Source organism: Saccopteryx leptura, chromosome 1, assembly GCF_036850995.1.
Source record: "Saccopteryx leptura isolate mSacLep1 chromosome 1, mSacLep1_pri_phased_curated, whole genome shotgun sequence".
NCBI classification, from domain to species: domain Eukaryota; kingdom Metazoa; phylum Chordata; class Mammalia; order Chiroptera; family Emballonuridae; genus Saccopteryx; species Saccopteryx leptura.
In genome coordinates, this window is record NC_089503.1 from 325,600,634 (window position 1) to 325,744,812 (window position 144,179).

The following is a 144,179-nucleotide window of genomic DNA, read 5'->3' on the forward strand; positions in this document are numbered from 1 at the left end:
TCCTTTGATATTATAATAAATAAAGCTTTAACTGACTCATCATTTTGCAATTCTGCGAGTTCTTCTTGATACTGCATATTTGATATATCAGACAAATCCACTAACATTGGCTGCATCATCCATGTTGGGAAATCAATTTGTTTTAAATCAGAAAATCTTTCTTTTAAATCAACCGATAGAATATTCAAATGATTGACAATAACAAGTAAAGCAGTATCAGTTACTTCACATTTTTGGAGCCAATGAAACTGTTTAAAGTTTTTGTTGTTAATATGTTTCTGACATAACTCAATATTGGTAATGAAACCAAATATCTTTGCTTTTGCATCGACAAGAGTTTTATTTGTTCCTTGAAGTTGCTTATTTAATATATTTAGTTTTTCAAAGATATCGGCTAAATAACTCACAAATGCTTTACCATCTATTGTTAACAGATACTTCATTTCAGGTTTGTCGCTTAAAAAATCACTAAGAGTATCAAACAGTTCCATAAATCTTTTCAAACAGTTTCCTTTAGATAGCCATCTTACTTCAGTATGAAGTAAAAGTCTCACATGGTCTTCATTTTGTTCTTCACAAAATAGCTTGAAAAGACGCTCACATTTGGCACTAGCTTTAATAACATTAACACATTTTATTACTGTATGTAATACTTCATTCAGAACAGGTGAGATGTTTTTAGCTACCAAGTTTTCCCTATGAATAACACAATGCACAAGAATCATTTCTGGATTCGCATCTTTCATCAATTTTAAGCAGCCATTTTTCTTGCCCATCATATTGGGAGCACCATCTGCAGCACAAGATGTTATATTTTTCATTGGTATATCATTGACATCTAAGTAGTTTTTTAGCTTATTATATATATCTTTGGAGGTAGTGGTGCTTTCTAATCTTTTACAGAACAACATTTCTTCAGCAAAATGTCCTTTATCAATATATCTTACGTAAGTTATCAATACTGCCTCACTGTCTCTCAAAGTTGATTCATCCATTTGCAAGGAGAATTTTCTTGTTTTCAGCTTTTCAATAAGTTGTTTTTCAATATCCTCACTCATTTCGTCTATTCTTCTGCTAACAGAATTGTTACTGAGTGGCATAGCTTTTACATCTTTGTCATCTTTTTCAAGAACCGTTTTAAGAAATGCTGATGTTGACGGTTTTATTAAATTCTCTCCTATAGTGTGATTTTCTCCAGTTTTAGCGATGAATAAAGAAATTTGATAACTAGCCTCAAGAACACGATTATTAGTTGAAGTATGAGCAGTAAATAGAGACTTTAATGTTGTTCTTTTTCAAAATTTTTCGTTAAAGTTTTAAAGTAACTCAAATCTGAATTAATATGAGCACTATGTTTTGCCTTCAAATGCGCCTCAAGACGACCTCGTTTCATTGATTCGTTGGTCAAGCATTGCTGGCATAAAAGACAAAAAGGAATCTGCTCATCATGAACAGCGGGTATGAACCCAAATTTTAAATATTCCTTCGAATATTGACGAGTTTTTTTCTTGCTTGCACCACTCATTTTACTATGGGCTATAATAAAAATAAGATCAATTAAAAACTAATATTAAAATATGTTAAAATATATTCAATGTGATATAGAGTAAACGTATACTAAAAATTCATATTTATTTAAATGTATATAACACATTTACTACACTACCACCGCAAATCAAAAGGTATCTATATTTTTTCCACTTGATAAAATTTTCTGGAAAGTTATGCTTCTAAAATTAAAATTGTCATGCATGCACTATTATAGCCCCAATAATATTTATAAAATATTATTGCTTTCTAGCCCCGATGCAAGAAGTACTTAATAAAGAGTTTAATATTGATAAAAATAAAATCAAATACTTACCAATTATATCTATTCAATATATATATGTATATTTATTAAACCAACGAGCTTTTACAACAGTTTTGACTGACACTTATTTCAAATTAACACCAACTGAATGATGTGAAACACTACAGAAGTTGCGATGGGCCAATTAGGTGAGAATAACTGCGTTGTTTAGCGAGTTTTTAAAACGTCTGAGGTTCCCCGTGGCAGACGGCATGCTCCGCGGTGAACCCAGGAGGAAGTTTACTTGACGACGCCAATCACCCAGTTGATATTTTGGTCTCATCAAACGAAATTATACTTAATAATTATTTACCGCAATTATTTAAGAATTGCATTTTTTGTTAAATTTGGCACCGATATCTAGCATTGCATTTAAATGGCCCGGGGCGAAAGAGTTAAAGTCGTGTCAAGTCCATTTTCAAATTGCCCCTCTTAACTATCGAATTGCCCCCCTGTGGGGCGTGGGCCCCACGTTGGGAAACACTGGATTAAAGCAAACCATATGGACATTTTTCTCAGAATTGCTCTTAACTTTAATAGCTAGCTAGTTCAACTATGCCAACATTAGGATAATATCTCATGCTGTCATCTTTTCCCCACAACTTGATATTTGATTACATTTGATGATAAGTTTTTCAGAATTATGTCCAACTATTTTTTAAAACGTGTTAGTTTTTCCAGTTACTACTGTAATACATTTCCACAAGTTTACTGGCTTAAAACAATACAAATTTATTATGTACAGTTCTATAGGTCAAAAAATCTCACTTGGTTAAAATTAAGATGCCATCAAGCCTCTGTTCTTTCTGAAGGCTTGTCTAGGGGAGAATTTCTTGACTTACGTTTCCCTAGAGGCTGACTGCATTCCTTGGCTAGCGGTCTCCTTACCCATCTCAAAGCCAGCAGTTTAGCGTCTTCAAATCTCTAAGTTTCACCCGCTTCTGTTGTTCTCTTCTTTTCCTCTGATCCTCGCGTGCCTCCCTTTTATAAAGACCCTTTGTGATTACAATGGGACCACTGGGACAATCTGGGATAATCTCCCATCTCAAGATTCTTAATTTAGTCATATCTGCAAACTCCTTTTGCCATGCAAAGTAACATATTTACAGGTTTTGGGAATTAGGACACCAGAGGAGGGGGGCATTATTTAGCCTACCGCATAAAGTTTCTTGTTACCTTATTTTTAATTTACTCTCAGTTTGGTTTCCAAACACAATGAAAGCTATATTTAACTGTAAATTCATTCACAGTGAGAAATTTAAAAAAAAATTTATTGATTGATTTTCAGATAAAGAAGGGGGGGGGGGGAAGAAGCAGGAAGCATCAATTCATTGTAGTTGCTTCTCTTATGTCCCTTGACCAGGCAAGCCAGGGTTTCGAATGGGTGAATTCAGCATTCCAGGTCAATGTTTTATCCACTGCACCACCTCAGGTCAGGTCCACAGTGAGAAATTTAAAAATTAATTTCTAAATGGCATTATTAAAGTATGTACCCAAGGGATAATTTCATTAAGCATGTACTTTTAAATTGTTAAGTTTTCAATAATTTAATAGTTAATAAAATCTCTTCAGACTTCTATACCAATGACATTACTTAAAATTGTTTTTCCAAATCATTTGGAGTTTAACCATAGTCTCTGTGTAATCTATAGTGTGTCCGTAAAGTCATGGTGCACTTTTGACCAGTCACAGGAAAGCAACAAAAGACGATAAAAATGTGAAATCTGCACCAAATAAAAGGAAAACCCTCCCAGTTTCTGTAGGATGATGTGGCAGCGTACGCGCATGCGCAGATGATGACGTAACACCATGTATACAGCGGAGCAGCCCACGGCCATGCCAGTTGAGATGTGGACGGTACAGAGGAAAGTTCATTGTGTTCTGTGGATTGCTAAATTCGAATCCGTGACCAAAGTGCAACGTGAATATCGGCGCGTTTGTAACGAAGCGCCACCACATAGGAATAACATTACTTGGTGGGATAAGCAGTTGAAGAAAACTGGCAGTTTGGTGGAGAAACCCAGTTCTGGTAGACCATCAGTCAGTGACGAGTCTGTAGAGGCTATATGGGATAGCTACCTAAGGAGCCCTAAAAAATCTGTGCATGAGCTCACATCGAACTGCACTGAATAGGTATGAAACTGGGAGAGTTTTCCTTTTATTTGGTGCAGATTTCACATTTCTATCATCATTTGTTGCTTTCCTGTGACTGGTCAAAAGTGTACCATGACTTTACGAACACACTGTATTTTGTAGATTAATTGTGAGTCAAGATGTCATTATGTATTTCAGGTTCATATACTCTCCATGGCATCCCCAAGCAGTTCTGAATATGCATCATAAGCCACAAGTTGCGTGGATACAGATATGGAAACAATGTGCATGGCCTAAATGAATCATATTTAATGATTTATGCTTTGGCAAGAACATGCAATTATTTGAGAAATATGTTTCTGTTAGTTGTTTTTGTTTTTGTTTTTTTTTCTGAAAAGTTCCTCTCACATCTAACATGGTGCCAAACTTGGTTTATTTAAGAGTCATTAGAGCAAAAAGATCTTGTCAAAAGAGATTGTGTCCCTGACTGGGTACCTCAGTCGGTTGGAGCATCATCCTGATATACCAAGGTTGGGAGTTTGACACCCAGTCAGGGCACATACAGAACTGAACCAATGAATGAATTAGTGGGTAGAACAACAAATTGATGTCTCTCTCTCTCAAATCAATCAATAAAAAATTTTTTAAAAGAGGTTGCAAGGCTTAAAGTGGGATGAAAGGGAAAGAAATTGTTTAACTTTCTAGGAGAGGTCTACCAATCTAAGTCGCTATGAACATTACATAATTTTCAAACAATTTATTTTTTGTCAGAATTCAAGTAAAAGATACTTGGGAGAAAGGGGATTTTTTTTTAAGTTGAGATTTTTTTCATTTTTTGGTCTACTTTAAGCCCCTAGATCAGTGGTTCTCAGTGTGTTCCAGGGTGCACTGGTGTGCCCTAGAAGATTTCCAGGTGCACCCTATGATATTCCAGAGAAATATGTGCCTGTTGGGGACCAAAAAACCAACAAGGATTTTGGAATTTAGATTTTTGGGGGATAGAGGTGTGGTGAATTGGCTGTAAACCGACAGTCTGCCCAACACCCCACCTCACTTGCCTGATTAGGTTGCAAAAGGCTGTTAGGCTGTGGTGCTGGATTGTTTATACTACCCCCCATGTTCCCTGGAAAGACTGGAGGCAAGTTTCTTCTATCCTTTGTTTGGTGTAAAGTTAAGATGATATGTATGGTGGGGGTTTTCTGCACTCAACACAGTTAAGAGTAAAAAAAGAGGAATTCTTCAATGTATTGACAAGAAAATGAGAGTTTGCTTTTCAACTATTGATATATGCCCAAACATTGAGGAAATCGCTAGGACACATCAGACTCATATTTCTCATAAACACAAGAATGAAAAAACTTAACACATTCGCACACTGGGACCTGCTGTATTTACTAAATCTTACTAAGAATGTGTCTATATATAAAAAGATAACTTTTTTGTTGTTTTCTTTGTTTTTAACCCCTCTTTCTTATGAGTTCTAAAAAGAATAACTCAAAAAATGTAACATAAAAATGTTTTTTAATATCAGAATAAATTTAATTTTGTCATATTTATGTTGTTTCATTACCATAAAAGCACACTTGGACTTTGTATTTTTACTTTAATATTTGACGTAATTGTTATAACATATTTCTCAGAAATTTGCATATAGTGTGCCTACAATTATTTGTAGGATTTTAAATGCTCCCTGACTTCAAAAAGTTTGAGAACCACTATCCTAGATATTAGAAAACTCAAGTGAAGAATTAGGAAACATATTGCCTTTTATACAACTTTTTTCAGAAGAGTTTCTATCAAAAGTTAAAATGAACATCTGTTGACTCAGCATTTCTACTGCTAATAATCAATCAATCTACTGAAAACATTTCCACAAGTAGGCAAAGATAAATGTACATTAATAGGGAACTCATTGGAGAAAAAGAAAGATATACTTATTTGCTGGAGTCCTGATAAAAGAATGAGGTTAATATGAAAATGTGTCCAAGATATACAGTCAGGTAAAAAAAAATAATCAAGTGTAGAATAGAACAGTGGTCCCCAACCTTTTTTTTTTTTTTTTTTTTTTAATTTTTTAAATTTATTTATTTACTTTTTTTTAGATTTTATTTATTCATTTTTATTAGAGAGAGAGAGGAGAGAGAGAGAGAGAGAGAGAACAGGGGGAGGATCAGGAAGCATCAACTCCCATATGTGCCTTGACCAGGCAAGCCCAGGGTTTTGAACCAGCGACCTCAGCATTCCAGGTCGTCGCTTTATCCACTGCGCCACCACAGGTCAGGCCCAGGTCCCCAACCTTTTTTGGGCCATGGACAATCTGGGATAATCTCCCATCTCAAGATTCTTAATTTAGTCATATCTGCAAACTCCTTTTGCCATGTAAAGTAACATATTTACAGGTTTTGGGAATTAGGACACCAGTGGAGGGGGGCATTATTTAGCCTACCGCATAAAGTTTCTTGTCACCTTATTTTTAATTTACTTTCAGTTTGGTTTCCCCACCGAGTAATGTTATTCCTATGTGGAAAATATTGTCAGAAAATATTTTCACGAACCGGCCTTTAGGGTGGGACGGACAAATGTATCATGTGACCGAGACAAGCGTCAAGAGTGAGTCTTAGACGGATGTAACAGAGGGAATCTGGTCATTTTTAAAAAAAATAAAACATCTTTCAGACTTAAATATAAATAAAACAGAAATAATGTAAGTTACTTATTCTTTCTCTGCGGACCGGTACCAAATGGCCCACGAACTGGTACTGGTCCGCGGCCCAGGGGTTGGGGACCACTGGAATAGAACATAGACTTTAATGTAATCTGTGTTCTCTTTTAATGAATGGTAATCATATAAAAATATGGTACAATGCATAGACAATTCCTGAAACTATACAGAAGAAACAGTGAACAGAGTAGAGGAAATGTTACTGCTGAGTAAAAAAAATGGAAGTATGGGCAGGAGAAAAAGATGAACTTTATACTAAACCATTATGTTAGTTTTATGCTAAAGAGTGTATCTTGAAAAATATACAATAAAAATTTAAAAGCTATATATAGACAACCTATAGCTTAGCAAAGTATTTCACATATTTTCAGGCAGAACAATAATGGTAAAATTAAAATATTTAACATTATTTGAAATACATACACAGCTAATCTTAAGCAAATTTATATTTTATTTGTTTTGTCATAATGTCTTTGCAATAACACTGAAAATATATTTACTGTGCATTATTTAAAAATTATTTTCTTTCTTTAAAAAATTTTTTTAAATTTTATTTATTTATTTATTTTGTGACAGAGAGTCAGAGAGAGGGACAGACAGGAAGGGAGAGAGATGAGAAGCATCAATTCTTTGTTGCGGCATCTTAGTTGTCCAGTGATTGCTTTTTCATATGTGCCTTGACGGGGGTGGGGGGGATGGGGGATGGCTACAGCAGACTGAGTGACCCTTTGTTTGAGCCAGCAACCTTGGGCTTAAGCTAATGAGCCTTGCTCAAACCAGATGAGCCTGCCCTCAAGCTGGTGACCTCGGGGTCTCGAACCTGGGTCCTCTGCATCCCCATCCCAGTCCAACGCTTTATCCACTGCGCTACTGCCCGGTCAGGCTAAAAATTATTTTCATTTTCTGAGAAACCCATCAAATAGTAAGTTTTACTTTCAGTTAAGTGAAAAGATAAATAACTTGAAGAACATCGGAAATAAAGTGTTAGAAAATTTTTCCTAACTCATTTCAAGTTTTGAAATGGAGATTGTAATCTCTGGACACTTTGGTTATGCAAAGGGTACATCTTTTGGAAGCCAAGATAGCTTTGGAATTTTGTCATTTCCAAGAAAAATTTAAATATTTTATGATGGTTTGCATAATTCCTAAATTTCTTTTTATAAAGCCGAGAAACTAAATTTCCATATTCTAATTCAGCCCTCCCCCTTAAGTGTAAATTGTATATCAATATATGATACTTTTTAAAAACTTTCTTTTACTGCAATGCAATTTAGTATACAAATTATTTAGATATGCTCAAGTTTGCATGTCCTTTTCTCCATATTCTGTTTCAAATCTGAATTAAAATAAATAAAAAATTTAAATATATAAAATAGTCTATTAGATCTCAAAATTACACCACAACGCAACCTATATTTATTTGGGGAATATTTTCTTTTCCCTAGTGAAAAAAATCCGCCTACTGCAAAACATGATTGTGTATCCTTGAATGGAGAACAATGACTGGCATATGTATTAGGTTATATTTGTGGAATGAGTGGTTTCTGTATACACAGTGTAAACATTTAGTAATCTCTTTAGCCAAATTCTCAATTAACATATAATCGCTCTTGGGATAAACCTCGTTAGCTATGATACTACCATTGCGCAAAGCTCCTTAGCCAGCCAGGTTCTTAACATGGAAATAATTTTAACTATTTCATAAGACATCAACTAGAGTTTTTAAGGAAAAGTCAAACTTGGTTTATCTCTGATATCTTTTTACCCGTAATCCAAGGATATATCCACAAGGCCAATTGTTCACCACTGCTGAACAATTTTGAAAGATTACAGTATTTGTAGAGCAATCCGTAACTAGCATTGATGTTTGCAATATCATTCTGATGACGGAGGGGGTCACAAGAAGGCCTAAACTCAGTGACAGTGTCCAGGTTCTTGTTACCTCACAGGAAAAAATTCAAGATCGAGACAGAGATTCAACAAAGCCGCAGATTTAAGGTGACAGTACACGCTGAAGAAGGAGGGGAGTGCGGACGAATTCAGAAAGTGATTCGCACCGGAGGTGTCTGGGTAAGGTTTTTTATCAGAAGTGTACAAGGGGAGGGAACGGGGGTGGCTCGTGGTCTCCGGAGCTGGGGGCAGGGGGCGAGGTCGCCGCGCAGCTCATCTCAGGTCCGACTCTCTGGGTGGTGGCTGTCTGGAGAACAGAGAGGCCTCCCAACTGCGATCTAGGTCAACGTGGCTGCTAACTCTGGCTGAGACTGGTTTTCGTTTGTCTCAACTATTTCTCAACCCAAGAAAACTGAGTGGGGAGGGATTGAAAGGGGACAGGTGCCTAGCCTCAAGTGACATCCCCAGACTCCTAACCTAGAAGGGGAAAGGAGAAATAGAGCTCGGGGTCTCTGTTTCCTAAACTAACTTTCCTGCCTCAATTCTATCAAAATATTTTCAAACTGACTACTTTTACTAAGTATATGCAATGTGCAGACCTCTTTAACGAATAATTGAGGTCCCAAGGGGGATAGGTGTAGAGAGCAAGACATTTCCTGTCCAGTAAGAAAGTGAGAAAGATAAGACAATAATAATGAAAAACAAAACAAAACAAACAAACAAAAAAACCAAGGTGATGTATGGTGGGTGTCTGACGTGACTTTATTGTACAGAAGAGTGTGACGGAGGAAAGCAGGAGGCTGTCCCAGCAGGTGCCCAGCCACAAGTGAGACTTCCTCCCGACGCCAGGAAGACCCGAGCGCTCCAGGCTGCTATTCGGATCCCACCGCTATTATTTTAAGACTAGCAGGCGTCTACCAGGCTTTGTCCAAGTAGAAAACGAAGGCGAGAGCAGAGCCGACCGGCCTTGCCCACGCTCCACTCCGGGTGCTCGGCCCCGGGAGCCGCAGACCGCGGGTTCAGGCTCGGGCGCGGCCCCGCGAGGCCCCGCCCCCGCCGCTCGCGGACAGCCGCGCAGGCGCAGTCTCTTCTCGTGGAGACGCGGAGGCTCGGCCCGCGGGGTGAGTTGGGTGCGGTCAGGGGGTCGCAGTGTCCGGATCTAGGATTCCGCGACCGCGGGCACAAGTGGCGTGGTGCGCCTGGGAGAGTGGCCCGCTTTGCCCTCCCGTCTTCCTGATCCTTGTCTATGGCCGCGGTCAGGCGGCGGCCGGAGGCGCAGCCGGCCGAGTCCGGGCGGGGGAGCGGCCGCCGGGAGGGCCGAGTCCCCGTCTCGCCGTGACCGGCGCGCGCGGCGGCCCGGCACCCCCGGCGTCTCCGGCGCGCTCGCCGAACAGCGCCTTCCCCTCGGGAAACGCGGTGTCTCTGTGGTGACGGGAGGAAGCGTGTGGAGCCGCGGGTTTCTGGCAGCCTCGTGGAGAAGGCCCGCCCGGGTCCGTCGCTCCTGGCTGGGGGCCTCGGCACGCCCCTTCACTTCTCTGCGCCTCCGTCTCCTCCAGTGTGAAATGGGGAAAATAAGTCACCTGTCTCATAGGATAGTTGTGAGGAGTTAGTGGGCTTAGTTTAGTTATCTTTGAAGTGCTTAGAACCGAGTGCGATGCTCAGTAAAACTATGTTAAGTGCTTTTCATCTTGTCGAGCCTGGTATCGAACCTCTGCCCTCCCGCCGCTGAAAATAATTGCCCAAGAGTAGGAAAAAATGATTCTTTTTTTTTTTTAGATTATAGGCCTTTGTTTGCATAACCTGCTTAAAAACATTAAACATTTCTAAGCAACTTAGTTGTACATCCTACATTAAAGAAAAGACAGATTTTAGAATAATGCCGAAGTTGAAAACTGAAAACTTTGGTTGGGAAACCATGTGAGAAAAATGACCAGGAAGTGCCCTGGCCAGAATGTTCTCTTGGTTAGATCCTCCTCCTGAATTGCAGAGGTTGCTGGTTCAATTACAAGTAGGGACACATACAGGAACAGGTCTGTGTTCCTGTTTCTCTCTTTCTCTCTCTCTAAAATCAGTAAATTAAAAAAGAATGGCTAGAAGGTATTTGTGCTGAAAAGAGCATAGTGGGCCTGAGATAGTTATCTTTAGAAAAACCTTCTTGCAAGGTTAGCCCTTGTTTGACATCTGGGAACAATATGGTTTATGCTGTACAATATGGTTTGTACTGAAGTTACTAGCTCCCACAAAGATCCTGGGCCTGTGATTGTAATGGGCTTCCCTGGGCAAAAGCCTTGCACAGATGTACTGCTGGATTTGACATCTGGGAGGGAGAGGACATAAGGAAGCCTGCACAAGGATTCCTCTATGTAGCTTGTGTCTTTTTCCATTATGATCAGCCTGTACGTTCATACTGTATACATTGCCATGATAAATGGTAGCTATGAGTACAACTAACTATATGCTGAGTTTTGTGAGTCCTAGTGAATCTCCAAATGTGAGGGTGGTCTTGGAACTCCCCAGACACAGTATTGATGATAGAAAGTATTTGAAGCTCTAATAATTGGACTCATCTCTTTTTAATTTAAAGGGATATTGTAAAAGAAACCTATACATATAAGTATAACCTATACATATAAGTATAAGGATAGCTAAACAGTGGGTTACTATCCACAGTGTTTCTATATATTTAAATATATTGTATTTGTCAGAAAAAAAACCACTGGAAATTGATTTGATATTGCCAAGTTAAGTTTGAGCCAAGGTTTTTGTAAAAGACCCAGATCTTTACAGATTGTAGGTCAAATACCTTTCTTTTCTTTTCTTTCTTTCTTTTCCCTTCCTTCCTTCCTCCCTCCCTCCCTCCCTCCCTCCCTTCCTTTCCTCCCTTCCCTTCCCTTCTGTTCCCTTCCTTTTCTTTTTCTCTTCTCTTTCCTTTCCTCCCTCCCTCCCTCCTTCCCTCCCTCCCTCCCTCCCTCCCTCCCTCCCTTTCTTTTTCTTTTTTATTCTGACAGCATTATTTATGTGTTAATGCTCTTCTTCATGAAGAGTTTATCTGTACAATTGGGAAAAAAAATATGACCAGTTTCTTATGGGCCATTTTCCCTGGATACTTTTAGTTATGTCTATTTTCAGGACATTAAGTTAAAATAGTTGGAGGAGCCTGACTTGTGGTGGCGCAGTGGATAAAGCGTTGACCTGGAACGCTGAGGTCACCGGTTCGAAACCCTGCACTTGTCTGGTCAAGGCACATATGGGAGTTGATGCTTCCTGCTCCTCCCCCCTTCTCTCTCTCTCTCTCTCTCTCTCTCTCACTCTCTCTCCTATCTAAAATGAATAAATTAAATAAAAAAAAAACAAAAAAAAATTCTGTGTTTAAAAAAAAAATAGTTGGAGGTGGCCCTGGTCAGTTGTCTCAGTGGATAGAGCATTGGCCTGGCATGCAGACATCCTGGTTCAATCCCTAGTCAGGGCACACATAAGAAGTGACCATCTTCCCTCCCCACCCCTTCTTTCTCTCTCTTCCCCTCTCACGGCCAGTGGCTCAGTTGGTCCCACCCAATGTCGACCTTATGAGTTGAATCCTGGTTGTGGAGCATGCAGCAGACTATCTCCCCTTCTCTCACTTAAAAAAAAAAAAAAAAAAGCTGGGGCTGTGGTGGAATAACTTGGTTGGTTAGAGCATTGTCTTAATGCACAGAGGTTGCTGGTTTGTTCCCCAGTCAGGACACATATAGGAACAGGTCAGTGTTTCTCTCTCTCCTCTCTTTCTCTCTTTCTCTCTCCCTCTCTCCCTCTCTTTCTCTCTCTCCTTTCCTCTTCCTCTCTCTAAAATCAATAAGTTTTTTTAAAAAGACAAAAAAGTGGTTCCTGGCAGGAGGGCTCGGTTGGTTAGAGCATTGTCCCAAAGCACAGAGGTTGCTAGTTTGACCCCCAGTCAGAGCACCTATAGGAACAGATTGATGTTCCTCTCTCTCCATCCACCTCTCTCTCTCTCATCCTCTCTTTTAAATTAATAAAATAAACATTTGAAAAAAGACAGAAAATGGAGAAAACATGCAGTAGTTTCAAAAGATAGAAATTTATTTCTCTGTAGTCTAGCACTAGGTCATACAGCAAAGGTGGCATGGCCTAATGGTGCTTGGCACATGGCTTCCATCTCTGGTCCATTGTGGCTTTACCAACTCCTACTATTTCCTTGCTGGTGGGACAGCAGAAAGATCAAGGGGAGCACACGATGCAGAAGCAGTGACTTGTTCCATTGATCAAAACTTCAGCTTTTTCATTCACCTAGAAAGCATATATCTAGGGAGTAGTTGGTAACAGTTAAATGTAAAGTGCCATTTGTGGATTGGCTTCATAAAGATACTTTTTGGTTCCAGCTGACTTCCCTTTTCTTCCTCTGCTGATTAAGTGGACTAGTTAAAATTGAAGTAATTTCAGTTTTAATATGCACTAAGTAAAATACATAAAATTTTAATTTTGAGGATTAAAGTGTATTCTCCCCCCACCCCCAACCTTTTCAGTAAATAACAGATGCGAGTGAAAGAGCCATCCAAAGTTTTCCCTGAGAAAACCAAAAGAAGCAAGAGGCCTGCCATACCTCATGATGAAGACTCTTCAGATGACATTGCTGGTAAATCGTGATACTCTGGCATCCTAAATATTGTGTGGCAGAAAAGAAATAACAATATATCTTAGTTTAAAATTTTACTTTTCAATTACAATTTACATTCAGTATTATTTTGTATCAGTTTTAGGTGTATTGCGTTGTGGTTATACATGCTTTTAATGAATAAATTCTTTCCTCTTTATTTTTAACGTGTTCTGGGTGAACTTTAAAATCAACTTGTCTAGTTCCAAAAGAATGCTGTTGGTATTGTTATTGAGATTTTGTTTAGTTTATAAAGTAATTAGGATTCGCTTATTTTTGTGGTTGTCCTGTTTCTCACGGGCTGTTACAACCAAGCGGTCAAGTCAGAAGGTTGGCAGACGCCACTGGTGAGCCGCTGGCTTCAGGCCTTGAGTTTTGGCCTTGGAGGATTTTCGTTACTTTCTTTTTTTAATTTTATTTATTTATTTTTTTAATTAAAAATTTTTTTTTCTGAAGTTGGAAACGGGGAGGCAGTCAGACAGACTCCCACTCCTGCATGCACCCAACCGGGATCCACCCGGCACGCCCACCAGGGGGCGATGCTCTGCCCATCTGGGGTGTTGCTCTGTTGCAACCAGAGCCATTCTAGCGTCTGAGGTAGAGGCCACAGAGCCAGCCATCCTCAGCGCCTGGGCCAACTTTGCTCCAATGGAGCCTCGGCTGCGGGAGGGGAAGAGGGAGACAGAGAGGAAGGAGAGGGGAACGGGTGGAGAAGCAGATGGGTGCTTCTCCTGTTTGCCCCGGCCGGGAATCGAACCCGGGACTCCTGCATGCCAGGCCGACGCTCTACCACTGAGCCAACCGGCCAGGGCTCTTCGTTACTTTCTTAACCAGTTTGCTCAGCTCTTTATATAAAAAGATGTTTTTAATATATTATTTCCACTTTTACATGTTTTTAATTTGGACAGTGTTTCAGGATAACTAAAGTACTGTATTGAAGGAAGTCTGAATTTTACCTTTAAATATTCTCTTCTGTGAATAGTTTTCTTCAGGGATTGATTATTCTCATTAACTCTCCTTTGCCTGTCTTCCATAATTAGTATTAGTATTTTTTCCTCAAACCCTTTAAAACTCCTGTCCCTTTTCATTTTGCTTCTGTCTTTATTTTTATTTTTTACTGTGTTTCAGAGTCTGTGTCACCTTATAGGCATTAGTTTTGCCTTCCTTTTTGTAATTTTATTTTGGTTTTCTTCCACTTCTTGCTGAACTCTGCCAGCCACTTCCTGTTGTTTTGCCACCTCATGCTAGAGTGTTCACTTCTGGTCTGTGATTTAGTTCATGGAAGAGATTGCTCGGCCATGGTTTTCCATTGCCTTTCTTCCCTCATATTATCTGAGCATAGATTCTGCGTCTTTGATTATTCTTTGATTACTCATTATTTGATGTAGGGTTGCTTTCCTTGGACCAGTAAGGTTTAGGATGTTTCTGCTGGAAGGAGGGCCAAAACACCGTTGAGACCTAAGTGGAATTTTGAGTTTGAGCCATTTGGCCTTTACTTCTTTCCAACCAGTGGGATTGCGCAGCACTGGATATTTTCAGAATCCATAGTTTCTCTTCTTCCCAACTGCCACAGTGATAGGATTGTTCAGGGCAAATATGACCCCCTAGCGAATGAGAAATTTCCTTTTTGCTTCTTCTCAAAAAAAAATTGGACATAGGGGAACCACCATTGTTGCAGCACAGAGATTTGGGTTTTGTTCTGTGTATGCAGCATATGCCGTATGTCACTGTAATCCACAGCTGCAGTATTCTCTCTGCCTCTGTGTGCACTCCTGTTTCATCTCTGCTGCTTCGAGGGCAGGCCTTTCCACGGAATTTGTGACTTGGGTATTCAGCTCTATCCTGGTTTCTCTAAAAGTGATATTTGTTACTTGTTCTTTTTGCCCTTGGACAATTTCTGGGAGGGAAAAGGGGAGTGTCGATTTTTATGCCGTTATTTGCAAGCTGAAAGACCTTACAAAATGTTTTATTAATATTTAAAGTAGAAAACATGGAGATTTGGATTATTGTTTTTGATATGTTAATATGAAACAACGATAGACTTTAACACATTTTTATATTTTTTATTCAGGACTGTCTAGAGTATCTACTTGTCACATGAAATTTAGATAGTTATATGATTAAAAATATTTTAGAAAACTGAGGAACTTTGCTTATTAACACAGGGAATTTTTAAATATAGTTTTAAGTATATAGTTTTAAATATTATATATTTTAAGTATGTAAACACCAGTTAGCTCTTGTAGGAAAACTTAAAACTTTTAAATTTACTTATACTTATAAAAAGTATGTAGGGTGAGACGTTTAAAAACTAATATTGTAGATTTCTTTTTTTTTTTTTTTTTTAATATTGTAGATTTCAATTGAGGGCCTGGAACCTATAAAAAATTGAGTAAATATTAAAGAACTTACTGGCTTTATTCAATAATTCATGAGTTGGGTAGCGTCCCATCTAGAAGACAGAAAGGAGTTCCAAGGAGCCATACAAAATGAAAGCTTTTTATAGGCAGAAGGGAGCAGGACAAGCAAGTTATACTAGCAAAAAGCAGATTTGTTGTGGCAAGATCACCTTCCTTTAAGGATTGGCGAGGGTCCTAGCAGATTTCTTCACTAGTGCTGACCAGATAATTCTAGGTTGACTGGTTTAAGATTCCATTCCTGGTTTGAAATTCCTTCCCGGTATCCTTGGCCAGGTAGCTCAGTTGGTTAGAGTCATCTCTATACACTAAGGTGATGGGTTCAATCCCTGGTCAGAGTACATATAAGAATCAACCAATGAAAGCATAAATAAGTGGAACAATAAATTAATATTTCTCTCTCTCTCTCCGCTCCTCTCTTGCTCTAAAATCAATAAATAAAAATCAGAAAAAATTCTAAGGAGAAGCTGAAACTGTAATCAACTTAGATATTAAGTCTCAGTTTGGTGACATGGGGCTCTGCATAACTGACCCATTTTGGTTCTGTTGTCTTTTTTTAAATAAGTCTTTTAATCTTAATTAAGTTCATTAACAATTTCAGTTTTATAAATCTACGTTTAGAATTAGAGAATAGGTAAATTGTGCTCTGGCCAAATCCCACCCCAAAGATGATACAGAAGGTATGTGGAATGATTTTTCCCTTAGAACCGCTGCCTTAGAATGTTAAAATATAAAACCTCAAGCAAAGCAATGAGATGTGGTCCATTTCTGGGTGTTAAACTTGTGAGGTCATTTATCAGTCTTCCCCTGACCATTTCTTTCTTTAAATGTTTTCAAACATAGGACATCAGAATTACTTTTTTATGTGTCTATTCTTATAACTTGCTCTTGGTGTAAAATTAGAAGTTTTTATCAGATTTATGCATTATTTTTGTTAAAATTTTATTATAAGTAACTTGTCAGGAATCACATTCTTAGTCTTCAAGATGAAATGAAAGTACTGTTTAGCTGGTCTCGAGTTACCATAGGTGAAAGGAATGTTTTGCATTTAGAAAGGGAAGTGGAGAAAGTTGAAATGTACATACTCCTTCTGTTTTCCTCTTCAGGTTACTCAGTCTCTTTGTTGTTTGATTTTGGCAGTTGTAGGTTTGGTGTTTGGGATATTTGATTTGAGATGAAGCAATTGAAGTGCTCAGGTATTTGGGAGAAATGGAAGTATCGTTATGCCCTTGGGTGGAGAATATGGTTATTTGAAGAATTAAAAACTTCTTTGCTCATTTTGGTAATTTGTCTTCACACAATGCACACAGTGGGAAACTGTTATAAAGGATATTTAAGGACTATTAAAAATCTTTTGTTATTTGGGAATATTCATTAGGAGAATTCTGGGGATTCTTATTCCTATAAATTGTATCTTTATTCCTCTCTCTCCTTTCTCCCAACAATGATGAAAATAATGTCATAGCAAAGCTAGTCTATGTGAAAAGATTTTATGTGTGTATCTTAATGGAAATAAAATATATTCAAAATGCTAGACACATTTTAGCTGCTCAATAAATTATCTCCTTTAATTATTTATTAAACTTCTATTTTTGAAATATTTTTGATTCATAGGAAGGTACAGTGAAATATACAAGGAGATCCCACTCACCCTTTACCTAATGTCTCCTGGTTTAACATATTGTATTTCTATAGTATAATATCAAAACAAAGAACCTGACCTCAATGCATTTCATAGAACTTATTTGTATTTCAATAGATATACAAGTATTTGTGTATGTGTGTAGGCTCATGTGTTCATAGCTCTATGCAGTTTATTACATGTATAGCTTTCTATAACCACCACAATCAGGATACTTGACTGTTAAATCACCACCTGAAGTATATACTCATCTATAACCACAACTCCTTCCCATCCACAGTCTTGGCAACCACTAATCTGTTCCCTAACTCTATAATTATGTTATTTCACAGATGTTTTGTAAATGGAATCATTCCCTAAGTGTGCCTTTTGAGTTATTATTTTTTAAATCTCAATGCTTTTTAGTTATAGCTTTTTAACGTTAGTGACTTTACTTACTGATTGGGTTTAGCAACGAAAATGCTCACCTTTGTTTTATCTTATTCAGCAGGTTTCACTTGCCGACATGTAAGTCATGCTGTCAATGTGAATCATGTGAAAACAGCGATAGCTGAGAATCTGTGGTCGGTTTGCTCAGAGTGTTTAAAAGAAAGAAGATTCTGTGATGGACAGCGAGGACTTCCTTCTGATATTTGGTTGTGCCTCAAATGTGGTTTTCAGGTGAGAAAAGTGTTTTTATTTTTTGTCTTAAATATTTTCCTTAATTTTTATTTTGAATTTGACTATTAGTAATGCTTGAAACTAAACATAAATTTAGCCCATACTTTCATAGAACTTTACAATGCTGAGCTTAGAAATATTTAAGATAAAGTAAAAGATATGTTTTGTTCAGAAAGTAATCATGTGTGGTTTATAAGAATTGAAAGGGAATCTAGCCTACTTGTAATAGTTCTCATCTTTAGACCTGCCTTTACCTATTTGTAGTTTATAAAATTTTTTGAGTTTGAGTATGATTTAAATTTTGGTTAATTTGAAACAAATGTATATATCAATCATACAAATAGCATTCTGTTCATCTTTAGGGATGTGGTAAAAACTCAGAAAACCAGCACTCATTAAAGCACTTCAAGAGTTGGAGAACAGAGCTCCATTGTATTATAATTAGTCTGAGCACATGGACTATATGGTAAGTTAGATTTTATTAGTACTTACATCCATGACAAAAATTCTCTCTTTTTTCAGCATCACAGGTAAAGTAAGTAAAGATGTTATACCAGCTTATGCTTTTTAGCTAGAATAACCTATGGAATAATTTAAGAACATTAATATTACTCATGAATACAAAATTTAAATAAGAAAATAGTCATCCCTCTACCTTTCTTTAACATTTTCTTTGTGCAATAAAGGAAAATCCTTTCAAATTGAGTTTTCATAATGCACTTGCTGATAGAGTCCCATAGTTCCAGAGGAGGAAGGTACTTGAGGCCGTCAGGTGGTTTGGTGGTTTTCTACAGGGAAGAGGGAACTTCTCAGGTGGTTCTACTATGTAACCTTGGTTGGGAATCAAGTCCAGTTCCCTTACTTTATGTATAAGGACACTGGAAATCATTTCTTTTTGTGGTTATAAAACAAAAATTCAGGCACTAAAATAAGTCTTTTGATTGCCTGATCTCTGCTCAGCATGCCACACTGCCTCTGTGGTATAAGTGGACGCTATTGAAAAGCTTTTTTTTGTATTTTACTTTTTAAAAAAAATTAAGTGAGAGGCGGGGAGGCAAGAGAGACAGACTCCCACATGCGCTCCGACCAGGATCCACCTGGCAGGCCCCAACCTGGAGATGCTCTGCCCATCTGGGGCCACTGCTCCATTGCTCAGCAACCAAGTTATTTTAGTGCTTGAGGCGAAACCAGGGAACTATCCTCAGTGCCCTGGGCCAACTTCGCTTGAACCATTTGAGCCATAGCTGCAGGAAGGGAAGAGAGGATGAGAAAGGGAAGAGGGAGGGTGGAAAAGCAGATGGTTGCTTCTCCTGTGTGCTCTGACTTGGAATCGAACCCGGGACTTCCACATGCCGGGCCAACTCTCTATCACTGAGCCAACTAGCCAGGACCACAATAAAATTTTTCTAACTGGAATTTATAGACTCCTAGGATTCCTTGAATGACTTTTCAGGAGTTTTCAAGTTTTATTTATTTATTTATTTATTTATTTTACAGAGACAGAGAGAGAGTCAGAGAGAGGGATAGACAGGGACAGACAGACAGGAACGGAAAGATGAGAAGCATCAATCATTAGTTTTTCGTTGCGCATTGCAACACCTTAGTTGTTTATTGATTGCTTTCTCATATGGGCCTTGACCGCGGGCGGGCCTTCAGTAGACCCAGTAACCCTTGCTTGAGCCAGCGACCTTGGGCTCAAGCTGGCGAGCTTTTGCTCAAACCAAATGAGCCCGCACTCAAGCTGGCGACCTCGTGGTCTCAAACCTGGGTCTTCCACATCCCAGTCCTATGCTCTATCCACTGTGCCACCGTCTGGTCAGGCTCAAGTTTTCTTTAAGCCAAAAATATTTTAACTTTGTGTTTTTTGGGGGGGGTTCTAACATTGATACTAGCATATTTTTTCCTGTAAGGAGAGATCATCATCTTACAATTTAATTCAGCCACAGGGTGGGGTGATTGCTACATTTATGGGTTTTTTAAAATTGATTTTGAGAGATAGAAAGACGCAGGAAAGAGAGTGAGAAGCGTTAATTTGTAGTTGCTTCACTTTAGTTGTTCATTGATTGCTTCTCATATGTGCCTTGACTGGGGGGCTGAAGCTGAGCCAGTGACCCCTTGCTCAAGCCAGCAACCTTGGGATCATATTGATGATCCCATGCTCAAGCCAGCGACCCCTTGCTGAAGCTGGTGACCTGGGGGTTTCGAACCTGGGACCTCAGGGTTCCAGGTTGACATTCTATTCACTCTGCCACCACTGGTCAAGCAACTGCATTTGTGTTTTGTTGTTGTTGGCCCCAAGTAATAGTATTGGGAAAATAGAATGAGGAAAGGATAGAGGAAACTTAATATGTAGAGGATGTATTGGAGCCAGAGGAGTGGGGAATGATGCCTAGCATGGCAGCTCAATAAACATTTCTCTCCAGTCTTAAAGGAAGCAATGGTCTCAAACTATGGGGTGCCTTAGAATTGCTGGGAGGGCTTGTTCAAATAGATTGCTGGGTCCCAGGTCTAACATTCTGATTTAGTAGTTTTGGATAGGGCCTGAGAATTTGCCTATCAAGTCCCCAGGTGTTGCCAGTGCCCTGGTCTGGGCACCACAGTTTGAGGACTGCTGAAATAGAAAAAGCTGGTGGGAGAATTGAGTGGCACTTGGTAGAATAGTCTCATTTCAAGTCAGTCTGTGTTAGAACTTCTGTTGTAGCTCTTAGGATCGTAATTATGGTCTGATAACTTCGTGATTTAATTTTAGCAAAAAAAAGTACCTAACATAATAAATTAGCATTGCTAGTTATAACTTAGTTGTAATTTTAAAAAATATTTAATTATATAACTTTGCTTTATTACAAGGGTAATGAATTTATTGTTTTGTGAGTGGATGCGCTAGATTTATAATTAAGATAATTTAAATCATTTAGGACTATTGAAAGGGAATTATTTTCCTTTTAAAGGAAGAAATTCAAGTTTGTCACATGCATTTATAGATATTTAAGGACTACTATTTTATTTTCCCATTTAATTCTTAAATGTTAAAAACTTCAATAATTTCAGTAGAAAACTGCACTAATTTGGATTAAAGAGAAGACCAGCCTGAACTAGGGAAAAACCATAAAAACCTAAAAAAGAAAGGAATATTGTAGATTTGATAATTTAATTATAGCCAACAAAGTGTTGCTAGATAATGGATTTAATACTACTTTAAAAGGTAATTATTGCCCTGGCCGGTTGGCTCAGCGGTAGAGCGTCGGCCTAGCGTGCGGAGGATCCGGGTTCGATTCCCGGCCAGGGCACACAGGAGAAGCGCCCATTTGCTTCTCCACCCCTCCGCCGCACTTTCCTCTCTGTCTCTCTCTTCCCCTCCCGCAGCCAAGGCTCCATTGGAGCAAAGATGGCCCGGGCGCTGGGGATGGCTCTGTGGCCTCTGCCCCAGGCGCTAGAGTGGCTCTGGTCGCAATATGGCGACGCCCAGGATGGGCAGAGCATCGCCCCCTGGTGGGCAGAGCGTCGCCCCATGGTGGGCGTGCCGGGTGGATCCCGGTCGGGCGCATGCGGGAGTCTGTCTGACTGTCTCTCCCCGTTTCCAGCTTCAGAAAAATGGAAAAAAAAAAAAAAAAAAAAAGGTAATTATTGCCTGACCTGTGGTGGCGCAGTGGATAAAGCGTCGACCTGGAAATGCTGAGGTCGCTGGTTCGAAACCCTGGGCTTGCCTGGTCAAGGCACATATGGGAGTTGATGCTTCCAGCTCCTCCCCCCTGTCTCTCTCTCCTCTCTCTCTCTCTCTCTCCCTCTCTCTCCTCTCTAAAATGAATAAATAAAAAAAATAATAAATAAAAAAAAAAAAAAAAAAAAGGTAATTATTAGCATGGTGGTTTCTTACCTCTGACTCCACATCAGATCACATAAGTGGAACTTGAAAAACCCATAGGTGCCTGTGGCCCGCTATCAGGGCTTCTGTGTGTTTAAGTTTCATAGGTACTTCTTATGTCAAACCAAGGGTAAGAGGCATTGATTTAACACAATGTATGAAGGACTGTTTTTAAATTTTTACAGTTTCTCATCTGTAAAAATAAAGTAATATACACTGTAAAGTTATTTATTTTTAAAATGATAATACTTGTCTGACCTGTGGTGGCGCAGTGGATAAAGCGTTGACCTGGAATGCTGAGGTCACCGGTTCAAAACCCTGGGCTTGCCTGGTCAAGGCATATATGGGAGTTGATGCTTCCTGCTCCTCCCCACTTTCTCTCTCTCTCTCTCTCTCTCTCTCTCTTTCACTCTAACTCTCTCTCCTCTCTAAAATGAATAAATAAATAAATAAAATTAAAATGATAATACTTTTTTGATGGTTGTGAGGAATTAAACCTGAAAATACATGTAAAGCACTTAGAACAGTGTCTGGATCATGGTACATGATTGATTAATATTTTTGTTGTTATTTCTAATCGAAACAAGTAGAATTAAGTTATTTTGAGTTGTCCTCTTTTCTCCAAATCCACTGCCATTACACCGTTTTTAATTTACATTTTCTTTTTGTGCTCTTAAAGTTACAATATATTTTATAACAAGAGAACATTAAATTGCAATGTCAGTAAAATTTCTTGACATTTCAATATTTTGAAAATGAACAATTATATTTTTACTCTTTTTGGCAATAGTTACATCCATAAATACTGAGCATCTATTATAATGTAAGCCTGGTAACTATAATTAAATTGTTTAAATTCCATCAAATCTATGGAAAAGGCCCTGGCGGGTTGGCTCAGTGGTAGAGCGAGGCCTGGTGTGCAGAGGTCCTGGGTTTGGCCAGGGCACACAGGAGAAGCGCCCATCTGCTTCACTCCTCCCCCTCTCCTTCCTCTCTGTCTCTCTCTTCCCCTCCCGCAGCCAAGGCTCCATTGGAGTAAAGATGGCCCGGGCGCTGGGGATGGCTCCTTGGCCTCTGCCCCAGGCGCTAGAGTGGCTCTGGTCGTGGCAGAGCGACACCCCAGAGGGGCAGAGCATTGCTCCCTGGTGGGCAGAGCGTCGCCCCCTGGTGGGCGTGCCGGGTGAATCCCGGTCGGGCGCATGCGGGAGTCTGACTGTCTCTCCCCGTTTCTAGCTTCAGAAAAAATACAAAAAAAAAAAAAATAAATCTATGGAAAAGATGTTTGGGACTCTTTTCTGTGACTCATTTCCTTTGTGGATTTATCTGTGCATCTTTTTCTGTGTGTAAGTAATAAAGTGGTCACGCAGTAAATATTTGACTGAATTTTAGTACTATTTAGAAAAAGAACCTAAACCTAATTTATAGCCCTTGATCATAGGACCACTAATAGTTATAAGTAAAAAGACTGTGGATATGTAAGTTAGTATTGGTATAACATATTACATTCATAAAATTTTCATTGCTTTCAAACACATGTTTTTATTTGACTATTGTGTCTCATGAAGATAAAGGAAGCAGGTAATGACAATATATAGAAGAAACTTTATTAATACTGTATGCATTAATGAGTAAACTTAGTGGAGGGTGGTTTTCTGACAAGGCACATGTTGTGAAAATCAGTCCCTAACCCTCTCTTCTCAAATAAGCCCTGTAATGCCGGTGGCAGGTGGCCGAGGCTAGGAAGGTCCACATTGGATTCGGCCAGATGGTAAATAGAGAAAATGTGGAGCCAGAAAGGGTTGGGCCATTTCATTTAATCAAGTCTCACAATAGTAGACAAGCACACAGGCAGGGGAAAACCTCTTCTCCGGCACACAAACAGCAAGAATGACCCCTCACAGTGGCGGGCAGGCAACCTGCCATCCACAATCCCCCTCTCTCTTGAGCACAATCAGCCATAGCCTTATACAGGCCATACACACGTGGTGTAGCCACGCACTCATGTACCAGTCAGGCAAAGTGCTTGCAAGTAGGTAACCCCACGAGCAAGCCTAACACAGCTGCCCCACAAGCCGCAAACAAAATAAAACACCAATCTCATCCAGTCTTCCCATCTCTGTAAGTGGAACTGCCATCATTTAACGTATACAAGCCAGAAGCATGGCAGTTATTTTCTTCCTCTTTTTATATTATTTTATTTTTTAACCATTTAACAATAGTAGACAAATATTATAATAATTTCCTCTGTACCCATCATCCAGCTTTAAACATTACTCACAGTGAGTCTTGTTTCATTTAAACTAGGACTTCTCAATCTCTAGGACTATGGTGGTTTGGGCTGATAATTCGTTTGTGGTAAGGGCACTGCCCTGTACATTTTAGGATGTTTAAAAGCATTCCTGGTCTCTCTACCCACTGGATGTGAGTAGCAGCTTCACAGTGTGACAACCAGAATGGTCTTAAAACGTTGCCAAATTCCCTGGGGGGCTGGGGACACAGTTTCTTGTGTTTGAGAGTCACTGACATACCCTCATCCACTTCTCCCTTCTCATGTCAGTTACTTTGACACTTCACTCTCCCTTATCTTTTAAATCTAATTCATTCATGTTTATACCTGAAAATATATAAAATAAATCTGTTCATTTTCCTCTAGAGCCACTGTTTCTACCCTGACATGCTTCTATTCCTAATGCCCTCCAATTTAACATTAGTCTGAGGAATATTTTTAAGCTTAAATTGGATCCTATCACTGTCCTGCTTGAAAACACTTAGGATAAACTACCAAAACTTTAATGTGAATAATTACTAAGGCTCTATATGAACTGTCCATTGCTTATTTCTCTAGACTTCCCTGGTGCCTCACCCTGTGTACTTCCTTTCCTCCCACAATTTAAAGACAAAAGTAGATAAATGCCAACTTTATTACCTGATGTGCAGAATTACTGAAGATACTTTCATAATGTTGGCTTAAATTTTATGTTTTCAGGTGTTATGAATGTGATGAAAAGTTACCAAGCCACTGTAATAAGAAGGTTTTGGCTCAGACAGTTGATTTTCTCCAGAAACATGTTTCTAAAACGCAAACAAGTAAGTTAAGCAATTGCTAAAAAATTTTGTATTAAACTACATTATTTTATAATTTGTATGAAGAATTCATAAATTCACAAAGAGTACCTTAGTTTTTATGGTCACTGGTGCTAGGAGCACCAGTGTCATGCATTCCTTGGTAGCTATCTTGTATTGTATTTATATAACCAGTAATGAGAAGCTGGTGAGGGTAGTGACCAGATCGTGGGCTTTTGAGTCAGGCAGTGCTGAGTCTGAATTTAGACCTCACCTAAATTACTGTCTGTGTTGCTTTTACTCTTTAGTTTCCTTATTTAAATATTAGGATAATAATTCTATTGTGTGTAGTTGTTGTGAAGCTTTGAGATCTTTTCTAAAGATTTAGAAATAATATATGAAAAATACTGTGTATTGCCTGACACATATTTATGAAGTGATATCTGTTATTTGTTATGTAATTATAGTGCATTTCTGACACTGACCACCTAGTGTTAGGCTCACCTTGCAGATGAAGGGCTCAGTGCCCCCACAAGATGCCCTCACCTCACAGCCATCCTCACGTTCAGAGAGTCTCAGGCCACCCACACTTCTGACGAACTGGCTACAAATTCAGGTGTTCCTACTGTCCTCATAGGTTCCATAATTTGCTACAATGACTCAGAGAACTCAGAAAAGTGCTAATCTTGCAATTATAGTTTTATTATAGGGGGAAAAATACAAATTAGGACTAACCAAAGAAAGAGACATTTAGCCTGACCTGTGGTGGCGCAGTGGATAAAGTGTTGACCTGGCATGCTGTGGTCGCTGATTGGAAACCCTGGGCTTGCCTGTTTAAGGCACATGTGGGAGTTAATGCTTCCTGCTCCTCTCACCTCTCTCTCTTCTCTAAAATGAATAAAATCTTTTTTTTTTTAAAAGAAAGACATTTAGAGTGAATATGGGAAGGTCCCAAACATGCCGCTTCTGGGTTTTCTTCCTGTGGAGTCAGGTGGCATCACCTTCCTGGCTCACTGATGTGTAACAATGTAAGAATATTGTTAACCAGAGCTCACTGGAGCTTCATGTCCAGAGTTTGTCTGGGGGTTTCATTGCATAAGGATTGCCACATGATTTAAATCAGTCTCCAGTACCCAGCCCTCTAATCACACGTTGGTCTTTCTGGCAGGACTGGCCCCCATTCTGAGGTGTTTCATTGGCGTAAACTGTCCAGGCACCTACATGAATAAAAAAGGCACTTGTTAACATGAACTATCAAGTATGGTTGGAGGGGCCCCATATGAATAAATAGGACACCTCAGTTACACTTGTGTATCCAAGGTTTTAGTGGGTACTTCTCAGGAAACAGACAAAAGGCCGCCAAGTCCTTTATTACACAATAGTAATGTATTATACATCATATACTTTGTTATCTACCATGTAAGTAATATGTAACACATGTTAATATAAATTAAGAGTAATAGGGAAGCAGTTTCTTCATTCAAAAATATTAAGTGCTGTAATGCTGGTGGCCGAGGCCAGGCAGGTTGGTTCTCACTGGATTTGTGCAGACAGTAGAACTGCGGAGCAGGAAGCGTCAGGCTGTACTGGTTTATTGGAGGCTCGCAAAGATGGGTGAGCAAATATACAACAAAAGGAAAAGAGCTAATAAAGGAAAATCTGCTTTTCACAGTAAGGGCAAGGGAGCAGGAAAAACCACACCTCACCTCATGGTGGCGGGAGAGGGGCTGGGGAATTGCCGCCCAGGGAAAGCACCCACAGCCTTACACAGACCACACACACGTGGCTTCCTCGTACTCCTGCACTCATCAGGCCAAGTGCTTGCAGCCGGAAAACACAGCTGTATTCCCCGCTAGTGCCTACCACATGCTAGGTTTTATACTTTATTTGATATGCAGTGGCAAGACAAAAGCAGATTTATCTTGCCCTTTTGTGGTTTAGAGTATAGTGAGGAAGACAGAAAAAGAAATGAGCACATATATAATAACTTTTGATAAGTGTTACAAAGAAAGAAACAGATTGCAGTGATAAGTGGTCACAGTGATCAAGAAAGGCCAATCTGGTTGGAGTGTGTTTTGCTGGGAGAGAATAGAATGAGATGAAGTTAAGAGGGGGTGGGCAGGTCTTGAAGGATACTGTAAGGAATTCCCTGGTAAAGAGTTTTTATTTTATTAGAAGTGTAATGGAAGATATTAAAGTATTTTAAGCAGGGGAATACCAGTTATTTCATCTTTTTATAACAAGTTTACTCTGATTGCTATATGGGGAATAGACTGTTGGAGGTTGAGAGTGAAAGTGAGAGGGTCATTGAGACCGTAAAGGAGGTGATTGTGGTAGGCGGGGGAACAGAGGCACTGGTGGAAGGTGGGTGCAGTAAGATGCGATGAGTGAGGGGGAGTGGGAGGAAACAAGTGCAAGCCTCAGGAGTTTGATTAACTAGGTGAAGAGGAGTGAATGGAAATAGTAATTTTGAAATGCCTTTGGAACAGAACTGAACTACTTAGTAATTGATGTCAGAAACTGAAAAATTATGTAGAAATATAGTTGTCAGCTGTATATTCTGCAGCCCAGTATATGTTATATTTGTTAGCTATTGCTCTGAGACAGTGATGGTTAAAAAATTGAAGGAGGAACTAGAGGAAGTAAACTCAGGTTCCTGGACAGTAGAAGAAATTATTAATTTTAACACCCAGTTATTTATTCAACAGACATTTATTGAAATCTTACTCTGTCCCAGGCATACTACCCATAGCTCCAATTACATTCAAATCAAAAATCAGGATAATATGGTGATGATAGACATTTAATACTCCACGAATAGAGATTTTGGTCTCCTGAAAACTGCACATTAAATTTGTTTTGTTGGCCAAAATAAGAGATATGATGCTAAAGCTTGCAAAAGTATCGTAGAAATTATTTTCTCTGTACTTTTCACCTTAGAGGCTCCTTGATATTAAGAACAAAGCCAGTCTGATTCCATTTAATTTGACAGATTTCCTGATTGTTTACTGTCACAAAGAATGTATGGTAGAGACTGTAGGATAATATGGTAGAAAGGACGTGGGATTTGAGTAAGGGAGTCCAGCATTCATATTGGATTCGTTGTCACTAGCTGTGTGACCTGGGGCATGTTCAGTTTGTCTGAGCCTCATTTTCCTCAGCACTGGTTCCCTCTTTCCCATGGAGCTTCAGGAAATAGAGATTGATAAAATTGTTCCTGCCCTAAAGAAGTTTAACATAAGTTGTGAGATAAAAGTAATGATAATATAAGCAAAATAGAATTTGTATTTTGAAAGATGTTTAAACAAAGTTCTTTAGATAGTCAAAGACAGATGTAATGTTCAATTCAAAGGAATTCACAAGGAATCTAGGATGAGTTGGCTTCCAAGCTGACCCTTGAAGGATGAACTTTGGATAGGTTGAGATGAGAGATGAAATCATTTCAGGTGGTGGGACCCATGTAAGCTTTAATGGTCTTGAGGGAAGGAACCATGGGTATCACCTGGAATAGTGGGAAACAAGTTCTTGAGGGAATTTGAGAGTGTGTAGAGCATTCAAAGCTAGAGAGAGACGTAGTTCTGAATTCAAGCTTTCCAGAAGTTCTGGGGCAACATGTGGCTATCTTTGTTTTCCAAACTACAGGATGTCTTAGGCAAGTTTGATTTAAAATAAGATCTGTTGGCATTCTAGAAGTAAGATTTTGGAATAGTAATTTGCCATATTCTTTCAAGTTTTCCAGAAGTTCTGGGGCAAAATGTGGCTATCTTTGTTTTCCAAACTATAGGATGTCTTAGGCAAGTTTGATTTAAAATAAGATCTCTTGGCATTCTAGAAGTAAGATTTTGGGATAGTAATTTGCCATATTCTTTCTTGCCTGAGACTTTAGTGTATTTTTATAAAATACATTAAAAACCAAATATGAAAGTTGCTTTTGAGGTCTGTAAGAATTCTGGATACAGTTATGCAGCTATTTTATATTATAATTGTGAAGACCAAAAGTATAAAAAATGTCTGTATATGGTAATTAAAAAAAATGAAACTGTATATATTGTATTTAGGTGGAAAAATAAGAATGAAAGATTCTTTTTATATTTTGCACTAAGTGAAAATAAGTACTGAGAAGAAAGCCTGTGCCTGTACCTTAGACATGTCTGTAAGCTGCGCAGTACCTGTGCTAATGGCTAAGCTGTCTAGATCAGTTTCTCTACACAGCGAATTGAGGCTGGTGCCCCAGCTATCACTTAAAAACAACTAGCTCAGTGAACTGCAGCTTTTGGGTTAGTAGCCCATTAGATTGTCAAAAATTATTGAGGACTTCAAAGAGCTTTGGCTAGGTAGGTTATATAGCAATACTTATCATAATATAAATTAAAACTAAGAAAACTAAAATATCAACTCACTGAAAAATAGCAATCATTTCATGACATTTTAACACAAATAACATTTTTAAGAAAGAACTATTTTTTCAAAATAACTCAAACTTAGTATGTAGCATTGTTTTACATTTTTACAAATCTCTTTAATGTCTGGCTTAATAGAAAATGGTTGGATTCTCATGGCTACTTCTGCATTCAGTCTGCTGTGATATCACATGGTGTGCAGCCTCTGGAATACTTCTTTGTATAACGGGAATGAATGAGTGTGAAAGCAAATAACATCTTGGACATATAAAGTACTTTTGACCTTAAGGACCCTGAAAGAAAGATGGTGTCTTCAGGAGGGTGTTTTCAGATCCACTTCTGAACTGCTGACCTAGCACGTTTCTATTTTCTGCCTTCAAGCCTTACTTGCCTTAAGGCTCAGCTCAAATCCTGCTCCAAAGCCCCTGCCCAGTCCTTTTCTTATCTCCTTTCCTCTATGCAGCATACCATAGCATGTAATAACGCAGGGTTTGGTGGTAACTTTCTTATGTTTGTGTCTTATTTATAAAACTGTGTTCCTTGAGGATTGTACCCTGGTGTATATTCTTTTTGATTTCTATGGAGCTAAGCAGTAAACACTTGCTGAATTGAACCGAACTAGCATGTAACCAGTTTTTACTGGGGAAGTAGATAAGCTTTGCACTATCCCCCCAAAATTCGCCTGAATATAAATATCAAATTATTTATTCATTCAGTCTTTTAATACATTTACATTTCTAGCCAGATGTTGTGCTAGGTATTGGAGATAGTGAACGAGACAGATCTGTTTCTTATTTCATGCCATTATTGATCTTTTGGTCCAGTAGGGGATGTTGATAAATCACAATTACAGTTGCTTTGTTTAAATAGTGCTGTGATGGAGTAAGTACAGGGGACTGTGAGAACACTTTAGGCAATCTCTAACCTAGACGGGAGGAACCAGGAACATTAGCTTACAGGAAGACTTTTCTAAGCCAACAGCTGAAAGATATCCAGAAATCAGCTAAGCAAAGAGGCAAGAGGTTATGTGTTCCAGGCAGAGGATTAGCTTATTGATAGGGAGCTTGATGCATTTAGGGAATGTTCAGGGAATTTTAAAGAGCTGCAAGGTTTTGTGATAGGGAATGGTGAGAGGTGAGCCTCAAGACGTAAGTAGGAACAGATATTAAAGGGTCTTGTTAAGTTTAGAGTTTATTTTGCAGGCACTGAGAAATCACTACTTTTTTTTTTTTTAATGAGAGATACATTAAGGGAGAAAGATGAGAAGTATCAACTTGTAGTTGCATCACTTTAGTTGTTCGTGGATTGCTTCTAATGGGGGTTGGGGCTCAAGCCAGTGACCTTGGGCTTCAAGCCAGTGACCATGGGATCATGTCTGTGATCCTGCGCTCAAGCTGGTGAGCCTACGCTCGAGCCGGCTACCTTGGAGTTTCAAACTTGGGTCCTCAGCATCCCAGGTCAACTCTATCCACTGCGCCACTACTGGCTAGACAGAGAAACCACTAATTTTAAGTGGAGATGGATGATTAGCTTTAGAAAGATCTCTTGACTATAGTGTGGAGGTAACAATGCCATTCTATGTGTATACCTGCCCATTCATGTGGCAATATCAGTTTATTATATGATCAAATAAAGATTTCTAATGCTAATAGTTAACTAGGGGTTAATGAAAGTTTGAGAATAAACAGGTGAGGTAATTATTATTTAGTTCCAAGGTAGATGAGTTGTGGGGCAGCAAGTTTTTCCTTTGTAAAGATTTAACTTCTTTTCAGCTGTAGAAATGGGCAAATTACATTAATACTACATGACTGGTTTAGGTAATTGCATTAAGCAGTTGAGGGAACCCAGTGCAGGTTCCCAGAAGACTGCTTACAGCTGTGTAGATTTCACATCTGATGCTAGGATTTGCTTCAAAATAAAAAACAAAACGCCTTCACACCCTCCCCTTCAAACACATACCAGAAAACTAAAAACAACCAATAAATCCTCTTATATAACATAAAATAAAAAAGAGCAAGAAAACTTTCTTGTGACACCCACTCAGAAATATACATTATTGAAAAGTGGGTTAATATTCTCTGAACAGTTCATTTGTCACTTTGATAGTCTTGTAAATGTCATGTAATCTACAATATTTATAGAATACAGGAATTCCTATTGAAGTAATATTGTTAAATATTGTTTTGCTGTTTGTGAACTAACAATTCCACATTTTTTTTCTAAAACAATAAATTTGGCCCATAATTTTTATACTGGTGGGATGCCATTTTTAAAGTGCTTAAAGAGAGAATAAAATATCCTGTTAAATTCATTAAGCTTATGTTATGCTTTTGGTGTAAAAAGACATGATTTATGTTGGTTCTTTTGGTTGTATTAGGGATAAATTTGCTGTATTTTTTTTTTTCTGTATTTTTCTGAAGCCGGAAATGGGGAGAGACAGTCAGACAGACTCCCGCATGCGCCTGACTGGGATCCACCCGGCACCCCCACCAGGGGCTACGCTCTGCCCCTCCGGGGCAGTCGCCCTGTTGCGACCAGAGCCACTCTAGTGCCTGAGGCAGAGGCCAAGGAGCCATCCCCAGTGCCCGGGCCATCTTTGCTCCAAGAGAGAGACAGAGAGGAAGGAGAGGGGGAGGGGTGGAGAAGCAGATGGGCGCTTCTCCTGTGTGCCCTGGCCGGGAACCGAACCCAGGACTTCTGCACGCCAGGCTGACGCTCTACCACTGAGCCAACCGGCCAGGGCCTGTATTTTTTTTTTTAAAGAAGTAAATGTATGTTTGGGATCTGAAACAGTGCATCTGAAGATAAATAATATTGTGCCCCTTTTCAGTAACTATTTGAGTGTAATATATACTTAGCCTTTCTTTGAAAAAGTGATACATTTTTGTTCTGCTTAAAAGTGACAGTCATACACCTAAGAAATATACATTTTCCAAAATAAGTACTAAAAATAGTTGTTTCCCTGTATAAAAGAGGTTAGGCATAAAAAGATGTTGGACATTTAAAAAACAATGTATTGTTACCTGTAGAGATTTAAATTGGGGTTCCTCATTCAAACCACAGAACACAGAAGATGATTTGAGTGACTGTTTTCTCAGTGCCACCAAAGATGAAACCTAACTAGTACCCCTCTGGATCCATAAGAAGTTAATTGTGTATATAGGTGCCTGGGGCATTAGGGCTTATTAATTCTTTTGAGGAATCTTTGAGAAGGGTCGTGTAAATTTTAATGAAGCTGTAAATTCACACACCAAAGCCATCTAGTATGTCCTGCTTTGATTAAGGTTAGTGGCTTTTCCTTTCATATCATCACTAGCATTTTCAGTACTGTCTTATATTATCACACTTATTAACCTTATCAACTAGTATTATACAGACAGTAGATCCAAATGTTTTAATGTGCTGCTGGGGTTTGAAGCTATTCTCAATTACTGATTTTGTCATCTCTCTGCAATGGGGACAATTGTCAGAGGAGATAATATTCTCAAATGTTCTCTTTAAATAAGCACAGTGCCGAGTAAGTTTACTTTTCTAGGCCCATGGGAAACTGAGGGGCACCCGCATTCCCCTTTTGGTTTAACCAAAGTAACTGACAAATATTTACACCTTTTAAAAAGGACATTTCCTATTACTTGGCAACAGATCCACTATTAGTTGTTTTAAATTTTCTCCCATGATAAGAAAAGCTGCATGTCTGTGTACTCACTTTTTAATTTCTGTAGGTTAAATTTTTGGAGGATTTTGGGCCAATTTATAAACATGTCTTAAACTTTTATTACTGTTGTTAACCTACCCTCCAGAAAAATTATACTTTTTAAAAATATTTATTTCTCATTTGATAAAAAGAACATTTTTCATTAATGTACTTTTAAAAATCCTCTGGCTGTAAATTGTTTTTAAAATAGCCATAGTGGCTTGACCTGTGGTGGCGCAGTGGATAAAGCATCAATCTGGAGTGCTGAGGTCGCCATTTCAAGACCCTGGGCTTGTCCAGTCAAGGCACATACAAGAAGCAACTATGAGTTGATGCTTCCCAGTCCTCCCCCCTCCCTTTCTCTCTCTCTCTCCTCTCCCTAAAATCAATAAATAAAATCTTAAAAAAAACCCCACCATAATGTACCTTTGCAAACCTCAGCATATACCAGATTTTTGTTTAATTATATGATTAGAATTCATTATGGGCATGCAGACCACTTCAGCTGCTTAAGAGCTTTTTATTAAATAGAAAAATATAAACTTAAAGATGTGGAGTGATGCAAAATCCTCCACACTTAAATTAAACGATTAGTATTTATTACTATTTTATATATATATTAATATTTATTATAAGTTATTAGTTGACAAGAATACCCATTTTTTCCATTTTAACTGTTTATAGTTTTTACAGGTTTGGGGGTAATAATGAAGCTCTTAATGTGACTGTTGCTAGGTCCGTCAGTGGTGTATGCGCGCTTGGCTGGTGCTTCAACTAGTTTTCTGTCTTGCAAGATGATGAGTATGTACAAAACTATCAGGTTCCTCAATTAACCAGCAGCTCTTTGAGTACTCAGATTATAGGCTTAAAGGTAAACTACAGAGATATAAAGGAGCTTTAGAAATTGTATCCAGAATGCCTGAAGTTTTCATTCAATGTTCTTTACATTCTGGTGTCTGTGTTACTTGATTACATAAGTGTAATATCTGATGACTACTGTGTTGGTAATATAAAGGAGATAAGTAAGGTAAGATAGAGTAAGTCCTTTTTAATAAAATCTCCTAACCCTGAAATTCTTCCTAATTATAGCTATCTCATGGGTTCAGGTAAAACTTTAGAACAAAATAAATGATAATTAGAATTTTGTATCATTTTGTCTTTTTTGTTATTGCTGTTGCAGCTTTGTCCTTTTAATTATATTATATTTCAAAACATTTTGAAGTTGCCTGACTAGGCAATAGTGCAGTGGATAGAGTGTTGGCCTGGGATGCTAAGGACTCAGGTTTGAAACTCCAAGGTCACTGGCTTGAGTGCAGGTTCATCTAGCTTGAGTGCGGGGTTGCTGGCTTGAGCGTGGGATCAGAGACATGACCCCAGGGTTGCTGTCTTGAGCCCAAAGGCCACTGGCTTGAAGCCCAAGGTTGCTGGCTTGAGTAAGGGGTCACTCACTCTGCTGTAGCCCCCCCACCCCCCATCAAGGCACATATGAGAAAGCAATCAAAGAACATCTAAGGTGCCGCAATGAAGTATTGATGCTTCTTATCTCTCTCCCTTCCTATTTGTTTGTCCCTATCTGTCCCTGTCTCTGTCTCTCTCACTAAAAAACACACAAAAACAAAAAACAACAAAAAAAACCATTCTGAAGTTTAGTGTGCATTTAGTTCTTGTTTATTAATGGAGTAAGATCTAAAAATCACTACCAGATAGAGAAAGCTTTGTTGTCTCTAAAAATAAAAGGGTCAGTAATCATTCTTTAATACAAGTAATAAATTGCATATTATTAAAACACATACCTGTTTGTATGTCAAATAATTGAGAGACTGATTTTCAGAAATCCTTGTTTTAATCTAGAATCTTAAACTTTCAGTTGACAGTTTCTTAATGAGCAAATGTACATTTATGCTTGGTTTCTAAAGTGTTACAAAGGTATTATGAACTTAAGGTTTAATATCTCTGTACTGTTCCCTTTGTATCAATTCCTTATATTGTAGTTATAAATCATAAGGAGTTGAGTATATATAGTTAGTGGTTCAGTGAACATTTGAGAAATCAATTGAATTTGAATTGTGATGTTTTATAAATGTGCTATTTGGTAAAATGTAAAGCTTGCATTTTAAGTAAGAAATTTAAATAGCTCTTAGAAAATGTCATTTTATTTTCTTATTAAATTATCTGATCTATTCACTATTTAAGTTCAATAGCATAATTAATTTTGAATATGTTCTCACAGACTTACATGTAATAGTCAACAAATAGATTCTAGCCACTTGTGTGAAGTGGTTATTTAACCATGAAATAAGCTACATTTATTGCCATTGCCCTGTGGATATGTTCTTTCTGGCTCTATTGTCCATATTTGGTGGCTCTGCATGGAGAGCCAGGTGGTGCTGAAAAGCATCGCACAGTGAAGCGTGGATATATCTAGGTTCAACATTTGTCATCCCTTACTGCTGAAGGGAAGGGTAAAATCTGTTTTTCCATATGTTTATGCTTTTTTTTTTTTTGCCTACAGTTTTGTCCAGATGGTCTTATGAACATTGTTTACTTTAGAATGCTATCCCAGATGTTTTGAAAATTGATGGGTAAATGTGCTACACAGATACATAAATCATTTGCATGTTATGGTTTAAAAATACTATTTGTTCTTATAAGATTAAAATATAACTTATTTCTGGAAGTAATTTCCCAAGTGAATAGTAAATGTATATTATATATGTAAGGTATTTATATAGAGTTAATGTAATCTGTATAGTTTAGTTTCCCCAATCACTCTGTCTATGTTAATAAGCTAAAAATTGTTATGGCAACACATATTAAGAATGTTAACTAAAGGAAATACTCTTGAAGAGTCATATTTGTTCAGGATTGCATATACTCAAATCTAAGAATCTTGCCCTACAATCTTTTTTTTTTTAAGATTTTATTCATTTTAGAGAGGAGAGAGAGAGATAGAGAGAGAGAGAGAGAGAAGGGAGAGAGGGGGGAGGAGCAGGAAGCATCAACTCCCATATGTGCCTTGACCAGGCAAGCCCACGGTTTTGAACCAGTGACCTCACTCAGCGTTCTAGGTTGATGCTTTATCCACTGCGCCACCACAGGTCAGGCTTTTCCTAATATCTTTTATGATTCTTCTCATTGTATACAAATCACAGAAGAGAAATTAGGTGGTAAAATAACAATGGATTAATTGAAAGATTACCATTATGACTGGGCAAATCCCTTAATTTGTTGTAAACTCAGTTTTGTAAGTGTAAAATAAGAGTAACAGCCTGTGCCAACGGATAGAGTAATGCATGAGTTTAATTACTCTTTCATCTTGAATATCTTACAAATCACCACAGAACCATCTAGTTGCAACAGCTATAGTGAGAGCCTGAAACCTTTCAGATAATAATGAAGAGATGGATTGCTCTCATTTGCAAACCCAGCCAGGATCACTATGGGGCTTCTACTTGTTTGTGTAGTGCTTTTTAAGCACTGACTGGCTTGTTTCATTTGCTGTTACATTCACTTGCAAGTTTGAGTACTGGCCTTTTCTTGCTTCCTCTTTTCTCCATGCCTGGCCTCTGCACTTCAGTGACCTTCTCTATTAATTTGACTAGCCTTTGCCTCTAAGTTCTATAGGGGTTAATTGTTATCATTTATTGTAGGATTTGGAGGATAGTAAAGGAGATCTTGTTCTTCACTGTGTTAACTTGGAATTCTAGGGTTCAGAGTTAAAAACAACTCTTCAATATGTGACGTCCAATCACCACCAATAATGTTTAAAGAATAAGCAAAGAGGGCCCTGGCCAGGTGACTCAGGATAGAGCATTGTCCCAGCATGCTGAGGTCGTGGGTCCGATCCCTGGTCAGGGTACATATGAAAAGCAACCAATGAGTGCACAACTAAATGAAACTGATACTGGAAATACCAGCGTTTATGCTGCCTGTCACCAGTCAGCCAAATTAAGCAAAGACAGGGATTAAATTGTTATGGATGCTTTTTCAGTAGGTTTGGATCTGAGAAGATGGGCGTTATGTACCCAAGCTGTTTTTAACATCCTATCTCAAGCCAACTTTTTTATGAACCGAAGAAAAGGGGTAGATAAGGGGTAGATAAGGGGTTTTGGAATTCAAGGGAAAGTTAAACCGATGACAGTCTGTGGGTGTTCAGTCCCTGGAGTACAAAGGCTTTGCTTGCAGACCCCTAAGGCACAAAGGTGGATTGCTTGCAGGTCTGATGTCTGGTAAGCCATTCAGGTATCCCAGTTCCTGGAACAAAGCTTTTACTTGCATTTATCATTAAGCCTATTGATTATAACTAAAGCTACTGTTATTCCAGCTAAAATTTTAACTCTTGAGTTCCCTTTATCAGAACAACTATGTGGAATGAGTTGATGCTTCTCTCTCTCTTTTTCTCCCTTCTTCCTCTTCCCTTTCCCCTCACTCCCCTATTTACCTTTATCCCCCCCTTACCCTATCTCTGAAATCAATGGAAAAAAATAAATGAAAAAAAACTAAGCAAACAGGAATAAAGGGAAGAACAGGTAATAGCTTTTATGAAAAAAGATTGCATCATAGGATAAAAGAAAAGACTTGAAAGAAAAGTCTTTTCCATGCAATCAATTTACTTAATCATAGAAACATCTTAGAAACCACCAATTTATTTTTCTCAAGGAGATATTCCACATGTTGAAAAGAAAAGCCAAGAAATTATGAAAACCACAAATCCAATGTAAAAGGCAAAACTTATTAGCAGTTTAGAAAATTCAATTAGAAGTAGAGACAAACTTGAGGAATAAAACCTTAAAGTACAGGAAATGATTAAAGAGAAGAAAAAAACTAAGATCAGATAAGCAAGGGACCTGAGGGATCGCTCATGAAGACGCAGATTGTGGCACAAATAATTTTTGATGGGCTCCTTGGGACTGTTTTTCACACACATAGTGTTTACCATGCCAGGTACTTTACAAAATAGCTCATTTAATCCTTATGAAAAGTCTGTGAGAAAATGTGTTAATTATCTCACTTGATTGATGAGTCCCATCTTTAAATGCCTTTTTTTGGAGGGGTGGCCCAAAGTCAAATGTGCCAGCTCAAACTTTGTTTGAACCAGTAGGATGTGCATGACGTCAGTGTGCTAGTATCTAAAACTAAAGTTTCTCCTTATGGTGATTGTTTCTTGCTCCTGTCCTGAAAGTGTGGCCACATCCACCCCTGTTCATCTCCCTTAATGCTTTTTGTACGAAGAGGAAGGATGTCTTAGCTTATTTTCTGTTAAGAGCTCATCATGGAGGGCTATAAGTCTACTGTATTTACTGTTTAATCTTATAGGTTTTCATTTATATTAAATTTTTATTATGTACTTCCCAAGGTGATACCTGTGTGGTAGTAAGAGTAGCCATAAGATACATTTGCTGATCTCCATTAATCTGATTGGAGGGCCAAACAGCTAAACGTTCAAGTTAATTAGCACTGCAAGGCAACATTTCAGTATTAGATGAATAAAATATATGTGTAAAGAACTATAAAATCTGAGTGTTGAAAGGAAGTAAAAGAACATTTAGTTAAAACCAAAAGATTTGAGCCTGACTGGTGGTGGTACTGAGCATTGACCTGGGACACTGAGGTCCCAGATTTGCAACCCCAAGGTCACCAGCTTGAGTGTGGGCTGATCTGGCTCACCAGTTTGAGCACAGGGTCACTGGCTGGAACATGGGATCACTGGTTTGAGCTCAAAGGTCACTGTCTTGAGGCCAAGGTTGCTGGCTTGAGCAAGGGGTCACTGGCTTGGGTGGAGCCCCCCACCCCCGTCAGGGTACATATGAGAAGCAATCAAAGAACAACTAAAGTGCTGCATCTATGAGTTGGTGCTTCTCTTCTTTCTCTTTCTCTCACTCAAAAACAAAACAAAACAACCAAAAGACTTGAGAACTTGGGAATTTCCTGTCAAACTTTAAATAATAATGACTCAGAAAGTAATCTGTTAATAGATATAATTAATCATGTTCATAAATATTAGGAATTATTCTTTATTTTTATATTATTATTAAACATGATACTATAATTTGTAGACTTGCATTAATTATACAGTTTAGTAAGCCCAAAATATGCAGTATGTACTATATACTTAGATATTTTACCTTTTATAATTCTGTTAATTTTTAAAAACTTTTTATTTGACAATTTCAAATGTAGAAAAGTTGCAAGAATAACACAAAAAATTGCCACTCTGTGATGATATTCTAATTTCATTTTTTGCTACTCAGGGTTCTCTTGTAAAGAAGTTTTCTCTCTTTTATCCTCATTTGAAAATTTATTATCAATTCAGAATCACTTTCATTTTGTTCAGTAAATAATAATAATCTATTAGTTCCCTTCTTTATTTTTATGTTCAAATTTTCCCACATAGAAGTAGGAACCTATTAAAACTTGCACTTGTGTATTTTGACATATTCATCACCTTTTTTTTTGAGCACCTTCCTTATTTTCAGGCACAGCAATAATGTTAGTGACCATTTTGCTTCTGTGCTGTTCCAGATTAAGAACCGGCCTTTTCTTTAAGGAGTCTGCATTCTTTTTAGTAGGGAATGGTATTTAGAAACCATGATATGGCCTGACCTGTGGTGGCGCAGTGGATAAAGCGTCGACCTGGAATGCTGAGGTTGCCAGTTCAAAACCCTGGCCTTGCCCGGTCAAGGCACGTATGGGAGTTGATGCTTCCTGCTCCTCCCCCCTCCTCTCTCTCTCTCTTTCTCTCCTCTAAAATGAATGAATAAATAAAAATAATTAAAAAAAAAAGAAACCATGATATGGATAGTTTGCACTTGTTTTTTTACTTCTTTTTATTTAATTTTTTATATCATCTGGAATTTATTCTGCAATGTGGTATGAGGCACAGATGTATATATTAAAATGAATTAAAATTAATTGCTTTAGCACTAAGATGACAAAATTCAAGACATTTATTTGTGTTTGTGTTTCTGCCCTTCAGGAATACTGATTTAGGGGAAACATTTAATTTCAAATAATGTATTTGAATTATGTCAAATGATATATATTTAATTGTACATTTCATATCAGTTATATTTTTTCAAACTTAGGTTCATTTTCTAGAATCATAAAACTTTGTGAAGAAAAATGTGAAACAAATGAAAAAAAGAAGGGAAGAAAAGGCAGCAGTATAACATCTGTTAAAGGAATTACCAATTTAGGAAATACTTGCTTTTTTAATGCAGTTATGCAGGTAAGAGCCATCAGAAAGCTTTGTGAAACAAAAGATAATTTTAATTTATATTTGTTTGCAAACCTGTAGAAAGACTGTCAAGTGACTGCTAAATGTTTATCTAGAAATTTGTTGGGTTTTTGTTTTGTTTTAGGCTTTATTTAGCTATTTCGTGCACATACTTAAACTTTCTTTTTCCATAGTGCTTCTTAAGTGTTTTCTCTGTGTTTTACAATGACTCTGTGAATAATAGTGACATTTACTGTTACTCTGTCAGTAATAGTGACATTTATTAAATGTAAAATGTATTCAATTAAATCTTTTACTTAAAAATTTTTTGCTTTCCTAGATGAAACTTTGAGAGAGTAATTTATTCCATAAAATCAGAGGCAAAGTATACCTGAGTCAGAAGACTTTACTTTTGTTTTCTTTTAGAACTTGGCACAGTCTTACATTCTGATGGAAATAATGAATGAGATCAAAGAAAGTGGTACAAAACTTAAGATTTTTCCTCCATCAGACTCTCAGCTGGTAAGAACTATAATTATCTGGATAATCACTATTTTGAGATGAGCCACTGATGTTGCTGAAACCTATCTTTCCTGTTTCTCAGAACTATCAACTGAGATGGCGGTCAGAGAATTTGAAAAATAATTCAGAAGTATTTGTGAAAATCAGTTTTAAAACTTCTAAAATCATAACTAAGATATATTTCAAACACATAGGTCAAACAAAACAAAAATACTGCGATAACTGTCAAACATACCAGAATTAATAAAAGGAGTTTGCCTTTTGTTGAACAAAATGTCTAGGACTGTTTTGTGGTTATTGGTGACATTTGCTTAAATATAGCATTTTTGTTATATAAAGACATATTTAGCCTGACCAGGCAGTGGTACAGTGCATAGAGCGTCGGACTGGGATGCGCAGGACCCAGGTTCGAAACCCCAAGGTTGCCGGCTTGAGCACAGGCTCACCAGCTTGAGTGCCAGGTTGTTGGCTGAGCATGGGATCATAAACATGACCCTATGGTCACTGGCTTGAACCCAAAGGTCGCTGGCTTGAGCATGGGGCCACTGGCTCAGCTGGAGCTCCCCAGTGAAGGCACATATGAGAAAGCAATCAGTGAACAACTACGGTGCCGCAACAAAGAGTTTATGCTTCTCATCTCTCTCTGTCTGTCTGTCCCTATATGTCCCTTTCTCTTACTCTTTCTCTGTCTTTGACAAGAAAAAAAAGATGATTTTTTCCCCCCAAATCAAGAAGCAGGAGGCAGCAGGCAGACAGACTCTCCCATGCGCCTGACCAGGATCCACCCAGCATGCCCACCAGGGAGCAATGCTCTGCCCATCTGGGCCGTTGCTCTGCTGCATCCAGAGCCATTCTAGCGCTTGAGGTGGAAGCCATGGAGCCATCCTCAGCACCTGGGCCAACTTTGCTCTGATGGAGACTTCGCTGCAGGAAGGGAAGAGAGAGAGAGAGAGAGAGAAAGGAGAGGAGGAAGGGTGGAGAAGCAGATGGGCTCTTCTCCTGTGTGCCCTGGCTGGGAATCGAACTCGGGACTTCCACACCCTGGGCCCATGCTCTACTGCTGAGCCAACTGGCCAGGGCAAGACATTTAATTTTACTAGCATCTAACAGTATTTTTGAAGCCTAATGTGATGGTAGATTTTTAAGCTAATGGCGAGGAAAATAAGATTCAGAAGTTGGCCTGGTACCCACAGTTAGGCCATGGTATTCAAACGATCTCATGGAATACCAACCGCAGACTGCTTTGACTCTCCCCTGAATTACACAACTAGAGCCAAAAACCCAATATAGGTTCTTTCAAATACCTTCTTGTTGAGACAGCCCACGTTTCCCCTTGGTTTGTGCTCTCCTGCAGTGCACCAAGTAATTAACACATCTTGTTCAACTGCAGGGGTATTCCTGGTGGTCTTTGGCTAGAGGGAATTGGCACTAGTAATAACGATTTTAGTTAGAAATTGATGTGTGTGTGTTTTAGAGGAAGGAAGAATATAAATATAGTTCATGATCTGGCTTTCAAAAATACTTAATTAAGAAAGAATAATTCTATAAACTTTTAGCACAATGTAATAATCTTAGATTTTTATTCCAAGAAGGCCATTTTGAAAGAAGGCTTTTTGTTGAAAAGTCAGACTCTAAAGTCATTACCGGTTCAGCCCCTTAAAATATTTTGGGTAGATCCCAATGCCCTCTTCTAAAGTGAGTACTAACTACTTCACTAGGTGGAAGTTAAAGCGTAGTCATTTGAAAAGATTTCCTCTGAAATGTGAATGTTAAGTTTGACTACTTCACCTGTGGAGTTGTGTCTCAACATTACTATATGGCAGTTATATTAGAGCTTATCTCTTTAGGTTTCTGTCATTCTCAAAGAGAAATTTTCAGTCTTAGGTCTTGCATTTAAGACATAGTGTTGACCTGAGTTGTGAGACTATCTGTGTAGATCACTACTCTTTCAAACATCAATTTTACTTTGTCCTTTTTAATCTGTATGCCTTTTTTTTCTTTTTTTAACCTCATTGTGCTGGCTTAAACCACAAGTAATAATTTGAAAAGAATTGATAAGAGTAGACACCATTGCCTTAATCCCTAAATTAGAGCAGAAACATTTAGTTTTTCAGTATTGTTAAGAATGAAGTTAACTGTAGGTTTTTCATAGGTGTTCTTTGTAAGGTTGAGAACATTACCTTGTATTCCTGGTTTTCTGAGAGTTTTATCATAAATGGATGTTGAGTTTTGTCAAATGCTTTTCCTGTATCTGTTGAGGTTATATAGTTTTTCTTCTCTATTCTCTGTGAATGTGGCAAATTACATTGATTTTCAAATCTATCTGGTATTCAAACCCCACTTAATTATGATGTACTATCATACTTACAGGTTGATGGATTCAACTTGTTAATATTTATGTGCATCTCAGCACTGTGCTTACTTTTAAAAACTACTAGTAAATAATTTGATCAAACTAAAGTATTCATACAGACTAGTGTACATCATAATTATACAGATGATAGATTTTCACAAAGTGAACACACTGAACTGAAACTAACCAACATTTTGCCTAAGAAACAGGACCTGCCCTGTCCAGAGAGCTTGTTTGATTAGAGCATCATCCAAAGCACAGAGATTGCTGTTCAGTCCTCCGTCAGGGCACATACTGGAACAGATTGATGTTCCTGTGTGCTTTTAAAAACAAAGTTTATTATTTTATTTTTAACAAGAGAGACAGACAGAGAGAGGGACAGACAAGCAAGAAGGGGGATGAGAAACAATTCTTTGTTGCAGCACCTTAGTTGTTCATTGACTGCTTTCTCATATATGCCTTGATGGGAGGGGGGGTTCCAGCAGAGCGAGTGACACCTTGCTCAAGCCAGTGACCTTGGGCTTCAAGCCAGTGACCTTTGGGCTCAAGCCAGCAACCATGATCATGTCTATGATCCCACGCTCAAGCCAGAGACCCTGCGCTCAAGCTGGCAAGCCCATGCTCAACCCGATGAACCCGTGCTCAAGCTGGCAACCTTGGAGTTTCGAACCTGAGTCTTTTGCATCCCAGTCCAACACTCTATCCACTGTGCCACCACCTGGTCAGGTTAAAAATGAAGGTTATTAACTCACTTAATTCTGAAGATGTTTTTATTTTGTCTAAAAATGCTTCATTTAGGGATGGAAGATACTACACCTTAGTGTTTGGGCTTTGAAATTGCCTTATATTTTACTTTTGAGTAATCGATTTCAATTACTTAACATGGCAGAAAGCATTTTTGATACTCAGAAGCTATGGGGAATTATAACCTGTCCTTTCTGTGGTTTCAGCCAGATGATGGATTTTTAAGGAGAGTTGGTATGAAACACATATGTAACATGCATATCATGAATACATGAATGAGACAAGATAAGATACTGTAATGTTTGAGGATTACATTTGAGATCTGCTTTTTATTCATTCTGCATAAGGAGAGGGGATTACTGGTGAAAATAATGTTTTAGAAAACAAAACTGGGTGGGGAAAGAAGATGTGGAACATATACACCATGGTATACTATTCAGCCATAAGAAATGATGACATCGGATCATTTACAACAAAATGGTGGGATCTTGATAACATCATAGGAGTGAAATAAGTAAATCAGAAAAAAACAAGAACTGCAGGATTCCATACATTGGTGGAACACAAAAACGAGACTAAGAGACATGGACAAGAGTGTGGTGGTTACGGGGTGTGGGGGGAGGGGAGAGGGAGAGGGGGAGGGGGAGGGGCACAAAGGAAACTAGATAGAAGGTGACAGAGGACAATCTGACTTTGGGTGATGGGTATGCAACATAATTGAATGACAAGATAACCTGGACATGTTTTCTTTGAAAATATGTACCCTGATTTATTGATGTCACCCCATTAAAATTAATAAAAATTTATTTATTAAAAAAAATGTGTAAAGCAACATTAAAAAAAAAAGCTTGGTGGGAAAAAAATCTAGATAAAGTATGTTGATCCCTCACACAATTTAAGCTCTTTTGTCAAGCTTTTTCTCTCTCCCTTTAAAGGAGAGAGATGGCATACCAATCTGGTAACATAATTTCCCATTCCTTATTTAATGGTAAAATATTTGAGGAAAAGAAAGGTATGGAGTTTTGTTAATAAATGTAATTTATGACTATTTTTGAAGATGTAAAAATATCAAGTAGATTAATAATTTTACTTTTAAGAGCATATTAAGGGACAGGTACTACCAGCTAAAGATTGGTGATTTCATTCTTTTTTTAAATTTTTTATTAATTTTAATTTACTGTGTTAACATGAATTCAAGTGTCCCACTCAATATAACTCTCATCCCCACCCCTTTGTCCCTCATTACTCCCCCTTTGTCCCCCTTCCCCTCACTCCCTCCCCCCTTCCTTTTGGGATTTGCTGTCCTGTTATCTGTATCTATGTGTTATGTATATATAATTTTACTAATCCCTTCACCTTCTCTGATTTCATCCCCTCATCCCCCTTCCCTCTGACAGCTGTCCCTCTGCTCCCTGTGACCCCGCCTCTGCCTCTATTCCGTTCCTTAGTTCACCTTGTTCATTAGATTACACATATAAGTGAGATCATATGGATTTCATTCTTAAGCTAGTGGTTTTATTAAGTAAAGGACAGATGATATGAGAATACCTATGTTCTTTAAAATAAGGCATTTAATTCCATTTTTATATATTTTATATATGAGGGAATATTTCTTAATACATTTGAGTTAATTTACTGTCCTCATTTAAATAAAATATAACTTTTATTTTAAAATAATATGGCCTGACAAGGTGGTGCAGTGGATAGAGCATCAGACTGAAACACTGAGGACCATGGTTCAAAACCCCAAGGTTGCCAGCTTGAGTGTTGGCTCATTTGACTTGAGCGAGGGCTCACCAACTTGAGCCGTGGGGTCTCCAGCTTGAGCATGGGATCATAGACATGACCCGAAGGTCACTGGCTTGAACAGGGAGGGTCACTGGCTCGGCTGGAGCCAGTGGTCAAGGCACGTATGAGAAATCAATTAATGAACAGCTAAAGTGCTGCAACTAAGAGTTGATGCTTCTCATCTCTCTCTCCCCCCTCTCTCTCTTTCTCTCTCTCGTGTGTACGCTAAAAATGAATAAATAAAATAAATAAATAAATAAAATAATATGTATTTCTGACATAGAGTTGATCATGTTTTTAAAGGACCCATTAATGGTGGAACTTTCCAGCCCTGGACCATTGACCTCAGCCTTGATCCTGTTTCTTCACAGCATGAAGGAAACTGATAAAGGATCACTTTCTCCTAAAGCTCTTTTCAATCAACTTTGTCAAAAGTGAGTGTACTTACATTCTTAATATAAATAATTATGAGTTACAAAATACTGTTGTTTGTACTTAATATGAGTAGTTTCACTCTCACTGTAATATTACTATTATTGCCTAGGCTACCAAGAGAAAGAATTAACATTGTTTAATTGCAGCTCTATGGTTTATGGCAATTATATCTCATAACACTACTTTGAAGAAGTGATTATCCTCATTTTATATATAAGGAAACTAGACTCATAGAAGTTGAGTGGTTTACCTTGTTAAATATAATAGTAACAAAGCCAGGATTCAAATAGAGGTCTGTCCTTACTCAGAAGCCCATGATGTAATATGACAAAGTGTGACTATTATAAAATTATAAAATCTAAAAGGTGCTATAATTATCTAAACTAGTTTCTTTATTATAAAAGATAAGCTTTGAGACAAATAGAGTTTAAGTGAATTTCTCAAGATATTACAGAATCTTTAAAAACAGAATCTTTGAGTACCTGGAAATAAACACGTACCATAAAGGTCCTGACTTAACTTTAATGTATTTATTTATTTCTTCATCTAGAAAATTGAGAGCTTACTTTGTTGTCAGCACTTGCTGACAGATACACAATGGATAATATATTAAAAATCGACTTGCCTGACCTGTGATGGCGCAGTGGATAATGCTTTGACCTGGAAATGCTGAGGTCGCCGGTTCGAAACCCTGGGCTTGCCTGGTCAAGGCACATATGGGAGTTGATGCTTCCAGCTCCTCCCCCCTTCTCTCTCTCTGTCTCTGTCTCTCTCCCTCTCTCTCTCCTCTCTAAAAATGAATAAAGAAAAAAAAAAAAAAGAAAAGCTTAGTTTAAAAACAAAAAACAAAATTCTTATAATAAAAATAAATGCAAGTTTATATTTAATCTAAATCTTTAAATTTTAATTTTAAATCAAGCTCGTTATTTGTGCCATGGTACTGTACTGTGTTTTGTTATATTTTATTTCATAGTATTGTACCAATGTTAGTTACTTAAAAAAATTATTGTGGAAGGAATACAATGTGAGCTCTATCCTCTTAAAAAAAATTTGGAGTGTATAATATTGTTGACTATAGGCACAATGTTAAACAGTGGATCTGTAGAGCGTATTCATCTTGCTTGACTGAAACTTTTGCCCATTGGTCAGCAACTCCTCATTTTCGCCTCACTCCAGCCCCTCACAACCACCATTTCACTCTTCAACTCTATGAATTTGACTAGGTTAGATTCCTCATATAAATGGAATCATAAGGTTTTTGTCTTTCTGTGACTCATTTATTTTACTTCTCATAATGTGCCATTGCATTAAATGTAATCCAAAATACACAAAAAGGGGGGGGACACAAATAGGGGTTGACAGACAGGAAGGGAGAGAGATGAGAAGCATCAGCTTATAGTTGCAGCACCTTAGTTGTTCATTTATTGTTTTCTCATACGTGCCTTGACCGGGGGACTCAGCTAAAGCCAGCAAGCAACCTTGGGCTTCAAGCCAGCGACCTTTGGGCTCAAGCCAGAGACTATGTGGTCATATCTATGATCCCATGCTAAAGCCGTAACCCCATGTTCAAGCTGGTGAGCCCATGTTTAAGCCAGTGACCTCGGGGTTTTCCAGGCCAATGTTCTATCCACTGCACCACCACCTGGTCAGGCAAGATTCATAATTTTTAAAAAATTATTAAAGTAATAGGTGTTCATAGGTAAAAGTTCAAAGTTGTATTTTGATTTTTATTTTTTTAAGTGATTAAGCATCTATAAACATAAAAATTGTCTGCAATTTGCTTGTTTTGCTTAATATATTTTGTACATTTTTCCATATAATACATGTGGATATAACATTTGATTTTACACAAGTATATATAGGGTGAAGCAAAAGTAGGTTTATGGTTGTGTGTGAAATAGTTTATTTTTGTATTACGATTTATTAATTATTGTGGTATTTTCCATAGAATAATGGTAATCCTACTTTGTCCCACCCTGTATGTGTGAGTCTGTGTATGCATCTTACTGTACTTGTGAGGGTTCATCTGTAGGACAAACATTATTTGTAAACATTTTAAAATTGCATTTTCTTTTGTTTTATTCTGTTTACTTTAAAAAGAATCATATGTTAAAAGTGATTTTTAGGCCCTGGCCGTTGGCTCAGTGGTAGAGCGTCAGCCTGGCGTGTGGAAGTCCCGGGTTCGATTCCCGGCCAGGGCACACAGGAGAAGCACCCATCTGCTTCTCCACCCCTCCCCCTCTCCTTCCTCTCTGTCTCTCTCTTCCCCTCCCGCAGCCGAGGCTCCATTGGAGCAAAGTTGGCCCTGGTGCTGGGGATGGCTCCGTGGCCTCTGCCTCAGGCGCTAGAGTGGCTCTGGTTGCAACAGAGCAACAACCCAGATGGGCAGAGCATCGCCCCCTGCTGGGCATGCTGGGTGGATCCCAGTTGGACGCATGCGGGAGTCTGTCTGACTGCCTCCCCGTTTCTAGCTTCAGAGAAATACAAAAAAAAAAAAAAAGTGATTTTTAGAAAATCAGGTGAAGATTTAAGTCAGAAAAATCAGGTGAAGATTTAAGTCAGACATGTTGGGTCTGTTTCTGGACTCTGTTCTGTTACAGGATCTGTCCTTACCCCAGCACTGCACTGTCTTGACTACTGCAGCTTCGTAGTAAATCTTAGAATCGGGTAGGGCAAGTCCTTGAGCTGTCCTCTCTCTCTCTCTTTCTTTTTTTTTTTTTTTTTTTTAGCTCTTCAGGTCCTTTGCTTTTTATACAAACTTTAGAATTAGTTTCTCATTTGGAATTCCATTGAATGTGTAGATCAGTGTGGAGAGGATTGACATTTTAATGTTGAGTCGTCCAGTGCAGGATTGTGATACATCTTTTCAGTTATTCGGGTCTTTGATTTTTCTCATCAAAGTTTTGTGGTTAAAAAAACCCGTTTTGTGGTTTTCAGCATACAAACCCTGCATATACTTTGTTAGATTAGCCTTAAAAATATTCTGTGGTGTGTTATGTACCTTAAGGAGTGCCACCAAATTCTCAGGATAGAATGAAACTACACTATACTATACAATTTGGGTATGTTCTTCAGTATTATCTTCTAATTTACTAATTCACCCTTCAACTCTGTAGTTTAACATTTATCCTATTTTTTATATTTTTACATTTGTGGTTTGTCTTATTTCTCATTTTTAGTTGACTATCTTAATGTCTACGTGTTTTTATTTAATTTCTTCAACTTTTCTTAATATCTAGGCTTTTACTGGCAGTTATGCCTGTATGTTTTTGAACATTCTTAACATATTTAACATTTTTGGGACAATTTTATAAAATTTATTTGAAGTAAAATAAATTTATTTTAGTTGTTAATTTTAAAAAAAATTAGATTTTTTAATGTGTGGACAGTATTGGTTTGTAAGTGTAGGCGCCTTCGGAGTAGATTTCTTTTGTTTGTAGTCCTCAGCTATCGTTGCCCCTCTTGCTATTCCCCGTTTCCTCTGTCTCTTCTTGTTTTTCCACCACTGCCATCACCTCTCCTTCCTCATACCCTCTCCTCACTGCCTAAAAATTTAAAATTTTAAGATAGTGTCGCTCCTGCCATCCACATTGGCCTTGGAGATCAGGGCTCTTAATACTTAATGGTTCACAGTTCCTTGGTGCTTCCTTTGTTGTGGGGATGTGAGAAAAGTCTGTGGAAGGCTCCCCTCAGCTTCAGGTCTTCAGTCTGTTCTACTGTAGCCTCAGGCTACATTTGCTCAAAGGCTTCCTCTCAGGCTCTTGGAAAGATCAACAGCCCTTAAACAATGAGCCTGGCTCTGGTGCCTGTCTGAGGTGGGTAGTTCTAGTTTTCTTTACCATTAAGGCAGTGGTTCTCAAAGTGTGTGCCAGGGTGCACTGGTGCGCCTTAGGGTATTCCAGAGAAATAATGTGTCTGTTGGGGAACAAAAAACCAACAGAGTTTTTGGAGTTTAGGTTTTTGGGGGACAGAGGTGTGGGGAATTGGCTGTAAGCTGACAGTCTGCCCAACACCCCTCCTCACTTGCCTGATTAGGTTGCAAAAGGCTGTTAAGCTGTGGTGCTGGATTGTTTACACTACCCCCCATATTCCCTGGAAAGACTGGAGGCAAGTTTCTTCTATCCTTTGTTTGGTGTCAAGTTAAGATGATATGTATGGTAGGGGTTTTCTGCACTTGGTAAAATTCTTGGGTTGCCTTGGAAACATGATCAAAGATCTCATTGATTTGCTAATGGCCCACTTTGCCCTATAAATAAAGCAAGATGCGGTTTTTGGGTGCACTTTGTTCTTACCAGCAGCAATTACAGGACCCTCCCGACCTCATATTTTCTTAATTCTGTGTATTTTCTTAATTCCACACTGTTCCCACTCGAGACCTGGAATTACTAGCTGCTCTGGTTCGCGGCCTGTGCCCAGATATAAAAATAAATATAGTTACTCTGTTATACCATTTCATTTTGGAAATACTGCTTTTTGTTGACATATTATTATTATATTTATTATTAACACACTATTATATTATTTTTATATAAATACACCCAAATAAAATGGATTTCTCAAAAAGAAGCATGATATTGAAGGATCCAATCCTGGAATTAAGCAAAAGTTAAGTGTAAATAAAATAGGACTTGAAGGTTGATGGCAGAATTTAATTTATAGCATTTTCCATCTTAACACTGAACAATACGATTGGATTAGAAACCCATTCATGGAAGCTTCAAGTGATTTTGGTTTAACATTAACAGAAGAAGAAGAACGGGCAGCTGTATCCACTGATCATGGATTGATGATTAAACATAAGGAATTGTCTCTTGAAGTCTTTTGGATTTCTATAAAAGAAAAATATATGGCAATATCTAAAAAAGCTTTGGACATTTTACTATAATTCTCAACATCCTATTTATGTGAATTAGTATTTTCTACCCTCAACACCATTAAGAGTAAAAAGAGAATTCTTCAATGTATTGACGAGGAAACAAAAGTTTTTCTTTCAAATATATGCCCAAACATTGAAGAAATTGCTAGGACACATCAGGCTCATGTTTCTCATAAACACAAGAATGAAAAAACTTAACACATCCGTGCTGGGACCTACCAAATTTACTAAATCTTACTAAGAACGTATCTATATATATATAAAGATAACTTTTTTTTTTTAACCCCTCTTTTTTACAAGTTCTGAAAAGCATAACTAAAAAAATGTAACATAAAAATGTTTTTCAGTTTTTTTTGTTTTGTTTTTTTGGCAGAGACAGAGAGAGTCAGAGAGAGGGACAGATAGGGACAGACAGGAAGGGAGAGAGATGAGAAATATCAATTCTTTGTTGCAGTTCCTTAGTTCATTGATTGATTTCTCATATGTGCCTTGACCCGGGGGCTACAGCAGACCGAGTGACCCCTTGCTCAAGCCAGCGACCTTGGGTTCAAGCCAGCGACCTTTGGCTTCAAGCCATCAACCTTTGGGCTCAAGCCAGCGTCTATGGGGTCATGTCTAAAATTCACACTCAGCCGGCAATTCGGTGCTCAAGCTGGTGCGCCTGTGCTCAAGCCGGCAACCTCAGAGTTTCAAACCTGGGTCCTCCCTGTCCCAGGTCAACACTCTATCCACTGTGCCACCGCCTGGTCAGGCAAAAATTTCTTTTCTTGACAATTTATTCCTATTTTATGAGTTTGTGTACATTTTTTCTCTTACAGTTTGAGGTTTTTACAAGTTCTCTTTTCTTTTCTACAGAAACACTTTTACTAAAGTACATTTCCTATGACTGTATAGTGTTTCCCTTATTTTGAACAGGGTGAATCTTTTCATACATTTTATATATTTTCTTATTTTGTCCTTTAAGCTTGGAGGTCTCTTTTGGCATTGGTCACGCAGATAGGCTTCATTAAAGATTCTGTAAGTCATCATATGATTTGTTCCCCCATCTTAGGGAAAGAAAGAATGAAACAAATATCCAGGCTTATTAAATTTTCTTCAGTGGTTGGAAGGCAGTCAGTGCTTTGTGCCTGGATGAGACGGAGCTACAGGCAGAGACCTGGTGGAGACAACTTCTCCTTTGTTCAGGACCGGTTTCCTGCCTGTGTGTCTGCTTTGAAAGACATAACTCTCTTCTACCTGTCACCAGGCTGCTGAGGCTCTCCAAAGGATTCCTCTGCTTCCTCCTACAGCCTTCTTCCACCTCACTGATCTTTCTTGACACAGCGCAAGTGTAGTTTTGTGCAGTTTATGTCTTTCCTGGATTGTAGCTGTGGAGGCCTAGATATGGTTGGAACTTGTGTTTGCCTTGGTTTCTGTCCTTATTTCTGCTCTATGAGGTGGACACTGTCCACTACATGCAGAAGGCGAAGCCCATCAGGGGAGTAAATGAAAGTGTTCTCAGCATCATGCTGCTGTTAGCAAGACTGAGCACTAGTAACTGAAACGGTTTCTGTAGCAGGCTAGATTCACTACTAGTGCAGATCCCTTTTTAGCACCAGAGCCTCGCATTAGTGCGTTGCTAGGACGCACATTCATCATGAAATAATGAGGAATAGTGCTTAAAGTACTGAACTCAAGAATCAGAAGACCCGGATTTATGTTAATGGCACCCAGCTTGTTCTTCAGTTTTCTCAAATGTAAAATGAAGTTCATGTTAATTATGAATTCCTTAACATCACTGTTGTGTATATCAAATGAGGCATGCTGTGCACTACACCATAATGAGACCATTGTGAACTTGTCTTGTAGTACATAAGATATTCTTAGTATTTTGTGTTATTTTTATTTTTTATTTTTATTTTTTGTATTTTTCTGAAGCTGGAAACGGGGAGAGACAGTCAGACAGACTCCCGCATGCGCCCAACCGGGATCCACCCGGCACGCCCACCAGTGGCGATGCTCTGCCCACCAGGGGGCAATGCTCTGCCCCTCCGGGGCGTCGCTCTGCCACGACCAGAGCCACTCTAGCGCCTGGGGCAGAGGCCAAGGAGCCATCCCCAGTGCCCAGGCCATCTTTGCTCCAATGGAGCCTTGGCTGCGGGAGGGGAAGAGAGAGACAGAGAGGAAGGAGTGGGGGGGGTGGAGAAGCAAATGGGCGCTTCTCCTATGTGCCCTGGCCGGGAATCGAACCCGGGTCCCCCGCACGCCAGGCTGACGCTCTACCGCTGAGCCAACCGGCCAGGGCCTATTTTGTGTTATTTTGACCAAAATTTATCTTTAGCTTAGATCAGAGCACTTTCTTTTTTTTTTTTAGAGCACTTTCTAAATTTAGAAGTTGTTTGCGTTTTAGGCAAAAGTTCATTTAGTATTGGAGTTTATTGCTGAGAATATTACTTTTTAAAGTTACTGAAATCAGCTAAACATTTGTTTTGTTTGATGTCCCTATGAATAGCTCCTGACTTTAAATTAATACACAGAAATCTAACTGTCAAATCTTCAAAGTAAATACATTCATGAAGACATCAGTTTATAGTTCTTTATTTTAATGTAAATTATTATTTGCTTTTCTTTTGGTTACTTGAGGTAGGACACTAATGGATAACACTGGCTTGGATTTGAATACTGTTTTTTGCTTGGTGTGTGCCTTTGCAAATTATTTAAATAATCCCTCTGAGTGCTCACCTATAAACTAGAGAAAATATACATTCCAAGCTTGTGGATTGTGTGACTTTTACATATGTAAAGCTTAACATACGTGGTTGGCATGTAGTAATCGCTTGATAAGTGATAGCCATATTGTTCTCAGCACAGTGAAGATTGATCTCATCCTAATGAAACAGTAATCACATTTTGTGTTTTGACTTAATAAAAAAAGAAGTAAATTGAATCTTTGACTGTATGTCATTTAAAGTGCTTTTAAACATTAGTAATATATTGTTGATGAAATGTTCATTTTTTTTTTCTTTCCTGTTTTGTTTTTAAATTGCAGGGCCCCTCGATTTAAAAGTTTCCAACAACAGGACAGCCAGGAGCTTTTGCATTATCTGCTGGATGCAGTGAGGACAGAAGAAACAAAGGTCAAGTTCTCTATGTTTACCACATACCCTCTTTAAGAAGGGGGCACAAAACGGAAAGAATTATTTTTACTGTAATTTTAATGTGCCATTGAGAAGTAACTTGATATTTTTCTTTTCTTTTTTTTTTTTTTTTCTGAAGCTGGAAACGGGGAGAGACAGTCAGACAGACTCCCGCATGCGCCCCACCGGGATCTACCCGGCACGCCCACCAGGGGCGATGCTCTGCCCACCAGGGGGCAATGCCCTGCCCCTCCGGGGCATCGCTCTGCTGCGACCAGAGCCACTCTAGCACCTGGGGCAGAGGCCAAGGAGCCATCCCCAGTGCCCGGGCCATCTTTGCTCCAATGGAGCCTTGGCTGCGAGAGGGGAAGAGAGAGACAGAGAGGAAGGAGGGGGTGGTGGTGGAGAAGCAAATGGGCGCTTCTTCTATGTGCCCTGGCCGGGAATCGAACCCAGGTCTCCCGCACGCCAGGCCGACGCTCCAGGGCCAAGAAGTAACTTGATATTTTTCTAACCTATTTATTCTCTCTCTTTATTTTAGTGAGAGGAAGGGAGGTAGAGACAGACCCCCCATGCACCCCAACCAGGATCCACCAGGGGGCAGTGTTCTCTGCCCATTTGGGCCCTTGCTCCATTTGCAGTCAGAGCCATTTTTTAGCCCCTGAGGCAGAGGACATGGAGCCATCCTCAGAATCTAGGGCCAACTTGCTCTAACTGAGCTTTGGCTGCAGGAGTGGAGGAGGGAGTGAGAGAGACAGAGAGAAGTGAGAAAGGGAGGGGTGGAGAGGCAGATAGGCACTTCTCCTATGTGCCCTGACCAGGTATTGAGCTCAGGACATCCACATGCCAGGCCGATGCTCTACTTCTGAGCCATCCTCACAACTGAGTTATTTTTAGTGTCTGAGGCAGAGGTCTGATTTTTTATCATCTGATGGCTCTGTAGAGCCATCCTCAGCACCTGAGCCATGGCTGCAGGAGGGGAAGAGAGAAAGAAGTAAGAGGGGAGGGGTGGAGAATCAGATGAGTTCTTCTCCTGTGTGCTCTGACTGGGGATTGAACTCAGGACATCCATACACCAGGCTGGTGCTCTACCTCTGAGCCAGCCGGCCAGGGCTCTTTCCTTTTTTTTGGCTCTTCTATGAGATTATTTTCTTTTACTCTCACAACTCCTATTATTCTTTATTAGTTAATGCCCTTTGGCTATAAATAACAGAAATCAATTGGCTCTGGCTGGTTGGCTCAGTGGTAGAGCATCAGCTCAGTGTGTGGATGTGCGGGGTTCGATTCCTGGTCAGGTACACAGGAGAAGTGACCGCAATCATCTGTTTCTCCACCCTTCCCCCCCCTCACTTTTTTTTTCTCTCTCTCTCTCTTCCTCACCTGCTGCCATGGCTCAATTGGTTTGAGCACATTGCCCTGGGTGCTGAGGATGGCTCCATAGAGCCTCCACCTCAGATGCTAAAAATAGCTCGGTTGCGAGCATGGCCCCAGATGGGTAGAGCATTGCCCCCAAATGGGGTTTGCTGGTGGATCCTGGTCAGTACACATGTAGGAGTCTATCTCTCTATCTCTCCTCCTCTTACTTGGAAAAGAAGGAAAAAAAGAACAGAAATCAACTCAGACTAGCATAAATAAAGAAAAGGGATCTAAGAATCCAGGTGAAGGGGGATGTCACTGGGATTGCAGGGACAGGAAGGTTCTAAGGAATCTAGAAAGTATTCTTATTTTCCTCGTTTTACTGGCTCTATGGGTTTTCTTTATTTGTCTCTGTGCAGACTGAGTAGTTTCTCTGCTTCTCTTTCTGAATGGTAGCACATGACCACCAGAGTTTGCATGTTGCAGTTCTATATAGGGTTACAACCCTGTTCTGGGTTACAACACAGTTCTGTTCCTACAGCAGTGACGTAACCCAAATTTGGTGTAAGTCGAAACACACCCTAGCCAGGTCACTTACCTATCCTAACACAGTTGTAAAATTATAATCTAGAATATAAATACACAGCTAAGCCACAGGAAAAAGTACTGCGTATTCTTCTCCTTTGCACAACAAAATTATTTCGCCCATGTAGTCCGTAAATACGACTCTAATGCATAAGCCAGAACACTCCCATCTCAATTTAACTCTATGGAAGTAAGTATTGTAACCTTGAAACGTTGTATGTTGAGACTATTGTAACCCAAGGACCCCTGTATATAAAAATGAAACTGGCTATTTGTGATGCCAATTCTAAATTCCTGAGAGAGAGAAACTTCATTATCCCATGTTGGATTGGGATACGCTTAGGGATTAGGCACTTGGGACTACAGGACTGGGGTCCCACATCCTGAATCAGGGATTGTTTCTCAGGAAAGAAGGAATGGTTCATGGACTGGATAGATTCCCTAAACAGTGTTGATTGTAATCCTATTCCTTAATCCAGGGGTCCCCATACTTTTCACACAGGAGGCCAGTTCACTGTCCCTCGGACCATTGGAGGGCCGCCACATACAGTGCTCCTCTCACTGACCACCACTGAAAGAGGTGCCCCTTCCGGAAGTGCTCCTGGCGCCGATAAATGGCCTCAGGGGGCCGCATGCGGCCTGGGGTGCCTGCCTTAATTGATTGCGTGTTTGTTGACTTTAATATTAAATTAGTTAAATTCAACTTTTTGGTTGGGGTCCTATACAAATAGGAGACAAATTTTTTTTTAGAGACAATTCAAGATAGAGATACTAGCCTGACCAGACAGTGGTGCAGTGGAGAAGAGTGTCAGCCTGGGATGTTGAGGACCCAGGTTTGAAACCCTGAGGTCACTGGCTGGAGCGTGGGCTCATCCGGCTTTAGTGCAGGTTCACTAGCTAGACCACCGGGTTGTTGGCTGAACATAGGATCATAGACATGACCCCATAGTCACTGGCTTGAGTCCAAGGTCGCTGGCTTTAGTAAGAGGTCACTTGGTCTGCTGAAGCTCCCCAGTCAAGGCACATATGAGAAAGCAATCAATGAACAACTAAGATGCTGCAATGAAGAATTGATGGTTCTCATTACTCTGATGGTTCCAGTCTGTCTGTCCCTCTGTCCTTCTCTCTCTGTCTCTCTCTGTCTCTCTCTCTCACACACACACACAAAAGTTAAATACACAGCACATATCCTCCATCCCTCCCTTATTACTCATAGCAGACATTGCTAATTATACATAACTTTTCTACTGAGTGTGGATTTAATTTGCATCATTCTCAACATAGTACTGTGGGCAGCTCCCGTCCATCGTAATTGTCGTAATAGGTGAAATCCTATTTTTCCCTCAAGAAGAATACACTTTTTAATCTGTGTATTAGTATATAGCAGACTAACCACGTGAGAAGAAGTGCTCATGTGCTTGTGGTAGGTGGTACTATGTTACTAGGCAGGATGGACTCCCCTCTATTTTTTAATCCTACTTTGACAGAATTGTAACATTATAGTGTTTTTTTAGCTCTACTGACTGACCAGTTTTCAGTGAAGAGAGAGTTATTAGCATTCTAATATTTTTTTTCAAAATTATCTTAAAAAATTAGTCACTCCCACCTGACCTGTGGTGGCACAGTAGATAAAGCCTCAACCTGGAATGCTGAGGTCGCTGGTTCCAAACCCCAGGCTTGCCTGGTCAAACATGCAAGAAACAATTACAAGCTGATGCTTCCAGCTCCTCCTTCCTTTCTCTCTTTCCTCTTTCTAAAATTAATAAATAAAATCTTAAAAAATAATTAGTCACTCCCTCATGTTACCAAACAGTGTGCAGTCACCTCTTGGCATCTGCAGGGAACTGGTTTCAGAACCTGTCGCGGCGACAATGAACTACGGTCCTTGGAGACCAGATGACCTGCACTGAGGAGCGGAGGGGTGGGCAACAGCCCTGGTCAGCAGACTGAAGGACTGAAGCTCGTCCCCAGCCTCACTCAGATATTCATTAGCCAGTACAATAACTCAAGGAAGCAGACTGCAGAAGTTTACAGGGGGTGAAGTAAAGGAAAAGGAATATGCTGACTCCTAATCTCTGTTCTGAGAGCCTAAACATTTCTTGTTACTGAATCTTATCCTGTGGTTCTGCTGTTTCCAGCATGCACTGTTTCCAGTACAGGGTCAGAGAGGCCCCTGGACTCTCATCCAGTCAGGGCTTATCACCCTAGGGTGCCTCGCTGTCTCTAATTGTAATCCTAACTCTGCATATTTTCATAGCGTATTCCTACATATCCCCCTTGTTTGTTTTTAGTAAAGATTAACAGAGGGTAAGATGGTTAGGTGGTTGCAGTGGAAGGTGAAGGACAAGCATAGAGAGAAACAGGTTTTCAGGGGTTATAGGCGTGCCTGTATTTTGCAAAACTCTTCAGCACGCCTGGCTAGATGTTTTGAAGTGTCCCAGGTGATGTCAGGTGCTCCCTGAGCGCTTGGGAGAGAGTTAGGTCCCCCTTCTTTTCAGGTTCACTTCTGAGGGTAGATTCACCATCAGCTTCTGGATCTCTGGAACCAGGTTGCTTTCTAGGGGCTGATGCCAATTCATGATGAGGCTTCACATTTCTCGCTGGTATCTAAAGAGGACCTGTTGATGAGAAAATTGCAACATACTCTTTCCCCCAGGTTGGCAATTTGACTGGACTCTGTCACTTAGGGCCAGCTGATGCATCCCGGTGCAGTATGAGAGGCTGAGGCTGTTGCTCAGCTGGTGTAAAATGCCTCTCAGCTGTAGTAGGTCCAGAGGAAGAAATGTTCAAAAAATTAAGAGTATAATTGTTCTTGTGGGTGAGTCTCTCCTGACTTCCCCTTTTTTTTTTTCTTTTTTTTTTTTAATTCATTTTAGAAAGGAGAGGAAGAGACAGAGAGAGAGAGAGAGAGAGAGGAGAGACAGAGAGAGAGAAGGGGGAGGAGCTGGAAGCATCAACTCCCATATGTGCCTTGACCAGGCAAGCCCAGGGTTTCGAACCGGCGACCTCAGCATTTCTAGGTCGACGCTTTATCCACTGCGCCACCACAGGTCAGGTGACTTCCCCTTTTTTGTTTGTGTAATTGGGAAGGCCATTGGCTCTTTCTATAATACCTGCAAGTTTGAGTGAATTCCTCAAGCTCCTGAGGCCCCCTAAGAATTTTCCTTTTAGGACAATCCTTTTTCTAAAGTCCTTCCTCTCCTTTTCTCACCTTTGTCTACTTTCTCAGTTCCTTCTCTGTTTGTTTCTTCCCTCTGCACAAACCTTCTATAACCTGCACAAACCTTCTGTGACTTACACAAACCTTCTGCAACTTTCATAAACTTTTCTATTCAAAAGTAATTAGCTTTCAGAACTTATTTACTTTCTTCCTTTTCCTTTCAAAAGTATCTCCATACCTTATACCTTTTATCATTAAAACCATATAATTTCTTTCTAATTATTATAATTCTCAACTTCTAAAAACCTTAACTTTCAGTTAATAATTAGTAATTTTATATCAATACTTCTATGAACATATTTTTATGACCTTTAGAAAGTTTTTTTTTTTATTGGCAACAAACATATTTATGAAAGATATAGTAAAAACAGGAACCTTTTGTAAACCTAGATAAAACAAACATTTTTTGTTAAGACCTTTAAAAGATATTAATTAAATTAAACTAGTAGTAATATCAAATGTATTTCTATACCACCTGGTTAAAAATTTTTGGAATAGCTTTATATTTTACAGTGTTAATAATTGCAGAGAAGGCAAGACACTTTATTTGTCCTTGGTAACCTCCTAGGATAACTGAAGGGAAGGAAAGAGATGGGTCACTGAGCTGCTTGGACTTTAAAACTATCTTATTTTGACCCTTTACATTGAGGTCCTGGCCTGACCTCCTCATATTTTTATAGCCTGTATAGGGTCTGGAGACTTGTTCATTTTTCTCTTGTTCTCAGGATTACAGTCGTTCCCAGTTCTCTAGAAGGCTTTATGATGTTTAAATGACCTGATTTCTCTTTTTTTCTTCTTAAAATTACCCTTATTTTTTCTTTTTAAAGAGCCAAATTAAGATTATCCTTGTTAAAGTATTAAGTCTAGTTTTAACTTAGCCTGGTAATTTGCATAAACACAAGAGTAGTAATTGATTATTTTATTTTTAATTTTTTATAGGGACAGAGAGAAAGTCAGATAGAGGGATAGATAGGGACAGACAGGAACGGAGAGAGATGAGAAGCATCAATCATCAGTTTTTTGTTGCGACACTGTAGTTGTTCATTGATTGCTTTCTCATATGTGCCATGACCGTGGGCCTTCAGCAGACTGAGTAACCCCCTGCTTGAGCCAGTAACCTTGGGTCCATGCTAGTGAGCTTTTTGCTCAAGCCAGATGAGCCCGCACTCAAGCTGGCAACCTCAGGGTCTTGATCCTGGGTCCTCCACATCCCAGTCCGATGCTCTATCCACTGCGCTACCGCCTGGTCAGGCGAGTAGTAATTGATTATATTGGCTTTTTACAATCTGCTTTGCTGGAACTTTATAAGGAATTTTTAGATTGAGTTTTAATTCACCTCTCAGGATATACACAAAAGCCAATAAACACAGTTGCTATTAGGCTCTGCCCGTAATCTTTCTGAAAATGTCCTTTCCCACAGTTGTAACAAGTTTGTGGCTTTGGTCACAGACTGTCTTTCCCAACCTCCAGTTCCCTCCTGAAGGCCTTGTCCTAAGGACACTTTCCAGAATCTTTCCAGGGTTGGGGGAGTTGTTTAAGGTGAGGGGAGGGTTGAGTGTGGGGGGGGGGATTTGAGGATTTTTTTTTTTTATAGAGACAGAGAGAGAGAGGGACAGATAAGGACAGACAGGAAGGGACAGAGATGAGAAGCATCAGTTCTTTGTTGCAGCTCCTTAGCTGTTCAGTGATTGCTTTCTCAGATGTGCCTTGACTGGGGGGGGGGGGCTACAGCAGAGCGAGTGACCCCATGCTCAAGCCAGCGACCTTGGGGTTTCGAACCCGGGTCTTCCACCTCCCAGTCCGACGCTCTATCCACTGCGCTACCACTTGGTCAGGAAGAATTCAGTTTTTAAACAGGCTCTGGATTTAAAGAAGCCCTGGACGCAAACCTAACATTCCTGTCTTTTGTTGTTTGAGGAAAAGGGGTGAAGGTCTCTTCTTCTGCAGCTACTTTCTGCTGGATAGGGTCAGTGAAATATCTAGGGGGAGGGGCTGGTCTGAGGTTTGGGGATCAGTGGTTGGCAAACTCATTAGCCAACAGAGCCAAATATCAGCAGTACAACGATTGAAATTTCTTTTGAGAGCCAAATTTTTTAAACTTAAACTACATAGGTAGGTACATTCCTTATTGAGGTAGCGCCTGCACGTGGTATTTTGTGGAAGAGCCACACTCAAGGGACCAAAGAACTACATGTGTCTCGCAAGCCGCAGTTTGCCGACCAGAGGGCTCGGTGGTGAGAACAATTTTTACAAGCCCTTTCCAATCCCAAGGGGCCATTTCATATCCTGTTTCAATTGCTTCAATCATCCCCTGGTAAAAGTGTTTTTCCAATCTGCTAAGTTTGAACTTCCCTCCTTTGGATACCAAGGGCATTGTTGTCAGACCATGAGCAAGAGGGCAGTTAAATTCCAGTCCAACAGCCTGCAGCTAGGAGGAGTCCCTGTAGCTGTAACCTGTGACTCTGCTGCTCAGGGAAAGGGAATTCCTCCTGATGAAGGAGAGATGAAGGGAAAGGGAAATCCCCTGGCCTGATCCCTGAAAGTGACCTCGCTGCCAGCATTCAAGGGCTTTTCCCCTGCTGCTGTGTCCCTTACCAAACGGGATGAGTGGATGTCCTTTTCCTTTGCCAGGCTTTGGGAGGTCATTTCATCTGGTTCTTCAGCTGGGAACCACTTGTGGCGACAGTGACAGTGAACTAGTCGGAGTAGCAAACCTGTCATTTGGTTCCCGTTCCTCACATGGGGCACCACTTGTTGCAGCAATGATGAACTACTCGGAGACCAGATGAAATACTCTGAGAGGTTGAGGGGAGGCAACACCCCAGTTAGACTGGAGGACTGGGCCCTGTCCCCAGCCTTACTCAGATATTTATTTATTAGCCAGTACAAATAAGGAAGCAGACAGCAGAAGTTATCAGGGGGAGAAGTAAAGGACAAGGAACATGCTGACTACTAATCTCTGTTCTGAGAGCCTAAACATTTCTTGTTACTGAATCTTATCCTGCTGTTTGCTGTTTCCAGCATGCACTGTTTTCAGCATGTGTCAGAGAGGCCCCTGGACTCTCATCCAGTCAGGGCTTATCACCCTAGGGTGTCTTGCTGTCTCTAATTGTAATCCTAACTCTGCATATTTTCATAGCGTATTCCTACAAGAACCCACCCAGAGGGCGCCGAAATCTTCGGGTTCTCAAGTCTCTTTTATAAAGTATTTGCATGTAACTTACGCACATTCTCTCACATACTTTAAATCATCTGTAAAGATTACTTATAGTGCCTAATACAATGTAAATGCTAAATAGTTATTATACTGTATTATTTAGGGAATAACAAGAAAAAGGTCTGTACATTGTTAGATATGGAGGCAACCATGGTAGGCCTAACTACATAGTACATGTCTGTAACAATGCAGGTTGTTCCCCCACCCCAGTATTTCCTCACATTTGTTTAAATCCACAGATGTGGAACTCATGATACAAAGGGCCAACTATATTGTGTCCATAAAGTCATGGTGCACTTTTGACCAGTCACAGGAAAGTAACAAAAGACTATAGAAATGTGAAATCTACATCAAATAAAAGGAAAACCCTCCCAGTTTCTCTAGGATGATGTGGCAGCATGTGTGCATGCGCAGATGATGATGTAACACCGTGTATACAGTGGAGCAGTCCACAGCCATGCCAGTCGAGATGTGGACGGTACAGAGGAAAGTTCAGTGTGTGCTGTGGCTTGCTAAATTCGAATCGTGACTAAAGTGCAACGTGAATATCGGCGCATTTATAACGAAGCGCCACCACGTAGAAATAACATTACTTGGTGAGATAAGCAGTTGAAGGAAACCGGCATTTTGGTGGAGAAACCCAGTTCTGGTAGGCCATCAGTCAGTGACGAGTCTGTAGAGGCTATATGGGATAGCTACCTAAGGAGCCCTAAAAAAATCTGTGTGTGAGCCAACATCGAACTGCACTGAATAGGTATGAAACTGGGAGAGTTTTCCTTTTATTTGGTGCAGATTTCACATTTCTATTGTCTTTTGTTGCTTTCCTGTGACTGGTCAAAATGCACCATGACTTTACGGGCACACTGTATTACAATGTTACCCTTAATTGGCTGTTTGACTTAAACTGAACTTTTGAAAGTATCACTCACTTTCTACCATCTCCTTACTTTTATATATTTTGATGATGAACCCAATCACCGTTTATTTAAATTTATGTTTTTGTCAGCTTTGATTTTGATTTCAGGTAATAGTACTGTATCCCATGTGCCTTGCACATGGTAAGTATTATACATAGGTTCACTGAATGTTTATTGAGTGAGTTTTCTATGCTTGACCTTAAAATAGACAACTTTTGTTAAGAATTTGAATTGGGGAAAAAGAAGTCTCTTAAATAAATTATACCAACTAGTTTCTTTGGTATTTTGAAGAGGTTATAATTTGAATAAACTTAAAATGACAGGATAATACTACATTATTTTTTTTACCTGTGTTTTGTTTTTTAAAAATCAACTAAGTGATTTCTAATTAGTTAAATTCTGGGAACATTATTAATACAGTTCCCCCATGAACTAATATTATATTTTCTTAGCTCTAGAAATATACCAAGAATGGAAATTCAAACAAATGGTCATTCTGATTCTTTCTCCCCCCCCCCCCCCCCCTCTCTATCTATATAGTTTAGTTTTAATGTTTGGTCTTCAATGACCAGTATAAATAATGTTTTCTTTTTAAATATAAAAGTTAACCATAATTGTTTTACTATTTGAAAAAGTATTGCCTGACCTATGGTGGCACAGTGGTTAAAGTGTTGACCTGGAACGCTGAGGTCCCGTTGAAACCTGTGCTTTGCCAGTCAAGGCACATACAAAAAGCAACTACTACATGTTGATGCTTCCCGCTCCTCCCTCCCACCCTTTCTCTCTCTCTCTCTAAAATCAATAAATAAAATCTTTTTTTAAAAAGAAAAAGTATTAAATCTAATTACTCTGGTGTATTGGTACCTTTGTGAAGGTGTCCATAGAAGGTAGCAGGGTCGAGAGAAATGCTTTGTCTTTGTATTATGAATAGTAAATGTATTTTGCTGCTTCTGAGCCTGCAGATGATACAGGAGTTACTTTAAGATTAATTTGGATCATCAATTGCTAGAATAATTTTTCCCCCCTATGATTTCCAGAAGTATTTTTACTATATGGTGGTCATGTTATTATAAATAGAATTTAAAATTACCTTTTTATACTGTTTTTCTCTGTTGTTATTAAAAATAAAATAAAATCTATCCCTATAATTTTTTTTCACTTCTATTACCTGATTGCATTCTTTGTTCCAAATTAAATTCTTGTTTTTAATCATGGTGCATTGGGAATCACAGTATCTTAAAAACTCAGGCAGTATAGGAAACATTGGTTTTGAAAGCTCTTATCTTCCTTCCACTTTGAGGGTATTAGATGGTGTGGCAAAATTAAAATGTCATGTCTGTGGATCCATTCAGTCTCGTAAGCAAGGACAGTCAGGCGGGTCAGTTACAGTGCGAACCCAGGCAGGAGCTGCATTGTTTGGCCTGGGAGCCCCGCAGCTGTTAATCGTGCTGCTGTTGGAGTTTGTCACTGCCATGTGTTTTTTCATTAAAGAAAGGCTGCAGCACTATGTCCGCCACCAGACTCTTTTAGCAATGATTAACAACTACCGACCTCCTTTTGTATTGTTTCGTTAAAGTCTTTTTCTTATGACTAACATGCTTTTACTATATAGAGCACTCAAGGGATTATTTGTAAAAAAAATTATAAACTTTTTGTGTGCATATAAAACCAAATTGACTATAAGAACTTTCTTTATAAGCAGTCTTTTCAACTTACAAATATATGTGCTTCACTTTTTTTCCTTTTAATTTGAGCTACCACCAATTAATGGTGTTATGTTTTATTATCTTCTCAAAGACATATCACTTTAATACATTATTAGATAGGATTATTTTAAAGGCACAATATCTTAGCTAACTTAAACTATGAGTTCTTTTGCATTTATATTTTTGCAAGTAATGTAAGATGGAGACTTGAGATAGTTGAACTTTGATAGTTCTTGATTAATGTGCTGCAGTTGTTAGCAGTTCCCTGACCAGTCTGTCTTTTTCTTTTTAACCTAAATGGTTCAAAGCACAACTCTTAACAATGAAAGGTTGGATGGACCTAAACCCATTTATTTTATTCAACTTGATGAATTACCTATTAACTCTTTAACAGTATGGAGCAGAGAATATAAGTTTTTGGCTAGGATACAATGAAAAAAACACAACAAAGGTCTAATAGTTTAAAATTTAATAATTTAATCAGATTTATTTTTACTTTTTTTGTTTTCACTCTTTAAGAGTGTAATATCATAGCTTACATTTTAAAATATAGTAAAGACTCATTAAATCCTACTGAAAGCCATGTCTAATTTAATAAAATGTTCAAAGTGGTTTATACTGTATATACACCTTTCTGCACTTTGTCTTTTTTCACTTGAGATATCGTAATAGTCTTTTCATTTCAGAAGACAAGAAGCTTCCTTTTTTTTTAGTTTAACATATATAATCAATTCCTTATTGATTTTATATCCCTTATATAGATATCTTAAATATTATTTTCAGTGTTTTTGCTTTTATGGACAATGGTATGAAAATAGTGTATATAATGTTGCATGTGTGTAAGTATATCTGTATAAGTACAAAAATGAGATTGCTGGATCAAATGATATATATATGTTATATTTGTAATTTAATAGATATTACCAAATTGTCTTCCATAGGTATACAGTTTTCATTTCTTCCAGCAACATATATAAGGAATCTGTTTCCCCATAGCCTCACCAACAGACTGTTTTGTCAAACTTTTAAGTTTTTGCTAATCTTCTAGGTAGAAAATGGTATCTCAGGGTAATTTTAGTGTACATTTTTCTCTTAAATGAGACTCAGCATCTTTTCATCTGTTTTTATCTTTTTGCCCATTTTCTACTGGGTTTTATATCTTTGCTGATTTCTAAAGCTTTTTGTGTACCAGGAGAGAATATGTTTCCAGGTTTGTCATTTGTATTTTGATTTTACTTATTATGTAGAAGCAGTTTTTTAATAAAGTTTGAAATTTTTTTGTTTTTGAATTTAATTGTTTTTATGGCTTCAAAATACTGAGTCATAGTAGTCAAAAAGGCATTCCCACTCCAAGGTTATAAAAGAATTTCCCATATTTTTTTCTAGTACTTGTATTATTAATTTTTACATTTAACTCTTGATCAGTTGAAGTAGATTGCATTTTCTTTTTTTTGTACCTTACCATGATCTGAATTGTGTAGTATGCTTTTCACACTGAATTATATCACTTTTACTAATTTTCATATGTATTTGGGTTTATTTCTCAACTTTCTATTCATTCTATTTACCTATCTAATTGCTAGGTAAATTTGGTGGGATGGGGATTGAAATGTATATAATGTTAGGAGCTATCCAAGAACATAGTCTATCTTTCTATTTGATCAAGTTTTCTTTTGTGTTTTTCAGTAGTGTTTTAAAGTTTTCTTCATTTAGATCTTATGTGTTTAAGTTTTTGGGTTTTTTCTGTTACAGAGACAGAAAGAGGGACAGATAGGGACAGACAGACAGGAAAGGAGAGAGACAAGAAGCATCAATTCTTTGTTGTGGCTCCTTAGTTGTTCACTGATTGTTTTCTCATATGTGCCTTGATCCAGGGGCTACAGCAGACTAAGTGACCCCTTTCTCAAGCCAGTGACCTTGCGCTCAAGCTGGTGAGCCTTGCTCAAACCAGACAAGCCTGAGCTCAAGCTGGTGACCTCAGGGTTTTAAACCTGGGTCTTCTGCATCCCAGTTCAACACTCTATCCACTGTGCCACTGCCTAGTTAGGCTTACACATTTAAGTTTATTCCTGCGTATTTTATCAAAAGTTGCTATTTATTTATTTTTTGAGAGAGAGGACAGACAGTAAGGAAGGGAAATGAGAAGTATCAGCTTTTCATTGCGGCACCTTAGTTGTTCATTGATTGCTTTCTCATATGTGCCTTGACCGGGGTTGGAGGTGGCAGGCTCTAGCCAAGCCAATGACCTTGGGTTTCAAGCCAGTGACATTTAGGCTCAAGCCAGCGACCATGGGATCATATCTATGATCCTATGCTCTAGCTGACGATTCTGCGCTCAAGCTGGTGAGCCTGTGCTCAAACCAGATGAGCATGCGCTCAAGCTGGCAATCTTGGGGTTTCAAACCTTGGTCCTCAGAGTCCCAGGCCGACACTCTATCTACTGTGCCACCACCTGGTCAGGCAAAAAGCTGCTATTGTAAATGGAATATTTTCTTCTTTATCTTCTAGCTGGTTTTTGTTTGTATGTGATGGCTAATGACTGTATTATATTTTATCTTCTTATAATTTTTATTCCTCAGATTTATTTTCCTATCAATTGCAATGACTAGAAATTTAATATATTTATAACTAGTAGCAGTGAATAGGGAATATCAAGGTTTTAAATTTTTCTCCTACACTTATTAATATGAAGGCTTATATTACTGTAGTGATATGCATTACTAGAATAAAAGCCTCTTGGTCAAGCTGTACTGTAGGTTTAGTGGCATTCTTTCTATGAAATTGTTAGGACCTGGTGCTTTTTGTAAGGAGTGCTATTTAACAATGCTTGCTCTCTCCACACCCTCCCCAATGAAAGAATTTCTGTCTCTTCTGGGATTGATTTCCTGGAAAATTATTATTTTTTTCTGTATTTTCAAATATAATTACAGGAGAGTTGAGCAAAGTGGACTCTCATGATTACTTCAGATGTCTCTTAATTCTATTGGTAGTTTCCCTTTCTTAGGTGGGATGTTATGCTTTTCATTCTTACTTTGATTAAGATTAGCTAGTGGGTTTATTTGTCCCCCAATCATAGAATCAGCTTTCTTCTTATTCTCTTCTTCTACTTTTTGTTCAGTGTTGATATCCTTATTCTGAACTTATAAGTAAGCAGCTTAATTTATTTGTCTTTTTATCCAATTGTTTTAAATATTTAAGACTGAATTTTCTTCTGAATAGTGGAAACTATGACAGATTCTGAAATACAGTGTTTTTATTAGTCCCTGGGAAGTTTGAAATTTGGGTTTAGTTTCTCTTTGACATAATAATTTTTGTAAAAAATTATGTATCATTTTTACATCAGGAAGTCCAGATCAAACAGTGGTTTCACATATGAAAATCTATAATTAAGACTTTACTTTAAAAAATATTGTGAATTAGAGGAGATTAAATTAATCCACATAATTAGTGTGAAAGATGATTTATTAGATAAGTTTTTATTTTTGGAATTTATAATTTTAATTTATTTTAAAACTTTTCTTTACTAAAACATACACAAGAAATGTGAAAACAGACCTTGTCTTTTATTAAGACCTGCTAAAGACTTTAATAATGATTATTATTGACAACTAAATTCAAGTAAAACAATAAGCAAAATTGGGGATATTTTGCTGTGACATTAATTGATATTCTGGACTTTAGTCATATATTTTTATAAATTCTTTATGTGGAAGTCATAGTGACCAGTTTACAAGCTTCTTATATATTAAGGTTTTTTCTTTCTAGACAAGAAATGTCTATGGTCTATTTGTGACTTTTTGTCCTGATTAAGGAATACATCATTTTAGAGACAGAGAGGGGAAAGAGCGAGAGCAAAACAAATCAAGAGAGAAGGGGGGAGAAGGAGAAGTTACTCTAAATCTATAGGAATAGTGAGACTAGGCTGCTTGCTTTTTGTAGTCTGAGAAACATACTTTAAACCCAAGAAAGAACCTAAACAGAGGAAATTTGGCTCTAATTCCAAATTCTCCCCCAAATAAGGAAATGGTTCATTAATGGAATTTTAGGACTGAAAGAAAGGATGTGTTTAATTTTTAATAAATTTAGTCATTTTATTTTACAGACTAGGGAACTAAGGTCCAGTGTGCCTTACTGTTTGAATATCCTTTTGTTATTAGAGGATGGGGCTGGAGTTCCCTGTTATTAAACCAGATTTTATTTTAAAGGAACACAAAATACTGCTTTGAAAGAATAGATTCTTAATAAATTTTTTTAACTTTCTTTTATAGAGAATACAAGCTAGCATTCTAAAAGCATTTAACAACCCAACAACTAAAACTGCTGATGATGAAACCAGAAAAAAAGTCAAAGGTATGTTGACCCTCTCACTGTTATAATTTCTTATAGAAGAAAGTATTAAGTTTCTTTTCAGGGGAAAAAGAACTGAGCATGATGTGAATGAGTGAATGTTCTAAAATAGTTGCCTTAAAATGAAGATGTACATATTCCAGTGGCTGCAAGACAGGCTAGTGGGTCATAGAAAGAAAATGTTAGAACTTACCTAAGTGAATTTTTAAAAAATTAAACTAGTATCAGGTATACAGATTGACACGGTTGCTTTTGTATGAGGTATCCTAAGGGGACTTGAAAGGTTGTTGAAAGTAGCATCCTTACTTGTAAATTCACTTTTACCATATTGTATCATTTTGCAGTTGAGGTGTGCTTGGGTGAGTGGATATATGGATATTACCTAGTTGTAACTAGACAAAATGCTTAAGTGTTCAAAAGATTCCTGCAAGGAAACCATTTATTAAAAAAGAGTACTAATAGGTTAAGCATACATGTCTACATTCCCCCTAGTGTTAATTCTTTCTTCAGGCAAAAGTGAGGCAAAAACAATTATCTAATCAAAGATGATCACTTATAAGTATTTAAGTGTGTGTTTATATTCTATGTTATTAGTGATTTACCATGTCCTAAATGTATATTCCACCTTGAGATATTAACTAAAGTTACCATTTTTTAGGAGACACTTAAAAATATTTGTATATTATTTATTCTTTTTTAACTTCTATTTTGTAGTATTATATGTACATACTACATGTCCATAACTTATAAACAAATATATGTCGTGATTATATATGCCAAAACTTTATATGCGGTTAAATGTTCAAGACTTTTAAATAGATTTTTTAAGCATGTTCTTTTGTTTTGGGATAGCGCCATCTACTGCATGTTTAGAATAACTGCTCAGTTTTTCTTTCATCTCCAGTTTTGTTATCTTTTCTATTGTTAATTCCTTGTACAGTTTTTCTTAATGATACATCTTAGTTTACCACAATATACTAATATTTATAGTTAATAAATATTTATTAGTATATTCATATATATCTGCTCTGTCATTCATTGCTTTAAATACTGTTTTTAAAAGGTAGAAAATACAGTGTTTTAGAAGATAGAAATCCAAAACAGATAGAAGTTTGAAACAGGAGTGAATAGCTATGGTAATATATTTCTCCCCAGTGTTTACTCTGGGGAGTATCAAGCTTCTATTAAAGTGGCTATGAAGCCTGACCTGTGGTGGCGCAGTGGATAAAGTGTCAACCTGGAAATGCTGAGGTCGCCGGTTCGAAACCCTGGGCTTGCCTGGTCAAGGCACATATGGGAGTTGATGCTTCCAGCTCCTCCCCCTTCTCTCTCTCCTCTCTCTCCCTCTCTGTCTCTCTCTCTCTTTCTCCTCTCTAAAAATGAATAAATAAAAAAATAAATAAATCAAGTGGCTATGAAGCCCCATGTACCCATGACTCTACTAACTACATTCAGTTTATGAGGTATTATGTTTCATCTATTTTCTCCCAACCTCAGATTATTTTGAAGACAATCATAGGCATAACTTCCCCTGATATATACGTATTTTTCCAACAGCATGATTTTGATATTTTTAATGTAACTGAGCAGTTATGTATATAACTGAGCTATTAATTCCCATGTTAATTCTTTACATGTACCGTGTTTATTTGTCTTATTATTCTGTCACATCCATAGTTATGATTCTGGCATCTATAGTCCTGGAAGCATCATCTCCTTTCCCGTCCCTCTACCTCTAGGTGAGGTATAGCGGCTTTAACAGATTGAATGGGAGCAGTTGAGATGTAATTTGAATCATGGCTATTGCTCTACTTATTTTGCCTCATAAGAGCAGTTTGTTATTTCTTAGAGATTACTGTAGTTGATAGTCACATTTTCTCTGCAGACTTGTAAAGGAAAAAGACATTATAGTGTCATATAGTAAAATGCATTTTAAATGTGGTACTTGACATCTACCTTAGATTTCTTTTGAATCAACAGAAAAAGACTATGTTTCCTTTTTAGGTTAATGGTTGATATGTTTTTGCATTAAAAAATATTGTTTTTACAGCATATGGAAGAGAAGGTGTGAAAATGAACTTCATAGATCAGATCTTTATTGGTGAATTAACTAGCACAGTCATGTGTGAAGAATGTGCAAATGTAGGTACTTTGTAATTCACTTCAACATGGAATAGATTAAATTATATTGTTTTGATTATTTCATTTTATATATAATCACCAGCAATCACTTATTTTTATTTGTGACAGATGACTACATAACAGTTTTTGAAAATCTTAAAATATATCCTTCACTCCTAGAAAGTAAACATAATTTATAATTTTTAAAAATAAATGTGTTGGCCTGACCTGTGGTGGCGCAGTGGATAAAGCGTCGACCTAGAACGCTGAGGTTGCCGGTTTGAAACCCTGGGCTTGCCTGGTCAAGGCACATATGGGAGTTGATGCTTCCTGCTCCTCCCCCCTTCTCTCTTTCTCTCTCTCTCTCTCTCTCACTCTCTCTGTCTCTGTCTCCTCTAAAATAAATAAATTTTTAAAAAATTAAAAAAAAATGTGCTATTTTATTTTTTCTGCCAAGAAACCTTAGTTTATTTTAGTATGCTTGAATGTGTTAGCTACTTGTTTGGGTTGAAATAAAAAAAAGTTCTGTGAAGAGAATAACTGTTATATAACTACAGGGTGATGAAAAAGTAGGTTTATAGTTGTTCATACAGAAAATAATACAATTAATAAGTAATAATAAAAGAATAAACTTGTGTATTCTCAACTATAAACCTACTTTTGCTTCTCCCTGTATGCATTGCCCTAAAATGTACTTCTTATATAAATAACTTATTGTAGTAACATAACCTAGGGTGATCAAACACATTTGATTTAAAGTTTACTTTTATATGACTTGTGAGAGGAAGGGAGATAGAGACAGACCCATATGCACCCTGACCGGAATCCACCTGGCAACCCCCGTCTGGGGCCAGTGCTTGAATCAGCCGAGCTATCCTCAGCACTTGAGGCCAACACTCTGACCAACTGAGCTATCCTCAGCACCCAGAATCGATGCTCTAACCAATCGAGCCACTGGCTACAGGAGGAGAAGAGGGAGAGGAAGAGAAGCAGATGGTCACTCTCATATGTGCCCTAACCAGGGATCAAACATGGGATGTCCACTTGTGGGGCTGATGTTTTATCCACTAAGCCAGCTGGCCAGGGCTTTTTTTTTTTTTTTAAGTAGACTGAACTCATTTTGGAATATAGTGTTGTTTTATCTAATGAAATGACATCTGTCCTTTAACAAGAATTTAAAGACATACATTTTATAGGCTTTCAATTGCTTGATAAGGAATAGTTCTGAAAGTGTATGTCTTAGAGTGTGATGGGTTTACGCTTTTGTCAGATTTTATTGTAAAAGAGCCTTTATATACATTACCTTGTCCCACATTATAGAGTACCTTTCTATCCTCTCTAGTCTGATACAATCAGAATTACATGTTCTATGTCTTTCTAACCTGTCATATTGAAGCGCAGACTGTGTCAATGAGATATTACTTAATTTTCTAGTATCTTCAACATAGAAGTTGATTTCTCTCTCACAATCTATAGAGTATCTTTTAAAACAGAATTATTCTAAAGAATCTACAAAACGTACTCAAACTCTGGCTATTTTCACGGCCTTTCCACATTTTATTTATATTTTAGCACTAATTTCTCCAAAAATATTAATGTCTTTATTTAATTATTATTATTACACATTGTTTACTTCTAAGTTACTTTAAATATTACCGATCTTGTGATATTGACTACATTATAAAATTTAACAGGGTAACATTTATTAAAGTTTTGGAATATCTAGTTTTGATTAACAGTATGTGCCATTGCACCCAATTAAATTGCTGTTTGTTCCAGAAACATCTTTGTAACTTAAAATTTTAAGTTGCCTGGAAAGTCTGATTTCTTTAAGCCTGTGTAAAACTACATTGTCTATATTAGAATTCTACCTGAAATTCTCAATATGTTTTCTTTTTAAGATCTCCACAGTGAAAGATCCTTTTATTGATATTTCACTTCCTATAATAGAAGAAAGGGTAAGTAGAAAAAAACTTAAGTCTTTTGTAAAGAGCTTTTATTTACTCAGGTATTTAGACATTTCTTGAATATATTATAAGATATCTGAGAGTCATTTTCATATTCAATAGTTGAGTATTTACAGTTTAATATATGAGTTGGTGTATGCATGCATAAAGTATGATATAGTTCTTATTCTCAAGAAATTTAAATCCTTATGTTTTATATTTTGAGAATTAAGGTTAAGGAAATTATATTTCAAATGAGTTGGAAAATTTAAAAAGTAGATTATATGCAGAATTTATTTCCTAAAGAAGTTTTGTGTTCTGTACATGATTTCTATGTTAGTTTCAAAGCTTGTACTTTTGGGAGGAATTAGTAAATATAGAAGTTATAGGAGACAGATAATTGTCAGTACAGTGGCATCTAAAGATAAAGTAAGATTATGTGTATTTGTAGGACATCTGCTTTTTAAAACTTATCTTGAAAAATTTCAAAAATATACAGAAGTAGAGCAAATAGTATAATAAACTTTCCTGTACCTATTTCTCAGCTTTGTATTTACTAGCCCATGGCCAATCTTGTTTTATCTGTATTTCACATTCTCCCCGTCCCACCCCAGATGGTTTTGGAATAAATCCCAAATATATCATATACTTCAGTGTATATCTCTAAAAGATAAGTATTCTTTTAAAGTACATAGCCACAATACTTAAAAATATCATATGTAAAAATATTAATAACTTTGTAACAGCATCAATATTCACTCTATTTAAATTTCTGCCATTGTCTCATAAATATTTGTTTTTTGTTTTTGCTTTTTAAAGTGTATTTGAATTCAGGATCTGAGAAAGCGCTATAGAATGCAGTTGATTGTTAGGTGTATAGATTTCCCCCTTTTTTCCTTTGCAGTTTATTCGTTGAAGAAATCTGTTTTTTAAAAAGCAGTTTCTCACATTTCCACTTCAATACTAATCATTTGCCTCTATCTCTTCTAGTTTTCTCTAAGGCAATCAGATATAGAGGCCTACTTGAGTTTAGGTTTGATTATTTAATTTTTGGCAAGAAAACTTGTAAGTGGTGGCACATACTTCCATTAAGGAAGTGCCCATGATGTTTGATGTCTCTTTCTGTAATGTCCCAGTCATTAATGACTTGTCTATCCCATTATTTCACTGGGGATATACCAGGTTGTTGAATTATCCCATATGAATTTAAAGAAATAAATCTGAATTTTCACTTTATTAATATTTTTACCTGCTGTTATTTGTACTTACTTGGAAAATTGACATATTACCAGATTTAACTTACCCTGTAGAAGGCTTTTTAAAAGTGGCAAGACTATAGAAATTATACAAAGGTTTACACTTGAAAAGCCTCCCTCACAGCACTGTTCCAAAATGTCCTGTCCTCTTCTCTGAAAATAGGTAACAACTGTCGTTGGTTTCTTATGTAAAGATTTATTTTTAAATTAGAACTATTTGTTAGTATATCTTCTACTGGTTATAGTTTATGTAGATTTAGGAAATATATTTTAGAGGCAATAGGAATAGTATTTATTTAATAATTATGGGATGTTTAAATAAGACTTACTAGCATTTGTTTTCAGTAAAGTCACAAGATTCTTTTCTCTTAAAAACACTGTCAACTTACAGAATCAACTAATTCATGGCAGAAAGCGTACAAGGAAATTGTCATCTGGAGAACAGAAAGCGGATGTCATACACCAGAAAAATAGGAACCTTAAAGTGAATGGGGATTCTCCAGTGTTTGCAAGCTGCGTGAATACCGAATCAACTCTGACTGATGGCAGTGAGAAAGAAGCCAGCCATTCTGAAAATAGTGTTGATGCTGACAGCGAGGCTTCAGAATCTGAAAGTGCTTCTAAGCAAACTGTGTTGCTGAGATCCAATAGTGGATGCTGTGTGCACACAAATGGACATCGTCCACCAGCAAGTGAACCACTTGCCAAGGAGACTGACAGTGGTGATGAGGGGGTGGCTGCAGCTATTTCTGAACTGCACTTAAGCAGCACTGTAACTGGAGATAGAGATGTTGATGGAGAAAATCAGCCACTAAATCTTCTAAATTTTTATTTTTCAGAGGAGAAGCATACATCTCACAGTCCCCAAAATGCTTTTCAGACCCTTTCTCAGAGCTATATAACTACTTCTAAAGAATGTTCAATTCAGTCCTGTCTCTACCAGTTTACATCAGTGGAGTTATTAATGGGGAATAACAAACTTCTATGTGAGAATTGTACTGAAAAGATACAGAAGTACCAAAGGGAAACCGGTTCTGCAGGTAAATATTTAGCTTTTTTTTGTATTCATGGATTATCTTATAGTTCGTGAATAGTGGGCATTAGATCCCAAAAACAGGAACCCAAGAACCTTCTTTCTATACTTGAGCTGCTTGGAGGTGGGGTTTGTCTTTTTCACGTTTGTACATTTGTACCTCAGCACCAGAGACAGTGACTAGGCAGAATAAATGTTTGATTGATTTTTGTTGAAATAAACCAAAGAACAGGAAGTATCCATCTCTGCCCTGAAGATTCAGATCCACATAATCTTATTTCAGGGGACTAACTCTCTGAAACATTTTCAGAAGAAATTTCCCTAAAACTTAAAATTTTATCACTAGTGAGATTAATGATGAGATTAATGTGCTTAATAAATTGCATTAATCTGCTATAAAATGATAAGATATAAATTTGAAGGTTTTAAATAATTGTATATTATAAATGTAGCAATATAATAACTGTATTTGCTTGACTAGAAAAAAATGGAAAAAAGGGGACTTGTCAAGTGAGAAATTTTCAGCTCACCTCTAGCCTTGATTAAATGGAGAGAATACTCAGATTCCTAGTGACTAGTTTTTTCAACATGTAGATTTTATTATTACTCAGGGATGGTGAGGTCAGCAGATCAGGTACGGTTGCCACTGGAGATAGTTTGTTACAGTTCCTAGCAGAGGAGCACCTGGGGAAGCACCAGGTTGATCAGGAGGCAGAGGCAGCCAGGGGCAAACCAGGGCGAGAGACTGCATTGTAGTTTCCAAGGGAAGGAAGGGGCAAGGCGGTACACAGGTCTAGACTGACTAGTTCTGAATAATTTCAGTGAGCTCTGGGATATCCCAGCTGTCTCTAATTGTCTGGTACCTGGTTGTGATGTGATTGGGACAAATGGATAATGGCCTAGAGCGTATAAGACCCCAATAAGGAGGTAATTGGGGTATGGGTTTTGGATCTGTTGGCTTGCATATGAAAGGTATACTTAAATTGTTTACTGGCTCTGTGAGAGGCCCTCCTTCTAGACAAGGCCCCAGTTGTCAAAGTATCAGAACAAAGACATACTTAGTACACTGGTAATTAAGGAAATGTCTAGGTGGGTAAAGGAAGAAAAATACTAATTTATATTAATCCAAGTTAAATATGCAATTGGTCATATATAAATCCTGTCACAGGTTCTTTCTAACACCCTCTTATTGAAATGCCCCATTGTTCCCATGGTACGAACTCCCCTTCACTGCAATTAATATTGAGCCACTTTTATTAACCACAGGTGTGTTTCTGGTGGTCGTTGCCTGGGCATTGTCCTAAGTCACCACTAGTCCATCTTCTTTCCAGGTTCCAAAGTTGTGTTGCAAGTATCACCTCACCTATTCTTTGTTCATATAAGTATGTGCCTTAAAAAAATCATTTTAGTGGTTTTGGAAAGAGTAGAGACACCCTGTAACCAGAAGTCTTAATTTCTTTTTAAAAAAATCTGGTTTACTGAATTTGCACATAATGGAATTTGCATATAGTATATAAATTGCAGACAATAAATTCATCCTTTTTAAGTGTATAGCTTAATGAGTTTTGATAACATATATAAGATATAAAACATTTCCATTGCCCCAAAATGTTTACTTGTACCCCTTTCCAGTTGATCCCCTCCCTCATTCCCTAGTCCCTGCAACGACTAATCTGATTTTTTTCCGTATAGTTTGCCTTTTCCAGGATATCATATAAGTGAAATCAGATGATATATAGCCTTTTGTCTCTGATGATCTCTTTGTCACTTAGCATTATACTTTGAGAGTCACCCATACTGTTACATATATCAATAGGTCATTCTAATTTCTTTTTTAATATTTTCAAAAATGTGATATAGTGCTTCTATATAAATGTTTATTATATCATATGGTAGATGATGTATAAAATGGAATCTTACTAATAAATTTATTATATTTTATGCAGAAAAGAAAGCCGAAGGAATTTATACTAATGCCAGGAAACAGTTGCTCATTTCTGCCGTTCCAGTTATTCTAATACTCCATCTTAAAAGATTCCATCAGGTAAAAGTCCCTTTAGTAGCACTATACAAATTTTCATCAGATGGATGTTTTGTAGAGCCCTAAGTTTTGTCAAATGCTGTCAAAGATTAGGCACTAATTTACTGAATTAAAAAATTTGTCATATAAGATTTACTGCTTTTTTCACTAATAGTTTATAAAACTTTTCTAGTTAAAATTCACAATATATGAATATTTAGGTGGCAGGAAACCAAGTGTAATGTATGTGTTTGTGTCAGTGGAAAATAAAAATTCTTAAGAAACCTTCAAAAAAGGAGAACCCTTAGAAGTAGGGAAACAGCAAAGTGCACATCGCTTTCTGGTCTCATGATCCCAGAGAGAGGGCTGTGAGGGCTGGGCCTGGTTGGCTGAGCCTGAGTGCAAAAAGGGATTGAGGCAGGCTCCATGTAGGACTCCACAGTGGAAGGGAACTTAAATATTTTTAATGTATCAGGTTTTTCTCCAATATTTTACATTTTTAATTCAATGCCTTATCTCACTTTTTTTTTTTGCATTTGATAAAATAATTTTAACATTTCTCTGGAAGAGTGTATAAGTGAAAATACAAATCATGGCCCTGGCTGATAGGCTCAGTGGTAGAGTGTCGGCCCGGCGTGTGGAAGTGCCAGGTTCTATTCCTGGCCAGGACACACAGGAGAAGCACCCATCTGCTTATTCACCCTTCCCTCTCTTTTTTCTCTCCGTCTCTCTCTTCCCCTCCCACAGCCAAGGCTCCACTGGAGCAAAGTTGGCCCGGGCGCTGAGGATGGCTCCATGGCCTCCACCTCAGGCTCTAGAATGGCTCTGGTTGCAAGGGAGCAATGTCCCAGATGGGCAGAGCATTGGCCCCTAGTGGACTTGCCAGGTGGATCCCGGTCAGGCGCATGTGGAAGTCTGTCTCTCTGTCTTCCCACTTCTTACTTCAGAAAAAAAAAATCATTTTTTTGCAAAAGTTAGAATGAATTTTTAAAAATACCTGTTTTAAGCCTGACCAGGTAGTGGCTCAGTGGATAGAGCATTGGCCTGGGATGCTGAGGACCAGATTTGAAACCCAAGGTCACCAGCTTGAGCACAGGCTCATCAGTTTGAGCACAGGGTTGCCAGCTTAAGCATGTGATCATACACATGACCCCATGGTCACTGGCTTGAGCCCTAGGTTGCTTGCTTTAGCAAGAGGTCATTGGCTCAGCTTGAGGCCCCTGGTCAAGGCACATATGAGAAAGCAATTAATGAACAACTAAGGTGTCACAATGAAGAATTGATGCTTCTTATCTCTCTCCCTTCCTGTCTGTCTCTCTCTCTTTCTCCCTCTCACTAAAAAAAAAATAATAAAATACTTGTTTTAAAATAAAGCTGTAATAAATAAAACAGTGTGGTCAGAATTGTCAGATAAAACATGAGTTTAATATAAAGCTCCTTTGTTATGATAATGAAATAATATGAAATCAGTTCGGAAGAGGGCTACATCATTCAGTAAATAATTCAGTAAAGGATTTAGGGAAGAAAATTAGCTTTTGGAGGAAATAAAAGCTTATAGCTAAACCCTACCATATATCAATACTATTTATAGATAAATTGCTTTAATTGTATGAAACAAATTATCAAAAGACTAGAAGAAAACTTAAATGAATATCAACCTGATCTCTGCATGGAAGATTTTCTAAGTATAAAATCCATAAAAGAAATCTTTTTTTTTTTTTTTTTTCCTGAAGCTGGAAACGGGGAGAGACAGTCAGACAGACTCCCGCATGCGCCCGACCGGGATCCACCCGGCACGCCCACCAGGGGGCGCCGCTCTGCCCACCAGGGGGCGATGCTCTGCCCCTCCGGGGCATCGCTCTGTTGTGACCAGAGCCACTCTAGCGCCTGGGGCAGAGGCCAAGGAGCCATCCCCAGTGCCCGGGCCATCTTTGCTCCAATGGAGCCTCGCTGCGGGAGGGGAAGAGAGAGACAGAGAGGAAGGAGAGGGGGAAGGGTGGAGAAGCAGATGGACACTTCTCCTGTGTGCCCTGGCCGGGAATCGAACCCGGGACTTCTGCACGCCAGGCCGACACTCTACCACTGAGCCAACCGGCCAGGGCTCATAAAAGAAATCTTGAGGGAAAAGATTGGAAGCTTTGATTATATATATCTGCAGCATTTCAGGTGGGCCACAGATGGGCAGGATGAGATTTTTCTCTACACTTTTCATCCCTATCCAAAGAAGGACTAGGTTAATTCTTGACTTTCTATAGCCAAGATTATAGAAATTTAATGGAAGTGAGATGGCTGCTGAGAGCAGATGTATCGTGTCTCGCTACATCAGAATGCCTGTGGAAGGTGTATGTCTGCAGTAACTGTGTGAACAAGATAGGGTCATGCCACGCCTGACCTGTGATGGTGCAGTGGATAAAGCATCAACCTGGAATGCTGAGGTTGCTGGTTCAAAACCCCAGACTTGCCTGATCAAGGCACATATGGGAAGCAACTACTGGGAGTTGTTGACTCCCACTTCTCTCCCCACTTTCTCCCTCTCTCTCTCACCTCTCTCTGAGAATCGATAAATAAAACATTAAAAAAAAATAGGGTCATGCCAGACCTGAGGAGCTAATTGCATGTTGTACAAGTTGTTTTATATTTGGTCATTGTATTTCTATTTAGGAAAAATGTACAGAAAGAATTCATGCCTTTACTGGGAAATATTTACAAATATCTCGGTCCCTTCTTGTTCTCAAGCTAAATGTAATGTGAGCAAGCTATATTCTCATTCCTAGGGACTGAGAATTATCGGGAGCAGACTCTAAGCAAAGTCTCTGCTTCTAGTATTTTATTGTTTTGAAAGCCAATGTCTCTCTATAGTAACATTAGAGCTGTATATGAAATATTCATGACACTGAAAGGCAAATCTCAAACAGGATATTACCATCATAAATATGTAAATAATTCTTAAAGATCTATAAGGAAAATATTGTCTGACCTGTGGTGGCACAGTAGATAAAGTGTTGACCTGGAACGCTGAGGTCACCAGTTCAAAACCCTGGACTTGCCTGGTCAAGGCACATATGGGAGTTGATGCTTCCTGCTCCTTCCCTCCTTCTCTCTCTCTCTCTCTCTCTCTCTCTCTCTCTATCTATCTCTCTATCTTAAATGAATAAATTTTTAAAAATCTAAAAAAAAAAAATATGAAGACCCTAATAGAAAAATGGTTAAGAACATGTCTTGACAGTTCAGATAAGTAAAAATTCCAGGAAAGTGTGAAGAAATAGGTCCATCTTTCCAGCAAACAAATGCAAAATAAAATGACAGTGAGATTCTTTTTTTAACCTTTGCAAATTGGCAGAGATCTGATTGTGTTGATGAGGACGTGAGGTACAGGCTCTCTCATGCCAGCAGCGGACCTGTAAGTGGTAACACCTAGAAAGTAATTTAATAATATATTTCAAGAACATTAAGTAATGTTTTGAATCAAACATAATTTTTGAACAAAAGTATTGCTTTTGACTAAGTAATTCCACTTCTAAGACCTGTTACAAGGTAATAGAAATAGAAAAGTGTGTATCTCAGTCATTATATAGCTCATGCCAGCTGTGAGGCCTGCTGCAGGCATCATATTTACATTTTAATGACATGGAGAAAATACTTCTGGTGTTCAGTTAAAAGAAAAAATTTTTAAAAGGCAGGAGACTGCATATGCCCAAATGTAAGGCAAGATATTTTCCAAAAATTATCCCCTTGAAAAAGAGAGTCAAGATAGTTACTAGAGTTATTGGGGTGATTGATTTATAAGATATATAAATATTGAGTCACTATGTTGTATACCTCAAACTAATACAATATTGTAAATCCAATATAAGTAAAAAAAAAAAGTTTACAAAAGAAAGAGATTCGTCTTATACTAAAGCCCTTTACAGAGTCTCTCCTGTTAGTGGGGTAGTTTCTCCACAGAAAGTACTGTCCTGGGAGGATACATTAGCCTGAAGGGGTCTCGGGCAGTGCTGGTATTGAATGCTTATTGAGGTCATCTGATGAGAAAAACAAGGCAAATTGAATACAGATTAAATACTATTGGTATGTGACCTCACAATTTCACGTCAGATAACATGTTAAACCTTTTAAACATCACTGGAAGAAACAAATCAATAAGTGGGTATATTTTGGTAAAAAACAAATAAATAAGCTTTCTTACCTTTAAAGGAGAGTAAGAAGGCCCTGGCTGGTTTGTTCAGTGAATAGAGCGTTGGCCCTGCTTGAGGAAGTTCTTGGTTCAATCCTGAATCAAGACACACAGGAGAAGCGACCATCTGCTTCTCTTCTCCCTCTCCCCCTTCTCACTCAATCCCTCTCTCACAGCCAGTGGTCCAGTTGGTCAGAGGATAGCTTATTGATTCCAGCATCAACCCCAGACTGGGGTTGCTGGGTGGGTCCCGGTCAGGGCACAAGCGGGAGTCTGTCTCTCTATCTCCCCTCCTCTTACAAAAAAGAAAGAAAGAAAGAAAAAGGAAAGTAAAAAATAACAGATTCACAGTGAAATTATGTCCTTGAAGTAAGTCATGAAAGCCTTGCATGAAAGGTTGCATCTGTTAGTCTTTGTCTACCTGAATAATTCAGATCTTCTGATTACAATAAGGTTTCTGTTTGTGAGTTTCCTATCCAGTACCATTGGCATTCAGTCTGTCAGCTAGTTTTTAACTATCATTAAATAATGCAAAGTGTAAATTTTTCAAGTTCTGCCTTTGGAAATTAAAAATTGAAAAAGACATATAGAGCTTATTTAAGAACATGAGGTTTGTTTTGATTTATACAATATATAACATTTACTCTTATTGATTGAGTATTCAGATTTAGGCTTTTTGTTTTAATGAATGAATATCACTGAATTTTATTTTTTTTAATTTTTTTTGTGACAGACAGAGAGAGACAGGGGTAGATAGGGACAGACAGAACGGGAAAGAGATAAGAAGCATCAATTTTTTGTTGTGGCACCTTAGTTGGTCATTGATTGCTTTCTCATATGTGCCTTGACCAAGGGCAGTGATGGGCAATCTTTTGAGCTTGGTGTGTCAAAATTCACCAAAAAACCGAGCATAACTCGGGTGGTGTGTCACTTCAAGAAAAAAATCATAATTTCGTGATATTTATAGTTTAATAAAAATGTATAATTGTAATATATAACTGTATTTAATAAACCAAAAACTAATTATTTAACTTACCTGTTTAGTGACTTCTTTGTTCATCTGTCAGTCGGTTTCTTTTGTTGGTCTTGATATTATTTAACTTGTGTGGGGTGCTGTGAACTAAGATAAGTGAGGGGGAGAGGGAATTCTTTAACTAACCTGCATATTAGTGACTTTTTTGTTGCTGAATTTCATTGGTTAAATCTTCAATTGAAGGTTGGTATTTTGTACACTTCAAGCCCAAGCAAGCGCTACTAACTTCATCTGTTAATCTGTTTCTTTTGTTGGTTTTGATATTATTTAACGCTAAGAATAAGGTCTCACAAAAGTACGTAGTGGGAAAAATTGTGAGTAAAGCCATTGCTATATTTTTCAGGGTACTAAAAGTGTCTGGTAATCAGTTCCAGGCACTCCAAATTTCCTGTTCGTAGTGGCACTCCTCTTGATTCTCCAAGCGGCACCTTTCCAGATTCTCAAGCTCTGACCTCAAGTTGACAAATACCTGAGCCCAGATGCTGTCTTGAAATTCTCTTATGTAAATTAAGATGGCTGCCACTATTTCTGATGGCGGGAAACGGCACCCATAGCACAGGCCCTCACCTCTCCCAGCCTCCCCCTCACTTATCTCAGTAATGAGGGTCAATTAGAAATCCACGACACCCCAGAACAGTAGATTGGATGATGGTTGCTGGTAATGGCGATCACAGGGCCCTCAGAGATGCGTCCCCCACGACATTCTGCTGCTCCCTGCTCTGCCAGCTGGAAATGAGATCAAAGATTCCCTAACTGCCTAACCAGAAGTCCCAGAACTAGACGCTCTGTGCCAGAGTTCTGTTGAGTTCTGTTGTTTTGGCCTACGCCTACAGACCTCTGGCACAGAGTATGTACACTACAGCAAATGTTTTATCCTCAGCTATTGCACCTGGCCGTGCAGGAGCCAAGGATGAAACGTCTTTCTCAGCATGCGGCCCCATACTTCCCTGGTATGCGGCTGCATGCGGCTGCGTGTCATCGAGAATGGCTATGCATGTCAGTGCTGACACACGTGTCATAGGTTTGCCATCACGGACCAAGGGGCTACAGCAGACTGAGTGACCCCTTGCTCAAGCCAGCGACCTTGGGCTCAAGCTGGTGAGCCTTGCTCAAACCAGATGAGCCCATGCTCAAGCCGGCAGCCTCGGGGTTTTCAACCGGGGTCCTCCACATCCCAGTCCGACACTCTATCCACTGAGCCACTACCTGGTCAGGCTGAATATCACTGATTTTTAGAACTGAAAAGGATCTAATCAACCCATTTCTACCCATTTTCTGCCTTGATCTAAGTGAGGTTGCCTAGAATCAAGTTAGGTGTTAACCAGTCATTGAATCAGACCTAGGACACCAGACTCCTAATAAATTTTTATGATAGCATATGTCTCAGTAGCTTAGCTTTTATCATATCGAATTTATTTTTCTCTAAGTATTGAAAAGCCACAGTGAAAATAACTATTTCCATATTATTTGTGGTAAAAATGCACATAAATGATCTTTGCAGTGACAGTTTATGAAACCTAATTGAAAACTTAGTCATATATCAATTTTGGACTATTCATTAATGATATTTATATATCTATGAAAAAACTAACATCCAGGATTCCACTTTTAGTTTTAATTAATAAACATAATGACTTAGATTGAGTTTGCTGCATTACAAATTTTTTTTTTTGTCTTTCTAGACTGGATTGAGTCTTCGCAAAGTAAACAGACATGTAGATTTTCCACTTATGCTTGATTTAGCACCATTCTGTTCTGCTACTTGTAAGGTATATTATGTTATTAAAATACTTATTTGATTTGCAAATAATATGGTTAAGTATCCTATGATTGTTATGCCATGCTTTCTTTTCTTTTTTTATTTATTTATGATTCAATATATTTCTCTAGTGTGTGTATATTGTTGGCTACTAAAAGCCACTTCAAGTTGCTTGGGATCTCTTTTTTTTAAATTCATGATCACTTTTAAAAAAAATTTTATTTAGACAATTTTAATTGTACCAGGGTGACATTGATCGATTAGAGTACATAGATTCAGAGAAAACATCTCCAGATCATTTTGACATCTGATTATGTTGCATACCCATCACCCAAAGTCAAATTGTCCTTTGTCACCTTTTATTTGGTTTTCTTTATGCCTCTCTCCTCCCTTCCCCTCCTTCTCCTCCCTTCCCCTCCCATTGGTAACCACTGCACTCTTGTCCATGTCCATGAGTCTCAATTTTGTGCCCCACCTATGTATGGAATCATACAGTTCTTAGGTTATTCTAATTTACTTATTTCACTCAGTATGTTATCAAGGGCCATCCATGTTGTTGTAAATGATCTGATGTCATCATTTCTTATGGCTGAGTAATATTCCATAGTATATATGTACTACATCTTCTTTATCCAATCATCTATTAAAGGGCTTTTTGGCTGTTTCCATGTCTTGGCCACTGTGAACAATGCTACAGTGACCATGGGGCTGCATGTGTCTTTATGTACCAGTGTTTTTCAGTTTTGGGGGCATATGGTAGTTCTACTCTTAATTTTTTGAGGAACCGTCATACTTTCTTCTATAATGGTTGTACTACTTGACATTCCCAACAACAGTGAATGAGGGTTCCTTTTTCTCCACAGCCTCTCCAACACTTGTTGTTACCTGTCTTGTTGAAAATAGCTAATATAACAGGTGTGAGGTGGTATCTCATTGTAGATTTGATTTGCATTTCTCTAATAGCTAATGAAGATGAGCATCTCTTCATATATCTGTTGGCCATTTGTATTTCTTCCTGGGAGAAGTGTCTGTTTATGTTCTCTTCCCTTTTTTTTTATTGGATTGTTTGCTTGTTTGTTGTTGAGTTTTGTGAGTTCTTTGTATATTTTAGATATTAGGCCCTTATCTGTGCTGTTGTTTGAAAATATTGCCCGTTTAGTTGGCTCTCTGTTTGTTTTGTTGTCAGTTTCTTTTGCTGTGCAGAAGCTTCTTAGTCTGATGTAGTCCCATTCATTTATCTTTGCCTTCACTTCCTTTGCCTTTAGAGTCAAATTCATAAAATGTTCTTTATGGCCAAAGTCCATGAGTTTAGTACCTATGTTTTCTTCTGTGTAATTTATTGTTTCAGGTCTTATATTTATGTCTTTGATCTATTTTGAATTAATTTTGGTACAAGGGGACAAACTGTAGTCAAGTTTCATTCTTTTGCATGCGGCTCTCCAGTTTTCCCAGCACCATTTATTGAAGAGGCTTTCTTTTCTCCATTGTGTGTTTTTTGCTCCTATATCAAAGATGATTTGACCATTTATATGTGGTTTTATTTCTGGGCTCACTATTCTGTTCCATTGGTCTGAGTGTCTCTTTTTCTGTTAATACCATGCTGTTTTGATTATCGTGGCTCTATAATATAATTTGAAGTCAGGTATTGTAATGCCCCCAGCTTCGTTATTTTTCCGTAAGATTACTTTGGCTATTCGGGGTTTTTTGTAGTTCCATATAAACCTGATGATTTTTTCTTCCATTTCTTTAAAAAATGACATTGGATTTTTGATGGGAATTGCATTAAATTTGTATATTGCTTTGGGTAATATGGTCATTTTGACTATATTTATTTCTATCCAAGAACAAGGAATATTTTTTCATTTCATTGTATCTTTTTCAATTTCCCTTAACAATGCTTTGTAGTTTTCATTATATAGGTCCTTTACATTCTTTATTATATTTATTCCTGGATATTTTTGTTGTTGTTGCAACCATAAAAGGGATTATTTTTATGAGTTCGTTTTCTGATGTTGTATTGTTGGCATATAGGAAGGCAGTAGACTTCTGTATATTAATTTTGTATCCTGTGATTTTATTGTATTTATTTATTGTTACTAATAGTCTTTTTGTGGAATCTTTGGGGTTTTCGATGTACAGGATCATATCATCTACAAAAAGTGAAACCTTTACTTCTTCTTTCCAAATATGAATGCCTTTTATTTCTTTCTCTTGTCTGATTGCTCTGGCTAGAACTTCCAGCACTACGTTGAATAAGAGTGGAGAGAGAGAGTGGGCAGCCTTGTCTTGTTCCTGATTTTAGAGGAAAAGTCTTCAATTTTTTGCCATTTAATATATATGATGTTAGCTGATGGTTTGTCATAAATGGCCTTTATTATATTGAGATTTTTTTTCTATCCCCATTTTATTGAGTGTTTTAAACATAAAATGATTTTATGAATGCCTTTTCTACATCTATTGATAGGATCATATGGTTTTTGTTCTTTGTTTTGTTGATATGGTGTATTACTGTTAACCGTTTTACGTATGTTGTATCATCCTTGTCATTCTGTAATGAATCCCACTTGATCATGATGAATTATTTTTTTAATGTGTTATTGTATTTAATTTGCTAGTATTTTGTTTAGGATTTTAGCATTTGCGTTCATTAGAGATATTGGTCGGTAGTTTTCTTTTTTTGTGTTGTCCTTGCCAGATTTTGGTATGAGGGTTATGTTGGCCTCATAACGTGTTTGGCAGTATTGCTTCTTCTTCAATTTTGGGGGAGACTGAGTAGAATAGGAACTAAGTCTTCTTTGAATGTTTGATAGAATTCACTAGTATAGCCGTCTGGCTCTGGACTTTTATTTTTTGGAAGGTTTTTGATAGTTTCTATTTCCTCCCTGCTTATGGGTCTGTTTAGGCTATCTACTTCTTCATGACTCAGTCTAGGAAGATAATATTGTTCTAGGAATTTATCCATTTCTTCTAGATTGTTAAATTTGATGGCATATAGTTTTTCATACTTTTCTACGATAATTCTTTATATTTTTATGTCTGTGGTGATTTCTCCTCTCTCATTTTGGATTTTGTTTATGTGAGTTCTTTCTCTTTTTTCCTTAGTGAGTCTTGACAAGGGTTTGTCAATTTTGTTGATCTTTTCAAAGAACCAGCTCCTTGTTTTATTGATTTTTTCTATAGTTTCTCTGTTCTCTATTTCATTTATTTCTGCTCTGATTCTTATTATTTCCATTCTTCTGCTGGTTTTGAGTTGCCTTTGTTCTTTTTCTAGTTCCTTAAGATTTTATGTTAAGTTGTTTTCTTGTGCTCGTTTGTTTATATAAGCTTGTAGTGATATGGACTTCCCTCTTATTACTGCTTTTGCTGCATCCCAGAGATTCTGATATGTTGTATTGTCATTTTCATTTGTCTGTATTTATCTTTTGATCTCTGCATTTACTTCTTCTTTGACCCACTCATTTTTTAGAAGTATGTTGTTTAATTTCCACATTTTTGTAGGTTTGTTTACTTTTTTTTTTGCAGTTGAATTTTAGTTTCAAAGCTTTATGATCAGAGTATCAGTCTTTCTGAATGTTTTGATGTTAATTTTGTGGCCCTACATATGGTCAATTCTTGAGAATATTCCATGTACACTGGAGAAAAATGTATACTCTGGTGTTTTGAGATGACATGTCCTGTACATGACTATAACTTCCAATTGTTTTAGTGTTTCATTTAACGCCCAAATTTTTTACTGATTTTCTGTTTGGATGAATGATCTAGAGCCGTCAGCGTTGTATTGAGGTCTCCAAGTATGATTGTATTTTTAGACCAGTTAGTAGATATCTTATATACTTTGGTGCTCCTTGGTTTGGTGCATATATTTGCATATATATATATATATATATATATATGTATATTAAGAAGTGTTATGTCTTCGTGATTCAATGTTTCCTTTATCATTATGAAATGACCATCTTTTTTTTTTTTTTTTACTACAGAAACAGAGTCAGAGAGAGGGATAGATAGGGACAGACAGACAGAAACAGAGAAAGATGAGAAGAATCAATCATTAGTTTTTTGTTGCACATTGCAATACCTTAGTTGTTCATTGATTGCTTTCTCATATGTGCCTTGACCTTGGGCCTTCAGCAGATCGAGCAACCCCTTGCTCGAGCCAGCAACCTTGGGTCCAAGCTGGTGAGCTTTGCTTAAACCAGATGAGCCCGCACTCAAGCTGGCAACCTCGGGGTCTTGAACCTGGGTCCTTGGCATCCCAATCCGACGCTCTATCCACTGTACCATTGCCTGGTCAGGCTGAAATGACCATCTTTGTCTCTGCTTACCTTTGCTGTCTTGTAGTCAGCATTGTAGATATGAGTATGGCTACACCTGCTTTCTTTGGATGTTATTTGCTTGGAAAATCGTTTCCAACCTTTCACTTTGAATTTGTTTTTATCCTTGTAGCTTAGATGTGTTTCTTGAAGGCAGCGTACAGTTGGATTTTCTTTTTTGATCCACTCTGCTACTCTGTGTCTTTTTATTGGTGAGTTCAATCCAATCCATTTACATTTAATGTAATTATTGACACTTGAGGATTTCCTATTGCCATTTTATATATTGCTTTCTTTTTTTTTTTTTTTTTTTACAGGGACAGAGAGAGAATCAGAGAGAGGAATAGATAGAGACAGACAGACAGAAACAGAGAGAGATGAGAAGCATCAATTATCAGTTTTTTTTGTTGCGACACCTTAGCTGTTCATTGATTGCTTTCTCATATGTGCCTTGACCACGGGCCTCTAGCAGGCCGAGCAACCCCTTGCTCGAGCCAGCCACCTTGGGTCCAAGCTGGTGAGCTTTTTGCTCAAGCTAGATGAGCCCACGCTCAAGCTGGCGACCTCGGGGTCTCAAACCTGGGTCTTTCCGCATCCCAGTCCGATGCTCTATCCACTGCGCCACCACCCGGTCAGGCATATATTTCTTTCTTATAGCTCTATATCTTGTTTGCTTCTTCTCTTTTGTTTTTCTATCATTTATTTTTGCTTGGTTGTATTCCATACTTCTTTTCTCTGTTAATTCTTTTCTTAAGCCATGTGTTTCTATAGTGGTTTTTTCAGTGGTGGTTACCATTAGGTAGTAAAAAGGATATATATCATACTCATTGTAGTCCATTAACTCATGAGTGTTTCTGCACTCCATCCTTCTTTGCTACTGCTAATCATTGTCCTCTCCCCTTTTTTTGTTTTTGTTTTCACAGATTAATCTTGTTTTTATTGTGATTTTGTTGGAGCTTTTACTTGTAATTTTGTTTTGTTCTTTCTATCTGGTCAGATAACCCCCTTTAGTATTTCCAACTTTAGTATTTCCAAAGTGGGGGTTTTCTGGTGTTAAATTCCCTCATCTTGGCCCTGGCCGGTTGGCACAGCGGTAGAGCGTCGGCCTGGCGTGCGGGGGACCCGGGTTCGATTCCCGGCCAGGGCACATAGGAGAAGCGTCCATTTGCTTCTCCACCCCCCCCCCTCCTTCCTCTCTGTCTCTCTCTTCCCCTCCCACAGCCAAGGCTCCATTGGAGCAAAGATGGCCCGGGCGCTGGGGATGGCTCCTTGGCCTCTGCCCCAGGCGCTAGAGTGGCTCTGGTCGCGGCAGAGCATCGCCCCCTGGTGGGCAGAGCGTCGCCCCTGGTGGGCGTGCCGGGTGGATCCCGGTCGGGCGCATGCAGGAGTCTGTCTGACTGTCTCTCCGTTTCCAGCTTCAGAAAAATACAAAAAAAAAAATTCCCTCATCTTTTCTATATCTGTGAATGTTTTTATTTCCCCTTTGTATTTGAAGGATAGCTTTGATGGATATAGTATTCTTGGCTGGAATTTTCTCTCTTTCAGTACTTTAAATATTGGGTTCCACTCTCTTCTGGCTTGTAGTTTCTGCTGAGAAATCTGATGATAGCCTAATGGGCCTTCCTTTATATTATGTATTCTTTTTTTCCCTGGCTGCCTTGAGGATTTCTTCTTTGTCATTGGTTTGTGATAATTTCATTATGGTGTGTCTTGGAGTAAGTCTGTTTGGGTTAAGGTAACTCGGTGTTCTGTTTGCTTCTTGGATTCAAGGCCCTAATTCTTTCCACAAGCTTGGGAAGTTCTCATCTATTATTTGTTTGAATATGTTCTCCATTCCATTTTCTCTCTCTTCTCCTTCTGACATACCTATTATTCTTATGATGCTCTTTCTGATGGAGTCAGACAATTCCTGTAGAGCTTTCTCATTTTTTTAAAAATTTATGAGTCTCTCTTCTCTTCTCTCTGTAGTGTCTCTAATTGCCTGTCTTCCATGTCACTAATTTTCTTCTCTATCTGGCCTGTTCTATTAGTTAAGCTTGTTACTTTGTTTTTCAGTTCATGTATTGAGTTTTTCATTTCTGTTTGATTCCTTTTTATAGTTTCAGTTTCCTTGGTGAAGTATTCTTTTTGTTCATTGAATTGTTTTTTGAGCTCTCTAAATTGCCTTTTGGGGCTTTCTTGTAATTCTCTGAGTATTTTTAGGACTTCAATTTTAAATTATCTGTCATTTAACTCCAAGGTTTCCAAGCAATTGAAATTTTTTTCTAGAGATTTTTCATCATCTATCTGAGCTACATCTATGTCTTTTGTATCCATGATATTTGATTTCTTTTTCTTTACTGGCATTTGAGAGTGGTATTGTTAATAACACTAGTAAGAGATAATTAAAAAAAGTTGAAAAGATACAGTGAAAAAATGAAAATTATATTATGATAAGTGGAAGAAAAACTAAAGAGAATAGGGAGCCAGAACTAAGGGAAAATGACAAAGAGATAAAAAGGAAGTCAAAATATGTATAGTGTCACAAAGATAAATATGAATTCAAAATAAAATAATTTGTTGATAAATGATTGAATGAGAGAAAAAAGAAAAAAAAGAAAAGATGAAAATAAAAAGAGTTAAGGTTTTTGAAATATAATCCTCATAAAAAAAAGAAGAATGAGAAATGTAACAGATATGGATAATGAAAGTCAAAAGGAAAAGGAATGAATAAATTGGAAAGATGATGAAATGACCAAAGTGGGAGAAAAAAGAAAAAAAGAAGAAGTTATAAAAAAATGTAATTTTTTCCTGGTTTTGAGAGGTAGCTTTTTTTTATTATTATTGTTATTGGCAGCTGGCGCTGTACTACAGGGTTTGCTTTATCAGAGATTTGCTCTTGTGTTGCTATGGCAGTGACATGGGCTGGGCCTCAGTCCCGTTGGTAGGTGGGTCCTGTTAGTTCTTGGAGGCTCCGACAATGGGAGACTCAGTTAGCTTTCCAGGTGCCTCTCCCACGTCTCTCCCTCCTGTGCTAGCAGCCTGGGGACTTAACTGTGAGGTTGCCTCAGGCACTGCTTGCAGAGTAAGAGGCTCTAAGAGCAGCCAGGTCCTTCCTCCAGCACCGCTCAATGCATAGTTCTGTGCCAAGCAGAGCCACCAGCGGGAGAAGTCAGGTCTGGGAGCCGATTGTAGATCTGGTGCCTTTCTAAGGGCCCCGGGGCATGTCTAGTACGCCTCAGCGCTCCAGGGGTCTAATCTCCACAGGCCTTTGTGCCCTGTTTGGTAGCCCACAGCAAGCCATGTGCCTGCTCAGCCCCCATGACCTCTGCAGTGCACACAGAGGTCTGCTCCTGCCCACTTAGGCGCACAACATCTGTTATCTCAGTCAGAGCCAGTAATGCAGGAATGTACTTTGAAACCTGTATCAGCTCGTGGAGGCACCCTGCCTGGACAGGTCCAGGCCTAGGGATCCCGGCCCTTGCGCAATTCCCATGCTGTTGGTTAGGGAACCGGGACCACACAGAAACGCTGGTACAGCCCATGCAGAATTCCACCGCTGACAATCTCAGGCCTAGCCCTTCTGCCCAGAAGCACGCGTCCCCATGCCAGAGGCTCCAGGTGGAGCCACTTGCACACCGCCCGCCATCGCAGACCCTGGAGCACACAAAGCCACTCTAGTGCCAGCCTCTGTGGGCAACCTGCATAGGCAACCTCCATCGGAGCCTGCCACTTGTGCTAGCCCCATATCCGTGACCTCAGGCTGAGCCGGCGCGCTGTCTCCTCTGCTTGATAATCCACCCTATCCCAGCTTCTTCCTTCTGCCCCAGATCCTCCGTTTCTCTGGGTTCCAGACGAAAGTGGTCCTTCCTCAGATCAGTGAGGAAAGGGGAATACTCCATTCTCCATCTTATTTCCTTCAGAGTGGATTATATCATATATTCAGCCACCTTTTTGCCCAATCATACCTTTGTCTGGTGTGTGTATATTTCAGATGCTCCTGAGATTTTTTTCTCTGTCTTTGTTGGTGAAATTTCAAGGGGACATATCGGGAGCACCCTTCACAGCGCCATTTCTCTACCATCACTCCGGCTTTGGAGTTTTGATGTGACCCTAGTGTTTCCTTTTTGAATCACTGTGCTACCAACTGGATATATTCTTCACTTTAATTTGGATTTTAGAGACTGTTTTCTAAATTTAAATTTTTCAAATTTTGTTAAATGATTACTAAATATTTACACAGTTCCAAAGTCAAATATATCAAATGTACAAAGCAAAGTAAATTCAAACAAGTGTAGCTTTTCTCCATGTATGTCCATCATTATTGTTCCCTCCCTTTATAGATAACCATTGTTAAAAAGTTATGGTATTCTTCTACTAGTTTTTTAAAAATATAAGCTGATAGGTATGTGTGTGTGCTCTCTCCTCTTAAATAATCATAGCTTACAATATATATCCTTTTTATCTACCTTACCATTATATTATATCCTGGAGTTTATTTCAAAGCAGCATTTAGAGATACTCTGCATTCCATTTTTCAAGCATATAATACTCGTATGGATGCATCATAGTTCATTCAACCAGTTCCTAATTTATGTACATTTGGGCCTATTCTGATTTTTGATAATACAAATATTTGTGCAACTAGTAGTTTGGTGCATGTCTTTTTACATTTTGTTTATGTACCAGTATAATAGAATCCTAGAAATAGGATTGATAAATCCAAGTGTAACACATGTGTAATTTAGCTTGATACCATTAATTATTCCATCAGAGGAGTTGTACCCCTTTGCATTCCCACATGTAGTAGTGTGTGTGAATACTTTTCCCCACAGCCCATCCACCAGGGGATGTTGTCAATCATTTGCATTTTACCAGTCTAGTATGTGTGGAAAAGTTTCTCAGTGTATTTTTATATGCTATGTTTTCATGTGCTTATGTTAAGTAGGACATACATTTGACTTAATTTTCCTTAGAGTAATATTTCACTAAATGTTACTTTTTAAATTTTTGTCTAAAGAATGTAAGTGTGGGAAAGAAGGTTCTCTATGATCTGTATGGCATAGTGGAACATAGTGGCTCAATGAGAGGAGGTCACTACACCGCATATGTAAAAGTGAGAACACCCTCCAGGAAATTATTGGAACATATCACTGGAAAGAGAAGTGTACCTGGTATGTTATACTAAGTTTATTTTATTCTTAAAAACAAATGAATTCTTTGTTTTTTGGAAGAGCTAAGTTATTTCATGGATAACTCAAGTGGATTCAGTTTGTTAATGTTAAGTGAGAAATAAATTTAAGAGTACTAGATAATCTTTAAAAATCTTAAATATCATAAGACAGTATGTACCCTTCTAGACGATATGAAGTGACACCAAGTGTTGTGTCATTATATTGCAGTGGAGTGGCATTTTATTTAACAATACCAAAAGTTTTTGAAGACATACCCGGTCCTCAGAATAGAATTGGAGTTGAGAGTTTGCTAACTTTATGGGTCAGCAAACTAACTTTGTTTTTTCTTTTTCCTCTTTTAGAGAAAATGATTTTCCTCAAATAATAAATATTTTCAAGGCTACCTAATATTTCACTAGATTTTTAAAGTAAAATGATAGTAATATTAATGCTTTAAAAGAGTTAGTTCATTTTGCAAGAAACAGATTTATGCAATAAGATCTAGTATTAGATAAACATAGTTTGTGATGAAAATGTTGTTGCATATAATGTAGAGTAAGGATATACTTATTTTAAAATTATACTTCTTGTTTTGTTAGGTTTGAATGAACCTGATAGTGAATCGGCAAGCCAGTGGGTCCATGTTAGTGACACTTACGTGCAGGTGGTTCCGGAATCAAGAGTACTCAGTGCACAAGCGTACCTTCTTTTTTATGAAAGGATATTTTAATTATTTGTTCATTATTAAGGGTAATGGTTATATAGATCACTTTTATTTAAATGCTGCTATGATAACCATAATATGCAATGTGCCTTTGTAGTCTATTCTGTAGGAATAGCATGCCCCTCAAATGCTCCTGAACATTTTTACCATTTTGGTAAATCCTTTTAAAGTAAATTAAATTTAGTCAATGATTTCAAATTTATATTTTTAAAATTAATGTAAACATGTTTTAAAGAAATGTTTGTGCTGGAACAAAACTACAGTTTACAGTAGTAGAGGAAACTCCTTTATGATGTGGCTTATTATTACAAGCATTCAGAAACGATGCCGGCTAAATCAGATCCATCCTTAAAACAGCGTTACCCAAATCTAAGTCACATACCCCCTTTCTGATATAAATGGATCACCTGTGCCATTATTTACTTATAATTTTAAACTTCATTTTTTAGGCTTACTTTTTTTAACCATATCTGTTTTGAGCTTATTCCACATTTTACGTGCTAGTTGTATTTTTTCTAATAAACCCCCAAATAAATATATAATCATTAAATAAAAATTGTTCATTCATATAGCACTTTAGTTACAATCATCTCAGGACTATCCAGGGGTATATGTATGCTGCTCTGTGGGAAATGTTGCTATCATATATATCAATACTTAAACAACTGGCTTAGTGATCTTGTCATATTTTGTATGATTCAGCCATATAAAAAGGTATCACTGTAATGTCAGTAATATGATTTACAAATAATATATTGATTATCTTATTTCTTTGAGTTCTTGAGAACTAGAAAAATATTAAAATATTTCATCACCATATTATTTGTAACCTATTCATGTTGGAGTTAAGAATGAGCTGCAAGTGATTAGCCATGGCCATACTATACGATATAATTATAGATAATTGTAACATGAAGAATTGATAAATAGAAGTTCACCCATATCAGATCATAGGATAACTTTGAAATATAAATTGCTAAGTTAAATTTGTAAATGATAGGAAATTAAATTTTTACTATATTTAACAAGAAAATATTTTTTTTAGTTTTATAGATCAGTAAATATTAATCATAGTATTAGAGTTTTGCAGTCACTTTATAGTCAACAAGCATCATTAAGTTCAAGTGAGTTTGACTTTTTTTTAATGGGTCATGAAGTTGGAATTTCTTTCTTTTTAAATAAATAGCAAATATATGATAGTTTTTCTCCTAGAATTTAAATTATTAAGTTGTCCAAACTTGTCATGAAAATATTGCTATTACTTGGGCTTAAATTTTAAAAAAATAACTGCTATTTTGGTATCACTGTATTGAATCAAAACACTTAATTGCATAGTTCAATCATGCTAATCATTAGTGACAATGGATAAAACTACAGGCATGTACTGGATAAGTGCCTACTCTCAGTTCATTCTCCCGTTGGGAAGGAAGGATAAAAATAGTGGTTGCAGATAACTGTGGAACTATTTAATCAAGACTGGTTCTATTTATTTATTTATTTATTTATTTATTTATTTTACTTACTTACTTGAGATGCAGGGAGGCGCACAGGCTCCTGCATGTACCTCTACCTGGATTCACCTGGCAAGTGCCCTACTGGGCAATGCTCTGCCCATTTGGGCCTGCTGCTCCACTGCTAGGCTACCAAGCTATTTTAGTGCCTGAGGTGAGGCCATGGAACCATCCTCAGTGCTTGGGACCAACTTGCTCAAACCATTTGAGCCACTGCTGCAGGAGGAGAAAAGAGAGAAGGGGGAAAGGGAGGGTGGAGAAGCAGATGGCCACTTCTCCTGTGTGCCCTGACAAGCAATCGAACCTGAGACTTCCACACGCGGGGCCAATTGCTCTACTGCTGAGCTGACTGGCCAGGGCCAGGACTGATTCTTTTTAACATGTAAGTATATATATAGCATAATCAATGTTACCAGTGCTGCCTTTTGATATGGATGAATGGAATTGTGATTATTGTTAAAGATGGTAATAATATACAAAATGCAGGAGCTAAAATGTCATGGCACAAATTCTATTTTTAAGCTGATGCAATTTCAATAGTAGTATTTTTCTTGATTTTTAACAGTGAAATTGTGAAGAAATATATCTCTATAGTATATGTTAATTTGCAAACTCAGGTTTTTGGTCCTATGAAAGTAGTTTAAACAGTGTTTAGATTAATATTTTTGTTTGTTGTCCATTAATATGGAAGATTTCAAAACCAGATCAGTGAATTTTTTTGAAAAATTCCAGTTAAATCTGTTTATTCAAGTCAGCCATCTTGGTAATGACGATTACCCTCCACTCCAAATGTAAATATTGTCACCTCATTTTTCTCCTAGAAAAGATACTACATATTAAGAGGCATGAACTTTTCATTGGATGGTTACCTGCTTCTTATATTATTGATAGAAGAAAGAGAGAGAGAGAGAGAAGGAGGGAGAGAGGGAGGAAGAGAGAAAGAAAGAAGGAAGGGAAACAAGAACACTTTTTTCTGTTGCCTCTTGGCTTACTTACCCCTTATGCAGCTGCAGCCAGGGAGGGTGAGTAATTGGTAACCAGGGAGGGTCAGAATCAAGGAACGTGCCTAGTTCCTCTTTTTGTTAATAGGATGCCAGAAAAGGCATCAGGGCTGTACTTAGCAAATAGGAAATATTTTAAGCTTTATTTTGAGTACCAGTGAAAACTGATTTCTCATTGACACTGTAGCTTCAGAACATTACCTTGTTCCCAAAGCACTGCAGTTTTTATGCTTAACTTCGCATTTATTCATTATGTGTATATTTACTGATCACCTACTATGAGTCAGGCACTATACTGACACTATTTTAACATGTTTTAAAATGGAGAGGCCTAGGCTCTGGTGGGATCACTCAGAGCATTGTCCCAATACACCAAGGTTGTAGGTTTGATCCCCAGTCAGGGCACCTACAAGAATCAACCAGTGAATGCACAAGTAAGTGGAACAACAAATTGATGTTTGTGTCTCTCTCTTCCTTTCTCTAAAATCAATCAATAAATAAAAATTAAAATGAAGAGCCCTATAAAAGTTTTAGACATTATCCCATAAGTACCGTACAGATACAATATTTTTCTTTCCATTTCCATTATGTTAAATGAGCTAATGCTAAAGTCTCTAATTTTTTTATGGCCTAGAATTTATTAATGTTTTTTCAGGTTGGTAATGGAATAAGGTTTATTTTAAAATTGAAGCATTTTCTAATGATAGCTTTTATAAATAAAGTATATTAAGTTATACATGGGTCTGCATTTAAATTTTTGTTTTTATTTTGAATATTTCTTTTTTTTATAAATAAATTTTTATTAATTTTAATGGGGTGACATCAATAAATCAGGGTACATATATTCAAAGAAAACATGTCCAGGTTATCTTGTCATTCAATTATGTTGCATACCCATCACCCAAAGTCAGATTGTCCTCTGTCACCTTCTATCTAGTTTTCTTTGTGCTCCTCCCCCTCCCCCTCCCCCTCCCTCTCCCCCTCTCCCTCTTTCCCTCCCCCCCTAACCACCACACTCTTATCCATGTCTCTTAGTCTCGTTTTTATGTCCCACCAATGTATGGAATCATACAGTTCTTGGTTTTTTCTGATTTACTTATTTCACTCCATATAATGTTACCAAGATCCCACCATTTTGTTGTAAATGATCCGATGTCATCATTTCTTATGGCTGAGTAGTATTCCATAGTGTATATGTGCCACATCTTCTTTATCCAGTCTTCTATTGAAGGGCTTTTTGGTTGTTTCCATGTCTTGGCCACTGTGAACTATGTTGCAATGAACATGGAGCTACATGTGTCTTTAAGTATATTTTGAATATTTCTTAAGCATATTTGCAGGGGTACAAAATTATGAAGCTACTATAATAACAGTTGTTTCCAGATGACCTCAAGAAACAGTACAAATAAGTAAGAATGTTTACAGATCCTCAAAACACTGACCATCGTGTTTGGCCAAATGAATTTAAAAAGTAAAATGGGAAGTTTTACTAGCTTTATTTAGAAACTGGTTTAGAAGGTATGTCTAATCCTATTTTCCCCTAGTTTTTTCCTTGTTGAAAATGATAAAATTTAATTACGTGCCAATTATATGAATATTTTTACATAATCAATTATATGTCTATATTTACAATTTTATCTAAATTTGTTTTTAAAGCTGATGAGAAGACTACCTTTTTTGGTGGGCACGGAGTATGGAAGTTGGTGTCAGTTCTAAGAATAGTTAGTTCATACCAGCTTCTTATTTTAAATGTGCCAACAGTGCTGTTTTGCAATATAATATTAAACAGCTCTTAGCTCACATGTAATTTTATTCAATGATTTTATACAGTAGCTCAATAAAATTTCCTGAAGATTAAGCTGTGAAATGTATCATCTAATTTTTGTAGTATAAAATAACATTCTGCCTACTTTTGTTAAATTCATATTCATAATTTATCTGCAATGTTACCTGATAAACCTAAACCAAATATGTTATGTGCAATAAAATTGGGCATTTATATATTACATATAGTGCATAAAGACTACTTTTAGATATTTAAGATGTTTTGGTTGATATAAAACTCAATTCAAATCTGTTTAAAAAATAGATAACTATATTTTTAATTTTGAGTGACACTGGGTAATATATCATTCCTATTGTTTTTTTACTTTTTCTGTAGTTTTTTTTAGAAAATAGATGTGTAACTTATTGAGCATTTTTATGTTCCTGTATGAACATGCATAATAAATATTAAATTCTTATTTACGTGATGTTTTGAGATTGTTCCTGGAGTTTTTTACAGTGCACGTTACTAACAAAATATTTTATCTATCAACATTGTACTTACTTAGCTATATTCAAAATAGTCTTCATATTTTAGAAATTCATTGTTTCAGAATAAAGTATCATATAATGGGCCACTTTTTACTCAGATTGCAGGATCTACCAAGGGTGAATCTTTATCTTTTCAGATGTTTCTCCAAACATCTGATGTTTGAGTTATTTAGGAAGGATAAGTCATGCTTGACCAGGTGGTGGTGTAGCGGATAGAGCGCGGATCTGGGACGCAGGAGGACCCAGGTTCGAAACTCCAAGGTTGCTGTCTTGAACCCAAGGTCACTGCCTTAAGCAAGGGGTTACTGGCTCAGCTGGAGCCCCCTCCCACCCCTGGTCAAGGCATGTATGAAAAAGCATTCAATGAACAACTAAAGTGCCACAACTAAGAGTTGATACTTCTCATCTCGCTTTCTCTTTCTCCTCCCTCCCTGCTTCTCTCACTGGCTCTTGCACACTTAAAAGAAAAAAAGGAGGAAGAAGGATAATTCATTATGTAATAGGTAATATTTTGTCTGTTTGTGTTTAACCTTTTTTGAGTCAAGTAGCCCAGTGATTTCCAATCTTTTTACACTTGTGGACTGTTGACCTAGCCAGCCAGAAACAGAAACATGCAATGAATAAAGTTTTATTTTACTATGCATAACAGTACAACATGGTACAAGCTGGTGCTTGATTTCCAAACTCCACATATATAATGCATTGAATGCTACATAAGTTTTTCAAATGCTTTTTGTTTATTGTGTTTGTTTGTAAATGCTCTGTACAGTGAAAACAATTGTTCAAATGAGCCTACAAGTTCAAAAGATGTCTAAAACAACCTCAACAGTATTTTCATCAATGATACAGGCTGATAAGTGGCAATCAACCTAAGCACAAGTGAATTTCACTAAGATCATTGGGTCTATAATCTTTATACAACATCAGGGTAGTTAACTCTTTTATGGACAGGCACTTGAAAAACACTGATGTAGCTCTTTGAGATTATGGTGAAAGTTATAGCCTATCTTTCAATTGTTTAATAATTTAATAAGTATTTATTGAATACCTGCTGTGTGGTATGCATTTTGAATACAGCACTCATCACAGAAAATAGAAATCTCTCCAAGATGTAAGGAGATAGACATTTTAAGAAGTGAAAAGTAAGGAAAAGATAAATCAAATGGCAAGTGACATGGAGAAAAATCAAGCAACATTACCCACAGAGCCACAGAAGAATTAAGGTCCTGCTAGTCCCCAAGGGAAGTAATGGGTGTTGCAGGAAGAGGAAGGTTTTAATTTAGGGCCCTCTCCTGCTAATGGCAGTATAGAAGATGGGAAGGAAAATTCTCAGAAAAATATATGTACCAGATATTTATAATTTCAGAGGTTCATGAATCCCCTAAAGACCATTTTCATACATTTTTTCTTTTTTAGTGAGAGGGAGAGAGACAGGAAGCAGCAACTCATAGTTGTGACACTTTAATTGTTCATTGATTGCTTTCTTATACGTACCTTGACCTGGGGGGCTTCAGCTGAGCCAGTGTCCCCTTGCTCAAGCCAGCGACCTTGGGATTATGCCAATGTGTTTAGTTTGCACTCAAGCTTGCGACTTCAGGAATTCGAACCTGGGTCCTCAGTGTCCCAGGTCCACACTGTATTCATTGTGACACCACCTAGTCAGGCCATTTTCATACATTTTTAAAGTTGCACTCAAGCAGAATGTATTCCCATTTGTATATAGATAGGTTTGTTATGACACACTAGCAAATAAACACGCCCCAGTGGCTTAACACAACAAAAATTTCTTTCTCACCCAGAGTGAACCGAGAGTCTTGGTTGTCTGTAAAGGCAACTATTTCCCAACTGGTAACTCTGTAATCCAGGCTGATTGTCTTATGGCTCCATCATTTCAACACCAGGCCTCCCCACTATGGCATGGAAAGTAGGCATTAAAATGTCTTGCACCAGCAATTAAGTGCTTCATCTTGGATGGGTCATTCAACCCACTGGCCAGAAGTAGTCACATCTGCCTGCCTAATTACAAGTAGGGATGGGAAGGATAGGTAGGAAAGAGTAGGTCTCCCATGGGATGGGTGAGTGCACCAGTGGTCTCAGCCAACCCAACCTCTAGTCACAATACTCAGCACACTCTTCTTTCACATGGTACACAGCCCCAGTAACATCCGGACATTTATTTTCCAAGACCGGACTCTGTAGAAGTGCTTTGTCAAGTCTGGGTGTTGCTCCTACTTGGCTGCAGACCCAGGAACCAAAAGGATATGTTCTATTTTCCACACACTGCACAGTGGTGGGATGGTGGGATCATAATCACAATATATTTTCACTCAGAAGCAGAAGGATAGAAAGATTGTCAGGGTCTCTTACCCTGACACTGGGCATGGGGAATGTTTGTGGTTAGACCTTTTTTCTGTTCATTAAGAATTCCCTTCCCTGTTCTCTGTGACTGCAGACTCCACTTTCTGAAAGTGTCTATTTTTATTATCCTCCTTGGCTACATCTGAATTACTGTTACTCCACCCCTCCCGCTTCTCTCTCTCTCTCTCTTCCCCTCCCTCAGCCATGGCTTGATTGGTTCGAGCAAAGTTGGCCTTGGGTGCTGAGGGTGGCTCCACGGCCTCTGCCTCAGGTGCTAAATGGCTCTGTTCCTGAGCAAGAGAGAAACGACTCCAGCTGGGCAAAACATTGCCCTCTAGTGGGCTTGCTGGGTGGATCCTGGTCGGAGCACATGCGGGAGTCTGTCTCTCTGCCTTCCCTCCTCTCACTAAGATAAAAATAAATAATAATAAAATAAATACATATATGTGCCTGATGTCTCCTTCAGATCATAACATTACAGAAAAATCCTAGATGATAGTGGTGGGGAGAGGTTAATGGAACAACTAATTTCCTGTTCCAGCAGACAGGGATTGCTGAGTCTTGTGAAATTGGCACAAGGAACAAAATTTGGCAATGGGTTTCCAAAATGATTGGCCCACATTGTGGTCATTGTTCAAAATATTAATCATTCAATAAAAAAACATTTGTGTGTGCTATGCAGTTTGCTGGCCAGTTGGAAAGCAGATAAGAAAAAACTATCAGAAAATTGCTTCAACTTGACCAGGGTAAACAGCTTGCAAGATGATGATAGGAAGTAGGAAAACAACATGAAAGTTTCACTAGAAAAATCAGATTTTACAAAGAATGTTTCTCTGATTAGAATGTTTCTCAGAAAAATAAACTTGAAAATCAAAGCCTATGCAAAGAACTTGGAAAATGAAGAAAATCACAGAGCAAAACCAGATTAAAAAAGTGATTTTAAAAATCATATTGTTAGGCTTAAATTGGTTCTTTTAATTCCACAGCCCCTTTAAAACTCAAATTCCCCTCACCCAAATTCTCACCCAGGCTCAAAACAGAACATTCTCATCCCCCACTATGCAGTTGGAGTTAATTTGCTTGCTATTCTCTTTCCTAATGGCTTCCTGGCCTTCACTTTGAAAGGTGGCAAAAAGTTTACCTTTGTAGGAATGCAGGGAAAGCTTGCATTGAGGAGGGACCTGACCATTAGAGAAGCTTAAATCACAAGAGTTGTTAGTGAGAACCTAGCCACAGACTCAGAGATGCCAGGTCTCGGCTATCCTGGGAGATTTCTGACCTCTTAGCTATCTTCAAAATTTACCAAGGACACCAGGAAGAAAAAGAACTTGTGTTTCTGCAGCAGAATTCCCCTCCTCCTGCTCATCAAGTCAGTGACCAAGGCCATAAAGCCCGATATGCTAACCTGAGCATGTCCAGGTGAGGGCAACCCATGCCAGCAAGTGCCCACAATAACCTTTTATCTAATGCTCCCTCCCGCAGTTTGGTGCTGACAAGCGTTGCTGGTCCCAGTACACTTGCACCCAGGTGCTTTTAAAATAAAACTTGCTTTTGTAACACTAGCCTTGTGTTTTCGGTTCGTCCAAGGTTTCTGCCTTTCACATATTAGACTGTTGTGTGTGTGTGTGTGTGGTTAATTAGAAAAGGGTCAAAGAAATGGAAGTTCCATTTGCCTCCAGTAGTAGCTTCATGCACTCACAGTTTGCCAGGTGTAATTAGTGAACTTTTCTTCCAAGATGAAGTTTTGGAGGGCCACTTGGATTTGGCCATATCTTTAGCAATTTGAGAATTTTCTTCTAAATCTGATCCAGAATGATCTGGCTAATTTCTTTTGCACAACTCCCAACGAACAATTTAGGTACTTGGTGCACTTTTATTCAGGCACATAAAAGTTTCATGTTACTTCCCTAGCAAGACATTTTTCAAGATTTAGTTGATAAGTAAATATTGTGTCTTTGGAAGACTTCCGTTTTCCTTGTAATTTGTAGATCCTAGCCTGGAAATCGGTATTTTTTAATACTTGAACACTGTTTCATGTTATCAAGCATTCATTCCATTCTAAAAATTGCATCGCATAAATCCTTCCCGAGGCCATCTTGTAATTGAGAGACGGAAACTGAATTGCCCCACCACCTTTCCTTAAACGTCGGGGAGGGGGGGGCAGGATATACCGAGACTTGTTGGGTGAGGTTCAGCTGAGCAAATGCCTGGAAGCGGGCGCGATGTTTTGATCACCTCAAAAAAAAAAAAAAAAAGATTGACCGCTGAGGGGTCCGCTAAGGTCTCCGCCATCGTTACCCTCTAGACTGGCCGCTTCGCTAACGCCCGATTTCCCTGAGGCGGAGCCCTTAGCGGCGCTCTGTAAGACCCAAGCCGGGAGTACTCCAAACACTCGCAGCATACTCCGCCCGGCTCGAAAGGCCGCGCCTGGCGCACCGAACCACCTGCCAGAGTTGTTTAGTTTGAGCATTTGAGCCTCCGTAGTCTGAAACTAGCGTCGCACACTCAGCCCCCTTTTCTGAAGCTAAAGTGTTCCTAGGGCAGACCGTACTTCACTTTGAAGGGTCACGTTGCTAAAGTAAAAAATTTCAGGCGCTGTGTACAGAACACTTAGGCTCTTGGCTTTCTGCCCTATTGAAGATGGAAACGGGTCGGGCATGGTTCTGGCTCCATTAAGGTTAATGTACAGGAATGTTCAGAAACTTCCACAGCGTGCGTTACAGAGTCCAGGCGGTTTTGCCCATAACAAAGATGGCGTGAAACCACGTTAACCCGGTACCGTCATGCGCTGGACGACCAGGATGCAGAAACTGTGCAACTTCAGATGATGAGCGGATGTTATTGCTATTACTTCCGGGTGAGACCGCTCCAGCGCCATCTTGTCTTGTTCGGGAAGAAGTAGAAGCATCGAAAGGGTTGGAGAGGTATTACAGGAACGGTGGGGACAACGGTGTTCCGGAGCCACAGTGGGTAAGTGGTGGAGAACAATTACGTGTGAGGACTTGCCAGGCCATTATAGCCTTCATGGTTTCTGTGGCGAAGGTAGTATAACTTAAAAACACGCAGGCTGCGTACGCTGCTTGGCGCGACCGCTGGAACCTCATCCCCTTAAAGCCGCGGCGCCCGCCGGTCTTGGTGAATCAAATGGTCCTCTCAGGAAAAGGAAATGTACCCATGAAAGAGGGTGCTCACGACCCCTTCCACTTAACTACGAGAGTTTCTTCTCGCAGGAGAAGGGACTGATTCTTGGGCTCCTGACCTGCTGTTGGGCACTGCGCGTGCGCAGTGGGAACCCCCCGGTGGGGGGGGCGGAGGAGGCGGAGGGCCGGGACCTGGACTTTTTGCAGCTCCGACTCCGCAGGCGCAGCCAAGGACAGATGCGTCCTGTTAACTATAATTAGGCTCCTTAGGTTATGTTTTTCTTGGTTTGATCCGGTGGTGGACGTTATGTGTTAAGCTTCACCAGGGAAAGAGGCAGTGTCTAACATTTTAGTTGTATCACCCAGTGGTGTCTGTGATTGTCATACGAACATCGTGGGCATTTGACAGATTTTGATTGTCGGAGGTTATTTCATAGAAGAGCAAAACAAACTTATTTCCGATTGGAGTGCAGCAAGGCAAAAGGATTAAAAACAAAATAGAACATAAAGATTCACGCGTGGGACTACTTTGTAAAGTGTCCTGGGGTGTAGGGAAAGTAACAGCAAATCAGTTCTTTTAAGATGTTCTTGAGACTGTATTTAACTTTTTTCCAGTAGACTTTATTTTTTAGAAGCATTATTTACAGAAAGATTGAGCAGATAGTACAGAATTTCCATGTAAATACCCAAAGCCCCATTACAGTTTCTCTTTATTAATATACAGTACATTAGTGTGATGTTTGTTGTACAATTAATGGACACGCTATTATTAATAGACATGGTATTGACACGTTATTATTAAAGTCCATGTTTATTCATATTTCCTAAGTTTTAGCCACATGTTCTTTTTTTGTCCCAGAGTCACATTTAGGATACCGTATGGCATTTAGTTGTCATGTGTCTTTAGCCTTTTCTTGGTTTTGACAATTTCTCAGGCTTTTCTTGTTTTTAATGACTGTTATAGTCCCAAATTCAAATGTTGAAATTCTAACTTCAGTATCTCAGAAGGTGACTATATTTGGAGATAGTGTCTGTAAAGAAGTAAAATGAGGCCATGGGGGTAGGCCCTAATCTATTAAGACGTATCCTTACAAGAAAAGATGAGGACACGGAAGACCATGTAAAGACAGGGAGGAGGCATTCATCTACAAACCAAGGGTAGAGGTCTCAATTAAACTGACCTTGCTGACATTTTGATCTTGGACTTCTGGCCTCCAGAGCTATGAGGAAATAAATTTCTGTTGTTAAGCTACCCATTCTTCTGTACTTTGTTATGACAGGCCTAGTAGACCAATACAGTGGCCTTGACAATTTTGAAGAGTACTTACTGGGCATGTAGGATGATGCCCGTTATTGAAATTTGTCTGATGATTTTCTAATGGTAAGACTGGTCTGAAAGGGTTTTGGAGTGGAAGATCACAAGCATCCTATCAAGGGTAGGTACTATAAAAATGACATCACATTGAGATTGACCTTGATCACCTGCTCGAGGTAGTAGTGTTTGTCAAGTTTCTACACTGTAGTTACTCTGTATCCACCCCTCTCCATACTGACTGGAAGTCCCTTTGCACAGTTTACACTTGAGTGGAGAGTTATGCTCTTCCTTCTTTAGGGCAGAGAGTATCGACATACGTTATTTGAAATTCTGCATGGGAGATTAGTCTGTTCCCTTCCATTTATTCAGTCATTTACTTATATCAGCGCGGACTCGTAGATATTTGTATTATAGTTTGTGTTATATTCCGTAGTATTTTATTTTGTTGCCCCCCTTCCAGTTTTGGACTTTAGGAGCTCTTTCAGTTGTTGTGTCACTTTGACATGGCCCATTCTTCTTCTTTTTTCTAATTTTTTTTTTTTTTTCATTTTTAGAGAGGAGAGGGAGAGACAGAGAGAGGAGAGACAGAGAGAGAGAGAGAGAGAGAAGGGGGGAGGAGCTGGAAGCATCAACTCCCATATGTGCCTTGACCATGCAAGCCCAGGGTTTTGAACCAGTGACCTCAGCATTTCCAGGTCGACACTTTATTCACTGCGCCACCACAGGTCAGGCAAATTGATTTTGGGAGAGAGGGAGAAAGAGAAGGCAAGTGAGATGGAGAGGGGAGAAGCAGGAAGCACCTGCTCGTAGTGGTTGCTTCCTGTATGTGCCTTGACCAGGCAAGCCCAGGGATTAAACCGGCGACCTCAGCATTACAGGTCGATGCTTTTTCCACTGCACCACCACAGGTCAGGACTCTTTTTTCTTTTTAAGCACTTTTTTACTTCCTAGAACTCCAGGCTCATTTGCTATGCCCCAGTCCCAAGAATCAGCTGTTTCTCTAAGGTACCCTGATTCCTTTCATTGTATTAATAGAATGGTGTTAGAATCAAAATACTCTACTTGTTACTGGGGTGTTGTTTCCTTTAGGCTCTTGCTCTAATTTATTTTTCAGTTATCATTTTATTGGTATCTATAACCAGACTATCCAATTCTCCAATCTTTCTTGAATACCTCTGTTAGGCTACAAGCTGCAAAGTATTTCAATATTTATCAAAATCCATGTCACATAAAGTAGCAAAGATCCCCCCCCCCCCCCACCCACACACTCACACACATTTCAAGTGATTACAAGGTCAACCTTTACAGGTATTGGTGCCATTTCCACCTAATCTGAATTGAACAAATGAATTTTTTAATTTTGAGGTTAGTCATCTTCTGGTGTTTAGGACTGAAAGGGCTGGGAGAAGATTATTGCACTTTGTAGTTTCTAAACTTAGTGTTTGATGTAAGAATTTTTTGACCATAGGCATCAAAGGGTAGATGTGTTTCTGTATCTCTTTGATTTTACCATTGATGCTTAAGGTCTTTAAGACATTTCATTTTCATTTATGTAGTCACACAGTCTATGATTGTCATTTAAACAAGTATTTTTAAGAACTTAAAAGCAGTATTCTAATAGAGAGTCATCTAAGAAATGAGTAAGATAAGATGAATGATGGTCATTTCTGGTTGTATTAGTTTCTTAGGGATGTGGTAACAAATCACAAACTGGTGGCCTGAAACAACAGGAATTTCTTCTTTCACAGTTATACAGTCTGAAAGTGCCATACTGGTTCTCTCTCTCTCTCTCCTCTAGAGAGAAGGTACTACTTTGCCTCTTCCTAGCTTGCTGACATGTTGGTTCCCAGCAATCCTTTGTTTTCCTTCGCTATAAACACATCTGTCCAGTCTGCTCCTGTGGTCATGTGCTTTTCTGTGTGTTTGTGTGTATGTGTGTTATAAGGACACCAATCATATTGGATTAGGACCCACTTTAATCCAGTATGAACTCATTTTAGCTTGACCACATCTGAAAAGACCTTATTTCCAAATAAGTACATATTCACGATTTACGGAGTTTGGGGATAGGATTTCAGTGTACCTTCTAGGGAGACACGATTCAGTCCTTAACACTGGTCATAGTCATAAGCTAGATTATTATAGCCATGTATGATAACTGGGATGATTTGATGCAAACCATGGTTATTGATCAATTCTGTTCTTCCTAAATCCCAGTTGTTTCCAAATAATAGCAGTTAATTAAACTTCATAAAGAAAAAGTCTTGCACTTTCCCTTCATGCGTCTGACTTATCAGTAATCAAATTCTTCCAAACTTGATAATTAGAGTCTAAAGGGTGAAGGAAGATGGAATAAATTGGAATTATTTTTGATGTTATAAAATTAGAGTAGCAGTATTAGGATGCTGTTTTCATCATTAAGTATTAATTCATTTACTTGATAATTACAATGAATGAGTAAAATATTTCCTCAATAGAGGCAAAGCACTATGGAGGATTTGAATAATTACAGGATTTCCTTTGCTCTCAAGAAGATTCTTGTGTGAGCCAAGACAAAAAAAAACATTGAAATTCAATATAAGTCCCTCTATAACAAATGCTCCTTATCATCTTTAATTTACTATTGTGGAAATTTTCAATAGTACAGAAGTGGAATATGAACCCTAACATCCTTATTACCCATTTTAATCAATTATCTCCCAAATCATTATTAAACCAATGTATAAATGTCATTTTTTTGTCAATAACAAGGGTGATTTCATTAAGCCATAATGAAATTTAAAAACATTTTTCATTATTGCTGGTACCTTCATATTTCTTCTTTTTTACAGATTTTGCATTTGTTTGTTAGTAAAGGTTTTATAGTGAAGGTGAAGGAAGAAAGAATAGGGCTTCTAAGTCCATGCCATCAAATCACAATTTTGTTTTTGAATTAAGAATAGTTAATGAGCCTGACCAGGTGGTGACGCAGTGGATAGGGTGTCAGACTGGGAGGCAGAGGACCCAGGTTCGAAACCCCAAGGTTGCTGGCTTGAACAACAAGCTCTGCTGTAGCCCCCTGGTCAAGGCATATATGAGAAAGAAATCAATGAACAACGAAGGTGCCGCAACAAAGAATTGAGGCTTCTCATCTCCCTTTCAGTCTGTCTCTCTGTCTTTCTCTGACACACACACACACACACACACACACACACACAGAAAAGAATAATTAATGAAACCTTTAATCAAGGATTGTACTAGATGCCAAAACAAATAAAACTTTATATTAAATATTGACATATATCAAGTCTTTTTTTAAAACCTGTCACTTTATAAAATTCAGCACAACTCCAAATTTTGTTCTCATGACAAGAGGTATCTTTTTTGGACTAGATAACATATATACTCCAAATCCTTCTTAAGAAAATGACGCAGAGGTAATTGCCTCCATTTATATGACTTGTGTAATTGTTTGGGTTTTTTTTTGTATTTTTCTGAAGCTGGAAACGGGGAGAGACAGTCAGACAGACTCCCGCATGCGCCCGACCGGGATCCACCCATCCCGGCACGCCCACCAGGGGGTGATGCTCTGCCCATCCTGGGCGTCGCTCTGTTGCGACTAGAGCCACTCCAGCGCCCGGGGCAGAGGCCAAGGAGCCATCCCCAGTGCCCGGGCCATCTTTTTGCTCCAGTGGAGCCGGGGCTGCAGGAGGGGAAGAGAGAGACAGAGAGGAAGGAGGGAGGGGTGGAGAAGCAGATGGGTGCTTCTCCTGTGTGCCCTGGCTGGGAATCGAACCCGGGACTCCTACACGCCAGGCCGACGCTCTACCACTGAGCCAACCGGCCAGGGCCTCCTTTTTTTTTTTTTAATGACAGAGGGGGCGGACAGACAGAAAGGTCAAGAGATGAGAAGCATCAACTCATAGTTGAGGCACTTGAGTTGTTCACTGATTGATTTCTCATACATGCCGTGACGGGAGGAGGGGAGCTGCCACTGAGCCCGTGACCGCTTGCTCAAGCCAGTGACCATTGGGTCATGTCTAGTATCCAGCGTCAAGCTGGCAACTCCACACTCAAGCTTGTGAGCCTGTGCTCAAGCCCGATGAGCCTGTGCTCAGGTTGGTAACTTCGGAGTTTTGAACCTGTATTCTCAGCATCCCAGGTCAGTGCTCTGTCCACTGTGCCACCACCTGATCAGGCTTTCTTTGATTCTTTGTATCTTAAAAAAACTGTAGATTTCTAAAAATACACACTCATGCTAAAGTAATTCAAAGAATACAGAAAAATATAAAATAAAATATGAAAATTCCCTGAGCTCTGTTTTCACCCCCAGAGCAAAGCAGAGCAGCTTTAAGGGGTGTGTGTGTGTGTGTGTGTGTGTGTGTGTGTGTGTGTGTGTATAACTTAGGAATTTTCTATATGAAATTGCATTCTTATAAATAAAAAACCTGAAGTATCATTATTCATGGTATATCACTTTTTTTTCTCTTGATACAATTTGTTCATTAATATATTTCAGCATATAGAAGTCTACTTGATTCTTTTGTATGGCTGAATAGGAAGGAGTACACTGTATGGTTTACTCTTATCTATGTCTCTTAGTTAATTAAGTATCCCTAAAAGACGACCTTTAGTGTTACAAACATGCTGCAGGTTTTTGAATGACATAGTATCCTCATCCTTGGTTTAAATCTTGGAAGTGGAGGTGGTGGGGTATGTTAGTTACAATTAAGCAAGACTTACTGGAGAGGAGATAACCTTGGCAAGGCAACTTTAATAACTTCAGCAGGGTATGCTGCCCCTAGTGAAAGCCGCCCAGCAAGGTGTGGGCAGGGGTGGGAGGGGTGTTCAGTTTTTATTCCTAATGTAGACCTGGGTCTTGCCCCATTGTCTGGGGTGTTGACTGTGCAATCTTATTCTTTCCTGATTGGCTAGTTTAAATGGCCCTGGGAAGTGGGGAAGGGAGAGGTGGGAATAGCATGAAACTGGATGAGGGTGTTAGGGAATAGTTGAAGAGAAGAACATGAGGTAAACAAGTTGTTTTTCCTTCAGTTACAATTTAATAAAATACTGTAATACTAAATTAAATTATATATATTGTCTTCCCAAAAGACTAATGATTCGGTGCTTTACCAACATCCTCATTCAGCACTTTTCCCCTGTAGCCAAATCAGGTTTTTCTTTTTCTTTTTAATTTTATTTAGACAGTTAATTTTAACGGGGTGACACTGATCAATTAGAGTACATAGATTCAGAGAAAAACATTGACATTTGATTGTGTTGTATACCCATCACCCAAAGTCAAATTGTTCTCCCTCACCTTTTATTTGTTTTTTTATGCCCCTCCCCGCCCCCGCCCCCTCCCTCTCTTCCCTCCCCTCCCCCTGGTAACCACTGCACTCTTGCCCATGTCCATGAGTCTCAGTTTTGTGTCTCGCCTATGTATGGAATACAGTTCTTAGTTTTTTCTGATTTACTTATTTCAGTATAATGTTATCAAGGTCCATCCGTGTTACGTAAATGATCCGATGTCATCATTTCTTATGGATGAGTAGTATTCCATAGTATATATGTACCAAATCAGGTTTTTCAATTGCAGATTTACTTGAAGTATCTTATTAACTAGCTCCTAACGTCTTACTTCCTTGACTTTTACAGTCATCTATGTTGCGTTTTAATTCTGCTATTTCTCAGAGTTTCACCTCTTCTCATATTTTTCTCAGCCTAAGTGTATCAAACACTATTATCTGAATAGTAGCTTCTATAAAAACTTTTTGGGGAAAAAAGTAAAATAAGTGGTTGGTTTTAACAAACACCATGGCTACAAGTAATACAAGTGAAGCTCTTGGAAATATACAAGTAAAATCTTTCTGTGTGTAGAAAAATTCTGAAGTTTTCTTTTGTGTTTTTTTTTTGTTTGTTTTTTTTTACAGAGACAGAGTGAGTCAGAGAGGGATAGACAGGGACAGACAGACAGGAATGGAAAGAGAGGAGAAGCATCAATCATTAGTTTTTCATTGCGCGTTGCAACACCTTTGTTGTTCAATGATTGCTTTCTCATATGTGCCTTGACCGTGGGCCTTCAGCAGATCGAGGAACCCCTTTCTGGAGCCAGCGACCATGGGTCTAAGCTGGTGAGCTTTTGCTCAAACCAGATGAGCCCGTGCTTAAGCTGGCGACCTCGGGGTCTCGAACCTGGGTCCTCTGCCTCCCAGTCCAACTCTCTATCCACTGTGCCAAAGTTTCAACCTGGGGTGTGAGGAGTAGGGACAGGAAGATTTTTTTTTTGTTTTCAAAGATAAAATGAAATCTGGTTACATCTTAGATCTCTTTTAGAGAAGAAAATGGAATTGAGTAGAAATGGGATGTCTTGTTCAATTCTACCCCCACCCACTTGTAAACTTGAGGAAAGCTATGACAAATGATACTAAACAATCTTGGTGATGACATTAACCATTTATTGAAGCTTCTTGTGCTGAGTTTTCATACATTTCTCATTTAATCCTCACAGTTACCCTGTGAGATAAGACACCTGTGTCCTCCATTTTACAGATGAGAAAACTAGGGATTGGACAGTTCATTTGCCCAGGCTCGCATAGCTAGTGAGTGGTATAGGTAGTCCAGGTTACAGGTAAGAACTAGAACTTGAGCTCTGAAATCTAGGTGGCAAGTGATGACCAGAAAACTTAAAAAGAACACTGAAAAAGTCCATAACAGCATTAAACATAAGTAAAAGAAACTTTGTTTTTTGGGGATTTAAAGAAAAGTAAATTTGTGTATTAGAAATTGTGAGAGGGAGTCAAAACAATCATTTTCATCGTGAAAGTGGTTTTACTAAGTACACATCTATTTGCAACTTGAGTAGGTACTGTATAGTGCTGCTTATAATGCCTACATTGTGTGAGTTTACAACCTAAAACAGAAACAGTTATACATTGAATTCTGATATGCCATTAGAGCTCTGGAAAAAAAACTGTGCTTCTGCCAGGTTCTTGGTTCTCCTAAATGTAGGTCAAGACTTTTCCTTATCATTAACCTTTAAAAGTAAACAGGAAGTAGGTGCTATAGATCATTTATTTAATTGTTTGGTGTTTTGTGACTTGTGTGGAAGAAACTGCCCTGTACCTTATGGAAGATAAAAAGATAAATAGATTTGTCTTTATCAGCTTTTGAAAAACTATTGATCTACTGGAAGAAAATCTGCAGAACAGACTGTTCTCACCTTGCAGGTGTTAATTTTTATTAACACTATATGTCATATATGTCAGCATATGTCAAACAATCCCTAAATTATTTGACACTTTTGTATTGTTAATGAATTTTTCAAGTAAATGAAAACAAGATATTTTGAAGAAAAAAAATGTTTAAAAGTGTTGCCTTTTTATTTCTGATGTTTTGGTTTTCCTTAACCTTATAATGGTAAATACTTTCTCATTATAATTAATGGAAGAAAAAAGTTCCCAATTTGGAGATGATCACATTTTTATGTTATATCTCTAAAATTTATTTTTATTCTAATTTTTTATAATCTAAGCAAACATACTCTTTTTTTATTTATTTTTTTTCAGGGCATAAGTAATCTTGCTGCTATGCTTCCAAGCTGTAATCTGAATCCATCTAAATTTTAAACAGAAGGTGAACCTCTGAGGTCAGTCAAAATAACAGTTGGTTTCTTCTGGGTGTTTCCCCTTTGTTTGTTACTTTTTATTAAAGTTGTAAGAGGTTACTTTTTAAGGACTGTAATGAGTCATTTAGCTTTTAAAGTGCTGTAAAGGTATAGTTGAAAAAGAGCAGAAGGGTAAAAAAGGGGAAGAGGAACAAAAATCTGAAGGGAGATTAGGAAAAGTATATTTAGTTTAGAATTGATACCCAGTTCATTGTTGGCCTCAACAACAGTGCTGTTTTAGTGCATATTTCGCAATATTCTAGCAGTGCCATTATAATACTGTAGTTATATTCATGCAACTAGAAGATAAGTGCACTTGACTCATAAGCAAGTCAAGGTAACAAAGGAATGCATCTTCCCTAATTCAGTGTTCTTCAGTTGAGAGATCAACATCTGCCATTGATGGAATTCTAAAACATTCCAAAAATGCTGCAGTTGATGTCTCTTCTTTGTTATTCTGCAATACTAAGGCTTTTGTCTTGTTTCTAGAAGAAAGGGTTAATCAAGAAGGGTTTATTATTTAATGTCTACTTTATGCTAATATTTAATGCCTACTTTATGCTAAGCCCTGGGGTACAAAAATGAAACATACACTGCTTACAATGTATTATCACTGGTTCTTGAACAGGTTTGCATGTCACTGTTAGGTGAATTACAAAGATATTAGACATGTAGGAATTTAAACTTTTTATTATAAAAGTTCAGACTAGTTTACAGAAAGGTAAACTAGAGTGATAACCTTCTCCCCCATACTCATTATCTAGATTTAATAGTTATTAACATTTGTTCTCTCCCCCAATCTTTTCCATGGTGTTTACATGTTAAGACACCTGGTTTTTTAAACTGTCTCACTTTTCTGAATTTATCTGATTGTTTCTTTTGATACTATTTATCTCATTCCTTTGTCCCCTTATAGTTCCTTCACACTAGAAGTGAGATTGAAAACCCATTTGGGTTCAGTTAAACAGATGTGATAAAAATATTTGTAGTCATTCTGGGGACATAATATTGTGTTTCATGAGGAGACACCATTCCAGATTATTAAATCTGTAGGGATGATATTTTGACAACCTCTGAATCTGTGACTTCCCATTACTTCTTTTTTAAGATTGTCTGAATCAATTATTTTGTTAGGTTTGGAAAGATGGAAGTTTTTGTAAATCTATCTTACTTAAAGCATTTCTTAGCTGTTACTATTTATTTATTATTTTTTATTCAGTGAGAGGAGAGGAGGCAGAGATAGACTCCCACATGCTCCCTGACCTGGATCCATCTGGCAAGCCCACTAGGGGTCGATGCTCTGCGCTTCTGGGGCATTGCTCCATTGCTCAGCCACCAAGCTCTTCTTAGCACCTGAGGTGGAGGCCATGGAGCCATCCTCAGCGCCTCAAGCCTACTTGCTTAAATTGAGCCATGGCTGTGGGAGATGAAGAGAGAGAGAGAGAGAGAGAAGTGAGAAGGAGAGGGGTGGAGAAGCAGATGTGGGCTTCTCCTATGTGCTCTGATCAGGAATAGAACTCAGGACATCCACATGGTGGGCCGACGCTATGCCACTGAACCAACTGGCCAGAATCTTATGTATAGTTATTTATAAGCAAGATTTTCCCTTCATTAGCTAGAGCTATTTGATTACCCTTTTCAGAGAGTCTTGTTTGGGGGAAATTAAACCACAGTATTTAATTCTTTTTTTATTTATTTTAAAAAATATTTTATTTATTGATTTTACAAAGAGAGGGGAACGAAGGTGGGGGGAACAAAAAGCAACTTAAAGTTGCTTTACTTTAGCTGTTCATTGATTACTTGTCGTATGAACCTTGACGCAGAAAGCCTAGGGTTTTGAACCTGGTAGCCTCAGCATTCCAGGTTGACGGCCTATTCACTGCATCACCACAGGCCAGGCTTATTTCCAGAGATTTATATTGGGAGAAATTAGACTTTCCCCCCCTTTTTGAGATAAATTGATTTGAGCTATGCTTACCTCCAAACTCTGACACCAGTATTAACATGAAATATTCTACTCTTGCTTGCCAACCTAAAAAATTCCAGTTGCCTCCGGCAACGTATTGACCAGAATTTTAGAGCTCTGATCATATAACTGGGTCATACAGTAATTTTTGTGAGAGCTTTTAAAATTAAAGAACTCTCATTCTCATTTTTAAATTGTTCATTTTATTGAAGATAGAAAATCCAATATATTTTTAAAGTCAGGATGTGGGATCAAGGAGGACAGCCTTGGCAGCAATGGCCCTTGAACCAGCAACAGTGGATGCAGTCATTCCAGCACCAGCAGGATCCAAGTAAGGAAACAAACCAAATTTGGAGGGTGGGCAAGGAGAGAGATGGAGATATGTGGGAAGTACGCAGTGGGATTAAGGAAAATGAAATTGGTTTATTGGATTATTTTATGGTCAGTATTGAATCTTTAAAACAGTTCTATTTTCTAAAGAAAGTGGAAAAATCTTAAGTGGATAATTGAAGTAAAGCATACTTCTGTTATTTCTGAATCTTATAATTCTGTGTAGATCATAGTCAACTGATGGTATGCTAAATCACTTCTCCTTCGTATGGAACATTTCAGGCATATACAGATGTAGAAAAGAGTAGAGGGAGCACCCATCTATGACTTAGCTTTAACACTAACTTACAGTAAGTTTTTTTCATTGATATGATCCTTTTTGCTGTCCTGCCTTTATTGGTTTAATCTGAACCTATTTTTTTCTTTAAATTTTCATTTATTATTTCTTTTAGAGAGAGGGAAGGGTGGAGAGAGAAACATTGATTTGTTTTTTCACTTATTTTCTTATTCATTGTTTGGTTCTTGTATGTGTCCTGACTGGGGTTTGAACCCACAACCTTGGTGTATCAGATGACACTTTTACTGGCACCTATTCATCAGGGCTGGACCAATTTTTTGAATAGCTACATAGCAATTCTATTATAGAACTATACTGTAACTTAACTGATCCACTTTTGGATGATTGATTGTAGTTTTTACTTTTTAAAAATATACTGCTCACAAAAATTAGGGAATATTTCAAAAATGAATATGAAGCAATAAAATATCCTAATTTTTTGAGCAGTGTAATTACCATAATTTTGTATACATATTTTTCATGTGTCTAATTATTTTCTTAGGAAAAAGTTCAAGAACTAGGTTAGATAGCAGTTACATATTTGGAAAGTGTTAGATAGACATTGCCAAGTCTAACTTCATGGGGGTTATGCCAAGCTATGTCTCCATGAAAAGGGGTGAGAATACCTTTAACCTGTACTAAACTGAGATGTGAAAAGCTACCTTATTTTGCTTTATTTTTTTTTAATAATATTAAATAGTAAAATGTTAGGTACAGATATTTGAGAAGGAAAGGAGAACCTCGAAATTAGTGGGGACAATGAATTTTGAATAAAGAAGGACTAATAAATTGTTAGAGATATATTTTGACTAGTGAAGGGAGCCTTAAACTAAAGAAGGGTGACTGTAAGGAGGAACGGGATAGATAATTATATTCATTCAGGGTCTACACAGGATCCTGATGTAGGCCTGAAGAGGACCCATTTGAGAAAAAATGACTGAGTCTGATCATTTGTTTTTTAAAAAAAGGAATAAAACTTTTTTTAAATTGATTTTTTAGAGAGAAATATCGATATTGTTCTACATTTTTGCATTCATTGGTTGATTCTTATATGTGGCCTGACCTGGGATGGAACCAACAACCTTGAGTTACCTGGCCAGGAGGGTAGAATAAGACTTTAAAATCTTAATAAACTAAGGTACAGAGGATAAATTTCATATGAGTTAGTAATAGAAAGTAATTGGTTAAGAGTGTTTTTCTGGAGTCCTTTTTGGGAATTAACAGATGCTTGTTTTACTTTGAGGCATTATTCTTTTAGCACCTAGATTCTGAATGCTAAATTCTGCTATATTAAATTACGTTAGGCCAGATTGACTGGGCTGCATTGGCTCAAGCTTGGATTGCCCAAAGAGAAGCTTCAGGACAGCAAAACATGGTAGAACAACCACCAGGAATGATGCCAAATGGACAAGATATATCAACAATGGACTCTGGTCCAAACAATCATGGGAATTTTCAAGGGGATTCAAACTTTAACAGGATGTGGCAACCAGGTTTGTTGGTTATGTTTTCTGAATTCTAGGACTTTTTAAAATAAAAAGATTAAAATTGTTTAATTTGCTTATTAGTCTTATGACTTCTTGAAATTAATACTTAAAGAACAAGAGCTTTTAATTAGATTTGACCTGGAAATTTTGTGGTTAAAATTATTCTGTGCAGTAGTCTAGCATTGTGGCACTCAGTTTGATTCTTTTCTTGGTTCTTCATTCCTAGGCTGACAGGGGCTGGGAACACTGGAAACCTCACTTGGCACCTAGGGAAGAGAGCATTCTATGGTCTCTCTGTTGCAACCTCTGGCCTTTTCAGAAGCAGGACTGGCAGAGCAAAACATGTCTAGTCTCTAAAGAAAAATTGTGTCACTATGTGACAAATTAGTCTGTCAAATATACTCTGCCCCTACCATCCACCCATATTTATTTCCCTTTTTTTCAGATAGTGAAGATCTTCCATAAGTTTTTATTTGCTTTGTCTGTTTGTTTGCTTGTTTTTTTTTTACTTCAGTTTGATTTAGATTCCTTGATGCTAGTTCAGTTTTCCATGACTTGTACTATTATTTTTAATAGTCACTTAAATTTATTTATAGAGGAATCTGATATTTAAATGTTTTAATGGTAAAGTCATCTTTCTTTATTAATACTTATTTTTGTTTCTCAATGTAAGAATGGGAAACTCCGAGAGTAATCCTCTAACATCACTTTTAAAAGGATAATGAATATTCTAATATTTGATATTGTGAGGTAGTTCATTTCTAGTTTTCTTGAACCTATGCTAAATTTCCTGAAGTTTGAAAATGTTTTAGTTCCCAAGTTCAAGTTTATAAATGACTCACCCTAGCATTTCCACTTCCCTAACTTTGCTCTACTGGTTTTCCTTGTGACCCTGGCAAGTGATATATTTCTTTGTGCCTCAGTTTCCCTTCTGAAATTGGCAAAAATAATACCTGATTTCTCCCTACCTCACAGGGATGTTGTGAGGATAAATGTGTTCATTGAAGAAAGAAATTTTATATAATCCTAGGTGTTATTCTTAGGGTGTTGTTACTGAACAACAGTAGCTTCGCATTTTGTTCTTTTATTAAAAATAATGTTGAGCATTTGGTTTCCATTTATTTAGGATAAGAATTGAATGAAATTAGCTTATTTGAATTATTTATTAGATTAACTCATTGCTTATTTTTAAGTTATACAATAGAAATTTAACCAAGAAGTCATAATTTTTATATTTATTTCTTTACTGAAAAACCTAGCTTTCTTGAGAGCTTAAAAATTTATGTTGATTTTCTTATAACTCCCTGTTGAATGTTTTTATGCCTGAATCCTAAATAGAATGGGGAATGCATCAGCAACCCCCCCATCCCCCTCCAGATCAGCCATGGATGCCACCAACACCAGGCCCAATGGACATTGTTCCTCCTTCCGAAGACAGCAACAGTCAGGACAGTGGGGAATTTGCCCCTGACAACAGGCATATATTTAACCAGAACAATCACAACTTTGGTGGACCACCCGATAATTTTGCAGTGGGCCCAGTGAACCAGTTTGACTATCAGGTGAAAGATATTTTGTTGCTTTAATATTGTAGATGTGCACATAATCCATTCTTTGGAAGTTGGTCTCATCCAAGAGTACCTGAGATATGTGTTTCACTTTACAGTCTTCTACAGATAAGTGCATATTGTGTCTCAGAAAGTTTATCAATTCTTGAGTATTTAAAAGTATTAGATTTTTATTTTCTGATTTGCTTAGGAAAAAAGTATAAAGGATCATTAGGGAAAATTTTAGATAAAATGAAAAAATTGTAAGTGCAATAGTTATATGATGCTTTGTTTTCTAATTTATAATTTTATAATGGTTTATTTAAATATTCAATAAAGTTTAAAAAATGCACAGTAGTTGAATACATTATTTATTAATAATAGATTATGGTTAAGACATGAAGAACTTAGATCATCTTCTAAATTTAGTTCCTTCTGCTGTGTAAAGTTATGACAAGCTTGGTCATTTTTTTCATATTCTGACACATTTGTTAATGGAATTGTATACAATTTCCTTTGTAGCATCTAATTTATTTCTGGGGACGTAGAACTCTTTGGGGAGTAGTATCACATAGAACTTTAGGGGGAATAGTATATTGTTTTCCCTAACTGCTTTGCCACAGAGTCTACTCTCAAATTATAGTACTAGTTGTCATTTTGAAATAACTGATTGCAGTTGTTAACCTTATAAACTAAACTATCATAATTTAAATTTTTTTTAAAAACCCATACATTATTTCACTAATCATATGGGTAATAGACATAAATGTAAAAAGTATTTACCTTGAGATAGTAAACTTATTTTTCATACATACTCAAATACTGTTGCACATTCATACTTGATCATATTATATGACAGTGTTTGTGGCAGGGAGCTTCTACTGATACTATATTAGCTTGATAGATCTCCTTGCTAACAAGACAAAGAACTGTTGGCAACTGGTTTAGAAAAGCCTCTGAAAATGGTAAAATTACAAAAATATTTATTGTAATGGTTTAGTAATTTTTATCTTTGCTTAAAATAGGTATTTATTGCAAGATGATAGAAACAACTTAAATTCACAAGAAATAGGACATTGGAATTGATTTAAAAAATTTTTTCTGTATTTTCTAGTTACAAAAAAATGATCTTTATTTGATTTCTTGGTAGTGAATGGATTTATAAATGGATTCAGAATGAAAAAGTTCATATATTCCATTTTCTATACTTCTTGAAAATAGTTTATCAGCTGGATTTTAGATGACTTGCATTTATGTAGGCAGAAAATCATTTTCTTAAGAAAAGTGAGCCTAAGTTCTTGGGGCTACAGAAATATTGGTGGATATTAGAACCATGGAAATCTTGGATTTTCTGCACGCATGGATTTCTACTGTCCCAGTTCATAACACACGTCTGTCCCAGATTGTGTATTGTATTAATGAGAAGAAAAATAAACTGCAATACTCTTTCAGCATGGGGCTGCTTTTGGTCCACCGCAAGGTGGATTTCATCCTCCTTATTGGCAACCAGGACCTCCAGGACCTCCAGCACCTCCCCAGAATCGAAGAGAAAGGCCATCGTCATTCAGGGATCGGCAGCGCTCACCTATTGCACTTCCTGTGAAGCAGGAGCCTCCACAAATTGGTAGCTATTAAGTTTAGTGAACCACAATTGGCACGATTTCTTGATTATATGAAAGAGGTGTCTTATTTTCTTAAAATGTTGTAAATGTATCTGATATGTTAGGCATTGCTACTTTAAAACCATATTATTTAATGGTTGTAAACCTTAAAATTCCAGAGAAGAGATTTGTCTAAAATATTAAAAGCTTTGAATAATTTTTTTTTCTTTTGTGACAGAGACAGAGAGGGACAGATAGGGACAGACAGGAAAGGAGAGAGATGAGAAGCATCAGTTCTTCGTTGCAGCACCTTAGTTGTTCATTGATTGCTTTCTCATGTGTGCCTTGATGGGGTGGGGTGTGGGGGCTACAACAGACCTAGTGACCCCTTGCTCACGCCCGTGACCTTGGGTCCAAGCTAGTGAGCTTTGCTCAAACCAGATGAGCCCATGCTCAAGTTGGTGACCTCAGGGTTTCAAACCTGGGTCCTCCGCGACCCAGTCTGATGCTCTATCCACTGTGCCACCATCTGGTCAGGCTGAATAATTTTCTTTAAAACAAATCTTTTGATGAGTTATAAATTTGTCATGACCATAGCATTTTGATATCTTTTCATTGTTGATAATTTGATACATTATGCCAATATATGAGCATTCCCCCCCCCCTTTTATTTTTTACAGAGACAGAGAGTGAGTCAGAGAGAGGGATAGACAGGAACAGACAGACAGGAATGGAGAGAGATGAGAAACATCAATCATTAGTTTTTCATTGCGCGTTGCAACACCTTAGTTCTTCATTGATTGCTTTCTCAGATGTACCTTGACTGCAGCCTTCAGCAGACCGAGTAACCCCTTGCTGGAGCCAGCGACCTTGGGTTCAAGCTGTTGGGCTTTTGCTCAAACCAGATGAGCTCGTGCTCAAGCTGGCGACCTCGGGGTCTCGAACCTGGGTCCTCTGCCTCCCAGTCCGACTCTATCCACTGCGCCACCGCCTGGTCAGGCTCCCCCTTTTAAAACCTAGTTTTTTTCCCTAGATTCTTTCCACCCTCAGTTCATATGATACACTGCTGCCAAATTAATTTCTTTTCTGTTTCACTTTCCATAAGTAGTTTGCAGAAAATTTTAGTTCTTAAGTACTGTACTTCCCCATGTATAAGACACACCTTTCCTGAAAAATTTGGGGTCTAAAAACTGGGTGCGTCTTATACAGCAGTTGTAGAACTGTGGCATTTCAAATACCATACATGGAACTGAGGGTGAGGCAATATATGAAGACAGTGATGCTTCGTCAGACACAGATGAGAACAAGCCAATGGATGGGAGTTTTGACAGTGATGAGGAGTTTTATGAATTTTATGATGAATAAAACTTGAGTTCAATAACTTTATGTAATACTCTCCCCCCCCCCCCCCCCAATTTCGGCCCTCACAATTAAGCGCGTCTTATACATGGAGAAATACGGTAACATATCAAAACTAACATTTCCAGTGACAAATTATATTTATGCTACTATATATCTGGAAGTCCAAATCCAGCATTTAATGGACCAGAAGAACATTTAAGTCTTTCCTTATCACAAGGTAGACATTTTAGGAAGATTATTACTTTTATAACTTATGCAATAAATTAAAAAGTAATCTATATGGAATACTTGTTTAAATGAATTTTCAGTGTGAAAATGGACTTGTGTTTGACTATATTCTGTCTTCATCTTTTAGGAAGCAGTATAGTCTAGGTCTGGCTCTGAAGTAGCTCATATCCCTACTTACTAACTTTGTAACTTAAGTACATCTTTTATTCTCATTGAGTCTTTCTCATTTGCAAAAGAGTTCAAGTAATAGTAGTGACCATGTAGGGCTTTTTTCTTTTTAAGTGAGAGGAAGGGAGATGGGAAGACAGACTCTCACATGCACCCGGACCAAGATGATCCACCTGGCAACCCTTGTCTGGGGCCAATGCTCAAATCAACTGAGCTATCCTCAGCACCTGAGCTGACATGCTGGGACTAACTATGCTATCCTTGGTGCCCGGGCCAATGCTTGAACCAGTTGAGCCACTGGCTCCAGGAGGACAAGAGAGAGAGAAGCAGATGATTGCTTTTTTTGTGCCTTGGCTGGGAATTGACCTGGGACATCCATACACTCAGCCAATGCTCTGTCCACCGAACCAACTAGCTGGGGCCTCATTTAGGGCTTTTTATAGGATTGAGCTGTTGGTTTAATGTGCTTTCACAGTGCTTTGCACATTGTAAACATTCATACAGTGTTCATCTGCTATTAAAAGATGCTTTTAAAGAGAAGCTGTTATTACTCTCTTGTTGAAGAATGATAGATAGTATTTGTTACAAGTGTTCGAATGGCACCAGCATTTTTTTTCTAAAAAATTTACTCACAAGTTTGTAGAAATTTAGGAATAAGGAACTCATATGCTTGATTTTTACTTCTCTGACTTACGATCTTTGTATCCCCATGTGAACTAGATGCAGTAAAACGCAGGACTCTTCCAGCTTGGATTCGGGAAGGTCTTGAAAAAATGGAACGTGAAAAGCAAAAGAAGTTGGAGAAAGAAAGAATGGAACAACAACGTTCACAGTTGTCCAAAAAAGAAAAGAAGACTACGGAAGATGCGGAAGGAGGTGATGGCCCTCGTTTACCTCAGAGAAGTAAATTTGTAAGTAGAATCCTTTGACCTGAAACTCCATTTGATATTTATGTGAAAAGGTAGTTGAAATAAGTAGGTATTTTAGCCTAGAGAAAGGTATTAAAGTACTGTTTCTGAGATTACTTTCAGGAAGTATATTAGGGATTATGTTTTTTATATTTTATGTTATTGAGGGTGGAGTAAGGAGAAAGGGGGCACTGAATTTATAAAACATTTTATTCTGGAGAGAAATTATTCAGTGGGATACGAGATAGGTCTTCCATTGACAAACATCTGTATTTCGTTCATTGTGGTATAGTTAACTCCTTAGTGGTGGTTTATAAAATAAAACTAAGTTAAAATTGCATTAGAGAAATAAATCTGCCCATTTTGAACATTCAAATATATATTTATATCAGAGAATTTAATCACTTTCATGGTTTTTGACATGAGCACTGAAAGTAACAAAGTTTAAATACTTAAATCTTTATTAGTTAGATGGCATGAGTGGCTTAGGAATGTTTTATTTAGTAGTAATGTACTCCTGACTGGTAGGACAGTTAGAGCACTGGTTGGTATGCCACTTGGGAAATGGGTCTTCCTCCCAAGGCCATTTTCTGCTTCAAAAATAAATCCCAGGGGCCCTGGCCAGTTGACTCAGTGGTAGAGCGTCGGCCTGGTGTGCAGGAGTCCCAGGTTCGATTCCCGGCCAGGGCACACAGGAGAAGCGCCCATCTGCTTCTCCACCCCTCCCCCTCTCCTTCCTCTCTGTCTCTCTCTTCCCCTCCTGCAGCCAAGGCTCCACTGGAGCAAAGTTGGCCCGGGCGCTGGGGATGGCTCTGTGGCCTCTGCCTTAGGCGCTAGAATGGCTCTAATTGCGGCAGAGCGACGCCCCAAGATGGGCAGAGTATTGCCCCCTGGTGGGCATGCTGGGTGGATCCTGGTCGGACGCATGTGGGAGTCTGTCTGACTGCCTTCCGGTTTCCAGCTTCGGAAAAATACAAAAATAAATAAATAAATCCCAAGGACAGAAATGAAACTAGATTTAAGAAGACATTGATTTTGCTTAAATTCCATGAATGCCATAAATTACTTTTATTTTTACGAAAGAGCATGCCAAAGATTTTTTTAAAATTATTTATTCATTTATTTTAGAGAAGGGAGACAGAGAGAGACAAAGAGAGAAAAAGAGAAGGGAGGGGGGGAAGAATAGGAAGCATCAGCTCCCATATGTGCCTTGACCAGGCAAGCCCAGGGTTTCAAACCGGCTACCTCAGCGTTCCAGGTCAATGCTTTATCCACTGCGCCACCACAGGCCAGGCCAGGCCAAAGATGTATTTTGTGTTCTGGATGTAATAAAATAAACTACCAACTATCACTGTTAAAGTTTACCTGAAATTTTTTTGAAAATCTTTACATGAACTAGTGGATTTCCAGATTTGGTGGTGTTTTAAGTGTCAAAAATTATCTGTAGATTGTCCTCCTCCCAGATGTCTTTGGGCTTGTGTTACATGAATTCTTTTGGTTCAAATGGTCTTTCCATAGTAGTATTTAGGTGATCACTTTTTTACTTAGTGGATTGCTAATTGTGACTGTGGAACACTCCTTTCCCTAAAATAGAGCCCTCTTTTTTTAAGGTATTCTCTCTGGATTCTGAAAACCTAACACCCATACAAAGACAGATAAACTGATGGAATTTCCTCCATTTGAAGTAAACTTATTTCTCATCTGTCCTCTGTCCATTGTACAGCTAAAAAAACATTTCATTAAGTTTCAGGGCCAGCTGAGATCTGGATACTGACTACAGAGTTTCCATTTTAAATCACCTAATTTTAGGTAAATGGCTTACATTTACAACTGTAACACTGAATAATATGATTGTGGTTCATTTACCCAAAGTTCTGCAAGTCACTCATTTCAGCCATCATATATAATGGAGTCAGTCTCTGAGCATGATGTGTTTCTGCTTATTTATAGAATAATGTCAAAATTGACTAAGGAAAAAATCAAATTGAAAAAAAAATTAATTGTATCTCATAAGCCATCTTGTAATCTTACATTTCTTCTGAGGTGACACTTGAAATCACCACATGAAATCCTTGTCATATAGGCCCTGGCCGGTTAACTCAGTCTGTTAGAGTGTTGAATTAAAACATCAAAGTTGCAAGTTCTATCCTCATTCAGTGCCCAGTGAATGCACAACTAAGTGGAACAACAAATGAATGCTTTTTTATCTCTCTCCCTCTCTTTCCCTTTCTCTCCCTCCCTCCTCTTCCTTTCACTATCTCTTTAAAATCAATCAATAAGTAGGCCCTGGCTGGTTGGCTCAGTGGTAGAGCGTCGGCCTGGCGTGCGGGGGACCTGGGTTCGATTCCCGGCCAGGGCACATAGGAGAAGCGCCCATTTGCTTCTCCACCCCTCCCCCTCCTTCCTCTCTGTCTCTCTCTTCTCCTCCCGCAGCCAAGGCTCCACTGGAGCAAAGATGGCCCGGGCGCTGGGGATGGCTCCTTGGCCTCTGCCCCAGGTGCTAGAGTGGCTCTGGTCGTGGCAGAGCGACGCCCCGGAGGGGCAGAGTATCGCCCCCTGGTGGGCAGAGCGTGGCCCCTGGTGGGCGTGCCGGGTGGATGCGGGAGTCTGTCTGACTGTCTCTCCCCGTTTCCAGCTTCAGAAAAAAAAAATTAAAATCAATCAATAAGTATAAACTGTGTGACAGAGAGAGGGACAGATAGGCAGGAAGGGGGGAGGGAGATGAGAAGCATCAATTTTTCGTTGGAGCTCCTTTGTCTCCTTAGTAGTTCATTGATTGCTTTCTCATATGTGCCTTGATGGGGAGGGGGTAGTGCTACAGCAGACTGAGTGACCCTTTACTCAAGCCAACAACCTTGGGCTCAAGCTAGTGACCAGGGGTCATGTCTATGATCCCACACTCAAGCCAGCAACCCTGCGTTCAAGCTGGTGAGCCCACGCTCAAGCTGGCGACCTTGGGGCCTTCGAACCTGGGTCCTCTGCATCCCAGTCCGACACTCTATTCACTGTGCCACTGCCTGGTCAGGCAATAAATAAAATGTTTCAAAAAAATTATCATACAAAAATATAATTGAGAGAATAGTTTTTATTTTTGTATATCTGTTTCATTGATTTTTTTTAACTTATGGTTTTAAAACAATGTGCAATAATGACTTTACATTATAAGCATGAATTTGGGCTATATATTATATAATACCTTTTTTTAGGATAGTGACGAGGAAGATGAAGACACTGAAAATGTTGAGGCTACAAGCAGTGGAAAAGTCACCAGAAGTCCATCTCCAGTTCCTCAGGAAGAGCAAAGTGAACCAGAGATGACTGAAGAAGAGAAAGAATATCAAATGGTAAAAATGTAAAAAATTTTTTAAATTAAGAAATTATACATAATTAGCATTTAACATTATATTACAGGATTTATTTTGTTTATAATTTTTTAGAACTATTGGTTGGCATCTTAAACATTAAAACTGAGAAATTATTAAACAGTTAATAAAATATGTGTTAATGTATAGATTTGCTTGGTAGTAATGTCTGCAAAATCCAGATAACAAGAGTATGAAGTCACACCTTATAAAGCAGTTATTAAACACTTTTCCTAATACTAATGTTATAATTAAACAATGTTTTACTATATGAGACCCAAGAGAACATGTCCATTATTTTCTAAAGTGTGGTTTTTGAAAGATTAAAAGACTTCATAGAGGCCCTGGCCGGTTGGCTCAGTGGTAGAGCATCGGCCTGGCTTGCAGGAGTCCCGGGTTCGATTCCCGTCCAGGGCACACAGGAGAAGCACCCATCTGCTTCTCCACCCCTGCCCCTTTCCTTCCTCTCTGTCTCTCTCTTCCCCTCCTGCAGCCGAGGCTCCATTGGAGCAAAAATGGCCCGGGCGCTGGGGATGGCTCTATGGCCTCTGCCTCAGGCGCTAGAGTGGCTCTGGTCGCAACAGAGCGATGCCCCGGATGGGCAGAGAATCGCCCCCTGGTGGGCGTGCCGGGTGGATCCAGGTTGGGCTCATGCGGGAGTCTGACTGCCTTCCCGTTTCCAGCTATAGAAAAAATACAAAAAAAAAAAAAAAGAAAAAGGCTTCATAGAAAAATAAGTTCAGGAAGCCCTGGGTGGGAATATAGGTAAACATATTTCTTCATTGCAGTTCTTCTCAAAGCCATTAAGGTCTGTAATGTGTTTTGTCCTCTTCTGAGACTGGGAATATAAAATGCTGCGTTTCTCATATTGAAAGACCAGTAATCTTTGGGATGTGTTTAGAAGATGCTGATTCAGTGGTCTCTCATTTTAATAGATGAGTAGTACTGTGATCTGCCGCCCAGAGAGGATAAGGGACTTTGAAACTGCTATTGGTAGCCAAACTGGTGCTAGGATCTAGCTCTATTTCATGTCTGTTGTTCTCTTACTAGTAAAGCAATCAAGGAAAAAAGGACTTCATCTGACAAAATGAGATAACTGCCTCTTCCTTTTTCTTCCTCAAATTTTACCTTGAGCTGAATTCCTAAGTGACTTAAGAAACTAGTGTTAATACTACTTTTTAATAATATTCAATAAAAGGATACCTTTTTCAACTTAAAAAACCTATTGACATTTGGCGGGGGATTTTAATAATAGGGACATTTTAAATGTTTTGTCTCTAGTGTTAGAATTCAGTATCTCTACAGAAACTAAGTTTTTAACTCCGTGATGGCAAACCTTTTTATAAAAACCGCCCACTTTTGCAGTTCCGGTCAACCTGGTCCTTCCCGCCCACTAGTGAGCCAATAGGGGTGCCCTTTGGTTGCTCCTACCAAGCACCATGAAAGTTGGAACACCCACTAGTGGGTGGGAGGGACCAGGTTGACCAGCACTGCAAAAGTGGGCGGTTTTTATAAAAAGGTTTGCCATCACGGCTTTAATTCATGCTTTTGAAAAATTTTAAAGTTTTGATACTTTAAAAATAATTTTCAAGATAATTTCCGTTCTTGGAATGGCTCATCTGATATCATCTCTAAAAATGTTTTATAAAGTTGCTTTACCTTTTAATTAAAAAAAATTTTTTTTTTAAGTTAGAGTAGGTGAGAGACTCTTGCATGTGCCCCAGCTGGGATCCACCCAGCAATCCCTGTCTGGGGCTGCCCAGTCTGTGACCATGGCTCACAACCGAGCTACTTTTAGCACCTGAGGTAGAGGCTCCATGGAGCCATCTTCAGCTCTTGGGGCTAACATGTTCAAACCAATTGAGCCATAGCTGCGGGAGGAGAAGGGGGGAAGTGAAGCAGATGGTCTCCCCTCTTGTGTGCCCTGACCGGGAATTGAACCTGGGACTTTGACATGCTGGGTCTGAGCCGATTGGCCAGGCTCTTTTTAATTTTTTTAGAAATGTCACACTATATTGGAAACTAATAAAGTTAGAAACAATATATATTTCTTAGATGTTACTGACAAAAATGCTGCTAACTGAAATTCTACTGGATGTCACAGATGAAGAAATTTATTATGTAGCCAAAGATGCACACCGGAAAGCAACAAAAGGTATATTGTGGGTGTTCTTGGCTTTGTTTTGCTGGGGGTGTTTTGGTTTTGGTGGCTATTTTGGCCTTTTTTTTTGTTGTCCTTGTTGAAATCCTAGCAGATATTTGAATTCTCTTCTTGCATGTTCTACTCTTTGGGAAAGTTTAGATTTGTAGACACTCTTTACAACTATACAAATACTTTTGTTTTATCCAATCTATATGAACACAAATTAGTAATTATACTGTTGTTCTGTAAAATGTATTGTGGAAAATTCTTGATGTTCAATTTATTTCACCTGATTTTTTTTAGTAGAAACCATGGTATTAGTGTATGACTTCTAAAGCAATTTAGTTTTACTAATGAATTATGAACCTTGAGAGTTTTCACAGTTTGCCACTTACAATTCTTACAGAAACTAGTGATTTCCCACCTAGCCCCTATATTTTTAGTAACACTTAAAAAATATACTAAAAGCAAAATTTAAATTATGGGCCATACCCCTAAAACAAAAATACTGATACGCTGTCAACATTTTCCCTCATTATAAACCAATTTCAGCTCACATCAGAATTATACTTTCAAGGCCAGACATGCTACTGGTTTAAAGTGAATGTTATGTTTTTAATGTTTCTTCTCTCCCCAAAAAGCAGCAATAGTAGTAGATTTAACAATACCATAGACTCTCATGACTATGAAATCGTGGCTATTTGTGTTAACATGTTGTTCCTGTTGTTGATGTGATACAAAGCTCCTGCAAAACAGCTGGCACAGTCCAGTGCACTGGCTTCCCTCACTGGACTCGGTAAGTGTTCTCCTTATTTGTGACAGGGCCTTAGAGGGAAAAATCACACTTACCTTGTCTCTCTACATGTACTGTTTTGAAACTGTACTGTTCCTACTCAGTGTATAAAACCTAGGTCTTAGGGTTATATCAGTACCTAAAAGGTTTGCCTTTTTTTTTAAACATTCACAGTGGGATTTATATCATATATGTGGTGACTAATTCGTAGTTTACTGAGGCAAGTTGGAATAGTTATAACTTAGCCATGGTAGTATTTAAGCTCACTTTCAAAATCATTGCATACATGCCTCAGAGGGAAATTTATCCACTAATGCTTTTAAGGACCTTTATTGAGATTGTGTTGCAGCAAGTCAGGTTTACCACAGAGAAAAGGGTTTATCTTATATTAGAGCAGTAGTGATGTGTTCATAATTTGCTATTTGCATGATATATTATCAAGTATATAAAAGCTTGAATTTGCCTTTTCCACATCTTAATTTCAAATGAGTCTTTGTGAGGATAAACAGAAATGGCTAGAACCAAATGCCCATGTAATTTTGTTATGATTACTATTTAGAACACTTCAGGGTGGGGAGTAGTTTTAGCATCATATCACTTTTGTACAGTCAGAGTTACAGTATTCAGATTTTTTTTTAAGGAAAAAAATATTTAGCATACTACCTAGGATTTCTAAGCTTTGAATTGTAGAACTATTTTCAGGATCGTCATAAATTTTAAGGTAGTTGAATTGATTATGTTTTAGTGAAGTTTTGTTACTGCCCTATTCTAAAGGATTTTATTGGTTAGCATGGACAGTAAAATAAAAAACCATTATCACAATTCCTTAATGGTGACAAAAATGTATGAAATATTCCAGAAAGAATAAGGTACTAAGTATCAATTTTCATGAGGGTTCCTTATAAACTACTTAAGCATTGGAATTCATACTTCTCCCCACCCCGAATAAGCATATTCTTCCAACAAAATGCAATAAAAAAAAAGAAATGAGCTTTCTCCTCGGACCTTAAAAAGTTTTTAATGCACAGAATAATTTTTCCAAATGATAGACTGGGCTTTATGCACACAGGTGGACTGGGTGGTTATGGATCAGGAGACAGTGAAGATGAGAGGAGTGATAGAGCCTCTGAGTCATCTGACACTGATGATGAGGAATTACGGCACCGAATCCGGCAAAAACAGGAAGCCTTTTGGAGAAAAGAAAAAGAACAACAGCTGTTACATGATAAACAGATGGAAGGTATATCTTTTAGATCCACTTAATTTTTATCCAGTTTTGTTTGTATTGCTTTTCATTTTCAACCAACCTAAAATATCAAAGAATGGAATCGAGGCTAGATTATAAATGAGATGTAACTGAAACTAAGGTTTCTTGGCTCGCATGCAATTTTTATCAAATGTAAAATCAAAACTGCAGTATTCAAAATACAGAGTTTAGGAAAGACGTACTTTTGTTTTGGTACAGATTAATCTCAGGGGCTGTAAGTTAGCTTTTTTTTTTTTTTCTTAACAGAGAGAGAGTCAGAGAGAGGGATAGATAGGGACAGACAGACAGGAACGGAGAGAGATGAGAAGCATCAATCATCAGTTTTTCATTGCGACACCTTAGTTGTTCATTGATTGCTTTCTCAAATGTGCCTTGACCGTGGGTCTTCAGCATACCGAGTAACCCCTTGCTTGAGCCAGCGACCTTGGGTCCAAGCTGATGAGCTTTGCTCAAACCAGATGAGCCTGTGCTCAAGCTGGCGACCTCGGGTTCTCAAACCTGGGTCCTACGTATTCCAGTCCGACGCTCTATCCACTGCTCCACCTCCTAGTCAGGCTGTATTTTTATTTCTTGTTAAAGTTCTTAAAATGAAAAGAAGCCTTTTGATATGGGGGAAATATATTTGTAAAAGTATTGAAAAGTGATTTGTAGCTAGGATAATTAAGAATAATAGAGGACTTTTAGAAGTAGTTTTTAATGTAAAATAATGTAATGAATACCTGTCAGAAAATACAAACTTCAGAAAAATACAAAAAAATATATATATATATTTTAAAAATGTGTAAGGCAACATTAAAATAAGGCAAACGTATGTTCTTGTTTCCATAAATTGGTTATCAAACAAACATGATTTTAAGTTAATAAAACTGTAACTGTAACTAATTTCATTTTTTGAAAAAAACCCTCACTCCCAGGGATCAGAAGCATGAAAAGAACTCACTACTCAAAGGATTAATTTTACTAGTTTATTTTTACTTTTAAATGTAGCTAATAGAAAATTTAAAATGACCTATGTGGCCTTCTCTTTTGTTATAGTCTACCTAATATATATACTGCTCACAAAAACTAGGGGATATTTTATTGCTTCATATGAAGAGCTAGAAACATGTGAGGCGATAAAATATCCCCTAATATCTATGAGCAGTATAGGTTGGGAGGTTTTCATTGTACATTTGACTTTTCTTAGTATTTTTTTTTTTGTCTTTTTTCATTTCAGAAGAAAAGCAACAAACTGAAAGGGTTACAAAAGAGATGAATGAATTTATCCATAAAGAACAAAATAGTTTATCATTACTTGAAGCAAGAGAAACAGACGGTGATATGGTTAATGAAAAGAAAAGAACTCCAAATGAAACTACATCAGTTTTAGAACCAAAAAAAGACCATAAAGAAAAAGAGAAACAAGGAAGGAGTAGATCAGGAAGTTCTAGTAGTGGTAGTTCCAGTAGCAATAGCAGAAGTAGCAGTAGTAGTAGTACTGTTTCTAGCTCTTCATACAGTTCTAGCTCAGGTAGTAGTCGCACATCTTCTCGATCTTCTACTCCTAAACGGAAAAAGAGACATAGTAGGAGTAGATCTCCAACAATTAAAGCTAGACGTAGTAGGAGTAGAAGTTATTCTCGCAGAATTAAAATAGACAGCAATAGGGCTAGAGTCAAGATTAGAGATAGGAGGAGATCTAATAGAAATAGCATGGAAAGAGAAAGACGAAGAAATCGGAGTCCTTCCCGAGAGAGACGTAGAAGTAGAAGTCGCTCAAGGGATAGGCGAACCAATCGGTCCAGTCGCAGTAGGAGTCGAGATAGGCGTAAAATTGATGACCAACGTGGAAGTCTTAGTGGGAGCAGTCATAAACATAAAGGTGAGGCTAAAGAACAAGAGAGGAAAAAAGAGAGGAGTCGAAGTATAGATAAAGATAGGAAAAAGAAGGACAAAGAAAGAGAGCGTGAACAGGATAAAAGAAAAGAGAAACAAAAAAGGGAAGAAAAGGATTTTAAGTTCAGTGGCCAGGATGATAGGTTAAAAAGGAAACGAGAAAGTGAAAGAACGTTCTCTAGGAGTGGTTCTATATCTGTTAAAATCATCAGACATGATTCTAGACAGGATAGTAAGAAAACTACTACCAAAGATAGTAAAAAACATTCAGGCTCTGATTCTAGTGGAAGGAGCAGTTCTGAATCTCCAGGAAGTAGCAAAGAAAAGAAGGCTAAGAAGCCTAAACATAGTCGGTCGCGATCCGTGGAGAAATCTCAAAGGTCTGGTAAGAAGGCAAGCCGCAAACACAAGTCTAAGTCCCGATCAAGGTAGTATACTTTTTAAAGTATTTTGTCTGATTTTTAAAACAATTTGACTGAATTTATTCAAAGTTGAAAGTGTCCTTTCTCTCTCTCTTTAATAAACTCAGTTTGGTACTTGATAAAATATCATAGTCTTAAGTAATTTTAGAAATCCTATATGATATTATTTATTTAAAAATTGCAGATTCTTTAGTTTAAAATACATTTTTATTTTTAAATTTTGTCTTTTCCCTTTTTTTTCAGATCAACAACTCCTCCCCGCCGTAAACGCTGAGGAATGATGTGGCAAGATGCCATGATGTTTAAAAAATTCCATGAGTTTTAAGGGCTTGTCTCATTATAGAGGCACATTGTGGCTGTGTAGGTGAAACCAGAATTTTTTTTTAATCTGTAAATAGATGTACTTTTTCCAAATGCTGCTCCAAGTTAATAGGATTTCTTTGTATTCCTTTTTTTTTTCCAAAAAATAGTTCATAATAAGACTATAAACATGCCATTCTCTTTCAGCTGTAATGTTCTTAAAATTATTCTTGAATGTACTGTGATGTCAATAAAGCTCTTTAGTTCATTTTTGTTAACCTCTTGCACCTTAATTTTATGATTTTAATTTAAGGAACGTACTTTTACAAAAAGGCAGCTGGAACTTTGTATAACAAGTTTTAAAGGTACTTCCTCCCATCTCCCCCAAAGAAAATGGTTTTATCTCAATAGTTTGTCAAAGTTTGTAAATTGTACCCATGGATTTTTGTCAAATTCCAACTTTAAGAGTGTGGAAGAGGGCCAGAAACAGACCTTTTTCATTTGGAAGCATTTGACAGCTTTCTAAACTCATCCTAATTTGGGGATTTTCAAGTAATATATTCTCTGTGTGTATAACGTATGGTTCACTCATGTAAAATGAAATTACTGGATTCAAGCAAGCCAGTGTACCAATTAGTTACTTATAAGGAATGATTGTGTTTGACACTAATAGTCAAATCTGGAACCATATTCTGCAGTTAGCCACTTCTGTTTTGGAAGCATATTTTAAACACTTTGGGGTTATTATAGAAATAAGACTCACAATTCAATATATTTATTTATATTTTAAAGTAAAATATGACCTCAGCTCAGTGGAGGAATGCTGTATTGTGTAGGTTTGTGTCAGTTTCATAACATTGAAATGGTTTGGTTTTGTCAGTTTCTTAAAATTAGGCTCAGTGAGTGCTAGCAATTACAAAGTGAAGGCTCTACAGGCATTTAAATGCTCAACGGCTTTCAAGGTTTTTATGTGATTATTATGCCACAATAGATAAATCTTTGAAAACAAATGTTTTTAAATTTTAATTTAAAAAGAAAAGATCGGGTGCAGGTCACAGAAATGTTTTAAAGTATGCCTTTTTACCAGCAATAGTTCATTTTAAAATATGCCAGATTTTTGCCAAGATCAGTATTTCCTCAAAATGAAGGTAGAAATAGATTTGTATAGTGTGCTCTTGTACCTCTGCGTAAATTCTTAAATAATTTTGAGCAGTTATGCATTTATCTAGAGGAAATAAATCAACTGTGAATAAATGCATGTTTACCAAAATGGTTGTTTTACAGTGCATTTAGTTCTGATATTTATAAAGTTGACATTTCACAGAATAACTTTTAAATAGTTTAGAATTCTATATAGTTTAGACATCAGTCACATCTGGAAACAAAATAAAGGAAAGTGTGCAATATTTTTTATGTAGTTGAGCTAACACAGTATACCTAATTGTAGAATTATCCAGTTAATTTGTAATAAATAAGTTGTATTACATTTTCATATCTTAAAATGTTTTTTAGATCAATCTTCAAGTGAAATAATATTTTCAAAATAAAATACTACAGAAAAACTCTGCTGGCTATGATATGCACATTTTTGGGCAAGATATGAACTAGAGCCAAAAGTAGTATTTGACAGTTTTATTTACTCTGCCATAATATGCAAGCTTCTTATCTTTTAAATCTAGGCATTTTTAAAAACACAGTCATGATATGTGTGATTATTAGTAGACACGTTAGTGTTATAATTAGATATTTGGGTTTTTCAGAATTTTATGGGTAATTTAGATAATTTATCATTTTGATGACATGCAATGAAGTATGTTTACCTTGAGTGGTAAGAGTATAAAATAGGGCTTCCATGATTTGGGATGTGAATGCTAAAATTTAACATAAGTTAATTAAATGTATAATTTGATTATGTAATCTTTTCTAAAATGACATCACCAGAAAATTAATAGATTCAATTTTTGATACAATCATTGGTCTGGGTTGGTTAATAAAAACTGTCAGAGGTTCTTTTAAAAAATATTTCTAGTGTGTTAATCATACTTGTTTTTGTGGAATTGGGGGTAAACCACACCATTAAGAGAATAAAATGTAATTTAGAAGAGGTAATTATTAGATTTGTTTCAGGCCCCAAAATATAAATAAAGGTTGGTGTGGAATCTCGTGTGTTTTCTGCCATTGTAAAATATCTTTTAGCCTGGTTCTAATGGTTTATACACAATAGGTGAATTTCCCCAACAGTCTTAAACGTTTTAGTACTTGACTTCTTCTGGTTCTTCAAAGAAGCATATGATGCATAATTAATTTTAAGTGAGATTTTTTATCTTATGTGGGAATTTTTACATAAGAATTATGTAAGTTCCTGTTATATAAGACAATTAAAATATTGTCTTATGGAAATCTATTTAGCCTGACCTGTGGTGGCGCAGTGGATAAAGCGTCGACCTGGAAATGCTGAGGTCGCCGGTTCGAAACCCTGGGCTTGCCTGGTCAAGGCACATATGGGAGTTGATGCTTCCAGCTCCTCCCCCTTCTCTCTCTGTCTCTCTCTCCTCTCTCTCCCTCTCTCTCTCTCCTCTCTAAAAATGAATAAATAAAATAAAAAAAATAAAAAAAAATCTTTATTTAAACTGAGTTTTTCTTCTCTGGAATATATTAAAATCTATTTTAATTCAGTGAAGTTTCTAAAATGGTACTAAGCTTGGTTTATTGGAAATAGTAATATATTGGACTGTCCTGGCTCAGTTACTTGATGTATTTTGGGCAAATCATTCATTATAGGCCTTAATTTCTTCAACAACGTAAGGGCAGAAATAGATTATTTCCAAGTCTTGAACACGTAAAGCCCTTAGATTCTTTAATATTAAGTAGAACTTGGTTGTAAAGTCTAAACCTAAATGAAAAAATGAGCTTTTTATTAGTCCTAAAATAACTCATATGTAATGAGTAACATTTATAGCATAAAGATTTATCAGGTAGAGAGTTCTCCTGTAACACACATAGGTTAAATCTGCCACATTCTGATTATGGTAAGATAAAGTTATCCTAATAACTGTAGTTACTAATTTAGGTGAAATTTGGTAAATGTGAAAATTTATGAGTGAAACTTAGTGACTCTAGTAGTATGTCATTTAATAAAACTTAGCTTGTCACTCCAATAAGTTCAATAAAAAACCCTGTTAGCTGTAAGGGAGCACATTACCCTTAAGTTGAATGGGAAAAGTTTGTATAAATTAAATTTCAAAATATTAAAAAGATTAAATTTTAGACTCCAGTTTCAAACACATCTGTGGGTGAGACCATAGCGATGATCTGGAAATATGGCTATCTACCACATCACAACTGCTAGTCGTAACACAACTCAAGTTTAAGTGTCATTGGAAAAGCCTGATATTTGTAGAGAAAAATAGTATGAGCTAATTATGCTTATCTGAGTCACACTGGTGGGTATTGTTTCCTGTCAGTATGAAGACAAAATACTGATTGACCTTGTTGAACTGAAAATGTGGGAAGTCCCTGAAGCCCAGCAAGGTGGTACATTCAAACATTTAAGTAAAGCTCTTAGAATTTTATTTAATCATACTTGCACTTTGCTTTTTTTCTTCGATCTGTCACTTCAACTGATAGTTGTATAACACATGCTAAATAAACGGTCTTTTGTACAGAGCTTTCTGCCATCTTGAGAGAGGAGCTCTGAAGAGGTGACTGAAGTCTGCAACCACTCTGGAGGAGGTCAATATTTTACTAAGGAGCCAGAAGTGAAAGTCCATTACCATAAATTTCCCTAATTCACAGAACACTACCAATTTGACTCTTCCAGTTAAAAATGTACAACTTTTTAAACCTATAATGTTGGAAATTTATTCTTACCCAAGGAGAGGCTTTTTATATATTTAGAAGTAAAATATTACAAATCACCTTCTTGCTCTAAGTGAAGTTTGCCTAGTCTGAATAATTAAGCTTCCTGCTATCTAATGTATGCCCTGTCCTGAATATCAGGTCACTTGCAGAAAATAATACTCAGGACTACTGGCTTTCTTGATATTTGAGTCCTTTGAAAGGGGATACAATTCTACCTTTAGAGAAAACATGCTTCCATGCTTTTATGATTATAAGGGTGTCTTACAGGAGCAGAAATGCCCATAGGAGACATCTGTTAAATATAAAATAGCGCTACAAGGGAATAAAAGAAAAACTAGGTCATATAACATGAAAGCAGTAGCATGATTGATGGCTACTTTGGACAGCGAGGTTGAGGAGATTTCAAGATACCAGAAAGATATTTAAGTTGGTTTTTGATAATAGAAATATTCTATTGTTTAATAACATACACGATTCGACAGATGTGAGGTGAAGAGTAACTATAGCCATATAATGCAACCATGGTTAGATTGATTCCAGACTGCCCGAGTGGTTCTCGGAACCTTTCTACTGGGGATCTTTTACCGGAGGGACCGGAAAAGAGGTGGATCCTTGCTGTCGCGATGTGGGGAGTCTGCAGGCTGAGCTCTGGGGGTCGTTTTTTAGGCGTGCTTAAGTCTGGGTGCCGGGTTACAGAGGTTGACTGTCGTCGTTTAATCACGTCGGCTGGTGAGTGTGTGGAGATCCCCGTGCTCTGCCCACCGTGCGGGTCTGTGTTAGGCGCGGGCGAAGGCGCTGGGCTCCCGCTGGGCTCCGCGTGGGGATCGTAGACCCTTACGGAGGTGCGGGCCCTCGCTGTCCTTTGGGCGGCCGCCCTCCCTTCCCAGAGGCCGGGAAAAATAGCTGAGGACTTGTCCTGGCCGAGAAGAGCGCAGCCGCCATGGATCCAGCGTCCTTTGTCTCAGTTTGGTTGCATTCCTTAGGATCCGGCGACTATATGGCCGCCGGAGTGTCAAGGTCGTGTGCTTTCTTTGCTACGGCGGGAAGGGACACCAGCAGCTGTATCACAGTCACTAATAACGTTGTGTTTGTATCTTGTTTGCATTTACTTGCTTCTTTTCAGAAAGACTTTAAGGCAGCCATATTACTTTTTGATTAATAGGTTAATTCAACGGACGGTATTGGCAAAGATTAAGTACATATCGCACTGAACCTGATGCTTTTAGAAGACAGTTCGATTATTTCCTCCCAGTGTTAACCATAAAGTTAAGTTCATCCTCTACACGAAACTCATTTAATAAGTAATGTATCCTAGACACTGAGAATTTTAAAATGAATAACTCAAGGGTCTCTTTAAAAAATGTTAAGATACAAGGAAATCTTACCTTTTTTGATGGCATGGATGGACCTGGAGACTATTATGCTAAATGAAATAAGCCAGGCAGAGAAAGACAAATATCCTATGATCTCACTCATGTGGGGTCCAAGGAACAAAGTGAACTGAGGAAGGAAATAGAGACACAGACGAGGTTACAGGGACTAGAGGGAGAGCTGTCAGAGGGAAGGGGGATGAAGGGATGGGATCAGAGAAGGTGAAGGGATTAGTTCAATCATATATACATAATACAGAGATACAGATAATGGGACAGCAAATCCCAGAGGGAAGAGGGGCGGGAGTTAGAGGGAGGGAGGGGCAAAGGGGTGTAAATAGGGACACGGGGATGGGGGAAGGGTGTTATATTCAGTGGGACATTTGAATCCATGTTAACAGAACAAAATAAAATTAATAAAAAAATTATTCCTGAAAAAAAAATTAAGATACAACTAAGATTAGGATATAAGCAAAACAACAAAAAAAAAAACTTAAAGGTCCACCAGTAGAGTTAAGTTGGTACTCTAATACAGTGAAAAATAGGGTAACCAACAAAAAGGATGGTTTAAATCGATGTGTATCCACATGAAAAAATGAGTAGGATATATGATGTTTAAAAATGTTAAAAAATCAGTATGTATTATGAACTTAGAGATATAGATGGAGAGAATAGATATATATAAAAATTTTAGCAGTGACTACCTAGTGGAGTTGGTGATCTATCATTTTGTCATTCTTTATGTACGTTTTAATTTTTTTTTCAGTAAACATGGTTTTTATAACCATGATTCTAAATTTAAGAAATTTAGAAAAATACAATATAAATATTTCCAAATATAGGGAGTGAAGATAGAAGGAACAACTAATACATATTTGGGATCAGAGAATCTTCTTAAAGAGGTATTTAGAGATCGGTCTGGAAGGAGTTGGCCAGTTTTAGAAGCAAAAGACACCAGCTTGAATACCTGTGAGCAGGTTTCTGGAAAACTGCAAAGTGTTACTTGAAAAGTAGTGTGGATGCTGGAGATGGGGGCAGAGTGGCAAGGGGCAAGACAGGAGACTTTTTAGGCCATAACAAGTCCATGAAAGACTAGGTATAGCTCCTGTGATTGACTTTAGTTTGAGGACAGTGGGGAATTACAGAAGAAACAACACACTCAGACTTAAGTTTAAGAAATAATACTTGACAGTTGTCTAGAAAGTGGCCCAGAGGCAGGCAAGACTAGGCTCAGTGAGACCTTAGAGCAGCAATTTTTGACCTTTTCATCTCGTGACACACAAACTACTAAAATTCTGCAGCACACTAAAAAATATGGTTTTTGCTGATCTGACAAAAAAAATAGGTATATTTTGATTCATTCACACCAGATGGCTATTGTGTTGGCTGGATTTGTTTGTTTGTTTTGTTTGTATTTTTCTGAAGTGAGAAGTGGGAAGGCAGAGAGACAGACTCCCGCATGTGCCCCTACGGGGATCCACCTGGCAAACCCACTAGGAGGTGACGCTCTGCCCATCTGGGGCATTGCTCTGTTGCAACTGGAGCCATTTTAGTGCCTGAGGCGGAGGCCATGGAGCCATCCTCAGCACCCGGGCCAACTTTGCTCCAATGGAGCTTTGGCTGCGGGAGGGGAAGAGAGAGATAGAGAGAAAGGAGAGGGTGAGGGGTGGAGAAGTAGATGAGTGCTTCTGTGTGCCCTGACTGGGAATCAAACTTGGGACTTCCACACGCTGGGCCGACACTCTGCTACTGAGCCAACTTGCCAGGGCCTTAATTTGGCAATATAAGGGAAAAGAGGTTAGTGTCCCTGACTAAATAGTCAGATATTCCATGTTTTAAAAATTCTTGCAGCACACAAGTGTGCCTATTGCAGCACACTAGTTGAAAATTGCTGCCTTAGAGTAATCCAGATAATAAAGGCTGATTACTGGAACTAAGATATTGGCAGCACATGTTCACTGTCAGTGTGGTATCTGATAGGGGCTGGATAAATGACTTGAAGTAAATTAAATTTCCCCGCATTCCTTTAAAATCACATATCAGAATGATCACAGATTCAAGGTAGAGAAGAACTTGGTAGTATCCTATTTGTTAATACAAACTAAATGAGTTTTTCTCAGTTGTGTTGAGATCGTTTTTTTTGTTTGTTTTCAGTGAGAGAGAGACAGACAGACAAGAAGGGAAAGAGATGAGAAGCATCAACTTGTAGTTGTAGCACTATAGTTGCTCATTGATTGCTTCTCATACATGCCTTGACCCAGGGGGCTCCACGGAAGCCAGTGACCCCTTGCTCAAGCCAGTGACCTTGAGCTTAAGCCAGCGACCATGGGGTCAAGTTTATGATCCCATGCTCAAGCCAGCAACCCCATTCAAGCTGGTGAGCCTGCGCTCAAGCTGGAGACCTCAGGGTTTCGAATCTGAGTCCTCAGCATCCCAGGTCAACACTGTGCCACTATCTGGTCAGTCTTGTTGAGGTAGTTTTTAAAGCTCTTGAGAATTCTATCAGTACTAATGACTGAGGGACTAATTTGCCAGATACAGATTAGGTAAGAGGGAGATAGGGATCATCACTGAGTAGAGAGCAGGAACAGTGTTAAAATATCTGAAGCTCGGCCCTGGCCGGTTGGCTCAGCGGTGGAGCGTCGGCCTGGCGTGCGGGGGACCCGGGTTCAATTCCCGGCCAGGGCACATAGGAGAAGCGCCCATTTGCTTCTCCACCCCCGCCCCCTCCTTCCTCTCTGTCTCTCTCTTCCCCTCCTGCAGCCAAGGCTCCATTGGAGCAGGGATGGCCCGGGCGCTGGGGATGGCTCCATGGCCTCTGTCCCAGGCGCTAGAGTGGCTCTGGTCGCGGCAGAGCGACGCCCCGGAGGGGCAGAGCATCACCCCTGGTGGGCGTGCCGGGTGGATCCCGGTCGGGCACATGCGGGAGTCTGTCTGACTGTCTCCCCGTTTCCAGCTTCAGAAAAATACAAAAAAAGAAAAAAAAATATCTGAAGCTCAGTTTCATAATAATACCTTATATATCCTTATCTATTACGCAATTATCTAATACTATCTCATTTACCTACCTAAAGGAGATGGTATTTTTTTTTTTTTTTTCCCCCGGAAGCTGGAAACGGGGAGAGACAGTCAGATAGACTCCCGCATGCGCGGGACCGGGAAACACCCGGCACGGTGCTCTGCCCACCAGGGGGCGATGCTCTGCCCCTCCGGGGGGTTGCTCTGCCCCTCCGGGGGGTCGCTCTGCCCCTCCGGGGGGTCGCTCTGCCGCGACCAGAGCCACTCTAGTGCCTGGGGCAGAGGCCAAGGAGCCATCCCCAGCGCCCGGGCCATCTTTGCTCCAATGGAGCCTCGGCTGCGGGAGGGGAAGAGAGGGACAGAGAGGAAGGAGGGGGGTGGGGGTGGAGAAGCAAATGGGCGCTTCTCCTATGTGCCCTGGCCGGGAATCGAACCCGGGTCCCCCGCACACCAGGCCGACGCGCTACCGCTGAGCCAACTGGCCAGGGCCAAAGAGATGGTATTTTAACTGAGTCTTAAAAAGTAGTACAGATAAAAGACAAGACACAAAATATAAATAACCATTTGTCTTAATCCATTGGTATTGCTATAACAAAATACCACAGACTGGTTTGCTTACTAACGAAGGAAATTTATTTTTTTTTTTACAGTAGTTCTGAAGACTGGGAAGCCCAAGATAGTGTGTCTGGTGAGAGCCCACTTCCTGGTTCATAGATAGAGCCTTCTTGCTCTGTTTTCTGGGATCTCTTCTGCAAGGCACTAAAGCAATTATAAGGGCTCTCTCCACCCTCCTAATCTCACCCCACAAAGGCCCCATCTAATACCATTACCTTGTGGATTAAAATATGAATTGAGGGGTAGGGACACAAACATTCAAACCATCATACCATTAAACTTAAGAAAAGACACTTAACCTCATGATAAATTAGAGCTACACTGTGATATTGTTTTTACCTGTTAGATTAGCAAAGATAAAAACACTTGATAATACATTGGATGGCTGACTATCAATATATTATCACTGTGGGGAAACCAGCACTAGAAATTCTCATCTATTATTCATGGGATTAAACTCCTCTGAGTGGCAATTACAAATTTATAAGTGCACTTGCCATTGGACACAACATTTTTTTTTTTTTTTTGTATTTTTCTGAAGTTGGAAACGAGGAGGCACTCAGACAAACTCCCGCATGCGCCCGACTGGGGTCCCCCCCGGCATGCCCACCAAGGGGCAATGCTCTGCCCATCTGGGGCGTTGCTCTGTTGCAACCAGGGCCATTCTAGCACCTGAGGCAGAGGCCATGGAGCCATCCTCAGCACCCGGGCTAACTTTGTTCCAATGGAGCCTTGGCTGCAGGAAGGGAAGAGAGAGACAGAGAGGGGGAGGGGTGGAGAAGCAGATGGGCGCTTCTCCTGTGTACCCTGGCCGGGAATCAAACCCAGGACTCCTGCATGCCAGGCCGATGCTCTACCACTGAGCCAACAGACCAGAGCTGGACACAACAATTCTTGGGACTTTATAAGTACTCTTAAATATACATATAGGAAATTACTTATGTAATTCAATCTTACGTTTTTAGAATAGTAAACAATGAGAAATAACCTAAATACATGTCTATTTATAGGGGACTGTGTAAATAAATTATGAGATAGGCATATAATGGGTTACCATGT

At 38.3% G+C, this 144,179-nt stretch overlaps 3 protein-coding genes across 14 annotated transcripts in view; all 3 read left to right on the forward strand.

Moving 5' to 3' along the window:
• Window positions 1-8,621: 8,621 nt before the first annotated feature.
• USP45 (ubiquitin specific peptidase 45) lies at window positions 8,622-95,430 on the forward strand. 5 transcript variants are annotated; one of them, XM_066358828.1, is made up of 17 exons: window positions 8,622-8,738; window positions 13,079-13,188; window positions 17,753-17,925; window positions 18,288-18,391; window positions 24,774-24,874; window positions 40,030-40,172; window positions 40,587-40,682; window positions 45,871-46,001; window positions 53,907-53,994; window positions 69,264-69,345; window positions 71,393-71,484; window positions 73,365-73,421; window positions 75,057-75,705; window positions 77,645-77,742; window positions 84,608-84,694; window positions 93,997-94,150; window positions 94,750-95,430. In XM_066358828.1, exons 2-17 carry the CDS (start codon window positions 13,089-13,091, stop codon window positions 94,878-94,880), a joined length of 2,286 nt encoding a protein of 761 aa, XP_066214925.1. In that variant the 5' UTR covers window positions 8,622-8,738; window positions 13,079-13,088; the 3' UTR covers window positions 94,881-95,430. The 5 variants fall into 5 exon arrangements, with proteins under 5 accessions (XP_066214925.1, XP_066214924.1, XP_066214926.1 ...); XM_066358827.1 differs by lacking the exon at window positions 8,622-8,738 and adding an exon at window positions 9,636-9,679; XM_066358829.1 differs by lacking the exon at window positions 8,622-8,738 and adding an exon at window positions 9,636-9,679 and having other exon boundaries at window positions 17,756-17,925.
• A 9,484-nt stretch (window positions 95,431-104,914) lies between these two features.
• On the forward strand, window positions 104,915-136,513 carry PNISR (PNN interacting serine and arginine rich protein). 5 transcript variants are annotated; one of them, XM_066358836.1, is made up of 13 exons: window positions 104,915-105,030; window positions 114,063-114,142; window positions 116,339-116,457; window positions 118,098-118,286; window positions 119,619-119,842; window positions 121,280-121,451; window positions 123,907-124,097; window positions 127,301-127,438; window positions 129,512-129,611; window positions 130,342-130,395; window positions 131,462-131,632; window positions 132,876-133,520; window positions 134,200-136,513. In XM_066358836.1, exons 3-13 carry the CDS (start codon window positions 116,370-116,372, stop codon window positions 134,235-134,237), a joined length of 2,010 nt encoding a protein of 669 aa, XP_066214933.1. In that variant the 5' UTR covers window positions 104,915-105,030; window positions 114,063-114,142; window positions 116,339-116,369; the 3' UTR covers window positions 134,238-136,513. The 5 variants fall into 5 exon arrangements, with proteins under 5 accessions (XP_066214933.1, XP_066214932.1, XP_066214931.1 ...); XM_066358835.1 differs by having other exon boundaries at window positions 116,365-116,457; window positions 132,876-133,962; window positions 134,200-136,504; XM_066358834.1 differs by having other exon boundaries at window positions 116,343-116,457; window positions 132,876-133,962; window positions 134,200-136,503.
• A 2,199-nt stretch (window positions 136,514-138,712) lies between these two features.
• The window catches only part of COQ3 (coenzyme Q3, methyltransferase), a 34,390-nt gene continuing 28,923 nt past the window's right edge, over window positions 138,713-144,179 (forward strand). For 2 of the 4 annotated variants that reach the window (XM_066361319.1, XM_066361316.1), the window contains exon 1: window positions 138,721-138,846. In XM_066361319.1, the coding sequence (XP_066217416.1) occupies window positions 138,741-138,846 (106 nt within the window). In that variant the 5' untranslated portion in view covers window positions 138,721-138,740. Of the gene's footprint in view, window positions 138,853-144,179 lie in introns of all 4 variants that reach the window. The other 2 variants (XM_066361320.1, XM_066361317.1) reach the window with 2 other exon arrangements.

Bases quoted from the DNA above. Each gene is read 5' to 3' on its own strand.
- USP45 (XM_066358828.1), top strand. From the start codon at position 13,089: ATGCGAGTGAAAGAGCCATCCAAAGTTTTCCCTGAGAAAACCAAAAGA. The intron at 46,002-53,906 runs GTGAGTGTACTT...TTTAAATTGCAG, and splicing joins TTCAATCAACTTTGTCAAAA to GGCCCCTCGATTTAAAAGTT. The intron at 53,995-69,263 runs GTCAAGTTCTCT...TTTCTTTTATAG, and splicing joins TGAGGACAGAAGAAACAAAG to AGAATACAAGCTAGCATTCT.
- PNISR (XM_066358835.1), top strand. From the start codon at position 116,370: ATGTGGGATCAAGGAGGACAGCCTTGGCAGCAATGGCCCTTGAACCAG. The intron at 116,458-118,097 runs GTAAGGAAACAA...AAATTACGTTAG, and splicing joins CCAGCACCAGCAGGATCCAA to GCCAGATTGACTGGGCTGCA. The intron at 118,287-119,618 runs GTTTGTTGGTTA...AATCCTAAATAG, and splicing joins TAACAGGATGTGGCAACCAG to AATGGGGAATGCATCAGCAA.